Here is a 144,179-nt window from a genome sequence, read left to right as displayed (position 1 = left end):
CTACCTCTCTCCTTCATTGCTATCTAGCTGAGTGAGAACTCCTTGGGTTCTACTTGTGCACATCCAGTTGTAGCGGGGATGAATCATTTGTATTGGTTTCTCTTCCTTCCTCCCCCAAAACAAACCAAATGTTCTCCTTTTTATCATTTGAACACAGGGCAAAGGTAACATCATCTGAAAGTATGACGTTGATTTCTCTAGGTAGGCTGATGACAACTGGCTCCACCTCAACACCAACTCCTCCACAGTCTCGAATTAGGTCGGCTCTTATGATGTTCAATACTAAATCAGCAGAATTTTTCCATCAAATATAGGGAAGAGATAAGTCACTACGGAAATCCCGAACGCAGATGTCTTTCTGTAACTGCCAAATCCACCCTTTTCCAGGAATTTGTGTAAAAGGATACAAGACTGAACCCTGGTTTCACATTTCACTGATAGGAGTTTCAGGATTGCTAGCTACCTATGTCAATATACTGAAATCTGTTGTGTTCTGCCTCGATGTATCTATTTCTGGATTTGATTATTCTCCATACATCAGAAGTCATCCAAAACCCTGCTGCTCTTGCAGTAAGTCCTTTTCAGCCTTCTCTTCTTGGTTTGCTAACTATACTGGCTCTCAGTTAAGCAATATCTCTATATCCTTCAGCACTACAATCTCTGAGATAGTTGCACTTTTTCTATTGAAGCTGATCACCTCACCACTAAACAATCCGTCTTTCACTGCCAAGGTTCTAAGCACTGGAATTCCTGCCTAAACATGCTACCTTTGTAATTTTGATTAGCCTTTATTTCATGACTACCATACCTATTTACATATTACTTATTATATGTTTAGGTATTGGCCAGCACATCACTCACTGTAACTTCTGCCATTTCCAACAGTATCTTGCCGCTAAGCACATTTTTCCTTCCAACACCGCCGTCTCCATAGGGATAGCTCTTTATGTGACCCCTTGACCACTTGTCCCATCCCACCGATTTCCCTTCTGGTGGTACAAGTGCTACACTTGCCTTTATACCTCCTCTGTCACCAGAATTCAGGGTCCAAAACAGCCTTTCTATTTGAGGCAACACTTCACCTGTGAGGCTGTCAGAGTCACCTTTTGTTCCTGCGAGGCCTCCTCTACATCAGTGAGGTACAACACGGATTGGGGGACCGCTGTGTCGAGCAATTTGCTCCATCCACCATAAAAGGGGTAATTTCCCTGTAGTTACTCATTTCAATGCAACGTCCCATTCCTATTGTGACACGTCTGACCATGGCCGCCTTTACTCCCGTGATGAGGCCAAACTCAGGATGGAGGAGAATTCCCTCCGGGTGGCCTCTCAGATAAAATATGATGGTATGAACATTGATTTCACTAACTTATAGTAATTTTTCTCCCTCCTTTCTTCTCTAGTTCTCTATTCCTCATTCTTTTTACTCCTTATCTTTTCCTCACTTGCCCATCACCTCCCTCTGATTTCCCTTCTTCTACCCTTTCGTCTGTGGTCCACTATCCTCTCCTATTGGATTCCTTCTTCGTCAGCTCTTCCACCTATCACTTCCCAGCTTCTTAACTTCATCTCCCCCTCACCCATCCACCAACTTTACGACCTTCTCTTCAATCTCCTGTCAGTTTGTACTCCTTCCCCTCTCCCTACCTTTTTATTCTGTCTTCTGCTCCCTACCTTTCCACTCCTGATGAAGGGTCTTGGCCTGAAGCATTGACTGTTTATTTCCCTGCATAGATGCTGCCTGATTTGCTGAGTTCATCTAGCATTTTGTGTGTGCTGCTTTAGATTTCCTGCATCAACAGAGTCTATTGTGTTTCTATCTATTTATATGTCACAGTGTCGAATGTTGCCAAAAATGCTCTTATGGAACTACCTGAGTCATTTTGCATGAGTTAAAGGTGTTATCTGTTCAGATTTATATTAAAAGATTCTGTCCCATTGTTCTGCAAACCTGTAATTCTACCACCTCATTGACTATATAAATAATCCAAAAGTTAGTTTGAAAAGTTATATTCACAATAAAATATTTGTGTCAGAATTATGCTTAAAAAAGAATATTTATTATCATTTTTCATTACTGTACTTTTGAATCCCTCTGGCTTAATAGAGGACAGTGCAGCTTCATACTATGCTACGTGCTACAACTGCATGTTTTCATAGATATGTGAAATGAAAGGAGAAATAAATAATCAAAAAGATGTAATTTAATTTTATTGTGAACTCCAAGAGTAGAGACAGCAGTGCACCGCACGTGCGCAGCCCTCCGGTGAAAATGATATTGTATCCGTTAAATAGGGGCCGTGGACAATTCTGATTTGATGGAGATGGACGTGAAAGCACAGAGGAGCATTGGAGAAATTTCTGAAACGCTCGTTCGCTGCTGTCGTTACTGCGTGGTCAGGAATCTTCCGGAGGGAAGGCCTCAAAATCCCTGGATTTGCCTGCTGTTGGTGACTGAGATTGAGGTCGAATCGTTCGGACAGAGATGGCGCTCAGTACTCAGTGTCGGAGAGCTGATTCGGAGGCTCAAAGTTTTCAGATGACTCAGAGACGGATTGTGGTTGGACATGGCAGGGAGAGATTTCTTCCTTCTCCCATCTGCGTGAGATGTGGGACATTTGAGAGACTTTGAACTTTTTACTGTGCTCATGGACTTCTTCATCAAATTATGGTGTTGTTGCACTGTTATAACTATATGTTATAATTATGTGGTATTGTCAGTTTTTTCAGTCTTGGTCTGTCCTGTGTTTCGTGATATCACACTGGAGGAAATATTGTATCATTTCTTAATGCATGAAATGACAATAAAAGAGGATTGCGTGTCTTCATAATCTAATCCTCGTAGGACTGATATTCTTATTTAGTAATACAATATGCAGTAACAAGTACTGTTTAACAATACAAGAACTGATGCCATAAAGGACCAAGTAATATCCACCTTTGTAATTTTCATAATAAAATTATGACAGCTGTGAGTTAATGTGAATTATTCCCTTCCAATTAGTCCTCCAGAGAACAGGACACCAAACAAGGAATACTCCAAGCATTGTTGCCTGGTTTATCACTTTTTTTTGTTGATGTTAGAAATTTTTCTTTTCTACACTAATTCTCCTGCGTAGCCCAACCTAACCAGGATTTGACTAATCTGGGGGTTGTGAAACTGGAAACAAATCAGGTTAACCACTAAATATGTGCTGCCACAATGGAGAGAAATTAAATCAGACACAATGCATTTTATTTGTGCATTTATTATTTATGTTAGCCACAATGTAACTTTTTAATCTATTAATCTACTCACCATCCTGCTACAGTTGATTCATGCAATATTCCTAGAAATTAATCACATGATATCCAAAATCCTTCATGGATAGCACAATACTTACAATATTGGGCTGCCACTTAGAGTGCATCAATACTAATAGTTCACAAAAAAGAACATTCTCACTTTCAGTGAGAATTATAATTGGTATGCAAGAGTTGGTGTAAGAACTAAACATGATTTGATGGTGATGATGTACATTATTAAGGTGGTGATTTTCAGGAAAAAATTAAGTCAGTGCATCACAAGTTTAGTGAAAAAGTTAAGAATGATCTTCAACATAAATATTGACTTCCTATTAAAACTTGTAAAAAAAAAAGTAAATTAATTTAATACAAAATGTTGTCTTATTGTATTCCTTCCCTCAGAGCAGTGAGATTTTATTCCAGAGACTGACTTCTTTTTAGAACAATGGCCCACAAGATGGGACCATTTGGTCTGGACTCAGTCCCACTTTAGTCCTAGCTGACCATTTGCATGACTGGCAATTCCTGCTGGACATTGGCCAACAGTCCCCAGGAATACCAAGGACAGCCACAACTCCTTAAGAGGTAAGTACCCCACACTTAAGAAGAGTACGTGGAGTCCAACGTGACAGCAGTGGAGGCTTCGGCTGAAGACCCAAGCTGAGGCATCCATTAATCTTGCGAGATAATGGATGTGCGCCTTCACTCTCCAGGGCGCAGGCCTGAGCAATGTTGTATGGAAGACTAGCAGTTGCCCATGCTGCAAGTCTCCCCGCTCCACGACACCAATGTTGTCCAAAGGAAGGGCATTAGGACCCACACAACTTGGCACTAGTGTTGTCACAGAGCAATGCGTGATTAAGTGCCTTGCTCAAGGACACAACACGTTGCCTCGGCTGGGGCTCGAACTCACGACCTTCAGGTCGCTAGTCCAATGCCTTAACCACTTGGCCAAGATAGGACTGGAATCTCCCCGCCATCCACCTGGTCTTTTGGGACTCCCTGACTCTAGAGCAAAAGTAGTAATAGGAGTAGTAGAAAGAAAAGGCCATGCATCCCTTCACACCTATTCTGTTGTCCATTAGGATCATGGATGATCTACCTCAGTTGCATTTCTGTACTATCCCTAGATCCTCTTACATCCCAGAATAATCACAATGACTGAGCTTCTCCAGGCAGACAATTCCAAAAATGAGATACCCAGGGACCATGTTTAATCCAGAAGATGGAACTGAGCTTGAGTTCAGATCCAGCCCTTGACCCAGGTATACAGACCTGCTGGAAAACTGAAGTACTGATGGGCATGTGATTGCAGTGTATGATACTGAGAGACAGTACTGGTGGTCACTGTTAAATATATTTGGAGATGCAATATAGCAAATATTAATTGGATAGCAACCAACCTTCAGATCTGAATATAGATTGTAGATTCAATTTAAAATGCAGCTCGGAACAGGAAACATCCAATTGACTTGAGTTGTCTGCATAGGAATGAGTGCAATCAACATCCCATTGCATGAATACGACTTAGAGACCGTAACAATTAACACTCATTTTTGTGCGTTGAATCCAGGCATTTGAAAAATTGCATGTAACTCAAATGATAGCATTATAATTATACAAATTGTCCTGTTATCTTTGTTCTTTTACATATAAAAATGTGCTGTAATGTTGCAAAAGGGAGTCTCTATGTCTGTCTGTCTGTCTCTGTCTCATGACTCTAAAGCTTGCCAGCTTGTGTGTCCCAAATAATGACTTTTATATCTTCCAGCTGTTTCTCTCTGCCGATTTTGTTCACAGTTACAAAATTTGGGGGCTCGTCCGGGGTATGTTCATGGCCCATTGTGTGGCCAGCGATCTCAGCAGTCTAAGTGGGTGAGTATTTTCAAATTAGCACTTACACTTGGTTCTGTGTAGGTCAGTAACCACGGGATCATGACGTAACACGAACATAGAGGAGAGCTGAACTGATAGATATGAAAACAGTGTGGTGGGCGTGCGTATAAGAGACCAGACATTTTTGTGTAATTTGGTGAGACAGAGCCAAGGAAGGTTACATTCAGGCCGCCAGTGGGGTGCGTGTATTGTCGTTCGTAGAAACTGTACAGCAGCACACTCTTTCACAACTGTGTTTATGTGTCTTAAAATAAGTCTGCAACCTTGGTGCAACAGTTTCTAAATGCAAATGAATACAACAGACATTATGAGTTCAGATTGCAGAATATGTACTCTGCAGTTTTAAATATGCACTGCTTAATTTTTATACATCATTTATATGTTGCATTGTGAGGGTATTTATTAGTGTGGAGATATTTGATGGAGAGGTTATATCCAGATATATCCGTCAGGATGGCACCTATTGAGGTTAGGCAACATCATTTCGGGAACCCTGACAACCCGTGCCAGCCCTTGATCTTGATGACGACCATCCGTAAGTCCTTCACCCCGGGGAGAAGCGGAACATTTACTCAGAATTGAACTCACTTAAAATCGCAAACTCGAGGAAATGATTGAAATTCACTAGATGCACCTCAAGGGATTACATGTGATGGTAAAAGCGAAGTGCCCGAGGAACATGTGGAAGAGTATGGCCTAGAGGGTGCAGGGGCAACTACCAAGAACATTAGCAATGAAGAGAGATATCGCTTCTTTAAGAGAAGGCAGCGACTGGGGGAGGTGAAAGTAACTGGGGAATGGTAATGTCAGCGGTTTAGAGAGCTGATGAGACCGCCGTGGATAATGCAGAATGTAATATTGAGCGTATGAGGAGTGTTCAGGGTTGGATAATCCAGGGAGGGATGACCCAGTCTTCTTGAAAATGGTGAAGGGAGGCCTAAGCTCAGCCCACCAGAAAGTTTTAGACTTGGGGATAGCGGTGGGATCGACCTATCCTGCAATAGCATCACGGGCCAGTGTTATAGACCAGAGGAGGGGGAAGATAAATCGTAAAATAGCTGCTGTGACATCATAAAGGTCTCTCTTTGTGCGTCAGTAACCAGGGCAGCTCGCAAGGAACTGCTGGAATGGACAAGGGAGGGAGGAGATGACAGACATCCCACCCTGCAAAAACTCATTTCACAGAGGTAGCACCATCAATTTGCGGGAGACTCCCAGAACTTCTGGGAGAGGTGGGATGTCTGCAATAGAGTAGCTCCTTAGCAGCTGGCCAGCTGGTTTAAGTGACGTTAGCTATGCTAATGAACGAATGACACCTGTTAAACTCACCTCAACATGTCTTGAACAGTCTTAACCCACCATGGGCAACAGAAAAGTCACTGTTGCAAACAGTGTAGCGAGCAACACTGTCATTATTTTGACCCCTATTAGGCAGGGGTACACTTTATTGTAGTCTGGGGTGACATACTGTACATTTTATATTTTCTTTTTTTGGAAAACTCTTGCTCTCTCTCTCTCTCTCGTGGTCGCTCTCTCGCGCTTGCTTTCTCACTCTTGCGCTTGCTCTCTCGCTCTTTCTCGCGCGTTCTCTCATGCTCGCTCTCAAAAAAAATCAGTTTCCGGGACATTGTATATAATTTGTGGGCATCAGGGAGCCACTATTACTATGTGGGAGACTCCCGGTACTTCCGGGAGAGGTGGGATGTCTGAGATGATTTGTTACAAATGTAGCTTCTCAGGCCATGGTTGGAAGCAGTGATCTGAAAAGAGAGGAAAGTGTGAGAATCAATCACCTAAACAGGCAGAATACACAGCAGCCCCCTCTCTCTCTGATTTGCCTGCTGACCAGATTATAGAGCTCGTGAGGTCAGACAAATGACTGATGGCAGCCTTTATTATCAGTGGTGGTCATACACAGATATACACAAGAGATTTATTAGGGGACCAGCAATGTGAAATGTTAGTGGACACAGGGTCATCAGTATCGATAACTGATCTACCCTTGCTCATGATTTACATTACCCGTGTAGGAGGTGAAACAATGGGGGCAGAGAGAAGTCAGCCCTAGGTACTCGATATTGAGAGATTGCAGCTTCCTGTAGATTTCCGGGTCTGTCCAAATAACGAGAATACTATCCTAAGGGCGGCAGGGACCGTTATAGATTCTGGAAAGGGAGAAATAGCATGGACGAGCCAAGGGCAGCGAACACAAACAACCAACAGAGTGCACAATTTTGCCAGCATAGCCGCAGTGCTCCGATCATCAGAGACTGGAGCCAGGATGGGGGTCTATGGGCTACTTTGTCAGCAGTTCCCAGCGGTGTGGGCTAGACAAGTAAGATTGTGTTCGAATGGCTCAGTTAAAATACACGGGACTTGCATAAAGCTGATGCCCTGGCAGCGGTTTAGAGTATAGTGAAGGAACTAAAACACCAGGAAATACTATAAGAATCTGTCAACCACTAACTCGCCTATACGGCCAGCAAAGACAAATGGATTATATCGATTAACAAGAGACCACGCTGAGACTGCACCCCATTGTTACAATCCTGAATGGCCTGTCACCAGAACATAACATTTCTCAGTCCCAGATATCGCTAATGGACTTTGGGGGCTCCCTTTAGCACCCGAGTCTCCAGACGGAATTATCTTCACCCTGGGTGGGCAGCAGTATAACGTGGACACAATTTTTCATAAAATCATGGTGCAGACTTTGGAAAAGCTCTAGCTAGCGCCCTATCGGCCGACCATTTTACAATATGTAGATGATCTACTAATCGCTTCGGAAGATGAAGCACGTGATTTAGGGGCGATAGCCAATGTTTTAGAGATACTGCGAGTTATAGAGTCATAGAGAAGTACAGCACAGAAACAGGCCTTTTGGCCCATCTAGTCCATGCCAAAACCATTTAATCTACCTACTTCCATCGACCTGCACTGAGACCATAGCCCTTCATTCCCCTACTTCTATGTACCTATCCAAACTTCTCTTAAACGTTGATATCGAGCTCACATGCACCACTCATGCTGACAGCTCTTTTCACACTCTCTCAACCCTCTGAGTGAAGAAGTTTCCCCTCACGGCCCCCTTAAACCTTTCACCTTTCACCCTTAACTCATGACCTCTGGTTGTTGTGCCACCCAACCTCATGGAAAAAGGCTGCTTGCATTTACCCCATCTAAACCCCTCATACCTCTATCGAATAGAGTTGAGGGGTTTAAAATCAGTTCCACACAAGGCTCAGATAGGAAAGCAAACAGTACAGTACCTAGGATACAGAATTTCCCGGGGAGGAAGGACATGTCAGATGACACGTTCTGCCATCAGCTCCACGCCCCGCCTAGTAAACGTAAGGGGAGTGAGGAAGGCAATAACTGTCTTCCTGTCAAACACTGTCGTAATTTCATACCAGGGTTTTCAGCACTAGTGGCTCCAATACATTAATTTAAGGAGGGAAACTGCTCTATAGCAAGCAGGGGAAAAGGTACTGTTTGCTCCCAGATGGATAGAACCGCAAGCGTTGCTCCGGACGAATGGTACCTGTATTGGTGTACAGTCCCGGTGAGGCAGCCAGTGGAAACACTGGACTCAGGTTAAACCATGTGACTCACCTTGTTGCCCCCCCGACAGAGCGAGTGATCAAGTGTACCCGGTACAGTGTCATTACAGAGAACCTAAGTAATGACCTTCAGCTGACCACACCTGAAGAAAGCAGCCCCACACAAATGCAAAAGCAGAAGACACTGAGAGAACGTGACAACAAGCCGCAAACAGCACGTTTAAAGTATAACGGTAACGAAGGCTGGTTGCGGAAGGCAGATGATTAATTGTATCGCTCAGAAAAGGAAAAAATACCGGGGAAAATAGACGGGAAGGAATCCCAGTTTCAGCAGAGTCAGCAGATACCACAACTTCGATGGCATGGCAGACTGAGAAAGAAAAGAAATTACACACGGTGTCTGAAGGCAGTCACCCCAGCCTGAATGGGGAGTGAATAATACAGCTGAGCTGGCCCTTTCAGTGGTTGGGCCAGCGATCGACTGGATAGTCTGTCAGGGGATCCACCAGGGAGGGGTCCTTGCAGTCATTCATATAGAGATACCCCAACCCCTTCTGTACATCGATGAGAGGGTCCAAGATACTAGTTGTCAAGATTCTGACGATCTCCTGTTATGCCATGGAGTGTGAACTGTCGCCTGTGAGCCTGATACACTTACCTGGTCCCCTGACCAGAGAGTAACCACTGCTAAGTTTTGGCTATCAGAGAGTAGAAGGGTGAAGATGAACGTAATTAAACCGCAATCGGCCAACAGGGAAGGAGGCAACAGGCATATGAATGACAAAGCTGCATTTCAATGACAGTTGGTCAAATTTCTGGAACAATCTCTGCTTATAGCCTTGTGAGTAGCCGTTAGGGATGATAGTGTAAATGTAGACACATGGGATAGGACAGGTAAATGGCAGGGGGGGGGGGCGCGAAGTACTGGGCATTTTTTCTGCCCTCTTTAATTAGATCCTGCTTTGAGTTTGGTCTTTCCTAGAACAAAGTTATTTTTGTGTGGGAGGACCAAGAGAGGGACTATAGGGAGTATTTCGGAGATGCAATATGGCAAATATTAATTCAACAGCAACCAACTTTCAGACCTGAATATGGATTGTAGATTAAATTTCAAAAGCACCTCTAGTGGGAAATGCAGCTCGGAACAGGAAACATCCAATTGACTTGAGGTATCTCTATATGCATGAATGCAATCAACACACCATCACATTAATACGACTCAGAGACCACTGTAATTAACACCTATTTTGGGTGTGTTGGTGGGAAGATCCAGGCATTTGAAAATAGCATGCATCTCAAAAGAAGTATTATGAGAGAGCTGTAACTATAGAAATCGTCGTTACCCTTGTTCTTTAACATATAAAAATGTGTAATGTTACGTTGGAGAGTCTCTGTCTCTCACGCAACTCCAAAGACTTTCAACAGGAATTCTGCAGATGCTGGAAATTCAAGCAACACACATCAAAGTTGCTGGTGAACGCAGCAGGCCAAGCAGCACCTGTAGGAAGAGGTGCAGTCAACGTTTCAGGCCGAGACCCTTCGTCAGCAACTTTGATGTGTGTTGCTCCAAAGACTGTCAGCTTGTGTGTGTCCCAAATAAAGACTTTTATTTCTACCAACTGAGTCTATCTGGTGACTTTGTTCACAGTTACAACAGTCATAAATCTGGCAAGGTGAACCAGCAAAGCAGTGGTGACTGGAGTAGTGATGATGAGAGAGCAGAGAACTAGGGCAAGTGGTTTTATGTAGGGTGGGGAAGCCAAGAACTAAGTAAAGGTTAAAAAATATAGGTTTCTCACAAGTTTTGCTGGATATTGCTTTAGATTGTAAATCTGTCTTCCCCTTAACAAAAATCTTTTCATCACTGTTTCCGAGCAAAGAATTTCACGTTCATACCAGCTTTAGATATAGTGGAATAGTAAACCCTGCAGAAACATTCATGCAAGTTGTTGTAAAGTTAAATTTGTGCCAAGAGAATATTTTTTCTTGAAAAACATTATTTGGAATGGGGGAGCAATTCTCTTTGTTGAAGACATCATCATTATGTGTGGATAGCTTTGTATTCTAAACTTATTTTGAAAACTTTATCTGGCTTTGTGCAGCATTGGTTTTCTGTAAAAGTTAGGAATCAAGGAAAACACAGCATGGACATTCCAAATGTTTTTGTGGCATTTTCCAAACATAATTTCTGGATATATTTTTCCACCTTCAAGATTTTCATGGAGAAAAGATAATGTTGGTCTTTGAGATAGGACCTGAAATAGCAAGAAGGGTGAAGATAGACTAAAGGGGAAAGAAACAGAGCTGATAAACAGGAAGCATTTAAAAATGAGTTCAATGTCAGTATTTCCCTGAATAAAAGATGTTAGGTAATAGGGAACACCTTGATTAACAGATGATATAGATTAGGGAACTCAAGGAAGTCCTGTTGCCACTGTACAAAACATTGATTAAACTGCATTCAGACTGTTTATTGTTCTAATCAATTCACCACTGGAAGGATTTCAATAGAGATAATGCTGAAGAGATTCATTAGTATTTTGCCTGCAATGGAGAGGTGTAGTTAGGATTATTTGCACTAGAATGTAAAAAGACTGAGGGTGAATTTATAGGGTTTTATAAAATTATGGTGGGATAGATGGTAATCTCTTTCACAGTGTAGGGTGGTCTAAAACTAGGGGGCATAGGTTTAGGGTGAAAGGGGAGAAATTTAAAGTAGAGGAGTAAGATTTTCTCACTGAGGATGGTTGTTATCTGGAGCAAGCTGCTCGAGGAGATGGTGAAGACATATAGAATACAAAAGATTTGGACAGGTACGTAAATAGGATAGGTGTACAGTAGAGGTGTAGGGACCTAGTACAGGCCACAGAGTTTGCCGCAGTTGGACAACATGGGCAAACTGGTCAAAGGGGCTTTTTACTGTAATGTACAATTCTATGAGTCAAAACATTAAATTGAACAAAACAGAGTTTGCTTTATGTCATATTACAGATTGACATGTGCCAGGTAACAAATAACTTATTACGCAAATAAAAAGTAACACCTCAGTACATAACTCCACTGGTAAGATTATTAACTACATTGTGAAGGGCTGTAATCTCTGCCACAATGTCACTGCATCAAGATCTGAGATAGACTTGAAGACCTGTTTGGCATCACAAGCTTGCAACTCCCACAAATATCAGAAGGAAGATCAGAAGGAGTTACAGAAATTGAATTCTAGTTGGTTTCATTTCTTCTCTGGCACTGCCCTACAGTTTAGAGATAAAGCAAACAGAATATAAGTGTTATTCAACATTACTACCATCCTTGGAGACACAAGAGACTGCAGATGCTGGAATTTGGAGCAACAGACAAAAGCTGGAGTAACTCAGCAGATCATCTACAGAGGGAAATGGACAGACATTTTTTTTTGGTTCGAGGCCCTTCTTTTGGACTGAATCATTCAATCCTTACTACAATCCTTCATTATATCTTCATGTCAAGTTGATCAGAACATTGCTATGGAATAGGAGATCTGGTGGGGATGATAGGTATTGTTATGAACACTAATCTTTGTCAAGAGGCTGAAGGAAACATTCTGAAAGGGGTGAGGTTAGTAACTTTTAAAACATTGGTTTAAAACAAGGGTTTAAAATTTCCACCTTTGACTTACAATTTTTCACTGGACATGAAGTTCCAAGCTTCAATCACATAGATTGACTGAGGTATGTTTACCAGTCTTTCCATTCACAAGGAATTCACTATATTCAGACCATTAAATACTGCAGATATAGCAGAAGAGATTCAGTCACTGATTTATAAGGTTACTGGACAGTCAGCTGGCCATCTTGCGTGCCACTGCAGAGATTAATGCTGCCCCTCGACTGCTGCCTTCATTGGACTGAAGGAAAGTGATGTCACAGTCGGGTGCAAGTTCTCTAACCATCGCATGAAACCTGTGTTTGAAGCTGTGGAAAAAGTGAGACAAGAACATACCGTTAACACTTCAGAGCCGTCAAACGTTCCTCATATGATAACCCTTTCATTCCTGGAATCATCCTTGTGAACTCCTCTGGACCCTCTCCAATGACAGCACATCTTTTCTAAGATGAGGGGCCCAAAACGGTTCACAATACTCAAGGTGAGACCTCACCAGTGCCTTTTAAAGCCTCAGCACCACATCCCTGCTCTTGTATTCTAGACCTCTTGAAATGTATGCTAACACGGCATTTGCCTTCCTCACCACTGACTCAACCTGCAAGTTAACCTTCAGGGTGTTCTGCACAAGGACACCCAAGTCCCTCTGCATCTCAGCTTTCTGGATTTTCTCCCTGTTCAGAAAATAGTCCGCATATTTACTTCTACTACCAAAGTGCATGATCATGCATTTTCCAACATTGTATTTCATTTGCCACTTTCCTGCCCATTCTCCCAATCTGTCAAAGTTCTTCTGCATCCTACCTATTTCCTCAACACTACCTGCCCCTCCACCAATCTTCGTATCATCTGCAAACTTGGTAACAAAGCCATCTATTCCATCACCGACATCATTTATATACAGCATAAAAAGAAGTGGTTCCAACACCAACCCCTGCAGAACACCACTAGTCATCTTCACCCATCAGAAAAGGATCCTTTTATTCCCACTTGCTGCCTCCTACCAATCAGCCAATGCTCTAGCCATGTTAGTAATTTTCATGTAATACCATGGGCTCTTAACTTGGTAAGCAGCCTCATGTGTAGCACCTTGTCAAAGGCCTTCTGAAAATACAAATATACAACATCCACTGCATCCCCTTTATCTGTCCTACTTGTAATCTCCTCAAAGAATTCCAACAGGTTCGTTAGGCAGGATTTCCCTTGAAGGAAACTATGCTGACTTTGTACTATCTTGTCCTATGTCACGAAGTACTCCATCACCTCATCCTTAACAATTAATTCTAACATCTTCCCAACCACTGAGGTCAGGCTAACAGGTCTATACTTTCTTTTCTGCTGCCTTCCTCCTTTCTTAAATATATATACACATAACAGCTCAATATATACATGTTCTTTTTCTTTCCCGCTCACTTCAGATAGTGTTAGCTCTACCCATGTAACTACTCTGTACAGTAGCACAATTGTAGATACACAATAATTAGGAGCTAATGTGTTCACCATGAAAGTAAAATTCAGTTATTCATATTAATTCACCAATGAGTTCCAATCCATGATACTAGATTGTAGGAACACAGAAAGGAAATCAGGAGTACAAAACACAAGCTACAGATTATAGAGTGACAAGGAGCTACAACCCAGAAACAGGCCCTTCGGCCAATCTAATCCATGCCAAACTGTTATTCTGCCTCAACCCCTCGACCTGTATTCGGACCATAGTTCTCCATACCTCTCCCATCCATGTAGTATCCAAACTTCTCTCAAATGTTGAAACTAAACCCACATTCACTACTTCCACTGGCAGCTCGCTTTACACTTGCACCACATCAGAGTGAAAAAGTTGTTCTCCTTCATGTTCCCCTTAAATATTTCACCTTTCACCCTTAACCCATTACCTCTAGTTCTAGTGTCACTCTGCCTCAGTGGGAATGGCCTGCTTGCATTTATTCTATCCATACCTCATAATTTTGTATACTGTCAAATCTCCCCTCATTCTCCTGCGCTCCAGGAAATAAAATACTAACCTATTCAACCTTTTCCTATAACTCAGGTCCTCAAGTTCCGGCAACATCCTTGTAAATTTTCTCTGTACTCTTTCAATCTTATTGATATCCTTCCTGTAGGTAGGTGAACAGCATTGCACACAATACTCTAAATTTGGCCTCACCAACATCTTATGCAACTTCAACATAATATCTCAACTCCTGTACTCAATAGTTTGACTTATAGAGGACAATGAGCCAAAGCAACACACACACACACCATGCTGGAGGAACTCAGCAGGTCAGGCAGCACCTACGGAATTGAATAAACAGTCATCATTTTGGGCAGAGACCCTTCTTCAGGACTGAGAAGGAAGAGGAGAGACACCAGAATAAATCACAGAGGAGGAGCAGTGAGAGGGTTTTACTGAACTCCCTTCGAAGAGAAGATTTACATTTCTTTGGGGTAGATATCCCTTGAAGAGACTTCACAGTGGAGTAGTAAATCATAAACTAGAGAAAGTCTGTAGATGCTGGAATTCCAAATCAACACACACAAAATGCTGGCAGCAGACCAGACAACATCTATGTAAATGACTAAATAGTTGATGTTTCGGGCCAAGAAGCTTCTTCAAAATTGAGAAGTAAGGGGGAAGATGCCAGGACTGAGAAGGAAGGGGGAAGACAGGACCAACACAAAAGCTCTCTTTATGATGATATCTACCTGTGATGCCACTTTCAAGGAATTATGGATCTGTATTTTCAAATTCCTCTGTCTTACCACACTCCCCAATGTCCTGCCATTCACTGTGCTGGATTCCTCCCAAAGTGCAACACCTCATTTTCGTCTGCATTAAATTCCTTTTGCCATTTTCACCCCATTTTTCCAGCTGATCCAGGTTCCGCTGCAAACTTTGATAGCCTTCCTCTCTGTCCACTATGCCACCATTACCCACTATGCAACTCTTTCTTAACCAGGGCCTCAATATCCCTCAAAAATTAAGGTTCCCTAAAGCTATTAACCTTGTCTTTTGTTCTGACAGGAACATACAAATTCTGTACTCTCAAAAAACACACATCAAAGTTGCTGGTGAACGCAGCAGGCCAAGCAGCATCTATAGGAAGAGGCGCAGTCGACGTTTCAGGTCGAGACCCTTCGTCAGTACTCTCAAAATTTCACTTACCACCTGCCCTGTCTTATTCCCTAATAGGAAATCAGGTATCACACTCTCCAGTTGGGACCTCTATATACTGATTGAGGAAGCTTTCCTGAACACATTTGACAAATTCTATCTGATCCAGCTCTTTTACAGTATGGAAGTTAAAAAGTTAAAAACACCTATCACAACCTTGTGTTTCTTGCAACAGTCTTATCTCATGAAGGATCAGGAAACAGGAGTTCAATCCAAGAGCAAAAGATAAAGGGCTTGAGGGCAAGGATCTGATAGGGTTGAGGGCAATGTGAGGATAAACACCTCTTAAGCATAGAGAGTGGCAATGAGTTGAAACCTATACACTTGGTGGAAACAAACCTAGAGTCAATCGACCAATCGAGTCAATAGTCAAACGAATCGATAAGAGTCAATCAAAGTTTTCCACAGGCAATTGGACAGGCTCTTGAAGGAAAGACCACTGGAATGGAATTTAATGGACACCTCTCTAAGGACCCCATGGATTACATTGTCTTCTTTGGTTCTTTGGAGTTCAATCCGGAGAGGTGTGAGGTGGTACACTTTGGAAGGACAAACTCCAAGGCAGAGTACAAAGTAAATGGCAGGATACTTGGTAGTGTGGAGGAGCAGAGGGATCTGGCGGTACATGTCCACAGATCCCTGAAAGTTGCCTCACAGGTGGATAGGGTAGTTAAGAAAGCTTATGGGGTGTTAGCTTTCATAAGTCGAGGGATAGAGTTTAAGAGTCGCGATGTAATGATGCAGCTTTATAAAATCTGGTTAGGCCACACTTGGAGTACTGTGTCCAGTTCGGTCACCTCACTATAGGAAGGATGTGGAAGCATTGGAAAGGGTACAGAGGAGATTTACCAGGATGCTGCCTGGTTTAGAGAGTTTGCATTATGATCAGAGATTAAGGGAGCTAGGGCTTTACTCTTTGGAGGGAAGGAGGATGAGAGGAGACATGATAGGGGTGTACAAGATAATAAGAGGAATAGATAGAGTGGATAGCCAGCGCCTCTTCCCCAGGGCACCACTGCTCAATACAAGAGGACATGGCTTTAAGGTAAGGGGTGGGAAGTTCAGGGGGGATATTAGAGGAAGGTTTTTTACTCAGAGAGTGGTTGGTGCATGGAATGCACTGCCTGAGTCAGTGGTGGAGGCAGATACACTAGTGAAGTTTAAGAGACTACTAGACAGGTATACGGAGGAATTTAAGGTGGGGGCTTATATGGGAGGCAGGGTTTGAGGGTCGGCACACCATTGCGGGCCGAGGGGCCTGTACTGTGCTGTACTATTCTATGTTCTATGTAACAGGTGGTAGGTTGTTGTTTTACATGTGGTCAGCACAAGCTGATAAATAATCAAGACTATCATTGAAAATACAGTGAAATTGATGGTGATTGTGCAGAATACAAGATAATAGACTAGTTTACATCTCTCCTGGGTTATATTTTCATTGAATTCAGGAATGTAGTACAAACTTATGATTTCTCATGGCACAGGTTTATCAAACATCAAGTTCTTTCTCAATATAATTAGAGGGAAGCGATTGTTTTTCTTAATGAATAATGATAACTACATCCTGTAGTTACACAGAGATTAGCCATTCTTATATAGGATGGTGGCCTGTGGCCTGATAGAATGATGTGTGATGTTTGTATGTTTGTATAATGCCCTGGTTAAGATTTCTACTGCTATGCTGTGAGGTATTCTTTATTTTAGTTTTCTGCAAAAGTAGTGTATCCTGTTAGTAACAATGTTTTGGCTTCGGCTAAAGATAAGAAGCTATGTTGTACCACTTAGGAATGTTGTGTCAGCCAACCAGGATTGTCTTGGTATGTATTGTAACTTTCTGCCCAGTGAAAGATTCTGGAGAGCTGGGCGGGATCAGTCTTTTGAAGGACAGTCATCTGGTTTGGGGTCTTTGGGCGGGAGATGCTAAATGGGGCAGAAGGGAAGATGCCACATGATGCCGTTTGAAGGACAGTCCTCGTTGTAAGAAGTGCTTTGTGCAGATGAATGGCCCCAAAGAGGAAAAACTGATACTCCTGAGAGAGGCAGTTCATTCAAGCTGGTCTTCAAGAGAAGTTTGAACTGTGGTTGCTGTCCTTCACATAGAATGTGGGTTCAGTGTGTGAGTAAAGTGATACCCTCAACTACCCCAGAAATGAGCTCCAATGTTTATGTGCACATTAGACTGGTTTGACTGTAATGGGTCCTTTTTAATTTTCTTTTCCTTTTCTGTAACTGTTTGTTAAAGTCAAAAATTTGGTAAATACATTTCTTTTGTAAATTTTATGCCAGTGTACTATCTGTTAATTTTCTGGCAAAAGACAACTTTGTATGGAGCAGGTTTACACAGCATTCACTATAATTAATGTTCCTTAATGGGAACATCCCAACTTTCCTGGTTGGTTGAACCCCAGATCACACCAACCCTAGATGTATATTGTTTATGAAAGGTGGCCTTCTCACTACCAAGTCATGTGGTTGTTAGCAGAGTTGGCTAACAAGCCAAGTTTGTATACGAGCCCTGGTGAGAGCGTTGCATTTAGGTCCTATGCTCATCTGTCCCTCTAAAGATACTCTCTGTGGAAAGTGCCTACTTAGGTAATGGAAGTAAACATATATTAATACCTATTGGTAAGCGTTGTCATGAGTTCTAATTTACTGGTGTCAGGTCAATTTCTCCTTCCAACATAATTGCCTTCTAACTGAGGTGTGGATTGTTTTCTTTAACATACTTTTGACACTCAAAGCTTACACATGAAACCAATGTTGAACTGAATAATCAACATTGAAGAGTAATGTTTGTTTAGCTCCCAGTATTAAAGCAGAATCAGAAAAATAAGCAGAGAGATTAGCTTGTTCAATTCAATGCCCTTTTGTGCTCTTGATTACAGTTGCAGACAAATTAGAGGCTACATGCTTGTACTGCCTCTGAAGACTGTGCTTCCGGTGATTCAGTGAAAACTTTCATTCTGTAAATCTTTAATATCTTGTTGAATGGCTGAGTTTCATTTGCTTAATATTACTATTGTCTGACCCAGAACATATTGGTCTGGCAAGCCAGTACATGGTACATACTGTGAAATCTTCGGGGGGAATACACATTGTAGATCTACATTGATTTCCACTTAACTAAGCCTTCCCCAGTTAACAAGAGGATGCTAAATCACCAAATCAGGCCTGAACAGAGTGTGTTAGCTGGAGTGCTGACCTCCAGAACAACATCTGGTGTCAAATCAAAGTTCCATGCTGATACTCATAATAAACTCTGTATATGTCCACGCACTGTGTCATAACATCCTCACCATCATCTAACCTGGAATGATGAGGTACAAAAATGCAGAAATATATTAGATGCTGTTTTGGAATGAAAGTAACCTCTAACGTCTCAATAATACACTAGAGATCGGAATTTTGTGTTCTTTTTCTTTGAAAACTATTATTGTTACACTTGTGCAAGATTTTGTTGGACTTTGTCTTTGTATTCTGCATGGAGGTCAGTGACCAGTGGTGTTCCTCAGGGATCTGTTCTCGGACCCCTCCTCTCTGTGATTTTTATAAATGACCTGGATGAAGAAGTGGAGGGATGGGTTAGTAAGTTTGTTGATGACACAAAGGTTGGGGGTGTTGTGGATAGTCTGGAGGGTTGTCAGAGGTTACAGACAGACATCGATAGGGTGCAGAACTGGGCTGAGAAGTGGCAGATGGACTTCAGCCCAGATAAGTGTGAAGTGTGAAGTTCATTTTGGTAGGTCAAATTTGAAGACAGAATATAATATTAACGGTAAGACTCTTGGCAGAGTGGAGGATCTGAGAGATCTTGGAGTCCGTGTCCACTCAAAGCTGCTGCACAGGTTTGCAGTGTTATTAAGAAGGCGTATGGTGTGTTGGCATTCATCAACCTTGGGATTGAGTTCAAGAGCCGTGAGGTAATGTTACACCTATATAAGACCTTGGTCAGACTCCACTTGGAGTACTGTGTTCAGTTCTGGTCACCTCACTACAGGAAGGATGTGGATAATATAGAGAGAGTGCAGAGGAGATTTACAAGGATGTTGCCTGGATTGGAAGGCGTACCTTATGAGAATAGGTTCAGTCAGCTTGGCCTTCACTTCTTGGAGCGAAGGAGGATCAGAGGTGACTTGATAGAGGTGTATAAGATGATGAAAGGCATTGATCGTGTGGATAGTCAGAGACTTTCTCCCCAGGGCTGAAATGGTTAATATGAGGGGACAGAGTTTTAAGGTGCTTGGAAATAGGTATTGAGGGGATGTCAGGGGTAAGTTGATTGTTTGTTTGTTTGTTTTTACACAGAGTGTGGTGGGTGCACAGCGGCAGCGGTGAAAGTGGATCTTTTAAGAGCCTCTTAGATAGGTACACGGAGCTTAGGAAAATAGAGGGCTGTGCACTAGGGAAATTCTAGGCTATTTCTAGAGTAGGTTACATGGTCAGCACAACATTGTGGGCCGAAGGGCCTGTAATGTGATGTAGATTTCTATGTTCTATGTTCCATGCTTCTCCGTACCTGATCTAGAACTGGAGATGCAGAACATGATCCTAACATAGCCATCCTACCTTTATGCGCTTATACTTAAAACTCCAAGATCACCATCCTCTTAAAATCACTTACTGAGGATGTAACTTGTAAACTGATCCATCAATTCCAACTGTGATCTTCATCGTTCCTTTGTTCTTGTTCTCCCACATCCGATTTATGACACCTGCCAGTCCAGCTGCACAAATGTGTGCTGCCCGTGTTGACACACTCGTGCATGCCAAATGGACAATATCACAGTCTACCTTGGAGGGCATCAAACCTAGTGTAGTCAGTACATTATAGATTTGCTTCTGGTCACCTGTATCACTTGAATAAAAGAAGAAAAAGTAAGACAATATTAAACTGTCTCAAACTGCTTGACAGAAAACAGCTAACATATGATGTGAAGTGGAAAAGCAAATAGCAGACTAACTATACAATAGGTTAGTCAGAAAGTTGATGCATCTTTGACTGACATTCAGATTTACACAGCTAAATATTTAATGTGAAGACAACAAAGTTGTGAATCTTTTCAATTGCTGATAGCGATAACATTTGAAGTTGAAGCTCTTGCTTTATTGTTAAGCTGGTTACATGCAATTGCAGTGTAAAAAATAAATGTACTACAGTACAAAAGGAGAAATAATGAACGTGGGTCCTCTCCAAGTTATGATTTATGAGCACAGGCTTCCATAAATACAATTAAATTCAAACGAGAGTCAGTCTTGTAAAGAAAACCTGACAACATGTAATTTTCTCACAGTAATCAGACACCATTCTAACTAAAGAATACAGTTTTACCACAGAAGGCTACTTAAGAAATGTTATGGAAACTGATAAGCAATGACTTCTATTGACATAAACAACAAAACTCTATTAAGCAATATAAACATCAACTGATAATTCAAACCCATCAAAACCATTGAGTGTGGGGCATCCTGATTCCGTATGATAATAAATAGGCAAGAAAAGGCAATAAATGTTCATGTTGATTGGCCCTCGTCAATACATTCATCTCACATTGTGGAGATGAGATCACACAAAGAAAGATAAAGGAACTCAGGAAGACAGACAGCATTTATAGAAGGAAATGAGCAGTCAATGTGTTAGATCGAGGTGCTTCATCTGGACTAAAAGATAGAGGGGAAATGGTAATCATAAATAGGTGGTAGGAAAGGATGGAGCAAGAGCAGACAGGGCTAGGTAGATTCAGGTGAGAAAGGCTGATAGGCAGATGGGGAGGGTAGAGAGGGCATAGCAGCAAAAGGTGATAAAAGGCAGTAATGAAGGACTGAAGATGATGAAGTTGTGCATAGAATTGAGCAAGGGAAGGAGGTGAGAAGGACAGAGGGGAAGGGAACCAGTGGTCAGATGAGCAGATGGAGAGGATGGAAGAAGGGAAAGAAACAGGAGCTAGGTGGATCAGGAGGAGAAAGAATTGGGCCAGCAAAGGAGGAGTTTTGGCAGTGTTCACGCTGCCAAATTGTAGACTATCCAGGAGGAACATTAGCTGCTGTTCCTGAAGGAGGTATAGTTACCATATCAAATAATTTTATGTATGATCTGACATACTTACAGATGTCCCTAAAAAAGAACCCATTTGTTATTTTAATTTTGACATCTGATATGTGACAGAGGTGCTGATGTACTTTGGTTAATTTTATGTTATTGTAAACCTATCTAACTCTTGCCCTTAACAAGTTTGTTTTTGCCAGATTTTTAATATAGAATCACACAATTCCTAACACCTTAATTTAACCTATCACATACAAAAAATAAAAACAACAGGAATTCTGCAGATGCTGGAAATTCAAGCAACACACATCAAAGTTGCTGGTGAGCGCAGCAGGCCAGGCAGCATCTGTAGGAAGAGGTGCAGTCGACGTTTCAGGCCGAGACCCTTCGTCAGGACATACAAAAAATATCCCTTTTCTCTTTGCTACTCAGGCTTTTCAGTTCTATTTCAAATACATCTCGATCCTTTTTGAGCACTCTTAATCATCACTGCTTCTGAGTTTGTGACATTCTGCCTAACAATAGTTCTTCAAATATATTTCAATTTGATGGTCTCCAGCTTTATGCCTCCTACAATAAAACTACTACTACTGAAAATTGTGGAAGAGAAATCTGTCTTGGGTACCTGTGCTAGACTTGTTATCAAGTGTACTTACCCTTCAAACATCGGCTTCACTGACTTCAATATTTGCATACAGTTTAGCACGGGCAACCAAAGAGTTATTTCTCCCCATGTCTCCCTCTGAAATACGTACAAGACAACAGACTGCAAATTCCTACGTAAAGATAAGAAATCTGCAGCATTTGTCTTGGTTTCTGTGCTGTTTCTTTACCCTCAGTGTCCTGCATTGAATAACATATTCATGTTAAATATTTTTTAATGTGCACATTCATGAAAGAAATGTAAACAGCTGATTGAAAAAAATTGAAAGTTTGAAAAAGTTTAGTGGTATCCAGAGCATATTATCCAAAGCAAATAAATTGGCATATACCTCTGAAGTCATGTATTAAGGTATATTTGAGCAGAAGCAGGTCATTCACTAACAACATAAATATCAGCAGCTACAAGACCCCAGTGTGAAATCTATGAGGAGGCATACCAGTAGCATAAAAATGTGGATCCAAGGCTTTTATTAATAGAATTTATTTATTTTTTTGTGATTGCTAGTGCTGTTGGCATGACGGGTATCAAAGCATTAGAAAGCTGTAGACATTTTAGAATTCATTACATTGATTCTTTTATTTTACCATCATGTTGAACTCATGGATGACAGAACATCAATATCACTGACATCAGCCACTACCAATATAATGCTGTCTTCCACTTACTGGGTGGAAGAAATAGAAGAATTCTAAAAAAAAATGCAAAGGAAACAATCACCTGAAAAAAGCTGAAATAGAAAATATTGGAAATACACAGCATCTACAAAGGGAAAGACTGATTAACATTTTGTACATTGAATACTAGTCTGTCCTTCCACCTTATAAATGGTGAAATGCATGCCGTGCATTTCTTGTATTCACAGGTTTAGATGCTGAAGAGAAAATTCCTTAATGTATACCAATTACAAACTGTGGGACATTATAGGTAAAATTTTTTAAAATCCACACAGTGAAATAACATCTGCAGTCCTTTTGTGTCAGAACCATTCAGAATACAAATATAAAAAGGCTGTCAATTTATACAAGGGAAAGGCAGGATACATATCAATTATCTCTGTATTTCCAGAATTTTAAACCATGAGGGGAGTAGAAACGCACATCTCTTACACCCTGTTCACAAACAGTTAAGGTGTTCTGTACCTTTCTATTTGTGAGAGGAATCTTGTTTCAAAGCTCCCTCGTGTTTTTAGCTGCTCAGATGCCTCTCCATTGAAGAGCAGGTTTTGATTTACCAGTTTCAGTAACACAAGTCGTGCAATCTCGCCCATATACTTCCCACCAACAATCTTCTCATATCTAATTAAGAAAAAGGACACATTTAATCTTGTGCAGTAAAAGCTATGTGCTTTCCAAGCTCCAACAGCATTTTGAAGTATTTATTCTGTAAAAGGGATAATCAATAATAAAATAAAGCTTCAATTAAGATATCCTAATAATTACTTAGTTTCTTAAATTCACATTAAAATGTTTATTTGTAACTGTGCTTTCCCAAAGCACACTGCCAAAATTCTGTTCTCCAATGTTGCTGTTGAGATCTTTCATTGCAATATATTGTTGCCATGCTAATCTCACCTTCCGACACCACCACACTCTCCTCCCAACCTAGGTGATAAATCTCACCTTCCTCCTGAGATCCCAATCATCATAGAAAACAGTCCTAAAGCAATTTAATTCAGTCCATGTGATACATCTGAGAGGCTAAATACAGCAAGTCCTTGCTGTGGTATCAAAGACCCACACTCCAGATCTAGCCAGGCCATTCTGGTACAAATTACATCACCCAAGTCTAAATATGGCTTGGCAATATGGAAAAAATGCACAGGGCTAGTTCACAAAAAGCAGGACAAATTTAATCAGGCTACTAATCTTCCAATCAATCTTCTCTAGACATCAACAAAATAATGAAAAATATCACTGACGCTGCTATCAAACCACACTTAGCAATGTCCAGTTTGGGTATCATGAGGGTCATCCTGCTCCAGTGTCAAAGAGGGGTGGCCTTTGACACTGAGAAGCATTTGACCAGTACAGCACCAAGAGACTCTGCTAATATAGAACCATTGGCTGGAGTCATATCTTACTCAAAGAAAGGTAGTTGTGATGATTGTAAGTTAATTATCCAAGTCCCATGACACCTTATCAGGAGGTTCTGAGCCCCAACCACCTTCACTATTCACTTGTGTGCAGTGAGAATAGTTTGTTGAAGAGCTACCAACAAACAATTATCTCTTTATTTCCAATGTTTTAAGCCATGAGGAGAGTGGAAATGTACACCTCATATTCTGTTCATAAACAGTTAATGCATTCTGTACCTTTCTATTTGTGAGAGGAATCTTGTTTCAAAGCTCCCCCGTGTTTTAGCTGCTCAGATGCCTCTCCACTGAAGAGCAGGTTTTGATTTCCCAAACAACTTAGCTGGCAAGCAACATTCATGCTACAGAAGTGCCATTCAGTGACAAACTCCAACATAGAGAGTCTAACCACCGACCCTTGATATTAAATAGCATTACATTCACTGAGGACCACCAACGTCCTGGGATTATGTTTGACCAGAAGTTCAAATGAAGCCGTACGAAGTGCTGTAGCTCCAACAGCAGGATTGAGGGACTGCCCCCTGACATCACAAAGCCTCTCCACCCTCCAGGAGTATGATGGAGAAGTATTCAATTGCCTGGATGAGTTCAGCTCTAGTTAATGAAGCTGAATGAAGCAGCTGGCTTGATTGTATCCCACCTACCTAAATATTCAGTCTCATCTACAGAGGCTGCAGTCTGTTCTATTTACAAATTAATCTCCTAGTCTATACCAATATCACCTCCAAATCCTTGACTTCTAGCACTAAAAAGAACAAAGGCTGGTTTGGTACAGAATTATGAACATAAAAATGTACTAGATAAATCTAATGGGAGTTCTTTGTGATTGATATGGTGAAACCAAAGGATAATATAATAGATTTTCAAAAGGCATCTGGTAAGGTAACAACACAAAATAAGCATTCACTCGATTGTTGTAATCCTCTAGCACGAATTGTGGATAGGTCAATCAAAAGAAAGCAGCAGAACAAAATGGGCCATTTTCGGGTTGCCAGGCCAACTGTTTTACAATCCATATTAATAACTTATATGAAGAGACCAGGTGTAATTAACTCAGACTTGCTGACAATACAAAGCCGGTGGGGAAAAAAAAGAGGTTGCAAAACAAAAGAGAGTATGCAACAACGTAGCGGATGAAGACTTACATGGAGAAATCATGCATTTTCATGGGAAGATTAAAAAACTGAAAAACTGTGAAATCGTGAAAATTTATCAAATATTGGTTTTCAAATGTATGTTAATATCCAAATACATGAGCCACATAAATATTCAGAAAACAGGAAATAAATAATATATTAACCCTTAATGTAAAGGGGCTGAGTGAAAAAGGAAGTACTTTGCAATTATACAAGAGTTTGGTGTGACTGCAACCTGCAGCAGGTTTACTCTCTTTTCTCCAAATAATCCTCTTGCCTTGGAAGCAGTGCCACTGGTTTGACAGGATTGATTGGGTTGAGGGGATTCTGAAAAGCAAGAGCCACAATTTTCAATAATATAAAGAAAAAACTAACAATAAAATAGATGTTGGGGAAGCTTGAGAGATAGATGCTGGGAAGCTGTTTCCCCATGGCAGAAGGGTCTGGAAACAGCATGATCTCAGGATAAGGGGATAAACATTTTGAAATTAGATGCAATTTCTTCACTCTTAAGATTTTGAATCTTTAGAATTGGCTGTTCTATAGGGTTATGGATACATAATTATTGAGAATATATAAGGCTGACATTAATAGACCTTTAGAAGGGGTTTTTGGAATTTGATAAAGCCAGGAGATTCTACAGATGCTGGAAATTCAGAGCAACACAGACAAAATGCTGGAGAAACTCAGCAGGTTAGGCACCAACTATGGAAATGAAAAAAACAGTTGTGGTTTCGGGCCAAGACCTTTCATCACGCCAGGTGAAGGGTCTTGGCCCAAAAGAACAACTGTTTATTCATTTCTATAGATGCTGCCTGACCTGTTGAGTTCCTACAGCATTTTGTAATTTTTGGAATATGAACTGAGATCAAGAACCAGTCATGACCTTGGTGAATGATCCCGCAAGCAAAGGAATCAAATGGCCTGTCTACAAAACTCAGTATACAATCTGGCCACACTCTTTACATTAGGAAATACAATTTCATTTTGTGCCATTTAATACAACGTAGGGATCCTGCTGCACTATGGCATAAATTGTGACACATTATATCTGACCTTTGTGAGCATTATTGTATTTGTTTAAAATGCTTTGTATCAATAGATATTGATCTTTTAACTGCTGTATTACCTTGCTGGAGAAGTTAAAATTTTAGAATTAGACACTGACCAACTTTAAACTGCTGAGGCTGTGACATGGTCCTCCCAGTTGCTAGGAATTCAAAGCTGTTGAACAGCTAATGAACTTTGACTCCATAACTGCAGCATTACAAGACGAAATTGTAAACAGTTTAATTCAGATCCTGTCCATCATATGAGGCAATATCAGCCATTAGCTGAATGGGTAATAGCAGTTGCTGTAGGTCAGTTTGGACTGATGGGCACAAGCTGCGTAATGGCACATCATTACTCCCATACAGTTAAGATTTATTGTTGAATTATGGAACAGTGCACACTTTAAACACCAAAACAACAACCTGCAGCAGTAATACAAAGAAGGGAGAAGATTATTGTTTTAGAAACGTCTGCTTTGTGTTGCAAATGTAAAGGTACCTTAGCTAAACCGTTTAAAATATTACAAAAAGATGATAACAGGATCGCCATCTGCATCTAAAAGTGTTAATTTAAAGTTGTTAGAACAAGGATTAAAAATTCCTTTTTAAATTACTGATGAAAAATATTTGTAATGACGTTAGCACTTCATATCCAAGTTCCTCTCTACTGAATATACCTTCCTGAGTGGAAGCATAGTTTGCTACTCTTTTATCACAGGTGGAACAAAATATTGGTCTTGCCTATTTCATATAGTAATTTGAGCACCACCATTGCAAACACCACAGCAATTCAAGAAGAATCCTTATGGCCATGTCAGAGCAGCTAGGGATCAGGAATAACTGTGCTCAGTCAAAGCGAAACAGATGAATTCCAATCCCAGTAATTACATTTCCTTATATGTGTGACATGCTCCATATCACCCAAAACCTTAGGATTTTGCAATGATGCAACTATACATATAAAAATTAACTGGATATTATGCATTTATACTTACAGCTGATACCCCGGATTGATAGACACTTCGTCAACAATGCAGTCGTATTCCAGGCGAAACTCCTCAAGCTCACCCGTGTCCCCAAACCCTCCCAGCTCTGTGTTCACACACATTCTTCCCTCTTCTCCGTCCACTAACTCGACATTTTTCATTTCCTCCATGTAACACGCATTACAGCCAGTGCCTGGAAACACAGAAACAGCTACATTACCAAATCAAGATGGACTTGGCCAGCCCTGTAATTCACTTATTTATTGAGATACAGCATGGAGTCGGCCCTTCCAGCCCTTTGAACTGCGCCGCCCAGTAATCCCCTGATTTTAACCCTAGCCTAATCACAGGACAATTTACAATGACTTATTTAACAGACCAGCTGGTACGTCTTTGGACTGTGGGAGGAAACCGGAGCACCCGGTGGAAACCCTCACAGTCATAGGGAGAACATACACACTCTTTACAGACAGCGATGGAATTGAACACGGCTTGCTGGTATGGTAAAGCATTGGGCGAACCACTACACTACTGTGCTTCTAAACTAAAAGCTATTTATTCTACTTGAGGATACTTTTTGGAGAAAAGCAAAAATTATAGACAACACACACTTTAGGTGCAGTTTAAGGAACTCTTTAATTTGATCTCAGCCAACACTTGAAGTTGAAGATGATTTCCTCCTATTACAATTGTACCCTATGTATCCTAAGTAGGATCTAAATGGAAGAAACGGAGGTAGAGAGGGAGGATGGATCAGTTAGTAAGATTATTTCATACTTTTTCCACTATTTGGACATAGCTTTCATGTGGTCCTGACAGAGAAGCACATGTAAACACCTTCCTGATATTCCAACACCAGATTGAGAAATTTTGTGCCAGGTATCTATTTCACAAAGACTTGAGATTTATCCCTCTATCCTCTGAACAGACTGATTCTTCTCTCTCTGGAGGCCCTCTGTTGCTCATGCACATTGTGTCCCAGACGTCAACATGAGATGCAAGCTATGGTAACACGATATGGAGAGCAAACTGTTACCCATTCAGCAGACCCCCTCCCTTTCCACGCAGATGATGAACCCAAAGGTATGGCAGAGACCGATACAATTTGGCACCATCGGTGTCACAGGAGTTGCCAGTCAGCATTGAATTCAACATAGGACTGCCTGAGGGACTCCTTAGCTCTGAAAATTTCCTTGGGGTTTACTCCAAAGCCTTCCCCATGATTGGGTATAGTCACAAGGAAGTGGAGGTTTGAGATCAGAGTTTTTCTTCTCGTATTTGAGCTGCCAATCATGGCTGATGAGCCCCATGCACCTGAAGGCACCAGTAACCCACCTTTGCCCCTTCTCCTGTGCCCATGTGTGGTAGTTAAGCCACACATGGAGGCCAAGAGCTGGACTTGGTTGTCAGAGTCTATTTGAGGCACACACCATTGGGAGTGTTTAAAAGGTAGGGAGCTTATTCCGTTTCCACCCCCCCCCCCAGCTCTAACAACTTTGAAGATTCCTATGGCCTATTCAAGTAGATTACACACAATATCTGAAATCTGAATTCACAAGATATTGACTGAGAGGCGTGTACTATCAATTAAGCCGAGCTGACATTTTGTGATATTCAGTATTGTAACTGGATATGAGGCTCACTCGGCTGGTTTCATCATTAAATCATATTTGTATAAAGTGCGTACTGAACAGCTTTTATAGCAATTATGCAATAATTGGAGGGTGTTGGTACCAAAAATGTCTTGCTGGCTGTGGAATATTTCAGCATTGTAGTACTTATCAAATGGTAATCTCTCGATGGGTTTAACTGATAGCTGCAACTATATAAGTTTTACTCTTGCAGTTTATGACAATTATCTGAATCTTTTCAAGAGCTTGCTTTATGATACTCACTCACTGATGGTGGTTACTTCCATAAATTCCGGAACCTTTCCCATCCGCTCTTCCATTTGGTGTTACATTGCAGCACCATGGCAACATTAATTTTTTGTGTTATGGGGTTCATTGTTATCTGACAGTCTTTTCTTTACTTCTGCTCAGTTCACACTTGAGTAATCACACGATACTGGAAACTCATGACCTCAGACATGAATGCACAGTACAGATATAGCTGTTACATCACACTTCCAGCAACCCAGCTTTGATACCGACCTCCGGTGCTGTGTGTGTGTGTGTGTGTGTGTGTGTGTGTGTGTGTGTGTGTGGAGTTGACATGTCCTCATAATGACTGTGCGGGTTTCCACCACTTGGTCTTGTTTCCTCCCACATCCCACTCATGTACTGCTTGTTGGGTTAAAGAGCTGCTGTGAATAACCCCACTGTGGATGGGCAGGAGTATCGGGGTGTGATAGGTATGTGGTAGAGAACTGGCTACGAGAAAGTAAACGCAGGAATCGGATTGTAAGAGTCATTCTAAAAGCCAGTAGAATCTGGATGGGGCCTCTACGTTGTGAAAAAGACAAAAGGAATCTGCAAGCGACACACACAAAGTGTCGGAGAAACTCAGAAGGCCAGGCAGCATCTATGGAAAGGAGTACGGTCGACGTTTCAGGCTGAGACCCTTCAACAGGACTGGGAAAGGATGATGGGGAGTCAGAGTAAGAAGGTGGGGGGAGGGGAAGAAGAAACACTAGGTGAAAGGTGAAACTGGGATGGAGGAAGGGTGAAGTAAAGAACTGGGAAGTTGATTGGTGAAAGAGACATGGGGCTGGAGAAGGGGGAGTCTGATAGGAGAGGACAGAAGGCCATGGAAGAAAGAAAAGAGGGAGGAGCACCAGAGGGAGGTGATGGGCAGGTAAGGAGATAAGGTGACAGAGGGAAATGGGAATGGGGAACGTTGGGGGGGGGAGGGCTTTACGAGAAGTTCAAGAAATCGATGTTCATGCCATCAGGTTGGAGGCTACCCAGACAGAATATTAGGTGTTGCTCCTCCAACCTGAGTGTGGCCTCATCGCAACAGTAGATTTGTATTCTATCTGGGTAGCCTCCAATCTGATGGCATGAATATTGATTTCTTGAACTTCCAGTTAAGAACCCAATCCCCTTCACCATTCCCCTCTCCCACGTTCACTCCTTACCTGCCCATCACCTCCCTCTGGTGCTCCTCCCCCTTTTCTTTCTTCCACGGTCTTCTGTCTTCTCCTATCAGATTCCTTTTCTCCAGCCCTGTATCTCTTTCACAAATCAACTTCCCAGCTCTTCACTTCACCCCTCCCCCCTTCCAGTTTCACCAGCCCTGATATAGGGTCTCGGCCTGACTGTACTCCTTTCAATACATGCTGCCCGGCTTGCTGAGTTCCTCTAGCACCTTGTGTGTGTTGCTTGGATTTCCAGCATCTGCAGATTTTCTCTTGTTTGTGAAAGGAATCTGTCATCAACTTTTCTATTCCTTGCTTTTGCCTTGGGGTGTATAATGGTCTTTTCCCAACTCTGTACAAGATTTCACTCCTAGTACATTTCCAATTCTAGTATGCTTCAATCGAAGCTGTTAGTTTCCTTACCTACTATCATTCCAACCTCACAGCTGTGGTCTTCATAGTAACAAGAAATCATTGTTGCAACTGTGTCATTCACCATGGCAACCACGTCCATTTCAAACTCCTATAAAAAAAGAAAAGTTTATACTCTCCAATATAATTTATTTAAATATAGGAGGTTGAGTAATATGAGGGGTGATTGATAAGTTCATGGCCTAAGGTAGAAGGAGTCAATTTTAAAAAACCTAGCACATTTATTTTTCATCATAGTCCCCTCCTACATGTACACACTTAGTCCAGCGGTCGTGGAGCATACGGATCCCTTGTTTGTAGAATTTGGAGTCTTGGACTTCCAGAACTGGTCCACAGCAGGGGTGATTGATAAGTTCATGGCCTAAGGTAGAAGGAGATGAGTTATTAACTTCAAACTTTCTGCATAATCACTCAAAGAGTTGAACTGCATGTGAATGCAACGAGAGCTGTATAACTCATCTCCTTCTACCTTAGGCGACGAACTTATCAATCACCCCTGCTGTGGACCACTTCTGCAAAGGAGGGATCCGTGTGCTCCACGACCGCTGGACTAAGTGTGTACATGTAGGAGGGGACTATGTTGAAAAATAAATAAGCTAGGTTTTCTGAAATTGACTCTTTCTATCTTAGGTCATGAACTTATCAATCACCCCTTGTATGTGTATTGTAAGTGAAAAAAGGTTCATATCAGATTAGAAGATTACATATCAAGAACCAGAGTTCTATATTGCACTGAACAATCCAGTTCCCACTAGAGAGAGGAAACATTAACTTCCCAACTCAGTTCAAAAGGTGAATATTTGTATAGTAAAAGCATTCTTCAAATCTAAGCTATTTTAGTCATGATAATATGATAAACTGAGTATTGTTCATAGTTGGAAAACAGACCTTTCAATATTAAACCAGTGCTATAGTGCTAATTTCCAAATTCAAGATGTGGGAAAAGATTCATTTATTTATTTTTACTGAGATATAGCATAGAGTAAACCCTTTTGGGCCTTTAAGCCACACCTCCCAGCAAACCCCCAATTTAATCCTAGCCTACTCATGGGACAATTTACAATGAACCTACCAACCGGTACATCTTTGGGCTGTGTGAGGAAACCGGAGCACTCAGAGGAAACCCACACGTTCACGGGGGGAGCGTGCAAACTCCTTACAGGCAGCGGCGGGAAGTGGTTTTGGATAATTGATATTCTAGTGCCATCGGTGTAGATGTATCTTGGCAGACGGAATTTTTATGCCACCAAGAATGAAACACATTTCATATTTTTTGCAAAAGATATACAAGAAGATAAGAAATAAGAGCAGGAATAGGCCATCCATTCTTTTAAAGACTGCACTGCCATTAATTCATATTCAGATTCATTTATTTATCACATGTACAGTACATTGAAACATACAGCCAATCCAACCTTAGGATGCCCTATGGAGAGCCTGCAAGTGTCCTCACACGTTCTGGTGCCAACATAGCATTCTCCACAATGTTCAGCAGAACAACACAAGCAGCTAACGACACAGATTCTGCAGGTGCTGGAAATCCAGATTAACGCAGATACAATGCTGGAGGAACTCAGCAGCTCAGGCAACGTCAATAGTGAGGAGTAAGATTTGACGTTTAGAGTATTTTGTATGTGTAACAGCAAAACAAGCCCCTTTCCTCCCACACACTCACACCCACCGATTGTCCTCTTTCCTCAGAAGGGGCCGCCTCTAGGCCTCGAGTCCACAAACATCAGGCCTCTGACTACTACAGTGGTCTCGCAGACCTAAGACTTCGGCATCCGGGACTTGACGTCCAAATAACCTACAGGCTTTGATTTTCGGTATCAACCCCAGAACTCTCTCGTATTGGGACCTCAAACTCACGGACTTAAACACCGGACTGGCTGATAACAGAGTTCTGAACTCTGAACTCACTGACTCATGTACCTCAGGGACCCACTGACTTTGGAGGAGTCACTGACCAGGAGGGGAGCACGAACCTCCTTATCCTTACTGGTCTTCGTTCATAGCATTTTCTGTCCTGATATCCGTTCACAGATGTCTTCTTCACACATCCATATAACTGGCTTTTGACTAAGGAGCCTCTGGCCTGACCTCTAACTCCCTCTACATCTCTGTCCTAAACTCTAACCTGACCCCTAACCCACTCCATTCTCAAAACCATCCCTAAAAACATTTAAGTTTATTACTCTGTGTCATTTTCCTGCAAAGTCCCTGCATCCTTTGATAAATGTCCAAAAATCCATCAATTTCTGCTTTGAATTAAAACAATGACCCAACTTCCCCACAAGCAGAGAATTCCAAAGATTCACCACCCTGTAAGAGAAGTAGCTTCACTTCACCTCAGTCATAAATAGCTAGCTGCTTATTCTGAAATTCTGCCCTTGGTCCTATATTCCTCAGCCAGAAGAATCATTCTACCTGCATCTACTCAATCAGGCCCTTCATGAATGCTGTAGTTTCATTCTCTAAACTATAAACTATACAGTCTCACTGCTGCTCAATATACAATTATACAGCAAACCAGTTATTCCAATGATCAGCAAGTACATCCTTTCTTATGCAAGACAACCAAAACTGGCATATCATACTCAAACTGTGGTCTCAAGGTCCTTCAAGTCCAATAAGCCTTCCTCACTCTTGTATTCAAATCCTCTTCTAATAGAAGCTAACGTATCATTTGCCCTCTTAATTGTTTACTACACTAGCAAGTTTAGCAAGTGGCAAACTATACTCTTATTTCCTTTGAACAGCGTCATGCTCCATCTTTCACCATTCAACAAATACTTCACTCTGCACCAACAAGACTCCTCACATCATATTTAGTCTGCCATGTCGGCAATTCATTTGGCTTGTCTATCTCCCCTTGAAGCATCTTTACATGCTCATCCTTGTCATAATCCCACCCCATTTAGCGTCAACAGCAAAATTAATAATATGACATTTTACCATCCCGGCAAAATAGACAATACAGATTGTAAAAAACTGATGCCCAAACACCAATCACTATTATACACCATTTCTCACAACCTGCCAGCTTTTACTTCCTTTTCATCCAATAAGCAATCTCAATTCATGTCAGTGTCCTACCCCAATTCCACATATTCTAAACTTAAAAATCTTTGGATAAGATCTTATCAAAAGTCAAATGCATCACATTCACTGATCCTTGGTTGTGTACTCTACTAGTCACATCCTGAAAGAACTCTTCGCAGATTTCCCTTTTTGTAAATCCATATTGGCTCTGCTTAGTCTCAATTCTTTTCAACATGTTCTTTTATTACATCTTTCAATAAAAATTGCAATACTTTCCCTAAATCTGCAAACAAGTCCCTTGTTTTCTTTCTCCCCAAATTCTTAAATAGTGGCATCACACTACATAGTCTCCAGTCCACTGGTACAATATTTTCTCAGCTCTGATTATTCAAGGATTCAGCCTCTACACAAGGAATTCCAAAGGCTCACAACAATTTGAGAGAATAAATCCTTCCTCATTTCAATAATAAACGTGTGTTCCCTATTCTGAGACCTTTGTTCCTTGGCTCTCCTACAAGGGAAACATTCTCCTAGCACTCACCCGTTATCTCTGAGAATTTTGTATATCCAATATAAGACCATCTTTATACTCAGAGAATAGTTGGGATTTGGTACTGCCAGGAAGGACAGAGTCAATCAGGGATTTCATAAGGGAATGGGGTAGGGTCTCAAAGGAAAATTATTTTAAGAATTCAGGGCAGGGAAATGTAGTAGAGGAGTTTCGTACTCAGCAGTTGACACGGACTTCTTGGCAAAATGGCTTCTGCTTGTCCATAATTATTCTATAAAGTATCTTAGCTTATTTATAAACTAACTGACCACAACATTGTATAAGGGGATGCTCAGAATTCCCAACTCACCCCTCTCCTTTTAATTGCATCACGAAGCAGTCCTACCACATTGTTTCCCTCAGCTCCTGATGCCTTAAATCCTTTGGTCCAATTCAGAAGGATCCCCTGTAAAGAAAGGGAAGTGTGAGTACAATGCATTATTCTGCACAAGAAAATTCAAGTCATCTGTTGGGATGGCTATACGCGGTCTTTCCATTTGAGAGTGCAGACATATTACCCACTGTTATAGACTGGTAAATGGATCCAAGGAGAGAAAACTTAAAGCACCTTCCTAACCAAAAGAGGCTTGTATTCCCTTTGATGTGAATGTATTTAAAGGCAGATCCCAGAGGTGAAATGACAATTTTATCAATAATCAGAACCTTTGCAGATAAAGGTAACTGTTATAGAAGACCCCAATCAGTTAAGTTAGACAACCTCTCCTCCTCTACTCTCACTGTGAACACTGGCGTGCCTCAAGGCTGTGTGCTAAGCCCTCTTCTGTACTCCCTTTTCACCTATGACTGCGTTCCTGTACATGGTTCTAACTCCATAATCAAGTTCGCAGACGACACCACGGTGGTTGCCCTGATCAGAGGGGATGACAAGACGGCCTACAGGGACAAGGTCCAGCACCTGGCCACGTGCTGTGCCGACAACAACCTGACCCTTAACACCCAGAAGACCAAGGAGATCATTGCAGTCTTCAGTCATGCTAAGAGCCACACTCACGTCCCCATCTACATCAACAGAGCGGTAGTGGAGCGTGTACCAAGCTTCAAATTTCTTGGTGTCCACATTTCCGAGGATCTCACCTGGTCCCTGAACTCCTCCATCCTGATCAAAAAGGCGCAACAGTGCCTTTATTTCCTGTGGAGCATCAAGAAAGCTCACCTCTGTCCCAGGATACTGACGGATTTTCACTGCTGTACCATTGAGAGCATACTCACCAACTGCATCTCAGTGTGATATGGCAATTGTCCCGTATCGGACTGCAAAGCACCCCAGTGTGTGGTGAAAACTGCCCAGCGGATTATCGGCACCCAATTGCCCACCATTGAGAACATCTACCATAAATGTTGCCTGGGCGGGGTGAAAAGCATTATCAAGGATGGATCTCACCCTAACCATGGACTTTTTACTCTCCTCCCATCCGGTAGACGCTACAGGAGCCTCCACTCCTGCACCAGCAGGCACAGGAAGAGCTTCTTCCCTGAGGCTGTGACTGCTGAACCTCACATCACAGCGCTAAGCAGTATTGCATCCGTATTGTACTGTCTCAGTACTTTTATATTTGTGTGCTGTAGCACTTACTTTTTATTCACAGTTATTTTGTAAATAACACCATTCTTTGCATTTCTGGTCAGATGCTAACTGTATTTCATTGGCTTTGTATCTGTACTCAGCACAATGACAATAAAGTTGAATCTAATCTAATCTAATTTAATTACAGTGCATTTGTGTTTCTTGTACTACATGCCTTACGAGTCCCAATAATGATATCCATGAAGTTTCTCACCTTGTCAATATCTTCATGTCGGACTGGGAATGAAAACGTAAATCCAAGAGGCAGCTTCTTGTCTTTCATGTTGTATTGATCCAGGAATTTGGAAATACACTCAGCAATGTAATCAAAGAGCTAACAAGAACATGCAAGCAATGTTAGTGAGAATGATCATAATCACAGAAAACCCAATTGATAGAGAAGCACTGAAATAAAATTAAGAACCTGTTGCCTCAGAAGATTTTTTTATTTAAATTTAGATCAATCTATCATTTCTATCAATCTGAAGCAATAAGTTTGTAAAACCCTTACAATTTCTGCTGTGTCTGTCATAACATCGGTGGGAATGGAATACATTTGGTTGTTGGTAGCAATTTTCCAACTTTTAGTTTCATCTTCTGCTACCTTCACCAACATCACACGGAAATTTGTGCCTCCCAGATCCAGCGCCAGGAAATCACCCACCTCTAAAAGACAAGGTAATAATGCGTCATACAAGTATGTATATGGACACATTTTAAAGAAAAGTCAATTAGATAATCAAAAGTTGAAAATATTCACTTTCAGGCCCAAAGTCCAACTTTGTGAGATTCCTGAACAGAAGGCTTAAAAGCTAAAGGGAGGTAGACTTAAAGTGTTCTCACCATAATGTCTTCTTTGTTTCCTGTGTGATGTTTCATCCTTAGTGATTCAAACCGCATCTCAAATAACCTTGCTGTTTGCCCTCCATCTTCGCTTCCTTTCTATCTGCACTCAACCACTTGAATAATCCAAAGCATATGATCGAACAACCTACTGGCCTTGATACTTATCATAAATCGTGCCATCTCTAGTCTTTGCATCACACTCCACCTTCTTCCCTCCGCCTCCTTCTTCATACCCCTCCTTCCTTGCACCACCTCTCTTCTTTATGTATCTATCCCTGGGAAAAGCTCCCTCCCATTTCAACAAGAGTAAAATTTTGCAGATTCCATAGATCGGAAATGAAACTTGAAAATGCTAAAAATATTCACAAACAACAAGCAATGGAAAGAGAAGCTGAGTTCATAAGGCAGGTTAGTGTCCTTTCATCAGATAAATTGTAAACAAAATAAGTTTTAAGGCGCAGGGAAAAGATGCAAGAAGGATAGGGAGATTGAGTGAAAGAGGATGCCGAGGCTACTGGAGAACTACAGGTACATCTGTAGGAAGTGGTGAAAGGAGAAGAATGAAGTGAATGAGCAAGAGGAGGGTGTAAAGAGGTCTCTAGAAGATACAGATATGCTAAGTGAATAAGGCAGAACATTTCAGATAAAATATGTGAAACCATCTACCTTGATGATGAGGCGAGATTAAATAGGCCAGGATTGTGTTCTCCAATATTCATAAAAATAATAGGTGATTTCTTTGGAAATGACAGAATGTTTCAGGATACTAGAATCAGAACCACAGTTTCAGAATAAAGTGTAGGCCTCTTTGGACCGATATAGGAGAAATTTCTGCACTAAGAATGAGTGAAGAATCTTTTTAGTTCTCTACCCCAGAGGGCAGTTGCGAAATAATAAATTTCATGACATGTCAGTGATATTAAACCTGATTCTGATTCAGTTAAGACTTGGTGATAAAGTTCATCCAAAACAGAGATCAATAGATTTCCAGATGTGAAAGGAACCGTTGGATGTAGGGATACTGCAGGAGCATGATGCAGGGGTTAGAAGGTTAACCATCCATGGCTCAAAGTGCCAGATGCCTTATTCTTGCTCCTAGTTCTGATGTTACCTCAGTGAGGGAGCAGAAAAAAATAAACTGATATCATAAGATACAAAATTGGAGTAGCCATAATTGCCACGTGGGAAAATGATGTCTTATTCCTGATGCTTATGATTAGCTTCATTGATAAAGTGTAGGAGGACAAAGTCAGAGTGGGAGTAAGATGCAGAAATAAATAGAAGGAAAACTGAAAGATCACATTCATTTATATGAACTAAATGGAGTTATTCACTCTCTCTCATCCTCACCCACTCACTCATTTGAAACATGGCTGCATAAGTTAGTGGTTTATTTTCAGAAGGCCTTTGACAAGGTGACACACATAAGGCTGCTTAACAAGCTAAGAGCCCTTGGTGTTACAGGAAAGATTCGAGCAAGGATAAAGCAGTGGCTGATTGGCAGGAGGCAAAGAGTGGGAATAAAGGGAGCCTTTTCTGGTTGGATGCTGATGAGTCGGTGTTTGGACCCATTTGTTCTTCATTATATGGATGATGGGATTGATGGCTTTATTGCAAAATTTGCAGACCATATGAAGATAGGTGGAGGGGTAGGTAGTTTTGCTGTAGTAGAGAGGCTACAGATGGACTAGATTAGGAGAATGGGCAAAGAAATGGCAGATGGATGGCAGTGTCATGAAGTGTGTGGTCATGCACTTTGGTAGAAGAAATGAAAAGGTTGACTGTTTTCTAAATAGAGAGAAAATACAAAAAAAATATGAGGGGGCTTAAATGAACTTGGGAGTCCTTGTGCAGGATTCCCTGAAGATTAATTTGCATGTTGAGCCTGTGGTGTGGAAGGCAAGTGCAATGTTAGCATTGCTTTCAAGAGGACTAGAATATAAAAACAAGGATTTAATGTTGAAAGCTTATAAAGCACTGGTGAGACCTCACTTGAGAGTATTGTGAGCAGTTTTGGGCCCCTTATCTTAGAAAGAATGTGCCGACATTGGACAGGGTTCAAAGAGGTTCGTGAAAATGATTCTAGGACCAAATGGCTTGTCATATGAAAAGGATTTGATGGCTCTGGGGCTGTATTCACTGTAATTCAGAAGAATGAGGGGTGACCTCATTGAAACCTATTGAATAGTGAAAGGGCTTGACAGAGTGGATGTGGAAAGGGTGTTTCCTATGGTGGGAGAGTCTAAGACCAGAGGACACAGCCCCAGAATAGAGGGGTGTCTTTTTAGAATGGAGATAAGGAGGAATATCATTACCCAGAGAGTGGTGAATCTCTGGAATTCTTTGCCACAGGCAGCTTTGGAGGCCAAGTCTTTATGTATATTTAAGGCAGAGGATGATAAATAATTGACTGGTCAGGGCATGAAGGGATATGGGGAGAAGGCAAGAGACTGGGGCTGAGAGGAAAACTGGATCAGCCATGATGAAATGGTAGAGCAGACTTGATGGGCTAAAATGGCCTAATTCTGCTCTTATATCTTATGGTCTTATAGATAAGCCTCTGATTCAGCTGCATCTGGAGTTTTGAATTCAATTCCTGTTGTCACGTTACAGGAAGGATGTAGAGGCTTTGGTGAACATATTGAAGAGGTTCACCAAGTTGATGCCTGGATTAGAAGGCAAATGGTATAAGAAGAGGTTGGGCAAATGTGTTGTATTGGTTATTCTGCAGTGGTGGAGGTTGAGAGGAGACCTGATTGAGATTATAAGAAGCATAGGTAGAGTAGAGGGCCAACATCTTTCTCTCCAGGGTTGAAATATCTAATGCCAGAAGACATTTAGGTTAAAGGGTATAAACTCAAAGGAGATGTGCAGGGCAACTTTTACTGGGCACTCCTAATCAAAGAAGCAAAGGGCCTCAGGTCACCTTAGTGTGAGATGGTGGTATGGAGGATTAGGAGTTCATGGTGAAAGTGTGCTGGCTAGGGCCAGAAATCTTATAAATCTTAAGGTTTCAACTCACTAATCTTGGTCCTCAGAACAAGGCTGCAGTACCAGATGGATATCAGAGACTGTTGTGTACTCTGCTTCACAGAGACACGTCTTGCCCCTAGCACTCCAGCCTGAAGGCTCCACCATCCACTGCATGAACCAGATGGAGGCATCAGGTAAAGCCAGAAGTGGCAGCGTTTACTTCATGATTAATTCTTTGTTAAAGTTCTGTCTCGGTCCTACTCCCTCAACATGGAGCATCTTGCAGTCAAGTGTGGTCCATTCTATCCGTAGGGGTAGTTCTCTGTCGCCATCCTGGTTAATAGTATTCATTCCTCTAGAGGAGCTGAGTACTGCGATCAAGTCAGGACTCAGTTTGCCCTGATGCATATCCAGTCATTGCAGGGGACCTCAAATGAGGAATTATATGCAGAACCTAACTGACATATTGGCAGCTTAACCAGTCGTGCTGTGAGAATAACGTACGCACAAAGAAGTGCTTGTTCCATGAGAAGCTTCTTGGTCTATCCTTCTCTGAATGTTATAACAATGTATAACAGCGACTCCACACAGTATTCTGGGCTCACTTGGCTGCAGAACTTCTCAAGCTCGGTGAGCAGAGACTCTATGTGAGCAAGCTTGCTAATAAACAGTATGTACATTTAAGTAAACTGTGTTTTAACAGTTATTCCTTGGGTCTGAACCTAAAGTCCTCTGGTAGAGAGGCAGATTGACACAACCAGGGCAGTTTGAAGAAGTCTCTGACAAACTACCACAAACCAACATGTCACCTGCAGAACCAGAGCCAACACCCTTGACCAAAGTTCAAAAAGTTCAAAGTAAATTGTATTATCTGAGTACATATATGCCACCACATACAACCCTGAGATTCAGTTTCCTGTGGGCATTCTCAGCAAGTCTATAGAATACGAACTATAACAGGATCAATAAAAGATCAAGTAGAGTGCAGAAAACAATAAAAAGTAAAACTGCAAATATAAATAAACAGCAATAAGTAATGAGAACATGAACAAACAAGGTAAAGAGCCCTTGAAGTGAGACCATTTTTTGTGGGAACATCTCAATGGATGGGCAAGAGAGTGTATTTATCCCCTTTTGTTCAAGAGCCTGATGGTTGAGGGGTAGTAATTGTTCTTGAACCTGGTGGTTTAAGTCCTGAGGGTCTTGAGCCTTCTAAAAAACACCACACACAAACTATGCTGGAGGAACCCAGAAGGCCAGGCAGCATCTATGGAAAAAAGTACAGTCGGCGTTTTGGGCTGAGATCCTTTAACAGGACCCCTAGATGCTGCCTGGCCTGCTGAGTTCCTTTAGCAAAGTCGGTGTGTGTTGCTTGGATATCCAGCATTTGCAGATTGTCTCTTGGTTGTCTTTTGAGCTTTGTTCCTGATGGCATCGGTGAGAACTATTACACCACAATCAGGAATGCTTACCATGCCTTTCTGTGGCCACACTTTGGCAAGTCTGATCACCTGGCTGTACTTCTACTCCCAGTCTACAAGCAGAGACTACAGACCCCAGCACCAGTGGTGGGGACTGCTGAGGTATGATCAAGGGAGGTGGTTAAACATTTATAGGACTGCTTTGAATTAATGGACTGGACTATAGTCAGTGATTTATCTTCGGACCTGAATGAATATGGCACAGCCATCACCAACTTTCATGCAGACCTGTGTGGATGAGAATGTGCCATTGAGAACATACCAAGCTTTTTTTACCCAAATCAGAAACCCTGGATAAACAAAATGATTTGCAGTCTGCTGAGGGCTAGTTCTGTGGCATTCAAGACCAGTGATCCAGATTCCTAAAGAAGTCCAGACATTCCCTATGGAAACCATACTGAGAGCAAAAAGGCAATTCCTTGTGAAATTCGAGACACAACTGGATGCACGATAGCTGTGGCAGGGTTTACATACCATTAATTCCTATAAGGCAAAACCTATCAGCATAAATGTAGTAATGCTTAACTCCCTGATGAGCTCAGTGTCTTTTATGAATGCTTTGAAAGGGAGAATAACACTACATCTGTGTGAATCCCACAGCATTCGATCCTTGTCTCAGAAGCTGATGTCAGAACATCCCCCAAAATGAAGGCATTGGGCCCGATTGGCATATCTAGCCAGGTACTGGAAACCTATCCCACCAACTGAAGGACATCTTCAACTTCTGACTGCTGACGTTCCAATCTGCTTCAAAAGGGCAGCGATCATTCTGTTGGCCAAGAAGATCAGGGTGAGCTGCCTCAACAACTGTCACCCAGTAACACTTATTTATGTCATAATGAAACGCCTTGAGAGGGTGGTCACAGCTAGAATTAAATCCTGCCTCAGCTGGGACTGCAATTAGCTTACTGCCACAACAGATCTACAGTAGATGTGATCTCATGAGACAACTTACTTTATAAGTATTCTCCTTTACATCATGATTTTGAGCACCTAGACAACAGCAAAACATACATCAGACTGTTTATTGACTACAGCTCAGCATTCAATACCATCATCCCTTCAGTATCATCCTAACCTGGCCCTTTGTACTCTCCTCTGCAACTGGTTCCTCGACTTCCTGACCGGGAGATAACAAGAGGTATGGATTGGTAATAACATCTCCTCCTCATTGACAACCAACACAGGCACACATTAAGGATGCATCAAACGACATGACTAAATCTGCAAATGACACCACATTTGTTGGTAAAATCACAGATGGTGACATACAAGAGTAATTATAATTGGCTGGTTGAATGGTATCACAACAATAACCTCACACTCAACGTCAGCAAGACCAAGGAATTGATTGTGGATTTTAGGAAACAGAAGTTGGGAGAACACATACCAGTCCTCACTGAGGGGTCAGTAGTGGAAAGGGTGAGCAGATTCAAGTTCCTAGGTGTCAGCGGCCCAACATATTCATGCAATGCGATCATGAAGAAAGCATGCTAAAGTTCAAATTAAATTTATTATCAAAGTGGATATTTGTCACTATATACAACCTTAAGATTCATTTTCTTGCCGGCGTACTCAATAAGTCCAATAACCATAATAGAATCAATGAAAACCGTCCAACTAGGGTGTTCAACCAGAGTACAGAAGACACTAAACTGTACAAATAAAAAATAAATAAATAAACAAACAAACAATAAATATTGAGAACACGAGATGAAGAGACCTTGATAGTGAGTCTGTTGGTCGTGGGAACATTTTGATGATGGAACAAGTGAAGTTGAGTATTAATAACACTTTATTAATAACAATCAATGCTAACAATGGAGTGCAGCAGAGACACAGGTGAGAAATAATTGAGGGAAGTGAAGGCGAGTGGTGGTGGAGATGGAGTGAAGGTATGGTCGAGGCAGGTGAAAGCGGAGGTGGAGTGGAAGCAGCGTCACGGCAGAGTCATGATGTCCCTGACAGTGAGGAAAGTCCCGATATCTGATCGATTTAAGTACCAGGCTGGATTGGAAAGGTCAGATATGGGTTGAATCATGGCAGTGAGGTTCAGGCCCTAGTGCAGTCCAAGAACGAGGAACAATCCAATGTCTGGATGTCTTAAGTGCCGGGCCAGATTGAAAAAGTCAGGGTTGCCAGGACCGGTGGCAAGGGCCGGTTCTGCGTGCTGCTCCATTACATTTACTGAGCTCCACATTGAACTGAGGGCGTAGCCTGCTCTGGCTACAGTGATGCCTGGCTTCGCTTCTGTGGTCTTGTAACATTTACCTGGCTTTGCAATGAACTGAGGGTGTGGTCTGCTCCAGCTGTAGTGATACCTGACTTGACTTCATGTCTTTTGAAAAACTTCATTCCTGAAGCTATTTGATTACTTTTATTGTTTGTACAATTTGTTTCTCTCTCTCTCTCTCTCTCTCTCTCTCTCTCTCTCTCTCTCTACACACACAATGGGTGTTTGATGGTCTTTTTTTTAATGGGCTCGTTTGAAGTTTATTTGTTTTGTGGCTGTCTGTAAGGAGATTCATCTCAAGGTTGTATAATGTATACATACTTTGATAATAAATGTACTTTGAACTGTGCTTAGCCACCCAGTCATAAGTGTAAAGTGAGTAGATCAGGGGACTGAGCACATGGCCTTGTGGTGCACCTGTGCTGATGGAAATTGTGGAGGAGATGTTGTTGCCAATCCGAACTGACTGGGGTCTGCAAATGAGGAAATCCAGGATCCAATTGACAAGGAGGTATTGAGGCCAAGGTCTTGAAGCTTATTGATTAGTTTTGCGGGGATGTTGGTGTTCATTGCTGAGCTGTATTCGAGAAAGAGCATCCTGATGTATGCGTCTTTGCTGTCCAGATGTTCCAGGGTTGAGTCAAGAGGCAATGAGATGGCATCTGCTGTGGACCTGCTGCACTGGTAAGCAAATTGGAAGGGATCCAAGTCGTTTTTCAAACGGGAGTTGATACGTTTCATTTCCACCCTCTCAAAATACTTCATCACTGTGGGCTTAAGTGCAACTGAATGATAGTCACTGAGGCAGATCACCACACTCTTCTTGGGAACTGGTATAACTGAAGCATGCTTGAAGCAGCTGGGGACCGTACACTGCTGAAGTGAGAGGTTAAAGATCTTAGTGAACACTCCAGTTGATCGATACAGGTCTTTAGCACTTGGCCAGGTACCCCATATAGGCTCGATGCTTTTCGTGGGTTCACTCTCTTAAAGGCTGCTTGTACATTGGCCTCAAAGACTGAAATCAAAGGATCATTGGAGGATGTGGGAGTTTGTGATGGTTCCCCCATGACTGACAGTCAAAGTGAGCATAACCAGCGGCTATACTTCATTAGAATTTGAGATTTGATGTGTCACCAATAACTCTCACAAATTTCTATAGGCATAGAGTGGAGAGCATTCTGACAGGTTGCATCACAGTCTGGTATAGAGGCTCCAACGCACAAGATTGAAAAAGGGTACAGGGGGTTGTAGTCAGCTCTATCACGGGCACAACCCTCCCCACCATCAAGGAGATCGTCAGCAACAACAAACAACAAACTCCATGTCATGTATAACAGTGATAATAAACCTAATTCTGATCCATTGTCTGAAGATGGTGCAGTACAGCAAAGGCAGGTTGGTAGAGGACTTTTAACTTGCAGTTGTTAAATACAAGGCCTAATCTCTTATTTGTTTCACTGAATGAATTGACAATGACTTGGCGATCAGCTTCTGACTATGCAACTTCAGATGTCCACTGCACGTTGCAACTGAACTAATATGGTTGGGGAGACTCTGGTTGTGAAGTATATGCACCATTAGTGCTGCGGAATAGTTTTACTCCAGTGGAAAGGTCTTTGGATATGAAGTGCAACATCAAGGCAAGAAATGAAAATAAGGAATGAGAGCAGTCGTACAGCTTGTTTGATAATGGTCTTTACTGTGATTGATTGTTGTGATCCAGATCAATTCCAATATATTGTTTGAAAAAGGTAGTAGGGATAGTCCGGGTAATTATAGACCAGTGAGCCTTATGTCTGTGGTGGGAAAGCTGTTGGAAAAGATTCCTAGAGATAGGATCTATGGGCATTTAGAGAATCATGGTCTGATCAGGGATAGTCAGCATGGCTTTGTGAAGGGCAGATCATGTCTAACAAGCCTGATAGAGTTCTTTGAGGAGATGACCAGGCATATAGATGAGGGTAGTGCAGTGGATGTGATCTATATGGATTTTAGTAAGGCATTTGACAAGGTTCTACACGGTAGGCTTATTCAGAAAGTCAGAAGGCATGGGATCCAGGGAAGTTTGGCCAGGTGAATTCAGAATTGGCTTGCCTGCAGAAGGCAGAGGGTGGTGGTGGAGGGAGTACATTCATATTGGAGGATTGTGACTAGTGGTGTCCCACAAGGATTGGTTCTGGGACCTCTACTTTTCGTGATTTTTATTAACGACCTGGATGTGAGGGTAGAAGGGTGGGTTGGCAAGTTTGCAGATGACACAAAGGTTGGTGGTGTTGTGGATAGTGTAGAGGATTGTCAAAAAGATTGCAGAGAGACATTGATAAGATGCAGAAGTGGGCTGAGAAGTGGCAGATGGAGTTCAACCCAGAGAAGTGTGAGGTGGTACACTTTGGAAGGACAAACTCCAAGGCAGAGTACAAAGTAAATGACGGGATACTTGGAAGTGTGGAGGAGCAGAGGGATCTTGGGGTACATGTACACAGATCCCTGAAAGTTGCCTCACTGGTAGACAGGGTAGTTAAGAAAGCTTATGGAGTGTTAGCTTTCATAATTCGAGGGATGGAGTTTAAGAGTCGCAGGGTAATGATGCAGCTCTATAAAACTCTGGTTAGGCCACACTTGGAGTACTGTGTCCATTTCTGGTCACCTCACTATAGGAAGGAGGTGGAAGCATTGGAAAGGGTACAGAGGAGACTTACCAAGATGCTGCCTGGTTTAGAGAGTATGCATTATGATCAGAGATTAAGGGAGCTAGGGCTTTACTCTTTGGAGAGAAGGAGGATGAGAGGAGACATGATAGAGGTGTACAAGATAATAAGAGGAATAGATAGAGTGAATAGCCAGCGCCTCTTCACCAAGGCACCACTGCTCAATACAAGAGGACATGGCTTTAAGGTAAGGGGTGGGAAGTTCAAGGGGGATATTAGAGGAAGGTTTTTTACTCAGAGAGTGGTTGGTGCGTGGGATGCACTGCCTGAGTCAGTGGTGGAGGTAGATACACTAGTGAAACTTAAGGGACTACTAGACAGGTATATGGAGGAATTTAAGTTGGGGACTTATATGGGAGGCAGGGCTTAAGGGTCGGCACGACAATGTGGGCCGAAGGGCCTGTACTGTGCTGTACTGTTCTGTGTTCTATATATGTGGCTGGTCAGCTTTGTTCTTGTCTCCAGAGCTAAGCTTATTCAAAGAACTGCAGCCTGTTCCCCCAGTTGCCATATCCTGCTCAGCCAACACCTATACTAGCTCCTATTAAGCCACATTACCTTTTAAAATTTTTATTCCTGTTTTCAAAATTTTACATGAACTGATCCTCCCTCTCATTTGAACCTGATATGACCTTGCAATCACTGAGAATTCAAGCCTCTTGCTCATCCCCAAATTTAATTGTTCCACCATTTGTACATTCTTTCAACTCTGAAATTTCCTCCCTTCTTATTCTTTTTCCTCCTTTACAACTCTCCTTAAAAACTTCCACCAAACCATCTACCCACATACAGGCAGAGCCTAAAACACAATGCTCCAGAGATGAGGACAACTAAGAGGAGGTCATGGGAGGCAGAGGAACAATTACAGGATTGTTTTGAGTCAGTGGACAGGGCTGTGTTCAAGCACAGATCCAGAGATCTGAATGAACACACTATGGTTGTAATGCACTTCATTAAAACAGCTGTAAATGAATATGTCTCCACTAAATTATTCAGCATCTTCCCCAATCAGACCCCCTGGATGAACCAAGAGATCCTAAATATGCTGAGAGCCAGATCGAAGGCATTCAAGTCTGGAGATCAAAAAAGCTACAAGAGGTGGATTTATGATCTTCAGAGAGCCAAGTCATGGGCAAAGTGGTGATTCTGAATCAAACAGGTATCAAAGAGGGACACCCAACAGCTGTGGCAGGGTTTGAATGCTACATGGGAGACAGCAGGGCTTTGCTTCTAGATAAACTCAATGCCTTCTATGCTTGCTTTGATCATCAAAACGTGAACGAATCATCGCAAACCCCCATATCTCCCAATGATCCTTTGATCTCAGTGTCTGAAGCTGATGCGTGGGCTGCCTGCAGGAGGGCAAATCCAAGGAAGTAACCAGACTGGATGGGGTACCTGGCCACATACTAAAGACCTGTAGTTGGTGTGTTTACTGAAATCTTTAACCCCTCGCTTAGGCTGTGTTTGGTACCCAGCTGCTTCAATTATACCAATGCCCCAGAAGAGTGTGGTGATCTGTCTGGATGACTATCACCCAGTTGCATTTACATTCACAGTGATGAAGTGCTTCGAGAGGATGATGAAATATATCAGCTCCTGCCTGAGAGGCGACTAGTATCCACTCCAATCTGCATACCAGACAACTGGTCCACAGCAGATGTCACCTCATTGGCTCTTCATTCAACCCTGGAACATCTGGACAGCAAAGATGTGTACATCAGGGTGCTCTTAATCAACTACAGCTCAGCATTTAATACCATCATCCCCTCAAAACTATCCTCCCGGGAGGGGGGAGAAGATGGTGACGCGACGGAGCGCGCGCGGCCACTTCAGTGATGAATATCTGTTATCTGTCAAGTAGGGGACCGTGCACAATTCTGATTTGATGGAGACGGACGTGAGTACATAGTGGAACATCTGGAAAACTTCTGAAATGCCCGCTTCGCTGCTGCTGCTACTGTGTGGTAACCGGAATCTCCGGAGCTGAAGGCCCCGAAATCCTTGGCTTTGCGTGTTTCAGCGGCCCGGGAGAGGTCGAAGGCGCTCGGCAGAGGATGGCGCTCGGGAGGCGGTATCAGAGAGGCTGCTCGGAAGCTCGGAGTTTTCGGACAGATGGACTCAGGGTCGGCTGCTTCCAAGGTATCGGCAAGTTGACGGTGCCTGGAGGTTTATGGCAGGGAGTTTCTCCCTTTTGCCGCCTGCTATCGGGGACTCGGGAGTTGATCGACTTGGGACTTTGAGACTTTTTTTTACCGTGCCCATGGTCTGTTCTTTATCAAATTATGGTATTACTTTGCACTGCTGTAACTATATGTTATAATTATGTGGTTCTGTCAGTGTTAGTCTTTGGTTTGTCCTGTTTTCTGTGATATCACTCCGGAGAAACATTGTATCATTTCTTAATGCACGTATGCATTTCTAAATGACAATAAAAGAGGACTGAGTGTTCTCATAATCTAAAAATCTAATCAATAAGCTCCATGACTTTTGTCTCAATACCTCCATTTTCAATTGGATCCTGGATTTTCTCATTTGGAGACCCCAGTCAGTCCGGATTGGCAGCAACATTTCTCCATGATCAGCGCAGGAGCACCAAAGAGCTGTGTGCTTAGCTCTCTGCTCTACTCACTTTACACCTATAACTATATGACTAAGCACAGCCCCAATACCATGTTCAACACTGTTGTGGGCCGAATCAAAGGTGGTGATGAATCAGCACACAGGAGGGAGACTGAAAACTTCTGGCTGTTACTATTTCAGAGGACCAGTCCTGGACCCAGCACATAAGTACAATTACAAAGAAAGCAAGGCAGTGCATCTACCTCCTTAAGAGTCTGCAGAGATTCAGCATGACATTTAAAAGTTTGACAAACTTCTATAGCTATGTAGTGGAGAGTGTATTGACTGGCTGCATCATGGCCTAGTATGGAGAGACCAATCCCTTTGAATGGAGAATCCTACTAAAGGCCCAGTACATGACAGGATTCGGCCCAATACATGACAGGTAAAGCCTTCCCAACCGTTCAGCACATCTTCATGAAATGCTGTCACGGGAAAGCAGCAACCATCGTCAGAAATCCTCGTCACCAGGCCATGCTCTTTTCCTGCTGCTGCCATCAGGTAGAAGGTACAAGAGCTGAAGAATCACACCATTATGTTCAAGAACAGTTCATACCCCACAGCCATGAGGCTCTTGAACAAAGGGGATAGCTGCACTCACTGACCCATCTATTAAGATGTTCCCACAACCAGCAGTTTCACTTTAAGGGCTCTTTATCTTGTTACTTCATGATCTTGTTATTTCATGCTATTTATTTATATTTGCATTTGCACAGTATGTTGTCTTCTGCACTCTACTTGATCTTTTATTGATCCTGTCATAGTTACTATTCTATAGATTTGTTGCGTATGCCAACAGGAAAATGAATCTCAAGGTTCTATATGGTGACACATATGTAAGGTCATAAGGACCATAAGATACAGGAGCAGAATTAGGCCATTTGGTTCCGCAATTTCATCATGGCTGATCCAATTTTCCTCAACCCCAATCTCTTGCCTTCTCCCTGTATCCCTTCATGTCCTGACCAATCAAGAATCTATCAATCTTTGCCTTAAATATACATAAAGACTTGGCATCCATAGAGCCTATGGCAAAGAATTCCACAGATTCACCACTCTCTGGCTAAAGAAATTCCTCCTCATCTCCATTCTAAAAGAATGCCCCTCTATTCTGAGGCTGTGTCCTCTGCTCTTAGACTCTCCCACCATAGGAAACATCCTCTCCACATCAACTCTATCAAGGCCTTTCGCCATTCGAAAGGTTTCAATGAGGTCAGCCTTCATTCTTCTGAGTTCTAGTGAATACAGGCCCAGAGCCATTAAACACTCTTCAAATGACAAGCCATTCAATCCTGGATTCATTTTCATAAACATCTTTTGAACCCTCTCCATTTTCAGCACATCTTTTCTAAGATAAGGGGCCCAAAACCTGCTCACAATACTCCAAGTGAGACCTCACCAGGGCTTTATAAAGTCTCAATATTACATCCTTGCTTTTATATTCTAGTCCTCTTGAAATGAATGCTAACATTGCATTTGTCTTCCTTAACACAGACTCAACCAGCAAATTAACCTTGGGGAATCTTGCACAAGGACTCCCACGTCCCCTTACACCTCAGGTTTTTGTATTTTTCCTCTCCATTTAGAGAATAGTCAACCCTTTCATTTCTTCTATCAAAGTGCATGACGATACACTTCTCATCACTGTATTCCATCTGCCATTTCTTTGCCCATTCTCCTAATCTAAGTTCTTCCATTGCCCCTCAACTTCCTCAAAACTACCTGCTCCTCCACCAGTCTTTATACCTTCTGCAAATTTTGCAACAAAGACCTCAATTTCATCATCCAAATCATTGACATATAAAGTAAAAAGAATCGTTCCAAACACAGGCTCCTGTGAAACACCGCTAGCCACCAGCATCCAACAAGGAAATCTCCCTTTAATCCCACTCTCTGCCTCCTGCCAATCAGCCACTGCTTTATCCATGCTAGTATCTTTCCTGTAATACCACGGGCTCGTAGCTTGTTAAGCAGCCTTATGTGTGGCATTTTGTCAAAAGCCTTCTGAAAATCCAAGTACACAACATCAACCGATTCTCCTTTGTCGACCCTACTTGTTATTTCTTCAAAGAATACCAACAGATTCATCAGGCAAGATTTTCACTTGGGGAAACTTTGCTGACCATGGCCTATTTTATCATGTGCCTCCAAGTACCCTGAGAGCTCATCTTTAATAATCAACTCCAACATCTTCCCAACCATTGAGATCAGACTATCTGGCCTATAGTTTCCTTTCTTCTGCCTCTCTCCCTTCTTGAGTGGAGTGACATTTGCAATTTTCCAGTCTTCCAGAACCATTCCAGAATCTAGTGATTCTTGAAAGATCATTACCATGCTTCCACAATCTCTTCAGCTACCTCTTTCAGAACCCTGAGGTGTACACCATCTGATCCAGTGACTTATCTACCTTCAGACCTTTCAGTTTCCCTAAAAATCTTCTCTCTATTTATGGTAACTTCACACACTTCATGACCCTTGACACCTAAAACTTCAATCATACTTCTAGTGTCTTCCACAGTGAGGAATGATGCAAAATACTTGTTCAGTTCATCTACCATTTCACTGTCCCCCATTACAACCTCTCCAGCGTAGTTTTCCAGCGGTCCGATATCCACTCACTCACGCCTCTTTTTTTACACTTTGTGTATCTGAAGAAACTTTTGGTACCTTCTTTAATATTATTGGCTAGCTTACTTTCATATTGCATCTTTACCCTCTTAATGACATGTTTAGTTGCCTTCTGTTGTTTTTTTAAAACTCTATCTGAAAGTTGAATGAGAAGCTTGGACTGACAATCAACACAATACTTTTAGTAACCCACTCCATTTGTCATTTAATTGAGACTCCAACAGTTCTCTTAGTAGTCCTGTAGAACAGGATGTTTCTCCCTGCTAGCCTGGTTGATTTTTATCTGGCTATCATCACATTCCCCATTGCGGGAGAGTACCAAAACCACTACAATTCCAGTACTGTACAACACACACGAAACCTGGAGAGAACTCAGCAAATCAGGCACCATCTATGGAGAGGAATGTGATCCGATTTGATTCCGGGTTTATTAACATTTTAACAGAAACAACATTTTGAAAGTGTTTCTATTTACAGAAATATACTCAGTGGTCACTTTATTGGGTACAGGAGTGGAACCCAGTGCGGTCTTTTGAGGCTGTAGCCCATTCACTTCAAGGTTCGATGCGCTGACATTGAGATACTCTTCTGTACACCACTGTTGTAACACAGTTATCTGAGTTACTGTCACCTTTCTGTCAGCTTGAACCAGTCTGGCCATTCTCCCCTGACCTCTCTCATTTACAAGGTGCTTTCACCAACAGGACTGCTGGGTTTTTTAAAAATGTTTTTTGCACCATATTCTGTAAATTTTAGAGACTGTTGTATAGGAAAAGCCCAGGAGATTAGCAGTTCGTGAGAAACTCAAACCATCTGTCTAGTACGAACAAACATTCCACCATCAAAGTCACTTAGATCATATTTATTCTCGATTCTGGTGTTTGATCTGAACAAAATTTAAGCCTCTTGACCATGTCTGCATGCTTTTATGATTGCTGATTTGTGATTGGCTGATTATATATTTGCATTAATGAGCAGGTATACAGATTATAGCTAATAAGGTGGCCAGTGAGTGCATATTAAAATGACCATTTATATAAAAATCCTGTTCATCAAATTGGTGATCATTAAGCTATTTTGACTCTCAGCTTATTTAAAAATTACCACTTAGTTTTCAATGCATTGCCTATTTTTTCCTATAATATCTTCCAACCATTTTTAACCAGCAATTTCAACATTGAATAGAAATTTGGATGGGTACAACAACATGGATGATAGGAGTATGGAAGGCTATGTTCTGAGTATAGGTAGATGGGGCTAGGCAGCAGGGACTCAATGGGCTGATGGGCCTGCTTCTATGCTGTAGTGCTCTATGACTCAATAACCATCCTCATTATCTGCACCTTAATTCTGGGCTCTTACGAATTCCTGATTTTAAGAAATCTATTATTGCCATTATTGCTTCTCTTTCGAGCACTGGAGTCCATTCCATCAATCTCTCTGCCTCACAACCCGGACCTTTCAGACAATTCTTAAAACCTATATTTTTAACCCTGTCCGAATATTTTGTCATGGGCTTGGAGTTATACTTTGTACGATAACACTCCTATGTATCATCTCAAGAAATTTAAAGGAATGCATAAATATATATTGTTGCTAATTGGTTATGGAGTGTATTGGGACACACTGAATACAGTACATATTTAAAAAGTCATGGCAAGTTCAATCAAGCATTTGGCATACAAGGAAATTGGGAGTATGAGGGGAAAAAATAGTCATTATTTTGTCTTCCAAAACTTGTGTTCCTCTAATCTTAAAGGGCTATGGAATTATCAACATTATCAGGTAGCTCCCTTTGGCAGTGAAAAAAATAAGCTGTGCAAAGATAGATGTCATGACCAGGTTCAAATTTCTTATGGCAGATGTTATACTGCGGTTATTGGATGTATCTATCTTATTATTTTTAGAATGTGTTGATACATAGTTATTCAGGATATTAGTTTTTCTACCTGAGCCATCTGGAGTTGAACGTACATAAGTGGGTAGCATCTTCACACTGGCTGTTTTATGAGTTTCCAACTTAAGGCCTTTCTCCATCTCCCGTTGTATTCGCCGTTTCACTTCCAGGAGCTCTTCTTTCCGGAGATGAAACTCTGATAAAATGTGCTGTACCTATTAAGTTAAAAACACCATAGAGCATATGAGGGACAGTTATCTACAGGCTTATACATATGGTTATGTATAGGGCACGCTCTACAATTCATATGTGTTGTAATCGTGGTAATTACGGGTAAGTTTTCCACTAAAATTTCTGTTTCTTTATTGCTTTAAGGTGAAGTTGGGGGAGGGGGAGATGTTTAAAGGAGATGTGCAGGGCAGGTATTTTTTATACAGAGAATGGTAGGTTCCTGGACTGTGTAGCCAGGGACGGTGGTGGAAGTATAAATAATAGTGGTGTTTAAGAGGCTTTTAGTTAGAAATATGAATGTGTAGTGAATGGAGGCGTATGGATCAAGTGCAGGCAAAGGAATTCGTTAATTTGGCATTTTTGTTCAGAACAGATAATCATGGGCTGAAAGGCCTATTCTTGAGCTGTACTGTTTTATGTTCCTCACTCACAGCTCCATATATTTCTCTATTTCAAATATTTATCTACTCTTTAATTAAAAGGAGAAATGAACATAATGTCAACAATTTCCTTTGGTAAAATACTGCATATGGTATGCTTAAAATCAACTTTCATTACTCGTTAATTGTTAAACAAGCTATGGAATAGCCAGTGAACATGATATTTATTGCATATGTGCAGAATATAAAGTAGATATATACTGTATATGCTAGTATGCATTGGATATAGAGGGGATAGGTGCAATCAGGATTTGTGAGGTATATCATATGTGCTGTATATGTGACAATGGTTATTTATAGTCCAGATTAAGTATGTGGTTAAAAAGCAACATCTGGATTCATTAATGCCAGACAAGCACAAGATGAAATATATTTTAGAAGCGATTTGTTCACTTGAGATGGGATTCTAAAGCAGCTCTTGGGCAAGGATATTGGTTCTGATCTAATCCCTGGTCAATATAAAAGCAAGTTTGAAATGAATATAATTTATAATGACTGTATTATTTCAAACCAGATTGGTATGAAAAATTGGGTGACAAACCTTTACTTTTGTCTTTTATAATAGCTAAGAACCTTTATTCTTATATTAATAAACCCTCTTCTGGTCACTGTACATGACTGATCATGGATTTTACAGAAGTAGGAAGGATTGTTCACCCTCATGGCCTGTAGGCTGATGGCGATGATTGATCACAATGTACAATATCGACCTCAGGGTGCAGACTCAATGACCAAATTCAGATTCATTTATTTATCGCACGTACATCGAAACATACAGTGAAATGTCCCATTTGCATTAACAACCAACATAACCTAAGGATGTGCTGGCAGTAGCCCGCAAGTGCGCTACACACTCTGGCACAAACACAACATGCCCGCAATGTTCAGCAGAATAATAGAAGCAACGACAACTACTACCCACTCACACACATAGACAGGCCCCGAGGACGAGGACCAGTGACAGTCCTCACACATATAGACAGCCCCCTGAGCCACCAATCTCCTGTCCCTTGCTTGGACTCGCAGACATCAGGCTTCTGACCTTTGGACATGCTGACCCAAGGGCTTTGATTTCTGGATGCCAGCTTCTGTCTTTGACCTTCAAGCTTCGACCTCTAAACTTGCTGATTGCTGGATTCACCCACCAGCTTCAAACTCTGCGTATTGCCTCCCAGAAACTGAGTTCTGGACAAGGTCTAATACACACAAAATGCTAGTGGAACGCAGCAGGCCAGGCAGCATCTATAGGAAGAAGTACAGTGGACATTTCAGGCCGAGACCCTTCACCAGGACTCATCTCTGTAGTTGCACAGACTTAACAACCTAGGGATCACCAGTGCTTGTGCCTCCTGCCCACATGGACCTCTGACCATGGGACTCGATGACTTGGGGGTAGGGTGTCACTAGCCCTCATCTTCAGGGCCTGCCGACCTGACCTGGCCTTTGACTGCAGAGCACTCTGACCTGGACACTGACCATCGGTTCCTGCCCCTGACTATTCATTTACTGTCCCTGACCTCTAACTACCCCTCATCCCTGTCCGCAAACCCTAACCTGACCCCTAACTCCCTGTCCTCAAAAAGCATCTCTTTGAACTTAAAAAAAAAACAATTAAGTCTGAGGCATAATCTTGACAGACTAAGGCGAGTCTTCTGAGTACTAATTTACCCTCTCCTGTGAAGGGAAAATGTGGGTCCTCAAAGGACCCTAATGCAGATCCTAATCAGGGCTGCAGTGGTTCAGGGGAGAAACTCAGTATGAGATTCTTAAGAACAATTAGAAACAGACGGTAAATGCTGGCTTTACCAGTGCACCCACATTCTTGAATATTAAATACACACACACAGTTAATTGTGACACATCTGCACCAGAACACTTTGGCCCAGTTAAACAGCTGCCCCAATTAGCCAAAGTTTCATGGAAATAGTTAAAAATGTATAAAAAAGACAAACTGAGTAAAAAATTATATATTTAAATGAAAATATAGAAAAATTAGAATACTACCAATATTACTACAGTACTATAAAACTGTGTATTAGTTCCTAATAGTTACTGACAATTAATTCATCCCGTGTACACAATGAACAAAGTCAGAGCAGACACATTCTTGAATATTAAATACACACACACACACACACACACACACACAGTTAATTGTGATACATCCAGACCAGTACATTTTGGCCCAGTTAAACAGCTGCCCCAATTAGCCAAAGTTTCATGGAAATAGTTAAAAATGTATAAAAAAGACAAACTGAGTAACAAATTATATATTTAAATGAAAATATAGAGAAATTAGAATACTACCAATATTACTACAGTACTATAAAACTGTGCATTAGTTCCTAATAGCTACTGATAATTAATTCATCCCGTGTACGCAATGAACAAAGTCAGCGCAGACACCAGGTGCAGATAATGGACTGTCTTCAAACGTTATTGACAACTGCATCCTCCAACTCTATAATTTCAATGTAACATTTAAGATGATTGTCGATACCTTCAAATTCTTCGTAGCTCTTAAGTTGCTGAAGTAGTGAAATCGTTTCATTTTCACTCCCGGCCGTTTCTGGCATCTCCAAACCTGAGTGCTTGAAACCGCAGTGAGCAAAACAGTTTAGAATTGTCTTACTGCTTATTTCTTGGCAACTATCAGTGACAAAAATCATTGTTTTTTTTTAAAAAACACAAACACATGCACTGACACTATCTAAAACCTCTTTGCTCTAAGTACTGTGTAGTGTCTGACGGCTACACAAGTGAATGTGACTGTGACTAGTTAGAACCTGTTTACCAATAGTTGTCTGTCCCAATTAAGTGTCATAGTGTCCCAAATAAACAAAGGGAATCCCAGCAATTTTCTTGATTAGATTTTGTTCTTTAAGAGTTGTCCCAAATAAGTAGCTGCCCTGATTCAACAGCACATGGTCTGCACTTTGAAAAGGACATTAATCTGCAAACAATGTTTGTTAATAATCACTGAAATTTATTTGTTAATGTGCTTAGTATGACTGTTCACCATCTTATTGTATTACCCAATTTTTCTCCCATAATTACAGTAACAGGAGAGGGGAGAAGATGGCGGCGCGACGGCAGTTCGCGCGGCCACTTCGGTGATGAATATCTGTTATCTGTCAAGTAGGGGACCGTGCACAATCCTGATTTGATGGAGACAGACGTGAGAGCACAGCGGAACATCTGGAAAACTTCTGAAATGCCTGCTTCGCTGCTGCTGCTACTGTGTGGTAACTGGAATCTCTGGAACAGAAGGCCCCGAAATCCTCGGTTTTACGTGTTTCAGCGGCCAGGGAGCGGTCGAAGGCGCTCGGCAGAGGATGGCGCTCGGGAAGCAGTATCAGAGAGGCTGCTCGGAAGCTCGGAGTTTTCGAACGGATGGACTCAGGGTCGGCAGCTTCCAAGGTATCGGCAAGTTGACGGTGCCTGGAGGTTTATGACAGGGAGTTTCTCCCTTTTGCCACCTGCTATCGGGGACTCGGGAGTCAATCAACTCGGGACTTTGAGACTTTTTTTTTACTGTGCCCATCGTCTGTTCTTTATCAAATTATGGTATTCTTTGCACTGCTGTAACTATATGTTAAAATTATGTGGTTCTGTCAGTGTTAGTCTTTGGTTTGTCCTGTTTTCTGTGATATCACTCTGGAGAAACATTGTATCATTTCTTAATGCATGTATGCATTTCTAAATGACAATAAAAGAGGACTGAGTGTTCTCATAATCTAATCTAACTCTATATCACATGCCCTGTGAAATGATTATAGGTTATGGGCTGAGTGCAGGTCGGTGGGACTAGGAGAGAGTAAGAGTTCGGCACAGACTAGTCGGGCCGAGATGGCCTGTTTCCGTGCTGTAATTGTTATATGGTTATATGGTTACACATGATGTCACAAATTCACTATCTCCAAACCTACCTGCAAAAACACAAGATCTGAGGTTTTCATAATGATTGGCCACTGTTAAGCAATACAGAGATTCCTAGAAATCCATTGCTCAATTCCCCACAATTATATTTACACATACTGTAACTTCTTGGTGCACATCTGTTTGTTCCACGGGTAGGCATTATCTATCTGCAATTTGTCACTACACAGGACCGCAAGTTGAAGGTACACACATGTTTTGAAAACCACTACAGGTATAGCATGGGTGATGGGTGAAATCTTCTTGTTGCTTCACAAGAGTAATAGCAATGATTCAGCACTGTAGTTTCTTTATTATGTAATTACTTTCAAATTTTGGAAATAAATTTACTGTGTGGAAAAGAATATTATAGTGAAGAATGAGCAGAGTAGATAACGATATTGTGGTCAGAGTCATGGAGTTACACAGTACAGAAACAGGCTCTCCTGGTCACTGAGTCCAGGCCAACCATCATCTATACTAAGGAGACACAAGGGTGTTACATTCAATTCATTTCTGGTCACTCCTTTATAGGAAGGATGTGGAGGCTTTGGTGAAGACGCAGAAGAGGTTTACCAGCATTCTATCTGGATTAGAGAGCATATGCTATGGGCAGGGGTTGGATAAGCTCGTGTCCAACAGCAGAAACTGAAGGGAGATTTGATAGAAGTTTATAAGAGTATGAGAGGCCATACTCAAAGATATGATATGAGTAGATAGCCAGTATCTTTTTCCTAGGATCAAAATTTCTAATGCTAGAGTGCACCACGGTAGTGCAGCGGTTAGCACAGCACTATTACAGCTGGGGCAGTCCCAGAGTTCGGAGTTCAATTCTGGTGCCATACTGTAAGGAGTATGTCCTCCCCATGCAATGCATGTGTTTTCTCTGGGTCCTTAGGATTCCTCACACAATCTGAAGACATACCAGGTAGGTTAATTGGTCATTGTAAATTGTCCCATGATTAGGCTAGGGTTAATCATTAGGGTTTGTCGGGGGTTGCTGGAGCAGTGTATCACTAAATGAATGAATAAATAACTACTTCAGGTGTGAGGGAGCAAGTTAACAGGAGATATATAGCACAGGTCTTTTACACAGAGAGCGGTGGGTGCCTGGAATGTTTGCCACAGATGGTAAATATGATAGAGGCATTTAAGAGGCTCTTAGATAGGCACAGGAATGTGCAGAATGATTATGGACATTTTGTAGGCAGAAAGGATTAGTTTAGTTAAGTATTTAATTACAAGTTTAATTAGTTTTGTACAACATCATTGGCTGAAGGGCCTGTTCCTCTGCTCTTCTCTTCTATGTTCTGAGAGACTGCAGATGCTGGAATAAGACCATAAGATCATAAGATACAGAAGCAGAACTAGGCCATTTGCTCCATCAAGTCTGCTCATGGCTGATCCATTTTCCCTCTCAGCCCCAATCTCCTGGCTTCCCCCTGTATACCTTTATACCCTGACCAATCAAGAATCAATCAACCTCAGCCTTAAATATACATACAAAAAGACTTGGCCTCCACAACTGCCTGTGGCAATGACTTCCACAGATTCACTGCTCTCTGGCTAAAGAAATTTCTCGTCATCTCCATTCTAAAAGGAAACTCCTGGTACAAAAAAATTCTGGAGAAGTTCAGCAGGTCGGGCAGCATCTGTGGTGGGAAAGGAATTGCTAATGAAAGGGTTGAGATGCTGCATCATCCCAGTGTAGGGTCTCAAAGGGAATCATCAACAATTGCTTGCCCCCACAAATGCTGCTCCAGCAGTTTGTCATTAGCTCCTATCTACTCCCATTCAACTTACCAGCATTTGGTCTGTAGACTCCTATGCCTTGATGATTTAACTGCTCCTCCAGATACTTCACTGCCTGCTCAGGCAATGCATTCCAGATTCCAACCATCCTCTGGGGGAAAAGCTTCTTCCCCAAATTCTCCCATATCCCTTATGCTAAACCTATGCCCTCTATCTCTGCCTTGATTTACTCCAATGATTGAAACTCCACAATTCACAGGGACAGACTATTCCAGAAACTTACTCCCGTCTGGATCAAATTCCTCCTCATCTCCAAACTGAAGGTGTAACTCCCTAGTTCTAGATTCTTCCACAGAGGAAACACCTTCTCAGCATCCATGTGCTCAAGACCCCTCAGAACCTTACATGTTTCAGTAAGATCATCTGATTCTTCTAAATTCAGATTAGTTACTCACCTTTTGTTCCAATGACTGCCCTTCAACTCAAGAATCAAACTGTGACCCTTCACCAAAGAGCCTCCAATGCAAAAGACTAAATCTCTGTACAATACACCAGGTGTTGAAAGACTGAACTTGACTACATTAATTGGTTTACCATATTGGAAATACAGCAAGATATCATAACTACACTGACTTACTATACCAGTACATCAGCGTTATTTTCGTTATTTGAGATTTCTTCCAACGCTTTTGCCTTTGCTTTAAAAAAAGGATGCTTTTGATATGAAAAATCTTTCACAGTGCCTTTCATGACTCTAGACAAAATTGTGATAATTGTAGATATTATAGGAACGCACCAAGTGTACAAAAAAAAATTAAAACCTGGTGCATACAGGATACATACTAAATTGCAACTATTCATAGATATCAGTAACAGATTTGCATGCCACTTTATGTCTTTTCGAATCAGTTATTATCTATGGGTTCCTTGTTACAATTATACAGCCTAAATATTACATTTATTACTTAAAAGTGTTATTAGGTTCAATAACACAATATTAGAACATTACTACAAAATGATATTGTTACCTTACACAGTGGTCAAAGCTGCATGGGATTTAATTTATTTATAAAACCTGCAAGAGGTACATACTAATATTAGTATGGTAATAGCATTTCTGTCATGAATCTTTAATTGCTGCATAATTTCTAACCCCATGATAAAATTCAGACACTATTGTAAAGTATGGTGTGTAAGCAAAGGCCTAAAGATGTTTGTCACCTCTTTGCACCAATGAATCATATGAGCCCTGCCACAAATCCAGTAAATGGTCCCAGAGATCTGACACCACCTGGTGAAAGGGAAATTGAAAATTGCTGTCAGCTCAATCCTTTGAATCTGAAGCATGGTATAGGGAAATATTTGCATCTACTTGATGTACACTGGCACAAACAACACAAGCTGAATGAATATAGGGAGTTAGGAAGGAGATTAAAAAGTAGGACTTCGAAGGTAGTGATTTCTGAATTACACCTCGTGCACGTGCTTGTGAAGGCAGAAATAGAAAGAAAGCCCAGATGAATGGGTGGCTGAGAAGCTGGTACAGGATGCAGGGATTCAGATCTTGAATCACCGGGGCCCTTTCTGGGGCAGAGGAAACCTGTGTAAACAAGAGAGACAGCATGTACTTAAACTGGAAGGGAACCAGTATCCTGATGGGAAGGTTTGCTAGTTTAAACTAGTTTGGCAGGGAGCTGGGACCCTGACCAATAGTGGGGCAGATGAGATATTGGGAGTAAATACTAAAAGCAAATTTAGTAGACAAATAGCTAGGGGCATGGCAAAGAGAGATGAAAGGCCAGTGCTTTAAACTGCACTTATTTCAATACAAGAGGTTTAACAGGTAAGGAGGTCAAACTCGGGCTGTGTATTTGCTCTAGGAACTGCCATAACAGAAACAAGGCCAAGGGAAGGGCACCGCTGGCAATTCAATGTTCCAGGATACTGTAGATACAGGCTGCAGGCATGATGAAGCAACACACATAAAATTCTGGAGGAACTCAGCAGGCCAGGCAGCATCTATGGAAAAAGGTACAGTTGACGTTTCGGGGCAAAACGTTTTGGCAGGGCTGGAGAAAAGAGCCGAGGAGTAGATTTGAAAGGTGGGGGGAGGGGAGAGAGAAGTGCTAGGTGATAGGTGAAACTTGGAGGGGGAAGGGTGAAGCAAAGAGCTAGGAAGTTGATTGGTGAAAGAGACAGAAGGCCATGGAAGAAAGAAGAAGGGGGAGGGGTGCAGTTTGGAGCACCAGATGGAGATGATAGGTGGGCATGGAGATAACATGAGAGAGGAACAAGGGGATGGAAAGTGGTGAAGGGGGGAGGGGGTTGGAGGCATGACTGGAAGTTTGAGAAATCGATGTTCATGCCATCAGCTTGGAAGCTATCCAAACAGAATATAAGGTGTTGTTCCTCCAACCCAAGTGTGGCCTTATCCCGACACTGTAGGAGGCCATGGATGAACATACCGGAATGGGAATGGGAAGTGGAATTAAAATAGGTCGCCACTGGGAGATTATGCTTGTTCTGGCAGATGGAGCATAGATGCTCGGTGAAGCGATCTCCCAATCTACATCCGGTCTCACTAATATACAAGAGGTCACACCGGGAGCACCAAACACAGTATATGACCCCAACAGACTCACAGGTGAAGTGATGCCTTGCCTGAAAGGATCTTTAGGGCCCTGAATGGTAGTGAGGGTGGAGGTGTAGGGGCAGATAAAGAACTTGTTCCGCTTGCAAGGATAATGTCACTCCCTTGTCCATTTGTCCCTCCTCTCTGATCTCCTTCCTGACAATTATCCTTGCAAGCAGAACAAGTGCTTCACCTGCCCCTACACCTCTTCCCAAACAGTCTTTCCAGGTGAGGCAACACTTCACCTGTGAGTCTGTTGGGGTCATATACTGGGTTCGGTGCTCCTGGTGTGGCCTCTTGTATATCGGTGAGACCCGACGTAGATTGGGAGACTGCTTCGTCAAGCACCTATGCTCTGTCTGCCAGAACAGGCGGGATCTCCCAGTGGCCACCCATTTTAATTCCACTTCCCATTCCCATTCCGATATGTCCATCCATGGCCACTGTTGGGATAAGGTCACACTTAGGATGGGTATTATATTCTGTATGGGTAGCCTCCAACCTGATGGCATGAAAATCAATTTCTCAAACTTCCAGTAATGCCTCCAACCCGTCCCCCTTCACCATTTCCCATCCCCTTTTCCCTCTCTCATGTTATCTCCTTGCCCACACATTGCCTCCGTCTGGTGCTGGTGCTCCTCACCCTCCCCCTTCTTCTTTCTTCCATGGTTTTCTGTCTCTTTCATCAATCAACTTCCTAGCTCTTTGCTTCATCCTTCCCCCTCCAAGTTTCACCTATCACCTAGCACTTCTTTCTCCCCTCCCCTCACCTTTCAAATCTACTCCTCAGCTATTTTTCTCCAGTAGTGGTGAAGGGTCTTGGCCCGAAACGTCGACTGTACATCTTTCCATAGATGCTGCCTGGCCTGCTGAGTTCCTCCAGCATTTTGTGTGTGTTGCTCGGATTTCCAGCATCTGCAGATTTTCTCTTGTTTGTGAGGCATGAAGGTCCAGGTTAGAGATGAGGGGGAGCTGCCTCTTTGACGAGGGGGGATATAATAACAGTGCTTAGAGAGAATATTCTTAAGGGATTGTCCGGTGATACTACGTCAGTAGAACCCAGAAACAATTAGAGCATATGACTTCTATGGGACTGCAGTATAGACCTCCCAACAGTCAGTGCAAATTAGGACAGCAGATATGTAGAGAGATTGCAGATAATTGTAAGAATAATAGGACAGCGGAATAGGAACCAGAGCTATAGAGTTGAGGATAGGGCAGTTGATATTTTAGTCAATGCATTGTGTAGTGAGACCATGAGGAAGGACAGGCAGAAGACAGGGCAAAATTACAGTCAGTGGGATGAGTTGAAGTGTAACATGTGAGCAAAATAAAAGAGGGTGACAAAACAAAACTAAAAGTGTTATATTTGAATGCATGTAGCATACAGAATAAGATAAATGATCATGTAGATATTGGCAGGTATGACATTGTGGGTATACTGAGTCATGGCTGAAAGAAGATCACAGTGGTGAGCCTAACATCCAAGCATACACATTGTATTGAAAGGACAGGCAGTGGGGGTGGAGTGGTTCTGTTGGTAAAAGAATGAAATCAAATCATTGGAAGGAAGTGTGTAGGATTGGAAGATGTAGAATCTTTGTGGGTGGAGTTGAGAAACTGCAAGGGTAAAAAGACCCTGATGGGAGTTATATATAGGCCTCCAAACAATAGCCATGATGTGGGATACGAATTACAATAAGAGGTAGAAAAGCATGTAATGAGGCCAATTTTATGACCGTCTCAGCGGATTTTAATATGCAGGTAAACTAGGGAAAACAAGTTGGTGCCAGATCCCAAGGGGGGCAATTTGTAGAATGTGTATGTATGGCTTTTCAGAGCAGCTTCACTAGCGGAAGGACAATTCTGAATTGAATGTTGTGTAATGAACTAGATTCGACTAGAGTACTTAAGTTAAAGGAATCATCATAATATGATAGAATTCACCCCACAGTTTGAGAAGGAGAAGCTAAAATCGGACGTATTAGTATTACAGTGGAGTGAAAGGAATTACAGAGTCAAGAAAGAGGAGCTGGCCAAAGTTGATTGGAAAGGAACACTACTAGGGAGGATGTCAGAACAGCAATGGCTGGAGTTTCTGGGGCAATTCTGGTGCAGGATAAATACATCCCAAAGACGAAGCAGCATTCCAAAGGAACGGTACCCAAGGTAGGAAGTCAAAGACAGCATAAAAGTGAAAGAGGGGGCATATAATATAGCAAAAATTAGTAGGAGGTTAGAAGATTGGGAAGCTTTTAAAAACCAACAAAGGCAACAAAAAGCCAAGGGTTTTTGGTATCAGGGTTCTGAAAGAGGTAGCTGAAGAGATTTTGGAGACATTAGTAATGATCTTTCAAGAAGCACTAGATTCTGGAATGGTTCCAGAGGACAGGAAAATTGCAAATGTCACTCCACTCTTCTAGAAGAGAGGGAGAAAAAAGAAAGGAAACTATAGGCCAACTAGCCTGACTTCAGTGTTTGGGAACAGTTGAATTCCATTATTAAATATGAGATTTCAGGATACTTGGAGGCACAGGATAAAGCAGGCCAAAGTTGGCAAAATTTCCTTAAGGAGAAATCTTGCTAACAGATCTGTTGGAATTGTTTGAGGAAATAACAGGCAGCAGATGAGAATGAGTAGATGTTGCTCACTTGAATTTTGATAAGTTGCTGCACATGAGACTGCTTAACATTGAATTAGGGAATGTTTAGCACAAATAGAGGAAGTATTAACTAATTGTAAAATCTGCCCCCAATCATCCACAGAAATGGTAAGCCCCAATTCCTGTTCCCAATCTACCCTAATCTTATCAAATGGAGCTTTCCTAAGTTTCATAATAATATTATAAATCATAGCCGATGCACCTTTCTGACATGGATTAAGGTTAATTATCGAATCTAAAATATATATAGGAGGAAGCATTGGAAAGGAAGAAAGTATAGTACTTAGGAAATTTCTAACTTGTAAATATCTAAAAAAATGTATTCTTGATAAGTTATATTTATTAGATAATTGTTCAAAAGACATAAGGGAACCATCTAAAAATAAATCCAAAAACCGTAAAATACCCTTAGTCTTCCAAGTTTGAAAAGCGCGATCCGTAAAAGAGGGAGGAAAAAATATGTTACCTAAAATAGGAATCGCTAACCCGAATTGATTAAGATCAAAAAATTTTCTGAATTGAAACCAAATGCGCAAAGCATATTTAACTATCGGGTTAGAGACCTGCTTAAGGCGTTTCGAATCAAAAGGAAGAGAGGAACCTAAAATAGAACCAAGTGTATAACCCTGAACAGATTGTAATTCCAATGCTACCCATTTAGGAATAGATAGTATGTCCCGGTCAAGTAACCAAAATTTCATATGTCGAATATTAATAGCCCAATAATAAAATCTAAAGTTAGGTAATGTTAAACCTCCATCTCTCTTAGCTTTCTGTAAATGTATTTTACCCAGTCTCGGATTCTTATTCTGCCAAATAAATGAAGAAATTTTAGAGTCAACTTTATCAAAAAAAGATTTAGGAACGAAAATTGGTAATGCCTGAAACACATATAAAAATTTTGGCAAAAAAAACATCTTAACTGCATTAATACGACCAATCAAAGTTAAATATAAGGGAAACCATTTAGATGAAAGTTGAGTAATATGGTCTATTAATGGTAAAAAGTTAGTCTTAAATAAATCTTTATGTTTACAAGTAATTTTAATCCCAAGATATGAAAAGTAATTATTAATCAATTTAAATGGAAATTTATAATATAAGGGAAGATGTTTATTAATCGGAAAAAGTTCACTCTTACTAAGATTTAATTTATAACCTGAGAAAAGACCAAATTGTGCTAATAACTCTAAAACAGCAGGAATGGATCTCTCAGGATTAGAAATATATAAAAGTAAATCATCAGCATAGAGTGATAATTTATGGGACTTTAATCCCCGAGTTATCCCAGTAATATTTGAAGATTCTCGAATAGCAATTGCAAGAGGTTCTAATGCAATATCAAATAATAGGGGACTAAGAGGACAGCCTTGTCGAGTACCACGAAAGAGAGGAAAAAAAGGTGAGTTTAAGGAGTTAGTACGAACCGAGGCTACAGGGGAGTGATATAACAGTTTAATCCAGGATATAAATTTCAAGCTAAAATTAAACATTTCAAGCACCTTAAATAAATAAGGCCATTCTACTCTATCAAAAGCTTTCTCGGCATCTAAAGAAATAACACACTCAGGAACATTTTGTGAGGGAGTATAAACGATATTTAACAATGTACGAATATTATAAAAAGAGTAACGACCTTTAATAAAACCCGTTTGGTCTTCCGAAATAATAGAAGGAAGTACTTTTTCTAGTCTATTTGCTAATAACTTAGAAAAAACTTTAGAATCAACATTTAATAAAGATATTGGTCTATAAGATGCACATTGAGCAGGGTCTTTATCCTTCTTTAGTATTAAAGAAATTGATGCTCTATTAAAAGATTCCGGAAGTTTACCAAGTTTCAAAGAAGCCTCAAAAACCTTATAGAGCCAAGGAATCAATAAAGAAGCAAAACATTTATAAAATTCAACGGTAAACCCATCAGGGCCAGGAGCTTTCCCCAGATTCATAGAAAAAATAACATTCTTAATCTCATCCATTGTAATGGAAGTATCTAATAAAGAAGACATATCCTGTGAAATCTGAGGGAAGTCTAACTTATCTAAAAAATCATTCATATATTTAGAATCTCGAGGAGACTCTGATTGATATAAAGAAGAATAAAAATCACAAAAGGTTTGATTAATCCCCACATGATCCAATATCAATCGATCATTTTGGTTATAAATCTGGTTATAAATTCCCTAATTCAATTTAAAGTGGTTCATAGAGCACATATGTCCAAAGATAAGTTAGCGCGTTTTTACTCGCATATTAATCCTTTCTGTGATAGACAGAAAGTTCGGGGCAGATAGCCTCTTTAACTCATATGTTTTGGTCTTGCCCTACTTTGGAAACTTTTTGGAGAGATATTTTCAATATTATTTCTAAGGTATTAAATATAGATATCTCTCCTCACCCTATTACTGCTATCTTTGGACTACCTAAAATTTCTAGTAATCTTTCCCCTTCAGCCCGTAGAATGATTGCATTTCTTACTTTAATGGCGAAAAGATGTATTTTACAACATTGGAAAGAGCTTAATGCTCCAACTACCTTTTTTTGGTTTTCTCAGACGATTTTATGTTTGAATCTGGAGAAAATTAGAAGTAACCTTTATGATTCTTCATTTAAATTTGAACAGATTTGGGGACCTTTTATTCGATATTTTCATTTAATGTAATATTTACCCTTCTTGTTTTTTTTTCACTGTTTTAATGGAGGTCGGGATTGAGGACGTGATTTTAAGTTTAACTCTGTTTGGTTTCAAGTTAGCCCATTGCTTTGCTTTGCTTTTAGTTAGTTGCACGGTGGGTTTTTTTTGGGGGTTTTTTTTTTCTTTTTTTTCCATTGATATATATAAAATTAGTATACTATTATGTTATCTTGGTTTCTTATGCTTAAATTACATTGTTTGTAGTATTTTCTTTTTGGTATTGTTATCTTTTGGAATTTTATTATACTTTAACATTGTATTAATGTTTATATGGCTTACCTTTTTTGTATACTTACTCAATAAAAAGATTTAAAAAGAAAAGAAAGAGACTGCTTAACAAAATAAGAGCCCATGACATTACAGGAAAGATAATAGCATGGATAGAAGATTGACTGACTGGCAGGAGGCAAATAATGAGAATAAAAGGGTCCTAGTCTGGTCGATTGCCAATGACTAGTGGTGTTCCACAGAAGTTAGTATTAGGACTGCTTCTTTTCACATTTGGATTTGGATGATAGAATTGAAGGTTTTTGGCCAAGTTGCAGATGATTTGAAGGTAGGTGGAGGGGCAGGTAGTGTTGAGGAAGCAGAGCATCTGCAAAGGGACAGATTGGGAGCCTGGCCTGCTGAGTTCCTCCAGCCTTTTGTGTGTGTTGCTTAGGCAAAGAAGTGACAGACGGAATATAATGTAGGGAAGTGTATGGTCATGCATTTTGATGGAAGGAATAAATGCATAAACTATTCTCTAAATCGGGAGAAAATTCGAAAATCAGAGGTACAAAGAGAATTGGGAGTCCTCATGCATGATTTCCTATACATTAACTTACAGATTAAGTTGGTAGTAAGGAAAGCAAATGCAATGGTAGCATTCACTTCAGGAGGACTGGAGTATAAGAGCAAGGATGTGCTTCTAAGGTTTTATAAGATCATAGGATATAGGTGCAGAATTAGGCCATTTGGCCCACTGAATCTGCTCCACCATTTCATCAGGACTGATTCAATTTTCCTCACCCCCAGTCTCCTGCCTTCTCCCCGTATCCCTTCATGCCCTGACCAATCAAGAACCTATCAACCTCTACCTTAAATATACATAAAGATTTGGCCTCCACAGCTGCCTGTGGCAAAGAATTCCACAGATTCACCACTCTCTGGCTGAAAGAGTTCCTCCTCAAGTCCACTCTGAAAAGACTCCTCTATTCTGAGACTGTGTCCTCTGGTCTTAGACTCTCCCCACCACAGGAAACACCCTTTCCGCATCCACTCTATCAAGGCCTTTCAGAATTCGATAGGCTTCAATGAGGTCACTCCTCATTCTCCTGAATTCTAGTGAATACAGGCTCTTCCAATGACAAAATATTCGATCCTGGAATCATTTTTGTGAATCTCCTTCAAACCCTCTCCAGTTTCAGCAGATCCGTTTTAAGATATGGGGCCCAAAACCACTCGCAATACTCCAAGTGAGGCCTCACCAGTGTTTTATAAAATCTCGATATTACATCCTTGCTTTTATACTCTAGTGCTCTTAAATTGAATGCTAACATCACATTTGCCTTCCTCACTACAGACTCAACCTGCAAATTAATCTTTAGGGAATCCTGCACATGGACTCCCTAGTCCCTTTGTGTCTCCATTTTTTGCATTACATTGGAGTGGGGGGCGGGGGGGGCAGAACTTATTGAAACCTATCGAATATTGAAAGTCCTAGATACGGTGATGTGGAAAGGGTGTCTTCTATAGTGGGTAAGCAGGACCAGAAGGCACAGGCTCAGAATAGAGGGATGTTCATTTAGAACAGAAATGAAGAAGAATTTCTTTAGCCAGAGAGCTTTGAATCTGTGGAATTCATTGCTACGGACTATGGAGGCCAATATATTTAAAGCAGAGGCTGATAGGTTCTTGAGTAGTCTAGGCATCAAAGTTTACGGGCAGAAGACAGGAAATAGGGTTGAGAGGAATAATAAATCAGCCATGATGGAATGACAGAGTAGAAATAATGGGCAAATGGCCTTATTCTGCTCCAATGTGCTTACGGTCTTATGATGCTGTTTGGGATAGACTCTACCTTCCCTAATATTGATTGGGCCACCCATTGTGCAAAGGACTTGGGTTGATGGAATTTATTAAATGACTCCAATGAAGTTTCCTTTTATTGACGTATAGAGGGTTCTATTAGAGAGGGTGCCACAGCAGACCTCCTCCCAGGGAATAAAATAGGGTAAGTGACTTAAGTGTCAGTGGGGGAGAACTTTGGGACCATAGTTATATTAGTTTTTAAGTAGTTATGGAGAAAGATAAGACGAGTTCACAGGTTAAGTTCCGAAACTGGGCAGGGCCAATTTTGGAGATATTGAACAGGGTCTTGTAGGGTAGAGACTGTTTGTGGGGTAAAGGGACAACTGAAGTGGGAAGTTTAGGGAACCCTGGCTGTCACGATACGGTGAAACTCTGGTTAGCAAAAGGAAAGAGGCATACATCAGATTTAAGCAATCAAGACCAAGCAAATCCTTTGAAGTGCATAGAGGGAAATCTAGTGGGCAAATGCAGAGCGTAAGGTGGATCTGGCAGGCTAGATTAAGGAAAATCCTGAGATTCTTCAGGTATACAGTACTAAGAGAAAAGGGTGGTAGGGACAGAATAAGTCCCCTTAAAGATCAACATGGTTATCTACCTGTTAATACATAGAAGATGAATGAGATTTTTAGCAAGTTTTCTCTCAGTTTTTACTGTGGAGAATATCATGGTTGCTAAGGAATTGAGGCAAGTGAGTTGTGAGTTCTTAGCCCTCCTCTCTGAATTAACAGGGAGGAGGTATGGGTGGCATCAAAGCACATTAAAGAGGATAGATCCCTGGAGCCTGACGGAGTGCATCGTCAGACCTTGCAAGAAGCCAGGGAAGAAATTTCCAGGGAAGCCTATGCAGAGGTATTTGTTTCATCTTTAGCCACAGGTGATATTACAGAAGACCAGAGAGTAGCTAATTTTGAACCATTATTTAAGAAAAGCAGCAAAGACAAGCCAGGGAACTATAGGCTGGTGAGCCTGTAGCAGTGAATAAGTTACTGCGACCATCAAGTCTGCTCCACCATTCCAGCATGGCTGACTGATTATCCCCCATTCTCCTGCCTTCTCCTTGTCATCTTTGGCACCCTTACTAATCAAGAACCTATCAACCTCCACTTTAAATATACCCAATGACTTGGCCTCCACAGCCATCTGTGACATTGAATTCCACAAATTCATCATGCTCTGGCTAAAGAAATTCCCCCTCATCTCTGTTCTAAAGGGATCTCAGTCCTTCTATTCTGAGGCTATGCCCTCTGGTCCCAAACTCTCCCACTATAGAAAACATCCTCTCCGTCCACTCTAGCTGGACATTTCAATAATTGATAGGTTTCAGTGAGATACCCCCTCTTTCTAAGTTCCAGCGAGTTCAAGTCCAGAGCCATCAAATACACCTCTTGGGTTAACCCTTTCATTCCCAGGATCATTCTCATGAACCTCCTCTAGTCACAGCACATCCCTTCTCAGATAAGGGGCTTAAAACTGCCCACAATACTCCAAGAGCAGTCTGGCCAAAGCCTTATAAAGCTTCAGCATTATATCCTTGCTTTTATAATCTAGTTCTCTCAAACATTGCATTTGCCTTCCTTACCATCGACTCAACCTGCAAGCTAACACTTAGGAAATCGTGCACAAGGACTCCCAAGTGCCCCTGCACCTCTGATTTTTGATCCTACACCCCATTTATAAAATAGTCAATGCCTCTATTCCCTCTACCAAAGTACATGACCATACACTTCCCTCTATTCCATGTATTCCATCTGCCACTTACTTGCCTATTCTCCTATTCCGACTAAGTCCTCCTGCAGACTCTCTGCTTCTTCATTACTACCTGCACCTCCACCTACCTTTGTATCGTCAACAAATATCGTTGACATATGTGAAAAGAAGTGATCCCAATACCAACCCCTGTGGAGCACCACTAGTCACCCGCAGTTAACCACTAAAGGACCCCTTTATTCCCACTCTTTGCCTCCAGCCAGTCAGCTAATCTTCTTTGCCTACTAGTACCTTTCCTATAATACCATGGCTCTAACCTTGTTTACCAGCCTTGGGTGTGGCATCTTGTCAAAGGGCTTCTGAAAATCTAAGTAAGCTACATCCACCGTCTCTCCTTTGTTGACTCTGTCTATTATTTCCTCAAAGAATTCCAACAGATATGTCAGGCAAGATTTCCCCTGAAGGAAACCATGCAGATTCCAATTTATTTTATCATGTGCCTCCAAGCATTCAAGACCCCATCATTAATAATGGATTTTTACTAACCACTGAAGTCAGGCTAACTGGCCTATAATTTCCTGTCATCTGCCTCCCTCCCTTCTTAAAAAGAGTGGAGTGACATTTGCAATTTTCCAGTCCTCTAGAACCATTCCAGAATCTAGTGATACTTGAAATATCATTACAATGCCTCCACAATCTCTTCAACTACCTCTTTCATAACCCTGAGGTGCAGTCTATCTGTCCCAGGTGACTAATCGTACTCCTTCAGACCTTTCAGTTTTCCAAGCACCTTCCTCTTAGTAATAGCAACTGACATCTGTGCCATTCTGCCTGCTGACACACGCGAGTTACTAACATACTGCTGGTGTCTTCCGCAGTGAAGACTGACACAAAATACTAATTGAGTTTGCCCACTATTTCTTTATCCCCCTTTAGTACCTCTAGTGTTATTTTTCCAGCAGTCCAATATCCACTCTTTCCTCTCTTTTACTCTTTACTATATATATATCTGGGGGTAAAAAAACATAGTTATCCTCTTACATATTATTGGCGAGCTTACCTTCATATTTCATCTCTTCTCTCCTTATAGCTTTTCTAGTTGCCTTCTGTTGGTTTTTAAAAGCTACCATCTAATTGTTGCTATTTTGTATGCCCTCTCTTTTGCTTTTATGCTGCCTTTGACTTTCCATGTCAGGAACAATTGTGTCATCCTCCCATTAGAATAGTTCTTCTCTGGGATGCATTTATCCTGCACCTTTTGAAATGCTCCCAGAAACTCCAGCCATTGCTGTTCTACTATCAACCCTGCTAATGTCTCCTTCCAATCAACTTTGGCCAACTCCTCTTTCATGCCTTTGTAGTTCCCTTTATTCCACTGTAATACTGAGAATAATACTGCCTCCCAAGGCTTCCTTTATCTTCAGTATACTTATCAAATCTGTTTTATTACACAACATGAAATCCAGAATTGCCTTTCCCCTTGTGGGCTCAGCCACAAGCTGCTCTAACATTTCATCTCATAGGCATTCTACAAATTCAGTCCCTTGAGAGCCAGCACTGACCTTATTTTTCCTTTCTACCTGCATGTTGAAATCCCCATACCTATCGTAACATTGCCATTTTTACCAGCCTTTTCTATATGCCGTTGTAATTTATACCCCACATCCTGACTATTGTTTGGAGTCTTGTATATAACTCACTTAGAGTCTTTTTACCCTTTCAGTTTCTTAACACTACCTCACAAAGATTCAACATCTTCCAATCCCATGTCTAAGGATTTGATTTCACTTTTTTTTTACCAACAGAGACAACCCACCCCTTCTGCCTACCTGCCTGTCCTTTCAATACATGTGTATTGTTAGATGTTAAGTTCCCAACTATGATCTTCTTTGAGCCATGATGCAGTGGCGCCCATAACTTCATGCCTGCCAAACTCTAACTGTGCTACAAGATCATCTACCTTATTCTGTATATTGTATGCATTCAAATACAACACCTTCAGTCCAGTAGCCATCATCAATTTCACTGTATTGCACTGGGGGGGAGGTCAGTCGGTTGATGAGGAGCATGAAGTGTGTTTTCTGAGCAGTGAATGGACTCGCCCAACTTGGGCTGATGTCAGCCTCTCCCTCCCAAATTACCTCCTCCAACTTCCCCTTACGTACCACCGACTGACTGATGGGAGCGAACAAACTCGGCCAGTGTAGTAGAAAATTGGAGGGAAGTTTTCACTATGGCGTAATTTTTAAGCGCCATGATTCAGCTACTAACCTGCTGCTTTGCTGTTGTTGTAAATGTTGCAAAATGTGGATTGTGCAGGTTAGATGTGAATTGCATTGTGAAGCTTACATTTTTTTTGTCGTTTTCTCATTTGGTTATTTATTATGTTGTTCTTATTATGCAACAACAGACACAAAAAATGTCTGTCTTTACAATGAAAGCTATTTATCAATGGGTTTTGCACGGTCCAGTGATTCAAGTTGTCCTATTCCATTGTGCCTAGTCTGTGGCAAACAACTTAGAAATGCAGCAATGGCTCCAGCAAATCTGAAAACACACTTAACTACAAATCACAGCCATATGACACGCAAAAGTACTGATTATTTTAAACAGCAATTGGAATCTCAAAACTAACAGAGTAAAGCTTTTGGTAATAAAGTCACAGTCAGTAAAAAAATTCAGGAAGCAAGTTATTTAGGAGCAGAACTTATTACACAGAAAAGGAAAAGTCACGCAGTTGGTGAGAATCTAATAATACCACATGTAAAATGATAGAGGGTAAATTGCTCGGGCAAGACGTAGTATGAGAAATTGAAAAGGTTTCACTCTCAAACAGTAAGTTGAAATAGTGATGACATGTCACATGATGCTAAAGAGGTTTTGTGCGATAAGCTGAAAAGTAATAGCTTCTCTATCCAGGTTGATGAGTTAACAGATTTCACCCATAAATGTCATGTTGTAGCATTTGCAAGATTTGTAAATGATGGTGAAGTTCGAGAAAACTGCCCATAAAACTGCAAAGAACTGCCCATAACAAGCAAAGGCCAAGATATATTTAATGTTTAGTCTTCATATCTGGAAACAAAGGGTCTTTCTTGGAGAAACTGTGTTGGCATCTGTACTGATGGTGCCCTATCAATGGCTGGCTCCGTAAGAGGTTTCATTTCTCTTGTAAAAAAACAAAATCCTGCTGTTGTCTCAATACACTGCTTCAACATTGCAAATAAATTTTCATGCTGTAAATAGCATTAATTAAGATCAATTTACAGCCTTTATTTAACTTAAATCTACCGAGTCTACCTTTAGAAAAATTAAATCCCATTTTGGCTCAAGCCAGTTATTTAACAGAAATTTGTTACGTTTGCCTTATGAGTTTTAAAAATCATAAAAGGGAAAGAAAGAGATTAATTTCCAGAAAGGTAAGCAAAGCTTAACTACCTGCTTGTTTCAAAAAAGGGTTGGCTAAAAATTGATTCTCTACTCAAAAGAGCATTGACAATTATTTTTGTATTATTATATCTACAACTTACTCATCACGCTAACATACCAAGAGCTGTAGATATAATATTTTTTTTTATGCAGGGGTTCCCTGAGACCTGAAAATTATTTCAAGGGTTTCTCCCAGTGCAAAAAGGATTGAGAAAGGCTTGTCTAGACGTTCTTTGCACTTTTTCCTATCAAGTATATTGATTGGAAGAGTTTAGAGCAGGGGTTCTGAATGTTGGATCACTGACCGCTTGCTTAATGGTATTGGTCCTGGTTCAGAGGGATATGGGCCAAACACTGGCTAATGCCATCTTGGTCAGCATGGACAAATTAGGCTGAAGAGAGTCTGTTTCTGTGCGGTATTACTCTATGGCTTCATAAGCAGCCAGCAGAATTGACAGGCATACATGGCTGAATAAACTTAGCAACACTAAAGTTGCTGATGATCAAAGTATTAAGAAGTTATAAAGTAGACAACATCTGGAAGAAATTTAGAAGCACTTTTTTTAAAATATAAGGGTGAGAGAAATACTGTACTGGTCCGTAGATCATTAGCTTATAATAGTGTTTACACCATCATATTTGCAGGGAAGTTACTAAGTGCAATTAGCAATGTGGCCAAGGTTACTTTGCCTTTTTCAGGTTAATATGTTACAGAGGTCTGACAAATTATTTAATAAAGTGTTTTCAATTTAATCTTCTTCCCAAAATCCTGGTTAAATACACTAATTTATTAAGAGGATTTTGTCAGCCTTCATTTATTTTGAAATCACATCATTTGTTATAAATGTCATCTGATATGTGGAATAAATGACCACAATCAAGGAGTATGTATTCATGAAATATCTTTGCCAAAGTTTATTTTATTGCAATTTCCACTAATCAGATTTTCTATCAAGTAATATTGTGCACATAAAATTTGTAACATTTCTCAAGAAAAATCTCAAGTATATCTGTTTAATTAAAACATTGTAGTACATTACAGAAATTTAATCCAACAGTAATGATTGAAAAGAAGTCCGAATGTTACTTAGAGACAAATTTTGAAATACTGTACTGATGTTCACATGCACCTGTCATTCCTGACCTTCTAGGATAGATCATAGATATTTGGGAAATTCTGTCAAGGGAGCATCAGAGAGTTGGTCTATGCATCTCTGACAATACAGGGATAACAGCAGTTGTGGGAATAAACTCGTGAATGGAATAGAATTCTATCTTTCTAAATAGTGCAAGGTTCAGGAATTGAGTAATCATATTGCAAAACAGTCAGTCTGACTTGCCCATCTAGCCATGGTATTGGTTTATTTTTAGCATGTCACGTGGTGTCAGGATCGGTCTCCTTTCGGATTAACCGTGTCACGATATGAACGTTCCTGACTCGACCTCTTTTTTTTAAAACGAGGCCGAGTGGCTAGCTCGATGCTCAACCCGGCACGGATGGAAAGTGTGCTCAGGGGTGGCCCGATTTGGATTCGAACTCAAGAACATTCACTCCGGAGTCCGGCGCTGATGCCATTGTGCCACCAGCCGACCAATGGTATTAGTTAGACTGATACATTAAGTTCCTGGACAGTTGTACTCCCTGGTCTGAAGATTTTGGATTTGATCACTGTAAGATTTCAGGAATCAGAATTCCTTTTCGTGCAATTGGTTATTCTGTGTCGCATAAATTGCTCGAGCCTAATCAGCCTAAACTTCAACATTGCCAAGGTCATGCCATTTATCAGTAAGGATTTTTCCATTATTTAATGAATTGCAAACTGAACAATGTAATCAATCACCAGCAGATTTCACCAGATGTCTTCAGTTCAGGCTGTAAGATGGAGAATAGTTCACCAAGGAGCAAATATAGGTGGTTGCAGCTAGGGCGCAGTCAAGAGAAGACCACTCTGATATCCTTGTCTAAGATGAGTATCTAACAATTATTTTCATTTAAGGAGCTCAATACTGCTATTGTCTACCTTTCACCAACTTGTGATTGAAAGCAGATTTATGATGCAGTAACTGAGGAGGATTTGTCCGGCGTTTTCTTTTCTTCAAAGGACATAAATATCAAATGGAGTGAATCAAGTTAGCCAAAGGTTGGTATCTGTGAATGTAGTTATCTCAGAAGTAGTCAAAGATAGGCTCCACAAAGCTTTCTCTTCCAGTTAGTTAGTTAATTAATTTTCAACAAGCCTTCTGGACTGGATCTTGTAGAAGCAGAGCTAGATGTTTTTGAGCTGATTTAATGTCTGCTAGCTCTGAATATAGCATGCTGCTTTCACTGATTAGCATTCTTGGTCCTATGCTTAGCTTCATCATGATAGCTCATTTTTAAACACATAACTAGTGCTCTGTTGCACTCTCCAGAGGGTTGGTTTCCTGGCTTGCTGGTAGTGGTAGAGAGAGACGAGTGGCAGACCATGAAATTATAAAATCTACTCAAAGTATGATCTATCTTTTATTTGAACTATCAGATCTGATTCCATCCCATTTGGAACAGAAGTGCACATGCACAACAGCAGCTCTGCTCAGAGTGGAAATAAGTCTTGACTTCCACAAGTATAGAGTTGTAGTGACACCCTCAACAACAGATCAATCTGCACCCAGGGACAAGGTTAGAAAACAGTTTGACCCTCATGCTGGCTTCCCATCATTTGCCACAAATCTCATCCTTCAGATCGTGGCATTTAATGCAGATTAGTGTGAGGTGTTCCACTTTGGGAGAACAAACCAGTGTAGGACTTAAGCAGTGACTGGTTGGGCGCTGAAGAATGCAGTAGGACAAAGGGGTTTGAGAATACAGATTCATCACTCATTCTTTGAAAGTGGCATCACAGGTTGTAAAGAGAGGTTTTGGCACAGGAAGGTTGGGATGTTATGTAAAAGTTGTATAAGACATTGGTGAGGCCAAATTTGGAGCTTTGTGTGCAGTTTTTGTTACCTACCTACAGGAAAGAAATTAATGAGATTGAAAGAACACAGAGAAAATTTACAAGGATGTTGTCAGGACTTCAGGGCCTCAGTTATAGGGAAAGGGTGAATAAGTTAGGATTTTGTTCCCTGGAGCATAGGAGAATGACAGAAACTTTAATAGAGGTATACAAAATTATGAGGGGTATTGATAGGGTAAATGCAAACAGGCTTTTCCACCAAGATTGGGTGAAACTAGAACTGAAGGTAATAAGTTAAGGGTGAATGGTGAAATGTTTAAGGGGAATCTGAGAGAGAACTTCATCACTCAGAGAGTAGTGCGAATGTAGAGTGAGCTTCCGGGGAAGTGATGGATTTCAACATTGAAGAGAAGTTTGGATAAGTAATGAACAGAGACGGTATGGAGGGGTCCAGGGTGGAGGTCAATGAGTCTAGGTAGAATAACAGATCGCATGGACTGGATGGGTCCAAGGCCCTGTTTCTGTTCTGTATGACTCTAACAGCTATATGCCTTAAAACTTACTCTCATGATTCCTCAAACTAACCATCTGAAACATATCCAAACTGTTTGCAACCTTTGTGTTATATTTGACCCCCAAAATTAGTTTAACATTCATACCATTGCTATGGGAATCTCCGAGCTGCCCAACTATTTTATATATATATATTTATTCCTCCCTCCCCTATTAAGATCCCCAGCTATGTCTTTGTTGTTTTACAATTTCAATGATATGGCTCTCCTCATTCTAGTCACTGTAAATATCCCTATATCACAAGGCTATTAATTCATTGCCCTGTGCTTATTCACCTGTACTGGCTGGTTCATTACCATAGACAGCTGTGGTGACCAAGTACACTTAAAACAGGGGTTGTTAGGTTCTTTGTTAGTCAGGGCATCAAAGGTTATGGGGAGAAGAGGGCTCAGAGGGGTAATAAATTAGCCATGGTAGAATGGAGGAACAGGTTTGACGGGCCAAATGTCTTAAATCTGCCCCTATGTCTTATGCTTGTATGGCTCCCGGTTCAGAAATATCTGATATTTACAACTCTCGTCCTTGATTTCAAATAACTAATAGCCTCCTCCTTCCCTATTCAGTATTATCTCCTCCATTGTTACAACTCTAAGGCATCTGCATTCCAGAGTCTTGATCATCCTAAAATTTAAAATTGCTCTCCCACTAATGGCCAGCTGCTGAAAGCCCAACGTTTGAGAAGTCTCCCTCGGAAGCCACTGTGTCTACTTGTCCTCCTTCAAAGCTACCTCACCGAGCAGGCTTTTGGTTAGCTACCCCAATATCCCACCAAATAAAATAAAATGCTCAAAGCAGGTGTTCAACAGGTGAAGCCACATCTGTGGGAACAGAAGCAGACTAACCTGAAATGTTAGCCATGTTTCTCTTCCCACAGACGTGGCCTGGCCTGCTGAGTATTGCTAGCTTTTATTAAAGATTTTCAGCATCTGCATTTCAATATCTCGCATACTGTAGCATATTAGCAAACTAAGCTTGACAACGGTTCTGTTAAGCATTTTGCTGCATCTGAAGTTTAAGTAATTGCGTGGTCCCAGTCTTGTGCATCCTACAACCCCATTCAATGTGTGGATGGGCCTTCTGCTAACTTTCTCAAACTATAGGATATCCTCACTAGACCTTGCTTTCTTCTTTCTAATGTCATCTTCACTGACTCAATGTCAATTTGTCTGATTACACACCTTGAGCTACCCTAAAAGGTACAATATAAGATGTAAATTAATCATTGTCTCTTATATTCAGTAAAGAATTTTGACCTTAATGCCTTTTTATAAACTTTAAAGATCAGAGATTAGTGCATCTATGGAATGAACTGCCAGAGGAAGTGACTGAGACAGGTACAATAACAACCTTAAAAAGGCATTCGGTTAAGTGCTTGGATAGGAGGATTTAAGGGGACATGGGCCAAATTTGGACAAATGGGTCTAGCATAGTTGGCACTATTGCCAGCATGGATGAGTGGGCCAGAAGGCCCTGTTTCCTCTGTGTAACTCTATGACTCTATCCGTTATTCTGCTGTATTCCTGCTCTACCACTGTTATCATTTTTGTCTGTTTCTTTTATCTTCAGTCAGAGTTTTATACAAACCCCACTATGACAGAAATTGGTGCACAACTATCTACTGAGCTTAAAAAAAATCAAAATTGCACATTGATATAATGTAATATGCATTATGTGCCCCAAATGAAATACATTTTGTTAAATACAGTTCTTAAAAGTGGGCAATTTAATTTGCCAGATTATTGTCCAGATAGTGAAGACAACTCATTCTCTTTTGCGATCCACCTGTCATTTTGAAAGACCAAACTTGTAAGCTAAAGTTATGATTTTACAGCACAACCTGCTTATCAGGAGCACGAGGCAAAATAACAGTTTGAATTTAAATAGGCACTTTAGAGGGAGAGGTGTAAGTCTTAGGCAGTTTTTCTGTACACTGATTTAAAATGGTTTTTGGTACTCTAACAAGAGCGATTTTTATCTTTTCTGAAAATACATATAAAATCATTAAAGAATCGTGTCCTCTTATTTTAATTACAGCTCATTTCCGAAACTGAAATAGATGTTATAATTCAACTCGGAATAAAGTACCTCCACTTCAATTTACGTTTTTGAAACTACGATAAAAAAAAGAATTTGTTATTATCCCCTTCATCACGATAATTTTCCTGAAGTGGAATAGTTTTGAGACTCTTCACTCCAGTTTTCATTTTGACTTTCTTTAAGATAAGTAAAGCACTTCCAAAAAGTCTGTGCGTTTTGATCATTTCACAAAGAAACGGACGGTCAGCGAGTCATTTCTAACTCAGTCCCGCTGGCGGCCAGTAATCTCTCCGCAAACTTGAATAAGTCAATTTAAAAGTTAACTCTCCCATGTATAATATAACGTGAGAAGATGCGGTTTACCTTCTGCATCCTTCCGTGGTCTATCCCGGCTCTGTTGCTCGGCCGAGGCATTGTTTGGTGTCACTCAGCCTCTCTCACATCTAAGATCTTTTTTAATCGTTACTTTTTTCTCCCCCCTGTGTTTCCGATGCCAACCCCCTTTCCCTTTGTGGCGGAGGTGAGATAGTTTTCTCCTACCCTCTGCTGAGGCGGCTGCAGCTTAAGTACCTGCTGCCGCCCGTTTCCATGGAAACGCTTTCCTGCAACCCAGGGCTCCACCCATGAAAGGATCCCAAGTGCCAGGAGGAGCCTCTGGGAGCTTCCCGTAATCGACCTGTGGTGATATGACGTGTAGGAACGTGGTTGGAGAGAGTCCTGAGCATCCAGAAATAAGGTATGCCCACATTGAGAAAGAATTGCTCAGCTGAGCATTATGTTTGCTTGCGAGAGATTTCATCAGTTTGTGTCAAGGCAATCTTTTGATGTTGAAACTGATCATAAGCCTCTGACTGCATTGTTTCGCAAACCTTTAAGTGACTGTCCTTTGTGGACTCAGCGAATGATGATCAGATTGCAAAGATATGCACTGAGTGTGCCATACACACCTGGAAAATTCACGTACACGGCTGACACACTTTCCAGAGCTGTAAAAGACAGTCACGGGGACAGGGACCCTGTTGGTGTTCAGACATTTGTTGATATGATCATAGAGACTGTACCTGTTGCTGCTGAAAAGTTGGAACTGCTGCGTCTTGAGATAGAGAAGGACAAAATTCTCAGTCAGGTAATACAAGTGGTGATGGATGGATGGCCAGATAATAAGCTCAGAAGTACGTACAAGAATATTGGAACCACAGATCAGAACTTTCTGTTGTAGATGGGATATTGTACAAAGGTAGCAGAATTGTGATTCCTAAAAGTCTCGGAAAAGAAATGTTTAGGAAAATTCATGAAGGTCACCGAGGTATTGAAAAATGTGAGAGAAGGGTGCGGGAAGTGATGTTTTGGGCCAGGATGAATCAAGAAATTGCAGAATTGGTGTCTGCTTGTCAAATATGCCTTAAATACCAACCTAGCAACCCTAAGCAGCCACTGCATCCATCCTAGTCCTCAGAGACCTTATCAGAAGGTAGGCGTTGATCTTTTTGTAACTGACAACAAAGGTTACACTGGACAACAAAGATTCTGCTTCCTGAATACCTTTAGGTGTATCTTATGAATTTTGGGCCACTGATCATGAAAATCACATAAAATTTCCCTATCATGCACCATTTTTAATTAACTTATGTTTATTATTTCAATTCATGATTAAAGCCAATTAAAATGTTGCCTACAATGTAAGCTGGAAAGTTTCCTATCTTGTCCAGGCATGCTCGGGCATGCTTAGGTGGTGTGGCTGCTGCATGGCAGGGCAGGTTTTAGTAATAATTATTGGATTCAGTACTGTAAGGATGGAATTTGCTATCACCAGGCACAAAAATTTCTATGAAGGATTTTGATATTTGAGACAGATGCTTCCCAGAATAACTGATGCCAAGATTAAGGAAAGCATTTTTGTTGGTCTACAAATCAAACAGGTCATCAATGACAGCAAATTTGAAGAATTTCTAGTGGGACCGGAGAAAATCACATGGAAGGCATTCAAGGAAGTTGCTGAAATTTTTCTTGGCATCTACAGAGCACCAAACTACATGCAGCTGGTTGAAAGCTTGCTTCAAGCATATAAAACCATGAAATGTAACATGTCACTAAAGATTCATTTTCAGCTTTCCCATTTAGACTTCTTCCCTGCAAATCTTGGCGCTGTTAGGGACGAGCATGGTGAAAGGTTTCACCAGGACATTGCGGTCATGAAGAAAAGATACCAGGGCAACTGAAATCCATCAATGCTGGCGAATTATTGTTGGACACTTAAGCGAGAAGCCTCAGACACTGAGTACAAATGAAAATCATTAACAATATATTTTTAACTTAGTTGAACTATTGCAAAGGATCAGCACCATTATGCAGTTAAACACACTATATTCAATAAAAGTTAATTTGTTGTTTCTCCAAATTCCTACGTGATACAAGTAGTCTGAAATTATATTTGTGTTCATCTTCAAGCAGTATATCATAAACAAAAAAAATCTGAGGAAGCAACACTTTTGAAAACATTTGTTGTTCAGTGTTATCTATTAATAACAGATTACTACTCATTGTATCCTGAAGTGTGTGGCCTGAGCAGAACAACAGCAGAGCATAATTACATGCATGAAATCAGTTTTTTCCAGACATGGTGTACCTGATGAAGTTTCCACAGACAATGGTCCACAATTCAATGGTGAATGCACGAGATATTTTGTTCATGAATGGGACTTTGTTCATACGACATCTAGTCCATTTTTCCCTCAGTCCAATGGATCAGTTGAGAAGTTGGTAGGAATTATCAAGAAACTGGTGCACAAAGCAAAAGATAATGGAGGTGATATTTATAAAAATTTGTAAGCCTATCGCAGTACTCCACTTGAATGTGGATTTTCACCTGCTCAGCTCTTGATGGGACACCATTTGAGATCCAATCTGCCAATAGATGAGAGCCTCCTGAGAACAGAGGAAGGTGAACAAGTGAAAAAATGGAAAGATGAACACAAAGCAAAGCAGAAAACATACTTCGTCAGATGTTCTCGTCCATGACCTGAACTGCACCAAGGAGATGAAGTGAGGATACAAGACAAAATGAACATTGGACACAGAAAGCTACAGTACTTGAAGAACTACAATCCAGATCATACATGGTCCAAACAGAAGGTTCAGTGTTAAGTAGAAATCACAAAGACCTCAAGAAAGAGCCAACTTTAGAGTTTCAGTTAACTGATGCAGACCAGACAAAACATGGAAATAACAACGAAACACAAGAACTGTGTGAACCACTTAGAAGTCCTACTCATGTTCATAAACCCCCAGAGAGACAGATAGAGACATGTTAAATTACGTATTTGCTCTGGTCAATATTGCTAATTGTTTTTCTTTTTAAGGAAGATATGGTGATATGATATGTAAGAATGTGATTGGAGAGTTCTGAGCATGCTCAGGGATGATAGAAAGATTGAGAAACATGGTATTGTAAAAACGTTGTGGTTGTTGTTAAACAAAAGTTCTATTTCTTCCAGAAGATGGTTCTTTATCAGTAACCCACAGTACGTATGAATATAAAAGAACATAACACAACCCACACAGAAGGCCAGTGCCACTTCTGCTGTCCAGCCCACTGCTCCGTGCTGACAAATGCGAGTGGCATTTCTAGCAACAAGCAATGCTGCCAATGTGCAGTTTGCCAACAGGAAGCACCTCTGCTTAATAATCACCTGCAACACCGCCAGTCTGCATTAACAAACTTTCTAATGACAGATAGTGATTGCATCAGCAACCCAATTCGCTTCAGATTAAGAAGCTGATCACACTAACTTCGCCATAAGGTTAGAATGGCAACAAGTTAGTAGTATTATCCCATCTCCCAGTTTAAAGTCAAATGAACAGAAATAGGACTGGGTACTATGTCACAATCTTGTTGATACTTTCAGAAGAGGGAATCTCCAACTCAAATTATTATATTTTTGTCTCCATACTTCCCCAGACATCAGCACCAAAATTTAGACAGAGTACCAGAGGATGGCACAGGAATGCTGAACTTTCATGTTAAACTGAAACCTCAGGTGGAAAAGGTTTCTGCATACAAGTGTGAGGCATTTCACTTTGGGAGGACAGAGTAGGTCAGTGAGCAGTCGGGCACTGAGGAGGGCATTAGAACAGAGCGATCGGCGAATGCAGATCTATATTTTCTTGAGAGGTGTCACAGGTAGATTGGGTCGTAAAGAGACCTTTTTGCACATTAGCCCTCATAAGCAAGTTGTTGAAGTTTAGCGAGGCCTAACTTAGAGCATTATAAGCTCCAGTCACCCACAGGAAAGATACAAGATTGTAAGAGTACAAAGAAAGTTTACAAGAATGTTGCTAGGTCTTGAGGGCATCAGTTGTAAAAGTTGAATACATTAGGATTTTATTCCCTAAAGCGTAGGAGAATGAGGGAAGATTTGATATTTATGCAAAATTGAGGGGTATGGGTAGGATAAATACAAGCAGGCTTTTCTGCTGAGATTGAGTGAGGCTAGAACTAAAGGTCATGGGTCAAGTGTGAAAGATAATATATTTAAGGGAACATGAGAGGAAACTTCTTCACTCAGGAAGGTGTGTGTGTGGAACGAACTGCCAGTAGAAGTGGTGGATGTGGGTTTGATTTCAATAATTAAGAGAAATTTGCTTAAGTACATAGATGGGAGATGGCGGGCAATGGTACAGGGAGAAGTCGATGAGCCTAGGCAGAATAAAAGTTCAGCATGGACTAAATAGGCTGAAGGGCCTGTTTCTGTGCTGTTGTGCTCTATGATTCTATGACTCCAAAAGGTAACACCAGACCTACCTGAAAAGCTGCGGAGTTCAAGTGACCTGATCAATATTTACTGTGCTAATCCTGGTTGTGAGATAGTTTCCCAATAAAGTGTTTACATGTCCACTGAAGAGTTCCATTTTGTTAGAACATATGCCAACAAAAATATTAACGTTATCTCTGCCACACTTACAAGCTAGTGAGCAAGCTAATCCGGACAGTGGCCACTTTATTAGGTACAGGAGTGGAATCCAGTGTGATCCTCTGCTGCTGTAGTCCATCCACTTCAAGGTCCGATGTGTTGTGCCCTTCTCCACACTGTTGTTTGAAAGTGTGTTCTATTTGAGTTAGTCATCTTCACGTCAATCTGGCCATTCTCCTCTGACCTCTCTCATTTATAAGGTGTTTAGAAGCATAGAAAACCTACAGCACAATACAGGCCCTTCAGCCCACAAAGCTGTGCCAAACATGTCCTTACCTTAGAAACTACCTAGGGTTACACATAGCCCTCTATTTTTCTAAGCTCCATGTACCTGTCCAGGACTCTCTTAAAAGACCCTATCGTATCCGCCTCCACCACCGTCACCGGCAGCCCATTCCACGATTGATGAAGGCCAATGCACCATATGCTTTCTGTGTTGTTGTCATTTTTTATTAAGTGCAATCGTGAACAATAGCCAGATCAGAAATGCTGATCAAGTCAACTAGTTCTCAAAGAGAACTCTGATAGGCCAATCAGATGGTCCACTGCTGCTCAGTGATAGAACATTAAAAAAAAATCATGTGTACTATTAAGAAATATTAAAGAATAGTAGAAATACTGGAGTCATGATGGTCATGATGAGGTCTACTGGAGAGAGACATTTATACACATGCTGTTCTCTATAATTCAAAGAGATTGAAGGATAAGGTTGCAGAGTGACAAAACGTAGCAGGAGCACTTGGAACTAAAAACTAATCACTACCTGGAGAAAACAGCACCTGGTCTTTCCGCACTGTTCTCCAGCAGTTTAAGGACTAAGTCCAGCCGGATCATAACTCACAAGTCCTCTCAAAAGTCAGGTATTAACCCTACCTACCAACAACCAAGCACTGCCATCCTGGTCCCTTTCATGATAGATTATGAAAAAACATGTGACTTCCCTCCCAGAGATGATATGTGTTTGTGCACTCGACTCTTGAAAGCTTGGACCCCATCGTCGCAGATGTTTCCAACCACAGCTTCTGGAAGGCTGTTCCAAATTCTGATAGCACAGTAAAAGAAACTTATATCCAGTGTGTAGGTTCTCACATCAGGCACAGAAATAGCACGAGCAGGCATAGATAAACCTGATCGTGTGATGCGCCGTCTCTCATAAGATGAAGGCAGCATGGCGCGAAGGTCTACAGGGCTGTGGCTGGTGTGTATTTTGTATAGCACAGTAGCTGCAGCAACCTGTCGTCTGTGGTGTAAACTACTGATGGCTAGCTTCTCACAAGCTGTGGCTTCATCTACACCTACAATCCTGAGAGCCTTTCTTTGAATGGAATCAAACTGGCTGAGGACACTCTGTGAGGCATTCATCCATGATAAGCAGGTATACTCCATAATACTTCGTACCTGGGCTTTGTAAACCGTGGCTCTGCCCTCTTAATCTAGTTTGGATGCTACTTTCCACAGAGCTCCAAGCCTTTGTCCAGCCTTGTTTGAAATAGTGGAAAGGTGTTTATCCCACACCAACTTGCTGTCAATATTATGACTAGCTCCTTCTTTAAATCCAGCTTGCAGTTCCCAAAATACAGGTCGGGGTTAGATGGATTCCTCTTCCTCCACATCACCATCGCCTTGCATTTAGTAGGCTCAAAGGTGACATTCCAGTTGTCTGCCCAGGCTTTCATCCTGCCAAGATCCCTATTCAGGCTTGCTGCCACTGTATTACTCTCTCCTGATCTAATTGGTGCAAATAGTGTGGAGTCGTCAGCGTACAAGTACAGCTCATTACTGCATGCATCAACCAAGTCGTCAATTAAGATGGAAAACAGAAGTGGCTCAAGTATTGAACCCTGTGGTACAGATAGATGCATTGATGTTTGAAGAATCAGGAGCCTGACCAGAGATAACAACTTTGATGGTCCGTCCATGAAGGTAGCTCTGCAGCCATCTAGGCAGCTTTCCAGATATTCCTTTGGATTTCAGCTTAACACAGAGTCCATTATGCCAGACCTTGTCAAATGCTCCTTTGATATCCAGGGCTATGACACACACTTCTCCACCTTTGTCTAAGAAGATGTTCCCTACTTTTGAGATAAGGTGGTGAGGAGATTGGCTGTACTGCTCTGCCACAAAATTGCCACTCATTGGCTGTTTGTTGTTTCTCGCACCATTCTCTGTAAATTCTCAAGACTTTTGCACGTGAAAATCCTAGATCAGTTTCTGAGATATGTAAACACTCCACTTGGCACCAACAATCATTCCATGGTCAAACTCACTTAGATCATATTTCTTCCCCATGCTGATGTTTGGTCTGAACAACAACTGAACCTTTTGACCATGTCTGCATACTTCTATGCACCGAGTTGGCTGATTAGATTTTGCATTAACAAGCGGGTGTACCTAATAAAGTGGCAACTGAGTGCAAATTCTGCTCATTAATTTTGGGACATAATATTATGTGATCTAATTCGTTGACTAAGGCAGTCGTGCTATGATTTTTAACTGCTCGCTTGTGCTTTGTTCTCATTCCGCCTCTGGGAGACACAGCTAAATCCAAAAACGATCTACTTTGTAATGATAATCCTCCTTACAGCATAGCATATAGAAAAGATTAAAACTTAAATACACTATACTCCGAATCTCTGTAGCTTGCAAATATGTCTTCCATTAACACACATCTTGATATAGCTTCTCAAATTAGTTGTACTCAACATGATTTTTTGTGAAAGATTTTGTGCTGTAAATTGCTGTTTTCCCCTCCCAAAGCTCAAAACACCAAAAGCTGACATGTTGAAATACATAGCTTTCAAAACAACCACCTTCTAAAATGCATATTAAGAATCAACACATTCTTCTGTTGACATTTATTTATATATTATTGATAATTTAAATTTTAAACCAGAGGATTGATTATACACAGAATTGTGGAATGCATGGAATATAACAATTTAAACTTTACTTATAGCATCTAACAAAACAATTTATACATCTTATTGAGCAAATCCAAGAGATAAATCAGAGTAGCTACATGACAGTCAGACCAACACTATCTGTATTCATAACAGCTTTAATAGAACAGCACCATTAATACACAACAACTTTCAGGCAGTATGAGCACAGAAAAAAGACAATAGTCAATGTGTCCCACAGTCAATGTAAAAGGCCTGCATTTTCCACACAAGCAAAGTACTGAGATAAATACATTGGAGACAGATGACATTACACTCCAATTGGCTTGAAACACCTGCAACTGATTAGAATCCAAATACCCCAACTCAGACCTGGTCCAGATAAAGACAGAATTGTTCAGCCAGTTGGAATGTAAAGCATCTTCCCTGTAAATTTTAAATTACATTTTAAAAATACCATACTTAAAACAAATGAGACAAACATATGTAAACAGTCAAAGTTTAAAGGGAAACTCACAGTGTCAGTTCAAACCCCCAGCACAAAGAACAAGACCTGAGGCGAATATTGAAATAATTGCAAACTCTAGCCAACCCAACAAAATTCATCAGCTGATAGTATAACATGTTACTGCAGCAACTCATCAACAACGTGATGAGAAGTGCACCTCTGAAGTATTCTACAGCTTTTGTCAGAATTGCAAATGATAGTTTTAAATTCAGAATAATTGATCAATATACAAAAAAGACTTGCTGTACTCTAAGTCAGGGAGTTGCCTTATCTTTGATCCAAATAAACTAAACAAGCAATTTGGACAGGGTCACCCCCTGCTTATATCAAGTAGTATTAGAAAAGTTTGCTAAGTAAACATTAAGTAACATCTATTTCAAAATTCTATCACATAGCTTATCAACCCCAGAAACAAAGGCGGAGATTAGAGCACAGGACAGCTCAAGCATGAGATTGTCATGAGAATGTCAGGAATTTGAACAACACGTTTTAATTGTTTTATTTACTGGATTATCACTATTTGCAGTTTGACAAACTAACACACAATAGCAATCAAAGAAGTGAATTATCATTTAGGGTATCAACTTGCGAGACGGAGGAAATTAGTATCCTTCACAGACCTGCAGTACAACTGCAAATGTCTATCGCTCTCAAAATAGTTTCTGTGTGAGCTTTATGAATCTCAATTTGTGAAGCAAGTGCAACCCTACCTGTGGGCTCCTAATCCGGGATCAGCAGGAACCTAAAGCAGGTGGTTCTAATTGTGTTCCACTTGAATGATCTCAAAATAAAACACCAACACAGACACAAATGTTCATCTTGTTCAAATATAACCTTCCAACTTTATACACAAGTGAAAATAAATAAGTTACATAACAAAATAAAGAGCACACCAACACACAGTGAGAAGTTAATGCTTTCCACCAGAGTCCCTTGGGTAGAACTCAGCCAAGATAGACTGTGGGATTCGTTTTAGCATTTCCTTGGGGAAGATGCGCAGTAGCTGCCAGCCGATGTCCAGGGTCTCATACACAGTGCGATTTTCATAAGCACCTGAAGAAATAAAATCATAAAACTAAAGGACAGCTAATGGATGGACAACACTTTCCAAGCCTTTAGGATACACAGTTCAAAGGTTTGAAGTTATCAGAATACAACGGTGGGGCGGTGGATAGTGAAGGTGATTTTTTTTTTAAATGCCCAAGATTACAACAGGATCTAAATGTACTGGAGAAGTGGATCACAGAATGGCAAATGGAATTTTACTCAGACAAGAGGGAGATAAGTTAACCAATAACTGGATTTTAAAAGTAAATGGTAGGCCCCAGAGAATGCTGATAAGCAGAAATCCATTGGTACAACAAATAGTTCCTTGAAAGTGGAGATGGGTAGACAGGTTGGTGAAGGCACTTGGCACACATGCCTTATCGGACAGGGCACTGTGCACAGAAGGCAGAATGTTCCCCAATCCCACCCCCCACAGTATAAAGACACACAGGGTAGGTTAAATGATTGGATTAGGGTTAAACCAGGGTTGTGGGATATGCTGGGTAGCATGTCTTAAAAGGCCGGAAGTACCTATTCTGTGCTGTATCTCTAAACTAAATAAATAGAATACTCCCTAGGACTTGCATCCTAGTCTCATCAATCCTCCCAAAATGCAACACCTGATATTTATCAGGATTAAGCTCCATATGGCCATTTTTTGACCCATTTCATCAACATATCAGGATCATCCTGTAGCCAAAGACAACCCTCAATATTGTCCACAGCTCAGCTCCATTAACCTTCATGCCATCTGTGAAAATTTGTTGATTATTCCCTTCACATCCACATCTTTCAGGTGTATTACAAACAGCAAGGGTCCCAGCACCAATCCCCAAGAATGCCCTTAGTCACTGGAATCTAATCGCAAATATACTCGTCTCCTATTGCCATACCAATTTTCTAACTTACCCTGGCATTGGCATTATACCTTCAGATAAGTTTCTATCTGCGACCTTGTTGAACTCTTTGCCAAAGTTCTTATAAACCATTTTCTACTGCATTGCCCTTCTTGAAAAGGAGGACTATCCTTCAGTCATCTGGTACCTCATTTACAGCCAAAGATCTCAGATCTCTAGTAATCTCTTAGTCTCCCATAGCAGCCTGGGACAACTTCGTACGACCCTGAGATTTATCTACCCTTAAGCCTTCCTATTTATGGAGGCTTACACTCAACATTTCCTCTTTTTTTAAAAAACAGTTGCATAGATCAACCATTGCTCTGAGCAGAAATTTTTTAAAAAATATATAAACACAGCCTAAAAATGCGCAGCATAACATTTTTGTAAAATGCATTGCCATTCAGCAGGCCAGCAGTTTATTCACAATGAGCTACCAACTTCCATTCTGTGTTACCATTTGTAACCGCACTGTAACTTGAAACACTGACAATGTAAATAAGCTGAAGCTCTAAAATGTTTCAAAGGAAAGGTTGTGGTTCATTTATGATTTAGAAAATTTATGGAATATGTTCAGTAACACAATTAATAACAGGGTATTTCATAATTACAGTGTCTATAAAAAGTATTCATCCCCCCCCAGAAGTTTTATTGCTTTACAACACTGAATCACAGTGGATTTACTTTGGCTTTATTTGACACTGATCAAAAGAAAAAAGCCTTTCATGTCAAAGTGAAAACAGAACTCTACAAAGTGATCTAAATTAATGCCAAATATAAAACACAAGATAATTGATTGCTTAAGTATTCACTCCCTTCAAGTCAGTATTTAGTCCTGAGTCTGTGTGGATAGGTCTCTTTTGGATCGGGACTACAGAACGTCGTTGGAGCTGAATTCTGAAGGAAGGCAGTTTTTTTAAAAACTTCTTCGAGTGCAAGGAGGACGAGACTGCGCAGGCACACGACATCAACAGGACAGCGCGGAGAGTTTAAAAAGGAGACCACCCTACACAGCCGACAGCTGTCAGAGCGGGCAGCGGAGTGAGTGGGAGCAGAGTGTAGGGCTTTGGCTTCAACGGGCTTCGGCAGTAAACGGGAAGAGGCGAGAGCGAAGCACCAACTCTTTTCTTCTCCCCCCCACTTTCGCGAATCGGCCCGGACAGACAGGAACAGCAGGGCTCTCACAGCTAACGGTACAAGCTAACGGTTTAAAAAGTTAATCTGTTTGGCGACATAAGTGGGTGAGTAGACTTATTTTTCCTGTTTCATTCCTGTAGAATTACAGGAATGAAACAGGAATTACACGCCTGCAGGGTTAGTGCTTTGTTCAGGGTGTCAGATGTGGGAATCCTGGGAGACCTCCAGCCTCCCTGATGGCCACATCTGCACCAGGTGCACCGAGATGCAGCTCCTCAGAGACCGTGTTAGGGATCTGGAGCTGCAGCTTGATGACCTACTGCTTATCAGGGAAAGTGAAGAGGTGATAGACAGGAGCTACAGGGAAGTAGTCATCCCTTTGGCCACAGGGGTCAGAAAACTGGGTCACTGTCAAGAGAGGGAAGAGAAATGCCCGTATAGTGGAGAGCACACCTGTGGCTGTCCCCCTCAGCAACAAATATCTTGTTCTAGATGCTGTTGAGGGGGATGACCTGACAGGGGACGCCCACGGTGACGGGGTCTCTGACACTGAGCCTGGTGCTGTTGTGCAGGAGAGAAGGAGGGAGAAGAGGAATGCGGTAGTCATAGGGGATTCCATAGTCAGGGGAACGGACAGGAGATTCTGTGAGCCTGATAGAGATACCCACATGGTGTGTTGCCTCCCAGGTGCCAGGGTACGGGATGTCTCGGATCGGGTCCTGAATATTCTGAAGGGGGAGAGTGAGCAGCCAGTTGTCTTAGTACATGTTGGTACCAATGACATAGACAGCACAAAGGAGGAGGTCCTGAAGAGAGATTTCCAGGAGTTAGGAAGGAAGCTGAGAAGCAGGACCACCAGGGTAGTAATCTCAGGATTGCTACCTGTGCCACGTACTAGCGAGGGCAAAAATAGTAGGATCAGGCAGATGAATGCGTGGCTGAGAGACTGGTGCAGGGGGCAGGGCTTCAGATTCTTGGATAATTGGGATCTCTTCTGGGGGAAGTATGACCTGTTCAAAAAGGACAGGTTACACCTGAACCCGAAGGGGACCAATATCCTGGCGGGAAAATTTAATAGAGCTGTTAGGGAGGGTTTAAACTAATTTGGCAGGGGGATGGGAACCAGAATGACAGAGCGGAGGAAGGGGAAAACAGAAATAAATCTAAGATAGTGAGCAGTAAAAATGTCAGGAAAGACAGGCAGGTGATGGGGCAAATTTGTAGCCATTGGGATGAGTTGCACTGCAATAAAGTTACAGTGAAATCAAAGCAAAAAGTACCAAATACTGGTCTTAAGGTGTTATACTTAAATGCACGCTGCATAAGGAATAAGGTGGATGATCTTGTCGTACAGCTACAGATTGGCAGGTATAATATTGTGGCTACAACAGAGACATGGCTAAAGGATGCATGTCTCTGGGAGCTAAACGTCCAAGGATACACGGTGTATCGGATGGATAGGAAGGTAAGCAGAGGGGGAGGCGTGGCTTTATTGGTAAGAAATGATATTAAATCATTAGAAAGAGGTGATATAGGATCGGAAGGTGCAGAATCTTTATGGGTTGAGCTAAGAAATTGCAGGGGTAAAAGGACCCTGAAGGCAGTTATTTATAGGCCTCCAAATAGCGGCAGGGATGTGAACTACAAATTACAACAGGAAATAGAAAAGGCTTGTCAGAAGGGCAGTGCTATGATAATTGTGGGGGATTTTAACATGCGAGTGGATTGGGAAAATCAGGTCGGCACTGGATCTCAAGGGAGAGAATTTGTAGAACATCTGCGAGATGGCTTTTTAGAACAGCTTGTTGTTGAGCCCACTAGAGGATCGGCTGTACTGGATTGGGTATTGTGTAATGAACTGGAGGCGATTAGAGAGATTGAGGTGAAGGAACCCTTAGGAGACAGTGATCATTACATGATTGAGCTCACTGTGAAATTTGAAAAAGAGAAGCCGAAATCTGACGTGTCGGGATTTCAGTGGAGTAAAGGAAATTACAGTGGCATGAGAGAGGAACTGGCCAAAGTTGACTGGAAAGGGACACTGGCAGGAAAGACGGCAGAGCAGCAGTGGCTGGAATTTATGCGAGAAGTGAGGAAGGTGCAAGACAGGTATATTCCAAAAAAGAAGAAATTTTCGAATGGAAAAAGGATGCAACCATGGTCGACAAGAGAAGTCAAAGCCAAAGTTAAAGCAAAGGAGAGGGCATACAAGGAAGCAAAAATTAGTGGGAAGACAGAGGATTGGGAAGTTTTTAAAACCTTACAAAAGGAAACTAAGAAGGTCATTAAGAGGGAGAAGATTAACTATGAAAGGAAGCTAGCAAATAATATCAAAGAGGATACTAAAAGCTTTTTCAAGTATATAAAGAGTAAAAGACAGGTGAGAGTAGATATAGGACCAATAGAAAATGACGCTGGAGAAATTGTAATGGGAGATAAGGAGATGGCAGAGGAACTGAATGAGTATTTTGCATCAGTCTTCACTGAGGAAGATATCAGCAGTATACCGGACACTCAAGGGTGGCAGGGAAGAGAAGTGTGCGCAGTCACAATTACGACAGAGAAAGTCCTCAGGAAGCTGAATAGCCTAAAGGTAGATAAATCTCCCCGACCAGATGGAATGCACCCGCGTGTTCTGAAGGAAGTAGCTGTGGAGATTGCGGAGGCATTAGCGATGATCTTTCAAATCTCGATAAGATTCTGGCATGGTTCCGGAGGACTGGAAGATTGCAAATGACACTCCGCTATTTAAGAAGGGGGCAAGGAAGCAAAAAGGAAATTATAGACCTGTTAGCTTGACATCGGTGGTTGGGAAGTTGTTGGAGTCGATTGTCAAGGATGAGGTTACAGAGTACCTGGAGGCATATGACAAGATAGGCAGAACTCAGCATGGATTCCTTAAAGGAAAATGCTGCCTGACAAACCTATTACAATTTTTTGAGGAAATTACCAGTAGGCTAGACAAGGGAGATGCTGTGTATGTTGTATATTTGGATTTTCAGAAGGCCTTTGACAAGGTGCCACACATGAGGCTACTTAACAAGATAACAGCCCATGGAATTACGGGAAAGTTACATACGTGCATACAGCGTTGGCTGATTGGCAGGAAACAGAGAGTGGGAATAAAGGGATCCTACTCTGGATGGCTGCCGGTTACCAGTGGTGTTCCACAGGGGTCCATGTTGGGGCCGCTTCTTTTTACATTGTACATCAACGATTTGGATTATGGAATAGATGACTTTGTGGCTAAGTTTGCTGACGATACAAAGATAGCTGGAGGGGCTGGTAGTGCTGAGGAAACGGAGAGTCTGCAGAGATACTTGGATAGATTGGAAGAATGGGCAAAGAAGTGGCAAATGAAATACAATGTTGGAAAGTGTATGGTTATGCACTTTGGCAGAAGAAATAAACGGGCAGACTATTATTTAAATGGGGAAAGAATTCAAAGTTCTGCGATGCAACGGGACTTGGGAGTCCTCATACAGGATACCCTTAAGGTTAACCTCCAGGTTGAGTCGGTAGTGAAGAAGGCGAATGCAACGTTGGCATTCATTTCTCGAGGAATAGAGTATAGGAGCAGGGATGTGATCTTGAGGTTCTATAAGGCGCTGGTGAGACCTCACTTGGAATACTGTGGGCAGTTTTGGTCTCCTTATTTAAGAAAGGATGTGCTGACATTGGAGAGGGTACAGAGAAGATTCACTAGAATGATTCCGGGAATGAGAGGGTTAACATATGAGGAACGTTTGTCCGCTCTTGGACTGTATTCCTTGGAGTTTAGAAGAATGAGGGGAGACCTCATAGAAACATTTCGAATGTTGAAAGGCATGGACAGAGTGGATGTGGCAAAGTTGTTCCCCATGATGGGGGAGTCTAGTACGAGAAGGCATGACTTAAGGATTGAAGGGCGCCCATTCAGAACAGAAATGCAAGAAATTTTTTTAGTCAGAGGGTGGTGAATCTATGGAATTTGTTGCCATGGGCAGCAGTGGAGGCCAAGTCATTGGCTGTATTTAAGGCAGAGATTGATAGGTATCTGAGTAGCCAGGGCATCAAAGATTATGGTGAGAAGGTGGGGGAGTGGGACTAAATGGTAGATTGGATCAGCTCATGATAAAATGACGGAGCAGACTCGATGGGCCAAATTGCTAACTTCTGCTCCTTTGTCTTATGGTCTATCAGCTTTGCGCATCTGGACACTGCAATTTTTCCCCATTCTTCTTTACAAAACTGCTCAAGCTCTGTCAGATTGCATAGGGATCGTGAATGAACAGCCTTTTTCAAGTCCAGCCACAAATTCTCAATTAGGTCGAGGTTGACTCTGACTTGGCCACTCCAGGACCCTAACTTTTGTTGTTTTTAAGCCATTTCTGTGTAGCTTTAGTTTTATACTTGGGGTCACTGTCTTGCTGGAAAACAAATTTTCTCCCAAATCACAGTTCTCTCGCAGACTGCATCAGGTTTTCCTCCAAGATTTCCCTGTATTTTGCTGCATTAATTTTACCCTCTACCTGATTCAATGTTGTAAAACAATAAAACATGAAAACTTCCAAGGGGGAGGGGTGAATACTTTTTATAGGCACTGTATATTAACATAGATTTCAAAATTATATTACCATTATATAAAAGAAAATTCCAGCTGCACGACAGCAACGGCTCTGTGTGCAAGAGCATTTCAGTAACTGTGCGACTGCGCAGCTTAGAGGGAACAGTGCTTACACGAGAATTTCACCTTCCCCTCCACTGAATACTCCAAATACAAAGTCTGCTTCCTTTGTGAATACCAATGAAAAGTATTTGTTTAGGTCCTCACTCATTCTTGTTGCTCCTAATGGCCCTGGATCCTTCCTTGTTTTTTTTTGTTCTTTTATATACTTAAAGAATGCCGTTAGATTTTATCCTATACGCTAATGATATTTGTGACCCCACTTTGCCTTCCTAATTTTCTTTTTAAGCATTTTCCTATACTTTTTATTCATACAACTGACCTCCCCAAAATTTAGTTCTCTATACATTTTTATTCTTTCTATCCAACCATCAATATCCCTTGTCCTGTGAGGTGGGGGGGTATGGCTTATTCTGTTTGTGGAAAGTCACCTCCGTTGTGATTGGCTAGTTTAGAAACTGCAGCTGCTTTCCCCGTCGGTTAACTGCCTGGTGTCCAGTTTCGAATATCCTGGGTATATGGAGAGCATATGTGGGAGGTTTATCTCTTTTCTTTTGTTTAAGGCAAGCGGTGCACATAACCATTGGGAAGATATGCTCTGCGTGCACTTTTAACACATGTTTGTTGAGTATTCAACTTTGTAGTTTCTGTCACTTGGTGAACATGAATGTTTGGTCAAATTTTACTGTTTGTAAATAAATGATTAATATACTTATTCGCAGTCAGTGTTTTTTGTCTCACTTGCCAGACCCGCAATCCTGATTCAACATTACACCTCGACATCCAGTGTTCCCTGTACTTGTTACCCTTGATTTTCATCCTTACAAAAACCTGGCCTTGAACTCATGCTACTTCTTTGAATGCTTCCCGTTCTACAAGTGTGATTTACCTGCAAGTAGGTTCTCCCAAGCTAGCTTTTCCAGATACAATCTTATTTTAATAACATTGGCTTTCCCCAAATTTAAGATCTTTGTTCCCAACTTTCTCCATAACCACTTTGAAAAATACAGTTATGGTCACAACACTTAAAATATTCCCCCTCCGACACTCTGTCCACTTGACCGACTACATTTCCCAAGACAAATTCCTGTAATACTTCTTCTCTCAATGATCTATCTACATACCATGACAAAAGCTCTCTTAGACACACCTCAAAAATTCCACCCTTTTACACCAAGGCAATCTCAGTTTATATCTGGAAAATTGAAATCCCCTATCATGCTTTAAAAAAATAGGGATATAATCTATCCCTGCTAATTGCCTACATATCTTTTCCTCTATTTCCTGTTGACAGTTGTGAGATCCATAATAAACCCCTACTAAAAAGCAACACCTTTTCTGTTCCTAATCTATACCCACGTGGCCTCATTTGAGTAGATGTCTAGGAGATCTTCTCCTAAAACCGACATAATGCGTTCATTCACGAACAGTGCAATGCCACCTCCCATCTAACCTGAAAATTCCCAGGATGCAGAGTTGCTAGTCCTGCCTGTTTTTCAACCACTCCTGCCCATTTCCTCACACACCCCTAAGATGTATGAGGTTGTGGGTAAATTGCCCCAGCTGTGCAAGTGAGTGGTAGAATTTGGGAGGGGGGTGGGAGTTGATAAGAAAGTGGAACTAATGGAAGTAGGTCTCACGTACTGGATACTTAAATATCAGAGATTTAGCGGCTCAAAAAGCCTGGTTCCATGCTGCGTAACTCTATGACACAGTATGCCACATCCCATCTGTCACTTAACAGTAAAGTGATTCTCCCACTGAGACAGGAGATTGAAATACCACATGTACTGGGTTTCCAAATACACTGGCTCATACACAGCCTTATTAAAAGCTTAAAATGCTCATTTGCACTATGCTTTGGGGGGGGGGGGGAGACAATGGAACTATTGCTTGTTATGGCTGGAAAATGAGCCCGTAAAACTCTGCTGTTTCATAGAAGAACCTGCAGAGCTCCCTCCCAACTCTGATTCTGAATGAAACTTTACCCTGAGCAATAAAATTCTTCTCGAATTTCTGAAGGAATTCCAGAAACAGTAGGTCATCAGGAGTAAGAGCTTCCTCTCCAACCACAGCTTTCATGGCCTGGACATCCTTACCAATAGCATAGCACGCATACTGAAAGAGAAAAACATTGGTGTATGTTTCATCAGGATGCCAAGGTACCATCAACAATGTTGAACATCTTGGGTACACATTATTCTTTGATCACTAGAGCTTTATGAGCCTTCCATTATACTTCTAATTCAATGAAATCAAATACTGAAAGGGGAGTACAATAGTATAGCCAATTTTTGTAATAGTAACTAAAAATATAAGGAAGAAAAAATTAATCAGAAACTCAACACAGTAACTCCAGGCCTCAATGCTCTCAGATTCTGTCAATTTCCAGAACCAAGGTTCAAACTTTGAGCTTACTAACAAGACCAGCTACTTCCAACTTCGCAAAATAATGTTGTCTGACCTTATCCCCAATGATCCAGAATTACTCATCTGTGCTGTCACTATTACCACAAAAACCTTCCTTTTCCACTCAGGGTTAATATCCACTGAAAATGTTAACACTTATAACCTGCAGAAAAGAAAGGAAATATATTGATCCTTATCAGTCCGTACTGGTCTGCAACTGTAAAAACGTCATTCTCAAATACAGTACGTGGCCTCCTCTACGTATGCGATAAGGCACACTCAAGTTGGAGGAGCAACACCTTATATTCCTTCTGGGTAGCCTCCAACCTGATGGCATGAAGATCCATTTCTCAAACTTCTGGAAATCGCCCCTCCTCAGCTCTCCTCCACCATTCCCCATTCCCTTCTCTCACCTTATCTCCTTACCTGCCCCTCAGCTCCCTCTGGTGCTCCTCCCCTTTCCCTTTCTTCCATGGCCTTCTGGCCTCTATCAGAACCCCCGTCTTCTCCAGCCTTGTATCTCTTTCACCAATAGACTTCCCAGCTCTTTACCTCACCCCTCCCTCTGCCAGTTTCACCTATCACCTTGTACTATCACTACCTTGTGCTTCTTCCTCTTCTCCCCCCCCCCACATTCTTACTCTGACTTCTAATCTCTTTTTTTCAGTCCTGACGAAGAGTCTCAGCCTGAAACGTTGACTGTTTACTCTTTTCCATAGATGCTGCCTGGCCAGCTAAGTTCCTCCAGCATTTTGTGCATGTTACTTTGATTTCCAGCATCTGCAGATTTTCACTTGCTTGTGATTCTCAAATACAATCCCACCTCAATCCTCAGGTCTGCATTTCCCTAATAATTCAGACCCTATAAATGCTACACAACGTCCCAAATTAATTATTTTTTTTCTTCTCTCTCTGTTTAGTCTTCCCTCCATCTTTGCTGAAGAATTTTAAAGCACTTTCTCCTCACACTCTTGAACTCCATCTCCACACTGTGTTGCTACATCTCTCAACAGATGCAAATTCCTTTTAATTTCTTAAGAGTGCCCTGTTCTTTCCTCTGCTCCTTACTCCCTGTCCTGCAGGATCAGGTGTGATGTACAAATAGCTTGATTAATTATTGTGTGCATGATAGCACTTTTTAGAAAAGAAAAAAGCCTATTTAGATGCCAGCCCTTATGTAAATTTAGCTTGACCTATGATAATTGAATTGCGGTTGCAGGAATATGGGAAGAAAATGAAAAGAATTCAGCTACCAGAAAATAATAAATTCCACTTAAGTTCATGCACGGTATTAGAATTATGTTATTAAAATCACTACTCAAAATCTAAACATAGATCAAATTGAGGTTTGCAAAAATGACATTGATTGTTATACAAGAGTACTAAAGGGAAAGTTGGCTCTCGCAATTCTCTCTTGAAAAAATTAGCAGGCACGAAATGGGGAGCTAATGCTCACACACTTAGATCAACTGCCCTAGCACTCTGCTATGCACCTGCAGAATACTGTGCACCTGAGGGGCAGATCAGCCCATGCAAAGAAAATTGACCCATTGCCTAACGAAGCCTGCCGAATAATCACAGGCACACTGCGCCCCACACCCACTAACATCATTTACAGACTTGCAGGCATTGCTCCCCCAGAGATCTGAAGACACAACAAAAATTGAAAAATGTAAACAGAACTTGGATCCACGGCACCCACTGCATCATCATGTGCCAGTTTCCAACCCCCTAAAATCAAGGAAAAGCTTTGCTACAGTGGAGGAACTACTGCACGGAACATCCCTCCAAACATACAGGATTGACCTCTGGCAACAAACAAGAGCCAGAACCCCACCAAACAATACAGTGCAAGACCCCACAGAAACGTTGCCAGACGGGGCACTGCTTGACAGACGGAAGTGGTGCACTCTCAACAGAGCAAGAGCGGGAGTTTGAGGGGAGACAATATGGCAAAGCGGGGTTTAAAGACCAGAAAATCCTGTGAGTGTGGCGAAAGGGTGCAGAATATTGAACACGTCCTGCGCAACTGCCCACTCTCACCTGATTCACCTGACACTGACCTGCTCAACATCAACCAAACAACACTAGAGTGGCTGGCTGTCTGGTGCGCCAAGCTATGATGATGATGATGACGACGACTAATGAGAATGAATCAAGTTCAGCTATCTAACAGGCTGCCCTCAAATGGCTTAACAAGTGACAACTGTTCCTCACCAGTTGGTTGGAAACATCCGCATGATCCTTCCGTGTCATTCCCTCTCCAATAGCAGACTTCATCAACCTCGACAGTGAAGGAAGCACATTAATTGGTGGATAGATCTATGGGAAAGCAGCACAAAACAATAATAAAGACATATATATGGAAGTGCTTAAACCAGAAGGGCTTCCTTCTTAACTGGAAGATAGTCACAAAAATTTAAAAAAGGCCTACAGATGTCACAAGTACTCAGATCAGGCTGCATCTGTGGGAAGAAAAACAGAGTTAATGTTTCAGATCGAAGTTTCAGAACTGGAAGGGAGACAAAAGAACTTGCAAGTTGTAGGGATAGCGGGTTGTCTCTAATAGGTAAAAACTAGGGGATAAGTTGTAGTCATAGAACACAGCACAGAAACCAGCCCTTTGGCCCATCTTATCCATGTCAAACTATTATTCTGCCTTTTCCCATAAAGATGCACCTGAGCCACAGAGGTCCATACCTCTGCCATCCATGTACCTATCCAAACCTCTTAAATGTTGAAATCAAGTCCGCATCCACCACTTCTTCTGGCAGCTCATTCCACACTCTCACCACCCTCTGAGTAAAATTCCCCCGCAATGTTCCCCTTAAACATTTCACCTTTCACCTTAACCCATGAGTTCTAATCTCACCCAACCACAGCGGAGATCTGCCATCTGCTGAGAGCCAGATCAGAGGCATTCAAGTTTGGTGACCAAGGAAGTTACAAGAGATCTAGGTACAATCTCTGGAAAGTCATCGCAGAGGCAAAATGGCAATTCAGACTAAACTTGAATCAACAAAGGATGATCAACAATTGCAGCAGAGCTTGAATACTATCACCTCTTATAAAGTTAAATCAAGTGACAACAGGGCTTTGCTTCCAGATGAGCTCTATGCTCGCCATGACCATCAAAACATGGAGGAACCATCCTGAACATCCACAGCCCATGAAGTTCCTGTGATTTCAATCTCTGCGGCCGAAGTGCAGGCAGCCTTCAGGAGGCTGAACCCATGAAAAGCATCCAGCCTAGACAGGGTACCTGGCCAAGTACTAAAGACCTGTGCTGTTCAACTGGAGTGTTCAGTGAGAGATCTTTAATTTCTTGCTTCAGCAGTCAAAAGTACCCAGCTGCTTCAAGCAGGCTTCAATTACCTTGGTGCCTAAGAAAGTGATAACCTGCCTTACTAACCATTGTCCAGTAGCACTTACATCCATAGTGATGAAGTGCTTTGAAAGGTTGGCTATGAAACACATCAGCTCTTGCCGGAGAAGCAACTTGGATCCACTCCAATTTGCCTACTGGAGTAACAGGTCTACTGCAGACCCCATCTCACTGTCTCTTCACTCAACCGTGGAACACCTGGACAGCAAAGATGCATACATCAGGATGCTCTTTATCGACAACAGCTCAGCATTCAGATCCTTCATCCCTGCAAAACTAATTAATATAAGCTTCAAGACCTCGGCCTCAATACCTCTTTGTGCAGTTGGATCCTGGATTTCCTCACTTGCAGACTCCAGTCAGTCTGGATTGGCAATACTTCCTCCACGATTTCCATCAGTACAGATGCACCACAAGGCTTAGCCCCCCGCTCTACTCACTTTATACTTTAGACTATGTGGCTAAGTACATATGTGCCATATTCAAGGTTGCTGATGACACCACGGTCATAGGTTGAATCAAGGGTGGTGATGAATCAGCATGTAGGAGGGAGACTGAAAATCTGACTGAGTGGTGTCATAACAGCACCTTTTTACTCAATATCAGCAAGACCAAGGAGCTGATCATTGACTTCAGAAGCAGGAAACCAGAGGTCCAGGAGCCAGTCTTCATCTGAGGATCAGCAGTGGAGATGATCAGCAACTTTAAACTCCTCGGGGTCATCACTTCAGAGGACCTGTCCTGGGCCCACCACTCAAGTGCAACTATGAAGAAAGCACAGCCACACCACTCAGGCCATGCTCTTTTCTTGCGGCTCAGGAAGGTGGTACAGAAGCCTCGGGACTCACAGCACCAGGCTCAGGAAGAGTTATTTCTACCCCTCAATCATCAGGCTCTAAAGCCAAAGGGGATAACTTCACTCATCTTCACTTGCCCCATCATTGAACTGATCTCATAACCTTTGGACTCACTTTCAAGGAGTCTCCATCTTGTGTTCTCGATATTTATTGTTTGTTTATTTATTATTATTTCTTTTCGTATTGCAGTTTGTCTTTTGTACACTGGTCTTTCATTGGATTCTATTATGGCTAATATTCTATTATGAATTTATCGAGTATGCCCACTAGAAATTAATCTCAGGGTTGTATATGGTGGCATCGATGTAATTTGATAATAAATTTTCTTTGAACTTTGGAAAAAAGCCTGCTTACTTTTACCCTATTTATACCCCTCAACTTTATACACCTCTATCAACTCTCCCCTTACTCTCCTATGCTCCACTGAATAACCTTGTAAACAAGGTTATCTGGGCAGTAAGTGAATGGGGACAGTTAGAGAGTGAATACAGACACTAAAATATGTGGTAGTTGCAAAATGAAGAGCTGAAAGTTACAAGTAGGTGGTTTCTTCATAAACTTTATCAAATATTTCATGCCAACTTAGCCCATTAGTTTTTGGTGCAGAGCTTGAGTCTCCATAAGAGAAAACTGTCAATTATAACATCTTGTTTTGAAAGTGAATGCTCTCACTGGGTGCTTGTGACTATATAAAAGAACTAAAAAGACTTACTTGTCTGTTGTGTAACTGACGATCTACATAAATCTGTCCTTCAGTGATATAGCCAGTCAGATCAGGAATTGGGTGAGTGATATCTATCACATAGAAGAAAAAGCATTAAAATTCATTACAACCAGCATCATACATTGTTATATAAATCCTTCGTTATTGCAATTTTTTAAAAACTGGATCCAATTAGATTTATTTTTGGATAGTTTGCTTGGTCATAGCCAGTTGAGCAGATTTTCTCACCCATAGTACCAGTTTACACAGTGTTGAACCAGCAGGTAATTAATCAATTTAATTAGTGTGTGGTAAGTGCCCCTCTGCTTTGTCAGGAAGGCAAATATTTATACTTTACTGGAACTCGTATTCACATTTGTGTTAATGTGCGATTTCACAAAGTAACTGGTAATCCTGGGGATACTGCTCCACATTTAACATGCCTAAGCCCCCAGACCGAGTCACAGGGGACTCATACTTTAGGAAACAACTATTTCACCATGGGGACAAGATCTACTAATAATCCAAACAGTAGAATTTTTTCCAAAGACCAAGCACTGCAATAATTTAACAGCTAAAATAGACTAAGACCTGCTATTTTGAGAATATCCTGAGAGAAAAGAACACAGAATAAAATTCTGATGTTATTTGTAGGGAGTTACAGAAAGTTTTTGCTAATGTTTTTTATGCAAAAGAAAAAAATCTTTCCTTCTTCCTGTCTGTTACTTATCCTACAATTTAATCTGTGAGTGGAACAGTATCACTCAACTACCCGACTCACTCAAAAGTTAACATTTTCTTTAATTTCCTTCTGCTTACTTCCTTTTGGTCCAACTTCCTGGCTTTCTAAAATCTTCCCAGTCACCAGACTTAACAAGAGACAGTAATAGTAATCATCTTCACACTGATTTGCTCACCATCGTTAGGCATAGTCAGGATGGGGATCTGCGTGATAGAACCATTCCTACCCTCGACACGCCCAGCTCTCTCATAAATGGTAGCCAGATCAGTATACATGTAACCAGGGAAACCACGACGACCAGGCACTTCCTCCCGAGCCGCTGAAACCTGCCACGATTACACAACAGGACAATATATTCTTGGCATGCCCAGCAGCGGGCAAATGTATAAAAGTATAACATATTGTCAGCAACATTTATTGTAGTGCCTTGGAGTACAACAGAAAAGACACCACAGTTCTCTTCAATTTTATACATATAATACATTAAGTATAATATTTATAAATGATCATTTAACTACTGGAATACAGCTTTGTAAATATAGCCAAAGCCCTGAAAAAGTATTTGTCCTCTTTGTAATTACATTAACTGTCCACAGATGCAATACTGTATATTACCTTACCGACTCACCCAATTTGCAGATGCAGAAAATTGAATATTTTCAATGAATTCATAAGAATAAATACCCATCTCTCTATAAGCTCCAACAGTATGGTAGATTTTCAACAGAATAAACCAAAATGAAGACAAAAAAAAACATTTAAGACAGGTCAGAGAAATGATAAGAGAAGCACAAATCTGGGGAAGGATACAAGACCATCTCATAGCTCGGAGCTCAGTGCAATCCATCGTGAAAAAGTGGGAAAAAAGCCACACCGCCTACATCAGACCACCCCTCTAAACTTAGTCGCAGAGAAGAATGGCACTTGTAAGACAGGTCATTGCGATGTCAACAGTCACTTTGAGTGAGCGGCAGAAGTCAGTGGCTGCAACTGGAGATGAAGTTCATCACTCCACAATTTCTAAGGCCTCGCACAAAAAAGGGTTTCTATGGAAGAGTGGCAAGGAAGAAGCCCTAGCTAAAAAAAAACCCATGTCCTTGTCCATCAACAGTTTACAAAGAGTCACTTAGAAAAGATGTGGAAGAAGGTCTTGTGGTCAGATGGGACCAAAGTGGAACTTCCTGGCCTCAACGCTAAGCGATGAGTATTGCACAAATCTTATACAGCGCATCAGATAGGTCACACCATCTCTACTGTAAAATATGGTGGAGGTAGCCTCAGGCTGTGGGGATGCTTTTCACAGCAGGAACTGGAAACCTGTCCAGGATCGATGGGAAAATGAATGCCACTAAATACAGAAGGATCTTGGATGAAAACCTGCTAGCCTTCGCCAGGAAGTTTAAACTGGGGATAAGTTCATCTTTCAGCAGGACAACAGCTCAAAGCACACTGCCATAGCAGCCATGGATTGGTTTCAAATGAAGAAAATTAATGTTGTTGAGTGCCCCAGTCAAGTCCTGACCTTAACCCAATCAAATATCTCTGACATAACCTCAAGATTGCTGCCCACCACTGCTCCCCAACTAACCATCAATTTTACAAGGAGGAATGGGCAAATCTTGCTGCATCACATTGTGCAAGCTAATAGAGTAATAGAGAATTACCAAAAAAAGACTACTGGCTGTATTAGCTGCGATAGGTGGCTCAACTAGGTACTGAGCTGGTTGGGGGGGGGGGGGTGAATACTTTTGGACTGCTGACATTCACAGTTTTTGAATTTTGAGTTTGTCATGCTTTACAATTTTCCCTGTTTTGGGGCTCCATTGTGAAAAAAGGAGCATGTGATTCAAATAAAAATTCTCAGTTAAATTGATCAAAATCCCTGGTTGTAATACTCAAATATGTGAACAAAGGGAAGGGGGCTGAATACTTCTACAAAGGACTGGATAAAAAAACAAATTGTTACACTAAACCTATACAAATACTAGTTTGATATTAGATATCAGTAACTTTCAAAAGTGGACTGGGTAAATACATTGAGGAAAAACTAAACATGAACCTGGATTGGTCTTCAAAGGAACAATCGATGACTTGATAATGCAGATATCCACATCCTGACAGATTCAGAAATCACCTTGAGCAAAATCCTAAACCAAATATGCAAAACTAAAGCAATACAATTCTGTGTATGCATTCCTTATCTGCAGAGGCACACAATGTCAATAAATAACACGTGCTACCTAAAAATCACATATTTCAGGTTTTCATAAAACTTTTACCGTTATGTGGCATTTTTAGAAAGTTTAAAGTTTGTCTGAACTTACCTCTCGAAGCGCCTCAGCATAAGAGCTCATGTCAGTCAGAATAACCAGCACATGCTTCTCACACTGGTATGCCAGAAACTCGGCGGTAGTTAGGGCAAGTCGTGGAGTGATAATACGCTCAATACTACGGGAGACAAGTCAATAGTTCAGTTTGGAGTTATCAATGTTTTAGTAAATTAAATGGCCAAACCAGGCAATAAACTTATCCAAATCTCTTCAGCTTTACTCTCACCAAGATGACTTCGGATTGGCTCTTATCAGCTTAACTCCCTAATTTACAATATACATTTGCAAGAAAAAGTTTGTGAACCCTTCACAACTATCTGGTTTTCTGCATTAATTACTTATAAATTGTGGTTTGATCTTCATCCAAGTCACAATAATAGACAAACACACAAACAATTGTCCTTTTCATCAATACTGAGTACACCACTTAAACAATCATAGTCAAGGTTCAAAAAAAAGTATGTGAGCCTCTGGGGTAATGCCTTCTACAAAAGCTATTTGGAGTTAGGTGTTCCAACCAATGAGAAGAGATTGGAGGTGTGGGTTGTAGAGGTGCCCTGCCCTAGAAAAAAGACACACAAAGTCAGGTTACTGACTGCGCCTGCTCTTCTCAAGAAAGATCTGTTTATGTGCACCATGCCTTGATCAAAATAACTTTCAGAAGTCCTTAGAAGAAGAATTGTAGAGATGCATGAAGCTGGAAAAGGCTATGAAAGTATTTCTAAAGACCTGAGTGTTCATCAGCCCACAGTAAGAGAAATTGTCTACAAATGGAGGAAATTCAGTACTGTTGTTACATTCCCTGGGAGTGGGTGTCTTGCAAAGATCACACAAAGAGAACAATGTGCAATACTGAAGGAGGTGATAGAATCCAAAGGTAACAGCAAAAGACCTGCAGAACTCTCTAGAACTTACCAAAGTCTCTGTTCATGCGTCCACTATACGAAAAACATTGAACAAGAATGGTGTTCATCAAAGGATACCACAGAGGAAACCACTGCTCTCCAAAAAAAAAACATTACTGCACATTTCAAGTTTGCAAGAGACCACCTGGACATTCCACAATGCTTCTGAGGCAATGTTCTGTGGACAGATGAGACAAAAGTTGAACTTTTTGGCAGAAATATTCACCGTTGCATTTGGAGGAAAAAGGGCACTACACACCAACACCAAAACCTCATCCCAACTGTGAAGCATTGTGGAAGGAGCATCATGGTTTGGGGTTGCTCTGCTGCCTCAGGGTCTACACAGCTTGCAATCATTAAGGGAACAATGAATTCAAAATTATATCAAGACATTTTACAGGAGAATGTCAGAGTAGCAGTCTGTCACCTGAAGCTTAGGAGAAGATGATGCAACAATACAATGATCCGAAACACAAGAGTAAATCAACAACAGAATGGTTTACAAAGAAGAAAATTGGTATTTTCGATGGACCAAGTCAAAGTCCAGACCTCAATGCAATTGAGATGCTGTGGCATGACCTAAAGACGGTTGTTCATGTAAGGTATCCCAGAAATATTGATGAACTGAAACAGTATTGTATGGGGGAATCGTCTAAAATTCCTTCTCACCACTGTGCAAGTTTGATCAGCAGCTACAGGAAATAGTTGGTGTAAGTTATTGCTGCTAAAGGAGGTTCTACCAGTTAATAAATACAAAGGTTCACATACTTTTTCCAGCCTGGACTGTAGGTAATAAAATACTGTATTCAATAAAGACATGAATTGTTTGTGTGTTATTAGTTTAGGCAGATTGCGTTTGTTTATTATTGTGACTTAGATGAAGATCTGACCACATTTTATGAATAATTAATGCAGAAAACCAGGTAATTGCAAAGGGTTTACAAACCTTTTCTTTCAACTGTATCTTTGGAAGGTTGCATCTCATCATCTTCAAATATCAATTTACCTCCAACAAAAACATATTGCCTCAGGGAATCTAATGTTCTTCTGAGTACAACATTGTATTTGTATTTTCCACTTCAAACCATTGTAAAATGAAATGTAATAACTTTCTTTCAAACTTACGTTGGGTCATTAGCCAAATTCAGGAACAGACACACATTATCCATTGAACCATTCTCCTCAAAGTCTGACTTGAAGAACCTGGCTGTCTCCATGTTTACCTAGAAGTTGTCAAAAATCTCAATTACACAGTCTTTCTCCAAATAAGTTAACAAAATTATGCACATGTTATACATTCAGTGGCCACTTTATTAGGTGCACCTGCTCATTAATGCAAATATCTAATCAGCCAATTATGTGGCAGCAAGTCAGTGCATAAAAAGATGCAGATGTAGTCAAGAGGATCAGTTGGCATTCAGGCCAAACATCAGAATGGGGAAAGAATGTAAGGTTAAGTGATTTTGACTGTGGAATGATTGGTGGTGCCAGACCAACAGAAGGGTGGTTTGAATATCTCCAAAAATGTTGATCTCCTGAGATTTTCACGCACAACAGTCTCTAGAATTTACAGAGAGTGGTGCAAAAACAAGCAAACAAATCAATCTGCCAGTTCTGTGGGCAAAAACACCTTATTAATAAGAGACGCCAGACTGGTTCAAGCTAACAGGAAGGTGACAGTAACTCAAATATCCACGGGTTACAACAGTGATGTGCAAAAGAGCATTTCTGAACACACATGTCAAACCTTGAAGTGAATAAGCTACAGCCTCAGAAGACCACACTGGGTTCCATTCCTGTACCTAAAAAAGTGGCCACTGAGTGCATGTTACTTTCCACATTCACTGTACACAGTACATTGTAGTACTGAATGAGCCAGTGTTCTCATCCAGTTTGTACACAGATTCCAGGTAAAGAACACTTTTAACACCTAGAAACACAAAAGACTATAGGTGCTGGAATCTGGAGCAACCCACTAAACACAGGAAGATCTCAGTTGGTGAGGCAGCATCTGTGGAGGGGAATGAACAGTCGACATGTCAGATCAAAGCTCTTCATTTGGATTCAAAAGATAGCCTATACATACTGGTGGAGGATTGAATGGCTTGTCAATTGAAGAGCATTTTATGGATCTGGGCCTGTATTTACTATAATTCAGAATGACGGGTTGACCTCATCGAAACTTATTGAATGGTGAATGGCTTTGATAGTGTGGATGTGGAAAGGGTGCTTCCTCTGGTGGGAGAGTCTAAGATCATAGGACACAGCCTCAGAATAGAGAGGCACCCCTTTAGAACAGAGATGAGGAGGAATTTCTTTAGCCAGAGAGTGGTGTACCTGTAGAATTCTTTGCCACAACCAGCTATGGAAGCGAAGTCTTTATGCATGTTTAAGGCAAAGGTTGGCAGATTCTTGATTGGTCAGGGCATGAAGGGATATGGGGAGAAGGCAGGAGATTGGGGCTGAGAGAAAAAATGGGGCAGCCATGATGAAATGGCAGAGCAGACTCGATGGGCCAAATGGCCCAATTCTGCTCCTTTCTCTTATGGAAGGGATAGAGCAAGAGCAGGCAGGCAATAGGGAGGTGAAGTGGGGGGAGAGTGGGGGGAAAGTGGGAATGACGTCAGAAGCTGGGAGGCGATAGGTGGAAGTGTCCAAGGGTGGAAGATGTTGGAATCTTATAGGTGAGCAAGCTGGAGCATGGAATAAAGGGATGGAAGTGGGGAGGAGAACCTGTGGGTTGTGAGTGTGAGTTATGTGCAGAGGAAACAGGTAATGAGGAGCAGGTGGACCAGGAGGCGGAATTAATAAATTCAATGTTCATGACACCAGGTTGGAGTCTACTCAGACCTATTGTTTTATTATGCATTTAATCCAAGGACAGAAAATGTCAGTATGTGAATGGAAAGGAGAAATAACATTGCACACAACCAGGTGATCCAGACAGTCATAGCAGGTGGAATGAAACGGGATGTACCCCACGCTACTGTGGGAAGTGAGGGAGATTGCCTCTGGTGATGATCTTCGCATCAACAATGAGGACGGGAGAGGTTCCAAAGGATTGGAGGGCTGCGGATATTGTTCCCATATTCAAGAAAGGGAGTAGGGATAACCCAGGAAATTAAAGACCAGTGAGTCTTACTTCAGTGGTTGGTAAGCTGATGGAGAAGATCCTGAGAGGCAGGACTTACGAACATTTGGAGAGGCATAATATGATTAGGAATAGTCAACGTGGCTTCGTCAAAGGCAGGTCGTGCCTTACGAGCCTGATTGAATTTTTTGAGGATGTGACTAAACACATTGATGAAGGTAGAGCCGTAGATGTAGTGAATATGGATTTTAGCAAGGCATTTGATAAGGTACCTCATGCAAGGCTTATTGAGAAAGTAAAGGGGACATTGATTCATGGATCCAGAACTGGCTTGCCCACAGAAGGCAAAAGAGTGGTTGTAGACGGGTCATATTCTGCATGGAGGCCAGTGACCAATGGTGTGCCTCAGGGATCTGTTCTGGGACCCCTACTCTTTGTGATTTTTTTTTAAATGACCTGGATGAAGAAGTGGAGGGATGGGTTAGTAAATTTGCTGATGACACAAAGGTTGGGGGTGTTGTGGATAGTATGGAGGGCTGTCAGAGGTTACAGCGGGACATTAATAGGATGCAAAACTGGGCTGAGAAGTGGCAGTTGGAGTTCAACCCAGATAAGTGTGAGGTGGTTAATTTTGATAGGTCAAATATGATGGCAGAATATAGCATTAATGGTAAGACTCTTGGCAGTGTGGAGGATCAGAGGGATCTTGGGGTTCGAGTCCATAAGACACTTAAAGCTGCTACACAGGTTGACTCTGTGGTTAAGAAGGCATACGGAGCATTGGCCTTCATCAACCATGGGATTGAGTTTAGGAGCCGAGAGGCAATATTGCAGCTATATAGGACCCTGGTCAGACCCCACTTGCAGTACTGTGCTCAATTCTGGTCACCTCACTACAGGAAGGACAAGGAAACCACAGAAAGGGTGCAGGGGAGATTTACAAGGATGTTGCCTAGATTGGGGAGCATGCCTTATGAGAATAGGTTGAGTGAACTCGGCCTTTTCTCCTTGGAGCGACAGAGGATGAGAGGTGACCTGAAAGAGGTGTACAAGATAATGAGAGGCATTAATTGTGTGGATAGTCAGAGGCTTTTTCTCAGGGCTGAAATGGCTAGGACGAGAAGGCATAGTTTTAAGGTGCTTGGAAATAGGTGCGGAGGAGATGTCAGGGTAAGTTTTTTTACGCAGAGAGTGGTGGAGGCGGAAATGATAGTGTCTTTTAAGAGACTCCTGGATGGGTATGTGGAGCTTAGCAAAATAGAGGGCTATGGGTAAGCCTAGGTAGTTCTAAGGTAAGGACATGTTCGGCACAGCTTTGTGGGCCAAAGGGTCTGTATTGTGCTGTAGGTTTTCTACGTTTCTATGAAAGTGCTCAGTGAAGCGATTGCCCAATCTGCAGCCTGTATGTAAATGATATAAAGGAGGCCACATCAAGAGCACCAGATGTAGTAAGTAATGTCTGAGAATTCATATGCGCAAGGTTGCCTCACTTGGACAGGCGGTTTAGTGCCCTGGATGGTGTCAAGGGAAGTGCTGAGCAACAGCTATGCAACTTTTGAAATCACAGGGAAGGGTGCTTAGAGAGAGAGGGAAACAGATGGGGAGGAACGAGCAGACCAGGGAGTCACAGAGAGTGATCCCTGTGGAAAGATAAGAGGAGAAGATGTGGCTGGCGGTGGAACTCTGTTGTCAATGGTAGGATGTACAAAGAATGATACATTGGCTGCCTCGGCTGGTGGTGTACCTGGTGAGGACAAGGAGATCTTCATCCCTGTTCTGCCTGTGGGAGGAGAAATGGGGCAAGTCAGATGTGCAGGAACTAAAGGACTCCTGCAATTACAGTGAGGGTGGTGTGAGGAGGAGGGCCCAACTTCCAAAAGATGACTTCTCGGATGTTGCAGGAAGAAAGCATCTTGAGAACACATGCAGCAAATGAACAGACTGACATAGTTCTGCCATCATATTTGACCTAACAAAATGAACCACCTCACACTTATCTGGGTTGAACTGCATCTGCCACCTCTCAGCCCAATTTTGCATCCTATCAATGTCTCACTGTAACCTCTGACAGCCCTCCACAATATCCACAACACTCCCAACCTTTGTGTCATCAGCAAATTTACTAACCCATCCCTCCACTTCCTCATCCAGGTCATTTATAACAGTCATGAAAAGAAGGGGTTGCAGAACAGATCCCTGAGGCACACCACTGGTCACCGACCTCCATGCAGAATATGACCTGTCTACAACCACTCCTTGCCTTCTGTGGGCAAGCCAATTCTGGATCCACCAAGCAAGGTCCCCTTGGAACCCATGCCTCCTTACTTTCTCAATAAACCTCACATGGGGTACCTTATCAAATGCCTTGCTGAAATCCATATACACTACGTCTACTGCTCTACCTTCAGCAACGTGTTTAGTCAGAACACAGAAAAAACAGATCTCTACAAAGTGATCCATATTAATTATAAATATAAAATACAAAATAATTGATTGCATAAGTATTCACCCCCCCCCTTTAATATGACTCACCAAATCAACTCTAATGCAGCCAACTAGTTAAATTGAGATCTGATTTGGAGACCTGTGTGTAGTCAAGGTGTTTCAATTGATTGTGGTAAAAATACACCTGTATCTGGAAGGTCCAACTGCTGGTGAGTCAGTACCCTAGCAAAAACTACACCATGAAGACAAAGCAACACTCCAAACAACTCCACAAAAAGGTTATTGAAAAGCACAAGTCATGAGATGGATACAAGAAAATTTCCAAGTCACTGAATATCCCTTGAAGTACAGTTAAGTCAGTCATCATAAAAGGAAAAAAAATACAGACAAGCTGTAATTCTGCTTTGAGCAGGCCGTCATCAAAAACTGAGTGACTGTGCAAGAAAGGGACCGTGAGGGGACCACCGAGAGACCTATGATAATTTTGGAGGAGTTATTAGCTTCAGTGGCTGAGATAGGAGAGAGTGCACATACAAAAACTGTTGCTCGAGTGCTTCACCAGTCACAGCTTTATGTGACAGTGGCAAGGAGAAAGCCACTGTTGAAAAATCTCAAATGAAATCTCAGCTAGAGTGATCATATCATGATAGAATTCACCCTGCAGTTTGAGAAGCAGCTAAAATACAATGCATCAGTATTACAATGGAGTTAAAGGAAATAGAGGCATAAGAGAGTTGGTCAAAGTTGATTGGAAGGAAACACCAGCAGGGATGACAGCAGAACAGCAATGGCTTGTATTTCTGGGGGATATTTGGAAGGAACAGGAAAGATACATCCCAAAGCCGAAGAAGTATTCTAAAGGGAGGATGGGGCAACCGTGGCTGAAGTCAAAAACAGCATAAAAGCAAAAGAGAAGGCATATAATATAGCAAAAATAATGAGAAATTAGAGAATTGGGAAGCTTTTAAAAACAAACAGAAGGCAACTAAATAAATCATAAAGAGAGAAAAGATTAAACATAAAGGTAAACAGGCTAATCATATAAAGGGGATACAAATTTTTTTTCAGATATATAAAGAGTAAAAGAGAGACCGCTGGAAAATTATGCTGGACAGGTAGTAATGGGGGACAAAAAATGGCAGACATATTTAAGTATTTTGTGTCAGTCTTCATTGTGGAAAGCACTAGAAGAATGCCAGAAATATGAGTGTCAGGGGGCAGAAGTGAGTGTCATTGGGAAGCTGAAAAGTCTAAAGGTAGATAAGTCACCTGGACTAGATGGACTATACCCCAGGATTCTGAAAGAGTTAGCTGGAGAGATTGCGGAAGCATGAGAAATGATCTTTAAAGAATCACTACATTCCGGAATAGTTCCAGAGAACAGAAAACTTACAAATGTCTCTTTTAAAAAGGGAAGGGGAGCAGAAGAAAGGAAATTATAGGCCAGTTTGCCTGACTTCAGTGACTGGAAAGATGTTGGAGTACATTATTAAGGATGAGGTTTCAGGGTACTTGGAGGCACATGACAAAATAGGTCAGCGTCAGCATTATTTATCTAAAGGGGAAATCTTGCCTGACAAATCTGTTGAAATTCTTTGAGGAAATAACAAGCAGGATAGACAACGGAGAGTCAGTGGTTAGTGTTTATTTGGATTTTCAGAGGGCTTTGACAAGGTGCCACACACAAGGCTGCTCAACAAGGTTAAGAGCCTATGGTATTACAGGAAAGGTACTAGCATATAGAAGATTGGCTGACTGCTTGGAGACAAAGAATGGGATTAAAGGGGGCCTGTTCTGGTTAGCTGCCGGTGACTAAGGGTGTGCACAGGGGTTGATATTGGGACCACTTTTTTTTCTCGTTACCCGTCAATAATTTGGGTGAGAGAATTGATGGATTTGTGGCCGAGTTGTGGACAATACCAAGATAGGTGGAGAGACAGATAGTGTTGAGGAAGTAAGGTGTCTGCAGAAGCACTTAGACAGATTGGGGGAATGAACAAGTAAGTGGCAAATGGAATATATTGCAGGGAAATGTATGGCTATGCATTTTGGCAGAAGGAATAAAGGCATGGACTATTTTCTAAATGAAGCGAAAATTCAAAAATCAGAGGTGCAAAGGGACTTGGGAGGCCTTATGCAGGATTCTCGGGAGGTTAATTTGCAAGTTGACAAATGCATGTTAGCATTCATTTCAAGAGGACTAGAACATAAAAACAAGGACGTAATATCTTATATTCTGTCTGGGTAGCTTCGAACCTGATGGTATAAATATCATTTTCTCCTTCCTGTAAAAAAAAAAGCTGCCCAAATGCTACAGCTGCCCATTCACCTCCTCCCTCACCTCTGCTCAGGGCCATAAAAAGTCCTTCCAGGTGAGACAACATTTCACCTGCAAATCTGCTGGAGCCATCTATTGTGTCCGGTGCACCCAAAGCACCTCCTCTACATATGGTGAGATACGTCGTAAAATGGGAGACTGCTTCATCAAGTACTTCCACTCCACCCGCCAAAAGCAAAACTCCCAGTGGCCAAGCATTTTAATTCTGATATGTTAGTCCACGGCCTCCTCTAGTGCCATGATGAGGCCACTCTCAGGGCAGAGAAACAACATCTTAAATTTCGTCTGGGTAGCCTCCATCCTGATGGACTGAATATCGATCATCTCCATCCAGTTAAATATATATAAACTTCCCTCCACCCTCTGTTCTTAGATTCCCCCACTCTGGCCTCTTACCTCTTCTCACCTGCTTATCAACTCCTCCTGGTGCTCTCCTCCTTCCCTTTCTCCCAACTACCTGCCTTCATCTATCACCTTCTGTCTATCCTCCTTCCCCTTGCCCCGCCTTTTTTATATTGGCATCTTCCCCCTTCATTTCCAGTCCTGAAGAAGTGTCTCAGTCTGAAAGATTGACTGTTTATTCATTATAACAGATGTTGCCTGACCTGCTGAGTTCCTCCGGCATTTTGTGTGTGTTCATGAATGCCTGAGGTAGGGTACATTACTCTATTTGACACTATTGTCAACATTGCTGCCTCTGGGACAAGACTGAACTAATCTCTAGACTTTCACCATGTTCATATTTAATGCACCTTGTTTGCATGGAAGCAGCAGAATATTCCAGCCCTACCTTACACACCCCTATTCTCTTTGGACCAGCTTTCAGAAAGCAGTGGATTCAGAAGGCGATATGGTGGTGAACACTTACACCCATTGCAGCAAACACGATGGCAAAGTTCTCTTCGCTGTAATCTAGAACATCTTTGGATTTCCTTACAAGACCAGCTTGACGACAGATCTGAGCAGCAATCTGTTCACAGACAAATCAGGAATACACCAGTATTAAATGTGCTGCAATCATCAGTGCATAAAAAACCCAGTGATCATTCTAACATGAGCTGGAGAATGGAAATTTGCACATTCAATGTACTCATTTGTAATGTCCATGCAAAGTCTGTACTGTCAACACAATGTTACAATCATTGTATAGCAACTACAGATCGATTCTCTCATAAAAATTGTCACTCAGTATTCTCCTCTGGTTGCTTTGTGAGGAAACAGCAAGCTATTACGTACTTCATTGTGTGGTAAACCAGCCGCTGAAAAAATGGGGATTTTCTGTCCTCGAGCAATGCTGTTCATGCCATCAATAGCAGAGATACCAGTCTGAATCATCTCCTCAGGGTAGATACGACACTGAGGATTTATGGGCTGACCTACAAAATGTCAACAGTGTTAAAATGCAATTAAGTGTGATCAGGTACAGATTTTGCTGCAGTCAGTATCTTGCCACTTAAGCTATGCTGGTAGCTCAGTTAACATGTGATCCTGAGCATGACATTGTTGAATGAATCAGTTCCAAAAGGAGTATTATATATGTAGAGGTGCACTACCGACAATAGTATTGTCCTACCGACAAGCCACACATGAGAGCATTCCACACGAGAGGTATTACAACACTGTTTAGTAAATAGTAAGACAGTACAATGTGTACTTACAAAAATAAACTCATTAACATTTGAACAGCAAGAATAGGAGACTAAATATTACAGAGAAATACACCAGGTTGTGGCTGCTTTTGAAGGAGGAGATCATAGAATACTGCTCTGTAGTGACAGTTACTGGCGAGCACAATTTTCTTCACTAAGGAGCTGCACTCCCAATCAGGGACATTTTCCATTGATTATGATGTCTTACTGAAAAATTAATTACTGTATTCTCATTAGCCAAGCACTAATCACTAGCTAATGAGAGTACTTGCAACTACAAGTGTTTTGACTATTTTCATCTTTTTGTCCTCACCCCACCCTCCCAAGGTGCCCAGCTATTTCTCTGCTCTAACTTCATCGCTTACATCAATGGCAGGCTTTTAGGTCAATGCTGATATACTTGCAAATAAGCTTCTATTACAAGCTGTACTTTGCTTGACACGGATCTGTAGTCCACTCCAAAACTAATGACATGTATTGTGAAGTGCTGCTTGAAGGATAAAACAAAGTCCTCCCTCTTCTAGCAGAGGAAGCTGTCGCCAGAGCGGAGGCACGGCTGTGGCACAATATTTTGGTGGGCACTGTGGTGGTGGGGCGGGCAGGACTGGGCTGTTTTCCCAAACCACGCTATGACAAAACCCGTGGAAAGGAGAAGCGTCAACTGAGTCAGGACGAGATACGAGCAGAAGTGGAGGAAGAACGATACAGCAAGTTGGCTGGCATGTACAAACAAGGCGCCTGGACTAGAAGGAAGCATGTGGAACCTCGCAAGTTCACCTGGGCAGAGTTCTGGAGAGCCGAACCACTGCACGTCAAGTTTCTCATCCAATCAGTCTATGATGTTCTCCCAAGCCCGACCAACCTGCACAGATGGGGCATGGCAAACACTCCAGCATGCTAACTGTGCCAGAGAGGGGCACCTTGGAGCATATCCTAAGTTGCTACACGAAGGCATTGGGGGAAGGGTGATACCGCTGGTACCATGACCAAGGTCTATGTGTTTAATTGTTCAAGAAGTGATAGCATTGCACTCTCACTGGGAATTTTTATGTTGCATTTGCATTGGCCAGTTGTCAAATTACATGCTATCTATTGACCAAGTATCTCAATGTTTAAACACTGGTGGATGAGATGGCAGAATATTAGCTGTTGAAATAAACTTTATTTATTGTGTTTTTTAAGCAAGCTCTTTTCCGCTGGGGCCAAGCAGTATGATACATGGTGAGGGCAATGGTGCCATTGGACCCGAATGAACAGCGGGACGAATAATGTGAGGTTATTCAACCTGGTGGGAAAAAGAAGCATATTGTTAAAATGTTAAAAGTTTGAAAGGTATGTTTAACGTTCAGAAGGAAGTGGGTGCCTTTATAAGGGGATCACAAAGTTAACAAGCAATAGGTTGCTTTGCATTGCAAGAGGATTTGAGTACATGACACTGCAATTTTATAGAGCCCCCGTGAGCATATAAAAAACTCTAATGACATGTATTAAGTGCTGCTTGAAGGGTAAAAACCTCCCTTCTCTTCTGTCCCCAGTTAAAATGAACTAGACTGTAGTACGTTTTATTGTTCAAGTGATAGTGTTGTTCACTCATTGGAAATTTTCATATTGTGTTTGCATTGGCCAGTTGTCAAATTACATGCTATTCAGTGGCCAGCTATCTCAACATTTTAAACATTGGTGGACGAGAGGGCAGAATATGAATCCCTTTCCTTTACTTAACAGATACATTTGTGATGGGGACAGTAAAAAAGTGTCATATTGATAATGGACTTGGTGAGGGGAAAGGAGGGAATGGGATTTGTGTAGAAGGTTGGGATGATCTGTTCTGCAAAGAGAGATTAAGAATGAGCAAATATTGTCCTGAGTTTAGAAAAATTGGAGATGATCCCACATAAATATTTTAAATTCTTAAGTACTTAACAGGTTGATATTTTACCTTGCTGTGTTATCTAGAGTCTGGGTTGAAAAGTAGCACAAACCATTTGAGGATTCAGAGTTTGGGTGAAGACATTCATCAAAATACTTGCATATAACTACAAAAGATACAAGTGTAATATTCAGAACAGAAGTGTGCTCATACCCATAATGTCTAAGTAATCCTCAGCAAGGACAGTGGGACCTCTATCTATTGGTTTTCCAGATCCATTAAACACACGACCTGGAAGAAAAACAAATTTTTAAAAATATATTATTTCTCCACAAAGCAAGGCACACTGGATATAATCAAAAACATTTAGGTGCTAGACAGTAACATGTACTGACATCATAGGTATAAAGAATGGTCAATTTGGCATTAACTTTAAATCCAATCTACTTGCCAGCTGCAATGAGTATAGGCTGCCCTTAACTAATTTTAAACAGCAGTGATTTAACAATGTCCCCCTTTTTTTCTTAACCATGGCTTTTCTTCCAGCACAGTTAACACGAGGGGTCTCATCTCTGCCACTTCCTTTCCCAGCACTTCCCTCAGCTCATTGCCTCTCTAGAGCAGAGAAACTTTCCCGTTTCCTTACCTTTCACTTACCAGTATCCATATTCAGTAGATCAATGAGATGGCATCAGACACGTCTTCCCCTCCCGTTTCAACATTCAGAACGGTCTGTTCCCCTATTACTACCTGGTTTTTTCATTGATCTCTTGTAATCCCTTTCCCAAGCCACCTTCCCATGGCAGTACAACACCTGAAGGATTACTTATTCTATTATCATCTAGCAAATGAAATAACTCCTAAGTGAAGCAGCAATTCACTTGCACTTCTTGTAAGTTGACACACTACACTCGGTTGCAGAAGGAGGTACGGAGGCCCAGGTTTTGGAACTCATTGATTAATAGTGAGGGTATGATGGTGTTGAATACTGAGCTGTAATCAAAGAACAGAAGCTTGACATAGGTATTGCTATTGTCTAGGTAGTTCAAGACCATGTAGAGAGCCAGTAAGATTGCATCCGCCATAGACCTATTACAGCTATAGGCAAATTGCAGCAGGTCCAGGTCCTTGCTTAGGCAGATGATTCTGGTCATGACAAAATTCTCAAAAGCACAGCAGTGTTTTTTTCTCTAGAGTTTCAGTATATGCATTTATTATAATGTTTGATCATATGATTATCTTTGACTGGGGGCATAGTGGAGAGCGAGGAAGGCTATCAAAGCTTGCAGCAGGACCTGGACGTTAGAAAAATGGGCTGAAAAATGGCAGATGGAATTTAATGCAAACAAGTGAAAGAAATTGCATTTTAGGAGGAGGAACCAGGGTAGGGCTTATACGGTGACTGGTAGAGCACTGAGGAGTGCAGTGGAACAGAGAGATTTGGGAATACAGATCCACAATTCCTTGAAAGTGGCATCACAGGTTGATGAGGTCGTAAAGAGAGCTTTTGGCACAATTGCCTTCATAAATCAAAGTACTGAGTACAGGAGTTGGGATGTTACGTTGAAGTTATATAAAACATTGGTGAGACCTAAGTTGAAGTACTTGGGCGGTTCTGGTCACAACCCTACAGGAAAGGTATCAATAAGACTGAAAACGTGCAGAGAAAATTTACAAGGATGTTGCTGGGACTTGAAGACTTGAGTTATAATGAAAGGTAAAATAGGCTAGGACTTTATTCCCTGGAGCGTAGGAGAATGAAAGGAGATTTGATAGAGGGGTAAAGATAGGGTAAATGCAAGCAGGCTTTTTCCACTGAGGTAGGGTGAGACTAGAACTAGAGGTCATGGGTTAAGGGTGAAAGGCAAAATATTTAAGGGGAACATGAGGGGGACTTCTTCACTCAGAGGGCGAAGAATGTTGTATATTTAATATTGCAGTAACATTTGAGTAATTTTGTAAATATTGTTTGATTAAGCATTTCTGTTCATTTAAATAATTTATTACAGGTTATATGTAAAAATAAGTGAATTGCATATGTCATGATGCTATCACATGACGTGTGCGCTTCGCATAAAGCAAGCACAAAGTTAGACTCACATTCGGACTCCCATGTCTTCCTTTGAATTAGTTTGAAGTTACAAAGCATAACAGTGGCAATGAGGTATTTTTAAATGAACCAGAGATGGCTGCCAAGCTGTTGACGCGCAGCAGAATGTTCAAGTTTTTAAAAAAGTGCAGCGAGGAATGGCAAGTAAAAAACAGTACAAGCGTACAGACAGTCGAGTTTTTAACCCTAACATACTGTTCAGATTCTATGCCTTCGCAGTATGGTCAGGGTCAATTTTGACCCCGGCCCAAGAATCCCCACATAACAAGTGTCTATACCAAATTTTGATCCACAGACCTATTTAGAATGTATAAATAGCCTACACACATAAAAGTAGCTGGTGAACACAGCAGGCCAGGCAGCATCTCTAAGAAGAGGTACAGTCGATGTTTTGGGCCCAGACCCTTCGCCAGGACTAACTGAAAGAAGAGCTAGTAAGAGATTTGAAAGTGGGAGGGGGAGGGGGAGATCCAAAATGATAGGAGAAGACAGGAGGGGGAGGGATGGAGCCAAGAGCTGGAAAGTTGACTGGCAAAAGGGATATGAGAGGATCATGGGACAGGAGGCCTAGGGAGAAAGATAAGTGGGGGGGGGAAAAGCCCTATCTGACATTAATAAATGGGTGATTTATCATTAATTAATGTTTCAGAGAGCAGGGAGAGTGTATTTTTTTTAGGTTTTACACCACTCGTTTATGGAGAAAAAAACATCTACCATCACACAATATCATGTCCTATTTTACCTAAGACATGAAAACATACCAGCCATAATGATTTAAATATATTTCATTGAAACTGAAAATGGCAAGAACATTCTGGAACTGTGGGGTTTATTATATGACCTCTCTTCCCCTTGTTGCAATCAGAGCAGGCGGCAGCTCAAAGCTGGAAAGTTGATAAAATGTCACATGCCTGGGAATTTTGTAACATTTTGTAACATTACAGGTTTACATTTCGTAACATTTTGTAACTTTCCAGGTTATTTTGTAACATTTTGTAACATTCCAGGCGCTTGTGCTTGCAGCTACAAATCTTGCGATAGTGTCAAGGCACCCTAAGACCTCTGATAACCTAGGACCTCCTTATGTGCACCATAAATGATCATGCCTGTGCTGTTACGGCATGTACAGTTTCACAGTTTCAAGATTCCCTTAAACCACCATTTTCCCTGATTTGACCCACACTGGTGGATCTGAAATCCATTTCAATAGATACAGGTCAAATTTGACCCGGAACAGCCTCAATGATACTAAATTTGTAGCACTTGTACAAGAGTACAAAATTTTAATTTTTTTTTTCATTCGTGCGCATTTTGGGTCACTTTAGGAAAAGTCATAAAATTTCGGCCAAAAAAAAAGGCATTTAGGGTGTTTTCACTGAGGTCAAATTCAAAAACGGTCAAATTTGACCCAAACGGTATGTAAGGGTTAAGAACAGGCAGAAAATGGAAGAATTCTTGAGTTTATACACAGTGAATACTGGGTGATAATAATCATTAAAAAGAGCAGAATCAGCTGGCTACATCAGAAAGATTGATGCATTTGATTACACAACAGAAAACTGGATTTTTTTTTATATACTAAGTAAATTGAACAGCATTTTAAAGTAAATGAAATAGCCAATGAGAAACAAGTGCCAATTTTGTTGAAATGCACTGGGTTTAAAGGCATACAGTTTGCTTCAAAGTTTAACTGCTCTAACCAAACCAGCGGAAATAAGCTTTGCTGATATTGCTAAAGTAATGCAAGAATATTTACAACTGAAACTGTTATTGATTGCAGAATGCAAACACGAGGAAATCTGCAGATGCTGGAATTTCAAGCAACACACTTAAAAGTTGCTGGTGAACGCAGCAGGCCAGGCAGCAACTTTTATGTGTGTTGATTGATTGCAGAATGTTTAGGTTTCATAAGCGGAATCAAAAGGAAGGAGAGTCAATTTCAGCTTATGTGGCTGTATTGAAGAGATCAGCTGAGCATTGTCAGTTCAGTAATGGGGTTAGTGATGCATTGAGAGATCGTTTAGTTTCTGTAATCTTACAAGAAAGCATCCAAAAACGGCTCCTAACAGAAGAACAGTTTACATTTAAAAGGGCTGTTTAAATAGCTATATCAATGGATACAGCAGTCAGAGACACAATTGAGTTACAGTCAGGAATGAAAGCGAGCTTGAGCAAAATTGCAACGTCTAAACTGAAACCAGTCTGATTGAACAAATTGTGTTACCTTTGTGGCAGGGGATCACGTACACCAGACCAATGCCGGTTTAAAGGTGAAACATGCAGAAAATGCAGCAAAGTAGGACGCATACAAAGAGCATGTCGGGCAGACAAAAATAAATGGAACTGCACAGAGAAGATAAAAAGTCAAGTTGCAGTTTCAAAAAGAACACTAATCTGCATGCTGTTGATGAAAAATCTGATAATGATGAGAGCGATACAGAACTGGCTAGCTCTGAGATTTTCAAAATGAAATCTAACAATAGATAAGCAACATGGCTTATGCCAGAAGTTTATAGTAAATTAATTAAAACGAAATTGGACATTGAATCGGCCGTTTCTGTCATTCCACAAAATGAGTTTGAACACCATTTCAAAGACACTGAACTGAAGCCTGCAGATATCCAACTAAGATCTTATACTGGAGAAAAATAACTCCTACGGGAATGACATTAGTAACAGTGAAATACAACAATCCACAAGCCACATTGGGCTTGTATGTGGTAAAAATAGTTGGACCAGCATTGTGGCAGTGTGATTGGCTGAGACAACTACAACATGATTGGAGATCCATCCACAAATTGCATGCCACATCCCCTGCAATAAAGTCAACTGAAAGCAAATTAAGAGAGGAACTGGATGATGCCATAATTGTATCCATACTGTACATCATGAACCATTGCTCAGAGGATAAATAGGTGTTGGTGCAAAACCTGTGTGACTCTGGTTGGAAAGTATATTGGCCCAAGGAAGGTCTATGCTGCCCAGTGGAAGCATGAAAGTGACAAACAGCATTGGTCTGACAACAGTTTTTATGGACAACATATCTGAGAAAGTCTCTGAAAATCAGGCAGTTACTCACAAAATGTGGCTTGGTTTTAAACTGGAAAAGAGTTCAAGGAATTTAAGGATAGGGTGGTGAAGAAAACTTTTGGTATGCTGGCCTTTATAAATCAGAGCATTGAGTAAAGGAGTTGGGATGCAATGTTGAAATTGTACAAGGCATTGATAAGGCCAAATTTGGAGTACTGTGTACAGTTTTGGTCACTGAATTATAGGAAAGGTGTCAACAAAATAGAGAGAGTTTTACTAGAATGTTACCTGGGTTTCAGCAGCTAAGTTACAGAGAAAGGTTGAACAAGTTGGGTCTTTATTCTTTGGACCGTTGAGGGGGGACTTGATAGAGGTATTTAAAATTATGAGGGGGATAGATAGAGTTGACATGGATAGGCTTTTTCCATTGAGAGTAGGGGAGATTCAAACAAGAGGACATGAGTTGAGAATTAAAGGGCAAAAGTTTCAGGGTAACATGAGGGGGAACTTCTTTACTCAGAGAGCGGTAGCTGTGTGGAATGAGCTTCCAGCAGAAGTGGTTGAGGCAGGTTCAATGTTGTCACTTAAAGTTAAATTGGATAGATATACGGACAGGAAAGGAATGGAGAGTTATGGGCTGAGTGCAGGTTGGTGGGACTAGGTGAGAGTAAGAGTTCGGCATGGACTAGAAGGGCCGAGATGGCCTGTTTCTGTGCTGTAATTGTTATATGGTTATACGCTTATTTAAAGAAGGTTGCAAGCATTCAGCTTTTGTGAGTATAGAGAACCAGAATCTACTCTGTGAGCATCAAGGTTATTGCATGAACTTAAAGTGGGAGACAAAAAGCTGCTTATCAAAGTGGATGCAAAGACCAAAGCCCAGCCGGATGAATGGAAGGCCAAGATGAAAGGAGTCAATGGAGATACAAAAACAGATTTGTCAGATGATGTTATGGTTGAAGAAATCAAGCAGAGATCAGATTGTACAGGAAGTAATAGAAGGACTAATAAGAGAATACTGCAGTGAACTAAATGAAACTACCCACGATCGAGATGCACAAACTAGAAGATGGAGAAGAAAGGTGTCCAGAGCTGTCAGAATCACTTTCTGCAGTCTCAGAGTCAACTCCTACAACTCAGGCCCCAGAACCTGTGATTGTTTTCACAGCCCCAAGTCTTACCTGCCAAGTAGAGTGATCCCCCGGTCAAGAATGATGTTATCCCACAAGAGTAAGAAAGCCCCCACAGTGATTAAATCTTTAGGCTTGAATGGGCATGAAGTGATACAGGAGAAGGCAGAAGATTGGGGCTGACAGGGAAACGGATCAACCATGATGAAATTGCAGGGCAGATTCGATGGGTCAAATAACCTAATTCTGCTCCTATATCTTATGGCCTTCCAGAATGCGACAATGTGAAATTTGACTAAACTGTGGATGGATGTATAGCAGTTGTATTATATTGTATAGTAGTTGTATTATATAGTACACTGTGTATATAGTTGAGGTGCAGTATGTATTGAGTTGGAGTTTATAGCTAAGCAGAAAAAAGTGTTGTGTACTATACTAAATATTTTAGTATTTTTGAATAACCTTGTAAATATTGTTCAAGCATTTGCATTCATTTAAATAATTATGCTGAATTGCATACATCATAACGCCACCACATGATACATGCGCTCCTCAAACATAGTTAGACTCGCATTTCAGACATATGCGTCTTCCTTTGAATTAGCTTAACGCTTTGAAGCTAGAAAACACAACAGTGAGAGTGTGAAATGAGCTGCCAGCGGAAGTGATGGCTGCAGGTTCAATTTCAACATGCAATGGATGGGAGGGGTATGATAGGCTACGGCCCAGGTACAGATCGATGGGACTAGACAGGTTAATATTTGGCACAAGCCAGATGGGTAGAAGGGCTTGTTTTTGTTCTGTAGTATGCTATGACTCAATACGCACCAGCCCAACACAGAAGCTTCTCCTCAGTCTGTACAAATAGCTGGATTCACTTTGCTAGATGCAGGTCAGAATTTGAGAAAGCTTTTGATCTTAACACTGGTGACCAAAATGCTAAATGTTCTATATTCACAACCTGCACATAGTCACCGTTAAGGTAACAAACTCATTCAAATTCACAGTAAACAGTTTCTACTTTTGTTTTTTTTAAATGAGGAAACAAGCTAATGACAAAAAAAAGCAGCTGAATTTATATATACCTCTCTAACATTTTAAGAGAATAAGTTGTTTTTCACATTCCAAATAAAAGATACTGACAGACTGCTTGTAACCAGAATTTGTGGATGATTTTTTGACATCAAGTGTCCGAGCTTCATTTCAGTAACTGTCTAGACTAACTGGTAGCCTGAATTGGGGACAGTTCATAACCGTACATGCAGAGATAGAGAACAGAAGGCTGAATGCACCATAAATACCAATAGATCTTTCCCAAGATCATATCTGTACAGATATTTACTTCCAACTTTGATTAAAAGCAATGACAACTTATACATACAGACTCGTGCCAAAAATCAACATATTAATGACGTTCCAATTTTGGGACTAAAATTTCTATAAAGTAACACTCACCAAGCATATCTTCAGACACTGGGGTACGCAGGATATCGCCAGTAAATTCACAACTTGTTTTCTTCGCATCAATACCAGAAGTACCTTCAAACACCTTTTAAAAGGAATAGAAAGGAGAGTGTACTGGTATCGGTATGCCTCACATTTCACTGACTCACTGGATATGATTTTTTGCCAGTGAAAAATATTACCGATTTGCATTATATTACCTTGAACAAAGAAAAATCAAGTGTATGATACAACTGACATCACCAGGAGCACAGATTTTAATACAATTATGCAGGAGGGAAAAAAAACCCTCAGCTATTTCAATATCAAAATAGATCGAGAGAATAGACAAACATTTTTACCTGAGGCAGAAAGGGCTAATATGAAGTGGCATAATTTTAAAATGATTGGACGCAAGTATAGGGCAAGTCTTTTTTTTAAAAAGCACAGAAGGTGTTGACTGCGTGGAATGTCCTGCCAGGGGTGATGGTGGAGGCAAATACATTAGTGGTATTTAAGCAAATCTTAGATAGGCAAATGTTGGAAAAAAAGGAGGGTGATGTAGGAGCCAAAGAGCCTGTAACTATGCTATCATACTCTATGTACACAGATGTTTGGCAGAAAGAGAGAAAACCATGTAAGAAGAATTATTGTTTAGAGATCAGTAGCAGAAATTAAACTACAAAGACAATGTTAGTCAGTCAACTTTGGAGGAAAATTCTTTTCCCCCTTTTTAGAACCGAAAGCCTAAACTTCTTTCAAAAGCTGAACAAGCTTGTGCACATGCTCACTGTTATATTCCCAAATATTAATCTGGTGTCTTGAATGCTACCCTTCAAATTGGTTATAGAGGAACTCAACGAATTGTCTTTACCTGAACTACTGCTTTCGAACCACTGACTTCCAGTACCTGCCCACTGCGCTTGGTACCATCTGGAAGTGTGAGATGCACAATCTCAGCATACCTGGGAAACTGGAGGAAAATTAAATTACAAACAGCCTTCCAACAATCCTTTACATGGAACAGTTTTACATAACTGTTTTCCTTCTAGTCAGAGGGCACAGACTCAGAATAGAACAGAGATGAGGAGGAAGTTCCTCAGTATATTTAATACAGAGATTAATAGGTTCTTGATTAGTGAGGGCATCAAAGGGCTATGGGGAGAAGGAAAGGGAGTGGTGTTGTAAAGGGAAATATATCAGTCACATGCAAATGGTGGGGCAGACTCATTAGGTCAAATGGCTTAATTCTGCTGCTGTATGTCTTATATACAACCTCATCCAGTATTATAGTATCAAAGAAATCTCACCAAATGATTCCTTCTAATAAGACAAACATTGTCAATTTAACATGAATGTGCAAATTCCTAATATGGCAAAGTGGGACTCAAGCACACAAGATTATTAATCAAGTCCTCTAAATGATTACTTTTGCAACTAAACTACTGCACTTTCACACTGTTGAATCAGCAAAGGAGCTCATTTTGACCCTCAAAAGAGCATTCGTATTTGACTTTACAGTATACCATAACTTTCCTATTGCAAACCTGCAAATTAGTTATTTTCAAGTACAGATTAATTACCTTTAACAAGTTCTTGCACACTACACTTCAACCATCCACTCAGACTACAGATTAAATATTAAAAACATCTTTATAACATGAATTTCCTCACACTGACCAACCTATTTGCTAACTGTTAAATTCTGAATCTCACTTTTGGGCCTCTTCTTCATCTTCTGTGTTCAAAGTCAACCAATCCCCATTTTTAAAAAAAAACGCTAACACAGAACTAATGATCTTCATAACATATATCATCTTTCTTCAAGTATTCAACATTCTCGGAAGCTATCTACAATCCTATTTTCTTCCCAGCACACCTGTATCCCCCTCCCTTCCCCACACACATGGCAGCTGTAGTAATGACTGAGTTAAATTAACTTAACCCCTCCACCCCCACAACCTCCTGATGCATCATGTTTCTCTGCTTACTACATTACCAGTCACTAACCTCATCCAGTATTAAAGTAACTTGAAATTTTACCAAATGTCTACCCAGCTTTGGTTTCTGCTGTACAGTCATGATGTGGCACAGAAACAGGTACCACCGTACGCATGTCAACCTTTTTGCACATCTACACTAACCCCATTTTCCCACGAGGTCCATATCCTTCAATGCCTTGACTATACAAGTTCCTGCTTAAACATTTCTCAAATGTAATAATTGTAACTGATTCCACTAATTCCTCTGGCAGCAAATTTCAGCCATCAACTATTCTGTGTAAAAGCTGAGCCCATCGCCAGGGAGCATCATCACAGGAAAGCAGCATCCATCATCAAGGACCCTGTGATGAGAATACACATAAAATTAAGATGTTTGCTGGCCTGGGTTAGCATCAGTGACATCAGCAAGTGGTCTGCCACCTGTCCCCAGGGGAAGGAGAGATAAGGAACAATGGAGCAGCGTCTGGAGATGTGTAATGAAGGGACAGGGGAGAGAGAGCTGTCTGGAGCGGCTCCCCCCTTTGAACCTTGAACTGTTTGAAGTGATGGACAGGCGATACCCCAGCAGGGGGATAAAAAGGGACCGGTTCGCTAAGGCAGGACACACACGCCACCCGAGGTAATGAGACCCTGGAAGCGGTACGCCTCTCACGTGTCGGTGGGAAGTACCAGACAACGGCCAGGGTGGAAAGGTACGATCAGCGGGAACCCGGTGTGTGTCCGCCCTTGCCTGGGTGCCGGGTTCACTGCAGAGGATCGACCGCATCTGGAGGAGGGGTCACAGTCGGTGACCTCAGGTGACATCACCAAGGACCAGCCCCAAAAGCTGCTTGTGAGCCATATCGCCGGTCTGTGAGTGAAACCGTGTCTGAATGATCAGTTGTTCCTGTTCCCTCTCTCTCTCCCCCCACGTTGTCCATCGCCATGGCAACGATTACTGCGAACTGAACTAAATTGGACTGAACTGTTGTGTCACTTTGAAATTTGGTCATTTACCCCTAGTCAACGATAGAGCTTGATTGATGCTGTTATCTTAATTCTGTGCACATGTGTGTTTATCATCGCTGAACTGTTGCATTTATTATCCTTTCGATTACTGTGTTGCTTGTTTCTTTAATAAAACTTTCTTAGTTCTAGTACTCCAGACTTCAACTGAGTGATCCATTTCTGCTGGTTTGGCAACCCAGTTACGGGGTACGTAACAACCCCCACCACCCAGGCCATGTTCACTACCAGCTACTGCCATCGGGAAGCAGATACAGGAGTCTCAGGACCTGCACCACCAGGCTCAGGAAAAGAGCTTCAACCTTCAGGCTCTTGAACCAACCCAACACTGAATGGACTCTATGTACTCATTTTCAAGGATTCTTCATCTCATATTCTCGATATGCGTTGCTTGTTTTTTGTTTACTGTGAATGCCCACAAGAAAATGAATCCTAGGGTTGTATATGGTGACATAAATGTACTTTGATAATACATTTACTCTGAACTTTGGAACTTTGAACAAATCTCCTTTAAAGCTCCTTCTCCTCACCTTAAATCAATGTCATTATAATAGAATAGATAATCAACATATTTTTCCCCCCAACTATACCTCTCAATTTCATGTACGTCTATTAGGTCACCCATCAGTCTGTCTTGCTCCAGAGAAAGCAATCCAAGTTTGTCCCACTTCGCCTTATAGGTAGTACTTTCTACTCCAGGCAACATCCTGGTGAATCTCTTCTGCACCCTCTAGAGCCTGATCACATCCTTCCTATAGTGTGGCAGGGAGAACTACACACAATTTACCAAGTGTGCTTAATCAGTTTTTTGTAAAGTTTCAATATAACATCCCAACTTTTATATTTTATACAGTGAGACAATATATGGAGAAATGGACATGGAACTTTTGACATCTTCATACCTTTCTTGACCATTCTGGCATTACGTCTAAAATGGAAAGGTTGCTGACATTTAGTTGGAAGTAAAAGAACAGATTAGCTGCAGAAGTCAAATGTGGCTCTTCACCTCACCACTGATGAGTTTGTATTATGCAATCTCACATGGAAAACGCAAGCAAACATTGGAATCAACAGAACACAGAGTTTGTAAAAGCAGCTGTTGAGAGGGGCAGGTGGAAAGAGAAAGGATTTGAAGTAAAAAAAATGTTTTAAGTAGGATACAAAGTTGAATAAACATAGATCAACTAACAGTGAGACAGCACTTCAAGTTTCAGAAAACAATGTTATTGAAAAGGCATATTTTATCCATCAGATCATCTCTTAATTATGAAAACAGACATAGCAGTTGGACAGCTTCTGGTGTTTGAATAGGACAAAGATTGAGAGTTCTCGGGCAAAAATTAATTCTAAAAGATTTTAGGCAAAGATCAAAATAAAATGCAGTAACACCCATATCTTAATCAGTGATTAAAGTATACCATTAGAGCAGAACATGCTGACAGAGATTTAAGAACAGGACATGGATGGGATTAGGGCCATTACTCACATGAAGGATAAAAGACAGGATAAGATAAACATCTCCATTGAAATGTCTATGTAAATCTACAAAGAGAAAATTAAACTCAGTACCTTTACTTGATCCAGGATTACAAGCGGCCCATTAACACCAGAAACCGTTTTATAAGCTGCAAAGTGGAAAACTTGATTAGTTCTTCTGTTAAATATTACAAGATCCAGAATTTAGTTGTGGGGTGACAAAGTACATTTGCGCAATTTTGATACCATTTCTGCAATCTAAAATTATCACAGGAAGGATTAAAAGAATCACAAAACCTTTGTAACAGATTGTTTACAAACTGTGCATGCAATGCTGCACCATCGCATTATTTTACAGTTGCTACAGTGTATATAGATAGGTCATCAAGATTCAGAATTTTTTTTTAATTTGGTGACTTGCATCAGAATTTGTTTGGAACATTAGCGTGATGTCAATGCAAGTGCAACAAAGACAACTGACTGTCAGTAATCATTTAATAACATGGAAAAGAATACAAACTTGTGGGCTCCACATTGGCTTGAAATTCCGGCTTCACTCCACTTTGACTGCATTAAATATAAAAGTCAACTTGACAGAAAAGCTGTGATCAAATTGCAGCACACACTGTTGTGGATGTTGACAGGTTCTTGATTAGTCAAGGTGTCAAATATTACGGGGAGAAAGCAGAATGGGATTGAGAAGTATGATAAATCAACCATTCATTCATTCATCAGGCAGATCAGCCTCAATGGGCCAAATGGCCTAATTCTTCTATGTCTTATGGTCACACAAAAATGTTTCCTATTCAGTCAGTATTTTTTTTGAAACATTTGGGTAAACAGCTCTAATTATTTACGTTAAGATTCCTTGTCATAATTCACAGGTTCCATCATTAATTATCTCAATCAGCAATGTTAAATTGCTTTTATATATTTCTTTTACACTGTTCATTTGGAAAAATATTAAAATTATTGATATTTGCTTTGGCGTGACGGAAGTGCAGCAACATGAACAACCGATTGTACAACAGATGCCTTCTTTTTGAAAAGATACAGCAAGGTATGATAAATCCGTTTAGTACAACTTGATTCTATTGCTAGCGGTTGAAGAAAACACTGCAACAATTCAGAATTATGATGCTGAATGAACAGAAGTCAGAGACATGGAGGGCAAATTATATTGGGACAATTCCCACATGAATGATTATCCCTATCATGTTCTAGCAAAGCAAAATTTCTGTTTCAATATTGTATTCATGCAAATTTATATTGGCTTTGCTTCTGACAAAGATAGGATGGCAAGTACAACACACATGCAGACCAGAGTCTGTTCATTTCACTCTGGCCTTTATGAAATATATGGTATATTTTTTTCGAAAATCACCCCAACTTTTATTCATTTTGATGATTAAACGGATGTTCACACGTGACAATATGTGACATTTTGGCAAGTAGAAACCCACACCCATATCCACCTCTGTAATAATCTGGCTTGCCCACCTCCCAGACTCTACCAAAACTCAACATAGTGTAAAACACACAAAAAGGCAACGGCCAACAAGGTTAACTCCTGACTCTATCATAGATGCTGCCTGGTCTGCTGAATATTTCCAACATTTCCAGTTGCCTTTTGCTGCAGTGAGTGGGTGCTCGTTTCCTGAAGGCACTGCAGAGGGTGCAAGGGACTACGTGCCTGGGGGAACCATCGCCTCCCCTATCCGTCTATTGCCTAGCGGACACTACGAGATGAAGGGATTTATTCTGGGAGTAACGGAAAGCTGTCCGATGCAGATCCATACAGTTGCTCCAAAGCGGATTCCCCTTCAACAGTCCCTGACTGGAAACGCCAAGTGCCTACCCGCTGTCAATCCCTCCCCCTCCACACTGTGCAACTCACTCAGCCTTGGCTGCGACATGTAGTCCCGGCTGACAGCCCGAGCGTGCTCTCGGGAGGCCAACGACGACCCCTGGGCCATTACGTCGCCCATGGCTCCATTCACCATCCGACCGACCGCTTTCAACGCCATTTTGTCCCTTGCCCCAAGAACCTCACACCGCGCATGCTCCCTTATCTTACGTCCTCCCGGGCCCCCACGCGAACCTGCCGCGACAACAAAGCCCAGAGCGCAAGCGCAAATGCGGGGCACGCCTGCAGTCGCTGGCGCGCATGTGCAGTCTGCTATCCCAGGTGCTGAAAGTTTACCCAGACCACATCGGTCTAGCCAGAGATGAATGTAGATATAGGCAGGGACTGATGCCCCTTAGGAAACTGTACCGACAGTAGTTGTCTTAGATTTCTTCACTTTAGAGCACAGCATTTTATTGTAGACAGTGTACCTGGAACTAAGATTCCGAAACCATTGCCATGAATGATTTTCTAAAATCTCAAATGTTAACCCTATTTCCCTTTCCACAGATGGTTACTGATCTGAGTGCTTCATGCATTTTCTGTTTTTATTTCAGATTACTAACGTCTTTTTTAATTTTCATAGAATTATGAAATGAAAAATAATTTGATATATTTGATTCAGTAATGCCTTCAAGAAAGAGAATCTGTCACGTTACCCAATCTTTCCATCTGTGACCTGAAACACAAAGCTGTCGTGAATTCTTAACTGCCATCCGAAATGGCTTTGCGCAGATTGGGAGTACAATAAATACTGCCCTCAACAGCCTTTCTTGAGAAAATTTAGTTAAGGTGAAAAGATGCCTGAGCTAGCCTTTACTAAGCACAATGTGATGAAGATGGGTTATAATCCAATCATTTAAAACAACATGATTGTTTTCACAAAAAATTACACTGCTCTTTTTTGTAAATTCCATTTAACCTGCTCTGAAGTATATATTTTACATATAATGATAGGCCATTTGGTTGTTCGAATTCAATTTATTTCAACTTTTAACTAGCACCAACAATCTTATATACAAGTAAAGCAGTTTTTTGTTACAGTTCTATGCTTTTGTCATTTATTATTCACACTGAGAATGAGAAGAGATTAATTTCATAGTTCAGACTTATTTGATTGTTTATCAACTTCTTTTAAAATTCATTTGAAATATGATACAAGATAAAATAAAGATTAAAGATTAAATCTAGCTTTATTTGACATGTGTGTGCATAGTACATGAAAACATTGAAGCATGCAGTTAAATCCTTTTTTTCTTTGCTTCTCATGATTACATTAGAGGACAGCCACAAGTGTTGACATGTTTCTTGTGCCAATACCCACAACTTACCATACTCCCTGTGTATCTTTGGAATATGGTGGGATGGCCAAGTGTTAAGGCGTTCGTCCAGTGATATGAAGGTTACTAGTTTGAGCCTTGGCTGAGGCAGCATGTTGTGTCCTTGAGCAAGGCACTTAACCACACATTGCTCTACGACGACACCGGTGCCAAGCTGTATCGGCCCTAGTGCCCTTCCTTTGGACAACATCGGTGGCATGGAGAGGGGAGACTTGCAGCATGGGCAACTGCCGGTCTTCCATACAACCTCGCCCAGGCATGCGCCCTGGAAACCTTCCAAGGCGCAAATCCATGGTCTCATGAAACTAACAGATGCCTATATATGGTGGGGTGGGGGGACTGAATCATCTGGAGGAAACCCAGGTATTCACCAGGAGAACAAACAGAAGCAGGAATCAAAGTCCAACAGGTGATCCTTGACTCTGTAAAGTAGTGTTCCCAAATTATGTTGAGAAATCCCCTTTTGAGGGGTATTACTAGAGATTCATAAGGTTTTAATGCTATCACAAAGTAAGTTAGAAGGTTCATAAAAATGAAATAAAAACATAAAACATACGAAATAGAAGCAGGATTATGCCACTCAGTCCCTTGAATCTGCTTTCCCATTTAGCAAGACCAAAGTTAATCCTTTCCGTCAGTTACCATTTCCCATTATCCCTTGATTATATTAATATCCAGAACAGTAATCTATCTATCTCTATGCACACGATATCAAAAGACAATTTGGAAAACTTTGCATTAGAACCAATTTTAATAATATTTTTATTAGTTTCTACAATAAAAAAATAAAGAAGTTTGTACAGAATGAAACAAAGGTATTGAATATACAGATCATAACAGTTAAAAAAAAGCACCCATGGTCGAATCATATATAGTTAGTTACCACCCCACCCTCCCATTGTCTAACTCCAAGCCAGCCTTGCAATATATAGAAAAGTTAATCAGAACTTTTACCTCCGCAGAGCTGTGTTTATAAAAAAGATGATATATTGCCTACTACGTAGGCTATAATATGTTTACACATCAAAAACTGTAAATCTTAACCAAAAGAAGCTGGAAGTAAGGGATTTATATACAGAAGAAAAAAAGGGGGATGGACCTCTAATCTAAGTGGGAATTATGAAAATATTCAAGAAAAGGTCCCCACACCCTTTGGAACTTTATGTCCGAATTAAGAAGTAAATAATGACTCTTTTCAAGGTCTAAGCAGGACATAATGTCTCTGAGCCATTGAGCATGAGTGGGTGGGGCAGCATCTCTCCACCTAAGGACTGTGCGTCTGGCCAAAAGAGAGTGTACAACATTTAGTCGGACTCAGGTGCAGGTCAACCTCTCCCGAGGTGCCGAAAAGAGCAATCAGAGGATTAGGTTCCAAATGGTAATTAAGTATATGGGATAAAGTTAGAAAGACATCTCTCCAGTACTTCTCCAAGCCAGGGCAAGCCCAATACATACGAATAAGGGAAGTCTCACACCCTTTACATTTGTCACAACAGGGACTAATATCTGGATGGATATGCGATAATTTAGTTTTAGACATATGAGCCCAGGACCAATTTTTGAAGTTACTGAAAAACAAAAACAAAATGGCAACTCTGCAAAAAAATTACAATTAATGAGTAATCAAATATTTGCTCTTACAATATTTCTGGACCAACTGCATTAAAGAAATAAGTGGCCATGAGATGGCAGCACCAACTGTGGTTGCCTATACTTGTGCTGTTAAAGAAAATTATAATGCGGATTTATACAAAGAGCATACTTGTTTAACTTTAATACAAGATTTTAGCAATGTTGCAGTCAGTAATGTTATTCATTTGCAAACATTCCACTTCTGTCACTTTTTATATTTAATGCATATCTACATTGCCGTGTAACAGCAGTGAAAACATTTTTGAAATTGTTCATTAATTTTGTCATGTTGCAACACAGCAAGGTTCTGGACGTCACATAATTATACCTCATGGAGCACTATCTCTTCACGCTTTCCAGTTTACAAATTTCTTTCTCCAGAATCAGAATCGGGTTTATTATCACCAGCATGTGACGTGAAATTTGTTAACTTGGTAGCAGAAGTTTAATGCAATACATAATATAGAAGAAAAAATAAGGAAATAATAATAAATAAATCTTATTCAGTATACTTTATACAGTATATGTATATTAAATAGATTAAAAATCATGCAAAAAACAGAAATAAAATATTTTTTAAAATTGAGGTAGTGTCCAAGGGTTCAATGTCCACTTCGGAATCGGATGGCAGAGGGGAAGAAGCTGTTCCTGAATCGCTGAGTGTGTGCCTTCAGGCTTCTATACCTCCTACCTGATGGTAACAGTGAGAAAAGGGCATGCCCTGGGTGCTGGAAGTCCTTAATAATGGACACTGCCTTTCTGAGACACCACTCCCTGAAGATGTCCTGGGTACTTTGTAGGCTGGTACCCAAGATGGAGCTGACTAGATTTACAACCTTCTGCAGCTTCTTTGGGTCCTGTGCAGTAGTCACCACCCCCCACCCCCCACCCACCCCATACCGGACAGTGATGCAGCCTGTCAGAATGCTCTCCATAGTACATCTGTAGGTTTTTGAGTATATTTGTTAACATACCAAATCTTTTCAAACGCTGAATGAAGTATAGTCACTGTCTTGCCTTCTTTATAACTGCATCGAAATGTTGGGACCAGGTTAGATCCTCGGAGATCTTGACACCCAGAAACTTGAAACTGCTCACTCTCTCCACTTCTGATCCCTCTCTGAGGATTGGTATGTGTTCCTTTGTCTTACCCTTCCGGAAGTCCACAATCAGGTCTTTCATCTTACTGACGTTGAGTGCCAGGTTGTTGCTGCGGCACCATTCCACTAGTTGGCATATCTCACTCCTGTACGCCCTCTCGTCACCGTCTGAGATTCTACCAACAATGGTTGCATTGTCAGCAATTTTATAAATGGTATTTGAGCTATACCTAGCCACACAGTCATGGGTATATAGAGAATAGAGGAGTGAGCTAAGTACTCACCCCTAAGGTGCAGCAGTGTTGATCATCAGCGAGGAGGAGATATTATCACCAACCACACAGATTGTGGTCTTCCGGTTAGGAAGTTGAACATAGAACATAGAATAGTACAGCACATTACAGGCCCTTCAGCCCACAATGTTGTGCCGACCCTCAAACCCTGCCTCCCATATAACCCCCCACTTTAAATTCCTCCATATACCTGTCCAGTAGTCTCTTAAACCTCACTAGTGTATCTGCCTCCACCACTGACTCAGGCAGTGCATTCCACGCACCAACCACTCTCTGAGTAGAAAACCTTCGTCTAATATCCCCCTTGAACTTCCCACCCCTTACCTTAAAGCCATGTCCTCTTGAATTGAGCAGTGGTGCCCTGAGGAAGAGGCACTGGCTATCCATTCTATTTATTCCTCTTAATATCTTGTACACCTCTATCATGTCTATCATGAAGTTCCAAATGCAGAGGGAGATACAGAGGCCCAGGTTCTGCAACTTCTCAATCAGTACTGTGGGAATGATGGTATTAAATTCTGAGCAACAGTCGATGAACAGCATCCTGACGTAGGTGTTTGTGTTGTCCATATGTTCTAAAACTGTGTGGAGGGCCACTGGGATTGCATTTGCCATCAACCTATTGTGGTGATAGGCAAATTGCAGTGGGTTCAGGACCTTACTGAGGAGGAGTTCAGTCTAGTCATGACCAACCTTTCAAAGCATTTCATCACTGTCGATGTGAGTGCTACCGGGCGATAGTCATTAAGGCAGCCCACATTATTCTTCTTAGGCACTGGTATAATTGTTGCCTTTTTGAAGCAAGTGGGAACTTCCGCCCGTAGCAGTGAGAGGTTGAAAATGTCCTTGAGTACTCCCGCCAGTTGGTTGGCACAGGTTTACAGAGCCTTACCAGGTACTCCATCAGGACCTTCTGCCTTGCTAGGGTTCACCCTCTTTGAAGACAACCTAACATCGGCCTCTGAGACAGAGATCACAGGGTCATCAGGTGCAGCAGGGATCTTCACAGCTGTAGTTATATTCTCCCTTTCAAAGTAGGCATGGAAGGCATTGAGTTCATCTGGGTTTCACTTTGTAAGAAGTAATGTCTTTCAAGCCCTGCCAGAGTTGTCATGGCCCTTTGGCCCACAAAGCTGTGCCGAACATGTCGCTACCTTAGAACTACCTACCTCCAACCTCATTTGAAATTGTCTCTTCACCCTTGAAGTAGACCTCCACAGATTACACCTGGTTTTCTGCTACAGGCTTGGGTTGCCAGACTTGAATGCCACAGATCTAGCCTTCAGCAGATGATGGTTCATCCACAGCTTTTGGTTTGGGAATGTACAGTAAGTCTTTGTAGACACTCACTTATCCACACAGGTTTCAATGAAGTCGGTACAACTGCAGCATACTCATCCAGGTTAGAAGATGAACCCCTAAATACAGTCCAGTCCATCAATTCAAGCCAATCCTGCAGGTGCTCCTGTGCTTCCCTTGACCACACCTTCTTGATCCTCACTACAGGTGCTGCAGTCCTCAGTCTCTGCCTCTGTTCAGGAGATAGAAGTACAGCCAGGTGATCAGACTTCCTGAAGTGAGGGTGTGGAATAGCACAGTAGGCATTCTTGATGTGTTACCAGGTTTGGATATGGCCCAAGTGTGGAGTGAGGGACACTGAAGCAGGTCGATAGCTCACAAACTTTATTGTGAACAGTGTTAAAGGGAAAATAAACAATAAATGCTAGGCCAAATAGGGCCGTTAACTAAAACTCTCAAATGGGAAATGAAGCCTACACTGCGGCTGAAAAGAACAACTAAGAATAAAATGAATACTGCTAGTCTTCAGAGTCAGTTGACTCGACAGTCCAATTTTTCAGGCAAGGCGGAATGCAAACAGGCAGCAAAGTGTTGCTGTGTCCAAGTCTCAACAAATACTGCAATGGAATGAATAGTGTTAAATACTATCACAATGAAATAATAATTAGCTGACATGTGCAAATTCACAAACACAATTGTCGTATCTACTGCGCTGTCCAATCCGTGGTTGTGACATGATGGAGGTGTAGAAATGGTCCAGTGTGTTATTTCTTCTGGTATTGCAAGTGATCTGTTGATGGTAATTGCTTAGTGATTTTTTTCAGACTGGCCTCTCTTCCGCATCTGTCTTCAGGCTCTTTGATACATCTTAGAGAGTAGGGCTCAATATTAATTCTTCATATATACCAGTTATGTCTAAAGGACAAGCAGGTACATATAAGAGCTAAGATAGTAAATGTGCTGATGTTGCATAAATGGAAGAGTTCTACCTCTTGCCAGAAGGAGGTGACATAAGTACTGTATAACATCGGCAGAGTTTTCAGCAGACTTAAAGTTCATGGGATTTGGAGAAAAGTCAACATGCTACACAGTGAATTTGAAAAAGAGGGTATGGCAGAAAAATAAAATCTCATGGTCTGCGAGGTACCAAGGTTACAAAATTGGTTAACAGGAAAATGTCATTAATGACCTTTTCAGGTCAGCATGGTACCATAAAGGTTAGTCTAGGGCCTCAACTTCTCACAAGTGATGGAGTTCTCAAAGGTCTGGAAACCAAATTTATTGAGAATGCAAATACACTCAGAAAGTAAGTTGGGAAGAGGATATTAGGAGGTGGCAGAAGAACATAGATAATTAACTGAGTGGACAAAGAGCTGAGTATGCTGTGAGAAAATGTGAAATTATAAAGCATGTTATTTAAATAGTGTCAGTTTTCAGCACTTTGAGATCAATATCAGGTAATGGTTTATTATTTCCATGTATACCAAGATGCAGAGAAAAAAAACTTGTTGCTTGTGTACTGTGTTGCCTGTAAGGCATTTATTTGACTTTGTTGGGTCTACCCTTTAAATAATTTGTTTGTAACTATTTTCTAGTTAAAGTTAAATGTTGATAATTAAGCTAGAGTATGATGCTGGCATGCTGGTGCTGGGCTGGGGGGCCAGTGTGAAGCTCCAACTGCTGGGCCAGAGTTACGAGTCAGCTGCTGGTTGTGGGGTGTTGTGGAGAACATTCTGTGGGAATATTGACCGACGGCCTGTATAGGTCTGGAACGATATTCGTACATGGTCCCTTGCAAACTCTGATAGGATGGCAGGGAGGGAGACTGATGGTGACAGCAATAGCACGGAGTGTGAGTGGGAAGAGGTGGGGAGAGGGACTAAGAACAGGAAGATGATGGGTCGGAAGAGAAAGAAAGGAGGTGGGTCTAGTGTAGGTGGATCGGAAAGTGAGGGAAGAGAAGTTGAGGAGAAGGGCCCGAGGGCAAAATTGCTAAATGTAGTGATAAGATTTGAGGGGGAAGGGGGAGTAAAGAAAATTGATCTGCTTAAGCTAACAAAAATCATTAGAGGACAAGTAGGGGAAGTGAACCATGCAAGAATTTTAGGAGATGGAAACCTGCTGATAGGATGTAAAACTGAAGAGTGGATGGAGAAGGCAATGAAGGTGACTAATGTTGGGAAAGTCAAAGTGTCCAGGGTTGTAAGAGTTGGAGCACAAAGGGTCAACGGTTGCAAGGGGGTGATATCCGGGGTTCCCCTCAGTGTTAATATGAAGGAGCTAGTGGAGAACTTGAGAGTGAGGAATAGTTCAGTAAAGAGTGTGAAAAGAATGACAAGGGGAGCAGAGAAAAGAAAGACTGAAACTGTTCTGGTAGAATTTGAGGATAAGGTGCCTCCAAAGGAGTTATATTTTGGATTTCTGAGATACAATGTAAGAGAATATATACCAAAGCCTATGGGGTGTTTCAATTGCCAGGAGTTTGAGCGTGTGGCCAAAGTGTGCAAAGGAAAGAGAAGATGTGCAAGGTGTGGTGGGGAACATAAATACAGAAAGTGTGGAGAGGGAGTGAGACCAAAGTGCTGTAATTGTGGAGGTAATCATAGTGTAGCGTACTGGGGATGTGAAGTGTTGAAAAAAGAGGTGGAGGTGCAGCAGATACAGGTGAAGGAAAAAGTCTCATATACTGAGGCAGTCAAGTTGGCAGGACAGAAGAAAATGAACGAGGGAGGGTGTAGCAAAGAGCAAGCGGCAGCTAAAGAAAGGCAAGATAAAAAGAATGCATGGATAGAGAAGAAGAAATTGGTGACCTTATAGCAGGAGTGGTAAACGCAACGTATGAGATCAAATCTAAAACTGAAAGGATTCAGATTATTGCGAAAGCTGCAGAGCAGCATTTGGGTGTGATAGGATCAAAATGGGAAGAAGTAAATGATGAACTCAGGGTACAGTCAAGTCAAGAGACAGTATGTGTGGGTTGATATTACTAATAATGCTACTTCTTCAATGGAATGCAAGAAGTCTGATTGCTAGTGGACAAGATTTCAAGCTGTTTATAGCAAGTAGGAGAGAAAAGCCAGATGTTGTGTGTATCCAAGAGACCTGGTTAAAACCTAATTTAGATTTTGTTTTATATGAGGCAGTAAGGCGAGACAGGAGAGAGGGGGGAGGAGGAGGATGTGCAACTTATGTAAAGCAAGGTATTCCTTATAGAATACTAGGTGTAGGAAGTGAACAAGAGTATGTGGTAGTAAAAGTATGGGCTGAAAGGAAAGAGTTGGTGATTGTGAATTATTATAATCCATGCAAAAGACTAGAGTTAAACAAGCTTGAGGAGATAGAAGGGCAGAATAGTAGTAATGTTGTTTGGTGTGGTGATTTTAATGGACATAATGTATTATGGGGGAGTGACAGAACAGACATCAATGGTCAGGTAATAGAGGAGTTGCTAGATGAGAAGCATTTAGCGTGCCTAAATGATGGCGGTAGTACTAGAATTGATGTTAATACAGGTAAAGAATCTGTGCTTGATCTGACATTAGTATCAAACTCCATTGCATCAGTGTGTGATTGGTTAGTGTACCAAGAAGGAATTGTAGGGAGTGATCATCACCCAATCTGGTGCAAGATAAGTATTTCTGCTTCATTGGTCACAGAGAATACAGGTGGGAAATGGATTCTTGAGAAAGCCAATTGGGAGAAATTTCTGGAAAAAAGTGATAGATACCTAAGTCAGGTCAGTGATGGAATGGACATAGAAACACTTGACAGCATATTAAAACAAGGTATAATATCAGCTGCATTAGAATCCATTCCTAAAAGTAAGGGAAGAATAAAGAAGAGAATAATACCATGGTGAGATGATAATTGTAAGGAAGCAGTGAGAAATAGAAATAAGGCATTTAAACTGGTTAAAAGATCTCATAACTTCCAACATATGATTCAGTACAAACAAGCTCAGGCAGTAGTAAGGAGGACAATAGACATGCTAAAAGGACGCACTGGAGAAAGTATTGTGATTCAATCGGAAACACAGCTCAAGTAGGAGAGGTGTGGGGGATGATAAAAAGGATGGGAGGAGACAGGAGAGAGTGGAGGTACCCAGTTCTGGTTGATGGAAATGTGACTGCAGTAACAAATAAGGAAAAGGCAGAGTTGTTGGCAAGCACTTTTGTTATGGTACATAGTTCCGATAATTTGTCTGAGAAGGGAAGAAGAGCTAGAGAGAGAACAAAAGCTGAAAATATGGAGGCTTTATGTAGGAAAACTAACCTTGACGGTGTGCAAGATGTCCCTTTCAGCATGGGAGAACTAAGAAAGGCACTGGATAAAACAGGAAAGACTGCACCAGGTAAAGGTGAAATATGTTATAGTATGATAAAACACGAGTGAAGGAAGTCTGGAGAAACTACTGCTTCTGTATAACAAAGTCTGGGATGAAGGGAGAATAGCAGGGAGCTGGAAAGAGGCAATAATTATTCCAATAGGGAAACCTGGGAAAGATGCCTGCAGGCCAGAAAAATACAGGCCAATTGCCTTGACGTCACATGTATGTAAACTTATGGAACGTATGATAAATGAGAGGTTAGTGTACTTCTTGGAAAGTAGAGGTATGGTGGCTATGCATCAAAGCGGATTCAGGAAAGGAAGGAATACTATGGATCCAGTGATGTATCTAGAGGATGAAATAAGAAAAGCTCAAGTAAATAAGGAGACAGTGGTTGCAGTTTTTTTTTGATGTTGAGAAAGCTTATGATATGTTATGGAAAGAGGGGCTCCTAATCAAGCTACATTCAATGGGAATTGGAGGGGCAATGTTCAGTTGGGTTAAGGACTTTTTAAATGGGAGAACTATTCAGGGTGAAGATAGG

The 144,179-nt window shown here is 41.3% G+C and overlaps 2 protein-coding genes across 2 annotated transcripts; both read right to left on the bottom strand.

Moving 5' to 3' along the window:
* Positions 1-12,558: 12,558 nt before the first annotated feature.
* On the bottom strand, positions 12,559-56,829 carry gck (glucokinase (hexokinase 4)). Its single transcript, XM_063057315.1, has 10 exons — positions 56,779-56,829; positions 53,660-53,822; positions 36,728-36,882; positions 36,431-36,550; positions 34,942-35,037; positions 31,031-31,130; positions 27,538-27,721; positions 23,402-23,557; positions 20,177-20,410; positions 12,559-12,691 (listed from the first exon to the last, which is right to left on the bottom strand). The coding sequence occupies exons 1-10, from the start codon at positions 56,827-56,829 to the stop codon at positions 12,559-12,561; spliced, it is 1,392 nt and encodes a 463-aa protein (XP_062913385.1).
* Positions 56,830-88,495: 31,666 nt separating this feature from the next.
* LOC134350952 (V-type proton ATPase subunit B, brain isoform) lies at positions 88,496-133,818 on the bottom strand. The gene is made up of 14 exons (XM_063056824.1): positions 133,636-133,818; positions 131,832-131,887; positions 128,129-128,227; positions 127,267-127,360; positions 119,755-119,832; positions 117,259-117,398; positions 116,891-116,992; positions 109,274-109,371; positions 107,238-107,361; positions 105,089-105,239; positions 104,181-104,263; positions 101,444-101,548; positions 98,806-98,935; positions 88,496-90,124 (listed from the first exon to the last, which is right to left on the bottom strand). Exons 1-14 carry the CDS (start codon positions 133,763-133,765, stop codon positions 89,982-89,984), a joined length of 1,533 nt encoding a protein of 510 aa, XP_062912894.1. The 5' UTR covers positions 133,766-133,818; the 3' UTR covers positions 88,496-89,981.
* Positions 133,819-144,179: the final 10,361 nt, after the last annotated feature.

Source organism: Mobula hypostoma, chromosome 8 (genome assembly GCF_963921235.1).
Source record: "Mobula hypostoma chromosome 8, sMobHyp1.1, whole genome shotgun sequence".
In the NCBI taxonomy this organism is placed as follows: Eukaryota; Metazoa; Chordata; class Chondrichthyes; order Myliobatiformes; family Myliobatidae; genus Mobula; species Mobula hypostoma.
This window is presented reverse-complemented; position numbering and strand designations above follow the sequence as displayed.

Bases quoted from the DNA above. Each gene is read 5' to 3' on its own strand.
- gck (XM_063057315.1), bottom strand. From the start codon at position 56,829: ATGAAACGATTTCACTACTTCAGCAACTTAAGAGCTACGAAGAATTTG. The intron at 36,883-53,659 runs GTAGAAAAACTA...CTTGTCTTTTAG, and splicing joins TTCAACTCCAGATGGCTCAG to AGGTGGGTGATTTCCTGGCG. The intron at 27,722-31,030 runs GTAAGGAAACTA...CTGTGTTTCCAG, and splicing joins TGAGGTTGGAATGATAGTAG to GCACTGGCTGTAATGCGTGT.
- LOC134350952 (XM_063056824.1), bottom strand. From the start codon at position 133,765: ATGGCGTTGAAAGCGGTCGGTCGGATGGTGAATGGAGCCATGGGCGAC. The intron at 128,228-131,831 runs GTACTGAGTTTA...ATTTTCCTCCAG, and splicing joins TAATCCTGGATCAAGTAAAG to TTTCCCAGGTATGCTGAGAT. The intron at 117,399-119,754 runs GTATGAGCACAC...GACATTTTGTAG, and splicing joins GGATTACTTAGACATTATGG to GTCAGCCCATAAATCCTCAG.